The 121,370-nt window shown below is 43.8% G+C and overlaps 2 protein-coding genes across 5 annotated transcripts; both read right to left on the bottom strand.

Annotated features, from left to right (window-relative positions):
• Positions 1 to 13,128: 13,128 nt before the first annotated feature.
• On the bottom strand, positions 13,129 to 30,731 carry LOC112253979 (trafficking protein particle complex subunit 10). Of its 2 annotated transcripts, none has more exons than XM_042324106.1 (23): positions 30,534 to 30,731; positions 29,684 to 29,765; positions 29,380 to 29,515; positions 27,726 to 27,922; positions 27,272 to 27,467; positions 27,059 to 27,170; positions 26,424 to 26,671; positions 25,850 to 25,996; positions 22,575 to 22,689; positions 22,173 to 22,249; positions 21,769 to 21,860; positions 21,442 to 21,582; positions 18,941 to 19,053; positions 17,962 to 18,518; positions 17,588 to 17,729; positions 17,265 to 17,447; positions 16,766 to 16,995; positions 16,419 to 16,519; positions 15,982 to 16,108; positions 15,726 to 15,896; positions 15,367 to 15,547; positions 15,085 to 15,279; positions 13,129 to 14,873 (listed from the first exon to the last, which is right to left on the bottom strand). In XM_042324106.1, exons 1-23 carry the CDS (start codon positions 30,592 to 30,594, stop codon positions 14,629 to 14,631), a joined length of 3,849 nt encoding a protein of 1,282 aa, XP_042180040.1. In that variant the 5' UTR covers positions 30,595 to 30,731; the 3' UTR covers positions 13,129 to 14,628. The 2 variants fall into 2 exon arrangements, with proteins under 2 accessions (XP_042180040.1, XP_024281916.1); XM_024426148.2 differs by having other exon boundaries at positions 17,289 to 17,447; positions 30,534 to 30,730.
• A 12,592-nt stretch (positions 30,732 to 43,323) lies between these two features.
• LOC112253978 (activin receptor type-2A) lies at positions 43,324 to 78,800 on the bottom strand. Of its 3 annotated transcripts, none has more exons than XM_024426145.2 (11): positions 77,675 to 78,800; positions 56,270 to 56,477; positions 55,604 to 55,725; positions 54,646 to 54,800; positions 48,872 to 49,021; positions 48,411 to 48,554; positions 47,451 to 47,596; positions 46,906 to 47,020; positions 45,510 to 45,648; positions 45,121 to 45,251; positions 43,324 to 44,284 (listed from the first exon to the last, which is right to left on the bottom strand). In XM_024426145.2, exons 1-11 carry the CDS (start codon positions 77,727 to 77,729, stop codon positions 44,090 to 44,092), a joined length of 1,560 nt encoding a protein of 519 aa, XP_024281913.1. In that variant the 5' UTR covers positions 77,730 to 78,800; the 3' UTR covers positions 43,324 to 44,089. The 3 variants fall into 3 exon arrangements, with proteins under 3 accessions (XP_024281913.1, XP_024281914.1, XP_024281915.1); XM_024426146.2 differs by having other exon boundaries at positions 55,616 to 55,725; XM_024426147.2 differs by lacking the exon at positions 77,675 to 78,800 and adding an exon at positions 74,823 to 74,924.
• Between the last annotated feature and the right edge of the window lie 42,570 nt (positions 78,801 to 121,370).

Below are 121,370 nucleotides of genomic sequence, written 5' to 3'. Positions count from 1 at the left end.
CCAATGTGACCTACCTGTGTTGAACTGCATGCCCTCGTATTTAGACACTAGTGGCACCCCGCTCTATGCGTGGTAAATATTTGTAGCATCGCAGTCACAAAACCCAGGCATATAAACAAAAATACAAAACACAGTGGAATCTAAAGTAGTCTACTCCATGGACCTGAATGATGTGCTTCTTTTGAGCCCAATATTTCCCTGCACCAGTTCATGGCTTATGGTATAATAGGCCTAATGTAGATGTTTACAACTTGATTATACAGTTGAAGTTGGAAGTTTAACACCTTAACCAAATACATTTAAACTCAGTTTTTCACAATTCCTGACATTTAATCCCAGTACAAATTCCCTGTCTTAGGTCAGTTAGGATCACCACTTTATTTTAAGAATGTGAAATGTCAGAATAACAGTAGAGAGAATGATTTATTTCCGCTTTAATTTCTTTCATCACATTCCCAGTGGGTCAGAAGTTTACATACACTCAATTAGTATTTGGTAGCATTGCCTTTAAATTGTTTAACTTGGGTCAAATGTTTTGGGTAGCCTTCCACAAGCTTCCCACAGTAAGTTGGGTGAATTTTGGCCCATTCCTCCTGACAGAGCTGGTGTAACTGAGTCAGGTTTGTAGGCCTCCTTGCTCTCACACCCTTTTTCAGTTCTTCCCACAAATGTTCAATATGATTGAGGTCAGGGCTTTGTGATGGCCACTTCCATACCTTGACTTTGTTGTCCTTAAGCCATTTTGCCACAACTTTGGAAGTATGCTTGGGGTCATTGTCCATTTGGAAGACCCATTTGCGACCAAGCTTTAACTTCTTGACTGATGTCTTGAGATGTTGCTTCAATATATCCACAGAATTTTCTTTCCTCATGATGCCATCTATTTTGTGAAGTGCACCAGTCCCTCCTGCAGCAAAGTATCCCCACAACATAATGCTGCCACTCCCGTGCTTCACGGTTGGGATGGTGTTCTTCGGCTTGCAAGCCTCCCCCTTTTTCCTCCAAACCTAACAATGGTCATTATTGCCAAACAGTTGTATTTTTGTTTCATCAGACCAGAGGACATTTCTCCAAAAAGTAGGATCTTTGTCCCCATGTGCAGTTGCAAACCGTAGTCTGGCTTTTTTATGGTGGTTTTGGAGCAGTGGCTTCTTCCTTGCTGAGCGGCCTTTCAGGTTATGTCGATATAGGACTCGTTTTACTGTTGATATAGATACTTTTGTACCTGTTACCTCCAGCATCTTCACAAGGTCCTTTGCTATTGTTCTGGGATTGATTTGCACTTTTCACACCAAAGTACGTTCATCTCTAGGAGACAGAACGCGCCTCCTTCCTGAACGGTATGACGGCTGCATGGTCCCATGGTGTTTATACTTGAGTACTGTTGTTGTATGAACGTGGTACCTTCGGGCATTTGGAAATTTCTCCCAAGGATGAACCAGACATGTGGAGGTCTACACTTTTTTTCCTGAGGTCTTGGCTGATTTCTTTTGATTTTCCCATGATGTCACTGCAAAGAGGCACTGAGTTTGAAGGTAGGCCTTGAAATACATCCACAGGTACACCTCAAATTGACTCAAATGATGTCAATTAGCCTATCAGAAGCTTCTAAAGCCATGACATAATTTTCTGGAATTTTCCAAGCTGTTTAAAGGCACAGTCAACTGGAATTGTCAACTGGAATTGTGATACAGTGAATTATAAATGAAATTATTTGTCTGTAAACAATTGTTGGGAAAATTACGTGTTTCATGCACAAAGAAATTTGTGGAATGGTTAAAAAACGAGTTTAATGACTCCAACCTAAGTGTATGTTAACTTCCGACTTCATCTGTACATCGATGACGTCATCGCCACAGTGACTGTATTGTATGTACATACCCCAACCAGAAGCTATGGATTACAGGTAAGATCCGCAGTGAGCTAAAGGGTAGAGCTGCCGCTTTCAAGGAGCGGGGCTTTCAAACTATTACAAACTACAAAGGGAAGCACAGACGACAGCTGCCCAGTGACACAAGCCTACCAGATGAGCTAAATTACTTCTATGCTCGCTTCGAGGCAAGTAACACTGAAACATGCATGAGAGCATCAGCTGTTCCGGTTGACTTTGTGATCACGCTCTCCGCAGCCGATGAAAGACCTCTCCCTGTCTGAGTCTGTAATACCAACATGTTTCAAGTAGACCACAATAGTCCCTGTGCCCAAGAACACTAAGGTAACCTGCCTAAATGACTACCTACCTGTAGCACGCACTACTATTATATCTCTTCATATGACAAGGATTAAAAAGGGTTTGCCATTAGACTTGATTCACGATGATGACTGCTAGCTAAGATTGTGAAATGAAGATTCATGTCATTCAGACATGATCAGTCCAACCAAAGCTACTGTACATATAACGTGAATTGGCCTATTTTCTGTGGCCAATGACCTTGAGCCTTCTTGGAAGGGCACGTGTAATATAACACTATGGTAGGACCCAAAGGGCTGAAATTGTGGATGTCTACCCTTACTAAAGGATTGAAGCCAGGCATTGCACAAAGTCCCCATGAGTGACAGAATACTGAGCAATGCTCCTATTTTCTGCTGGCTTGCCCCACCACCACAGAAAGCGCTGAGCTAGGCTGAAACACCTGCATTGTTATTTTACTTGGCAAGTCAATTAAGGACAAATTCTTATTTAAAATGACAGCCTTGGAACAATGGGTTAACTGCCTTGTTCAGGGAGACAGATGTTTACCTGGTCAGCTCAGGGATTCAATCGAACAACCTTTTGGTTACAGTCCCAACGCTCTAACCACTAGGCTGCCTGCCAGCCCAATTTTGGAGCTGCTTTACTCAAGAAGACAAAAAAAGAGTCCATGGTTGTATGTTCCTTTATTAACTCAATTATATATATTATTTTTTACATTGTTTGCAAACTGATATGTGACATGTAAAAAAAAATGGTCGCCACTGGTGCTTAGTGACCTCTGACTGTTTTATCCTAACATTGTTGGTGCCAACGTGGATAACAATATCCCTATACTCTCTACACTGGCCAGCTTTAGCCTTAACCAGCACCCTCTTCAGATTAACCGTAACATTGGTAGCCCTGCCCCCTGGCTCAGACCCCGTAACAGTTGGAGGAGAGACCTGAGAAGCCTCGGCCTTTGACTCCCTTCTTAATGGGGAGAACCTGTTCAAAGTTTCTGTCGGTTGAATGAGCGACACCGGTTGAGCGTGCCGACAGCATTTCTTCACAGAAGCCTTGAGAAATTTGTCCCGGGTGCAGGGACTGTGCGGGGGGGATTTAAACGACTTTCTGTACTTACTGGGGCACAGATGCCGTTTCATTCCTTTCCTACCCTTAAAGTGCCCTTGCCTAAGGATTGCATCTGAAGCTGGGCTTGCAACTCGGCTATCCTCACCATAAGGCAATAGTTCTCCTGTACAGTGACTGCAATTAGATGGCATAGCGTTAATGTTAGCTTTTTCAGCTGGTGGAGGTCCTGTAGAACCATGTCAAAGGTGAAAAAGTTGAATGAAAAAAAGATGAGGAAAAAACTAAGACGTTGGTAAATGTATTAAATGATTAAAGGGTTACTAAAAACTAAAAGTTTGTCAGGTAGCCAAGTAACACCCTGAGGAAGGCACAGTGATGCCAAAACGTTGGTAAATACCCATTAAATTGCTGGGAGTTTATATGTGGACTGTGCGACTTTCTTTATTTTGATAGTTTATAGTTTATTCGCCGTTAGTCAGCATCTCCACACGAACAAATTTTTCTGTGTGTGCGCCAGCTCAACAAATATCACAGCAGTACAGAGACAACGCAGAAGTGTGCCATTAGCTGGGGAAGCTCATACCTATCAGTTAGTAACTGGCCAATTGGGAGGGGTGGGGCGTGGGGGTCTGTTGATAAACCATGGGGTAGTTTGCAATTCAAATTTGGGACGTGTTAAGCTTTGGAAGTGTTAGTGAATTTACCTGCAAAAAAAGCTGAGAACTATACTATATATTGGTTACAGGGTCTGTGAAAATGTTGGTTTCATGGCACGGTCTCGTGGGGGGATTTAATATACCTTGTTTTTTACAACATTCCCCTAGAAAGAAGGTGGGATAGTAAAGAGGTGGGATTTCGTTCTGTGTATGAAGAGGTATTACTTTATAGACACACACACACACTGACAGACACACTTAGAGTTTAGACATTTAGCAGGCGCTCTTATCCAGAGAGACTTACAGTAGTGAGTGCATGCATTTTCACACACACACACACACACACACACACACACACACACACACACACACACACACACACACACACACACACACACACACACACACACACACACACACACACACACACACACACACACACACACACACACACACACACACACAATATTGATCCAGTGCAGTTAAATAATTTGTTAAAAAAAGGTTAAGAACTAAAGTATTTACCTGTCATTCACTTTGCATGGGAGGGTTATACACAGTACGAGCCTTAACACACACAATTGAACCAGTGCCATCAAATCTACTCTGTCCTCTAGGTTGGCTTTGGTCCAGGCCTAGGGCTCCAGGAGGCTTTCAAGTACCTGACGGACCCCAGGGGCAGGCTGTTTGGCCTGGACATCTCAGAGTACATGCAAAAGGTGGCCTGGAAGCGTCTTCGGCCCTGAGCTGGCCTCGGGGAGGGTCCACCTGCTCCAGGGCAGTGTGGAGTGTATTCCCCTCCCGGACCACTGCATTGACAGGGTCTTCCACTCCAACTGCCACCTCTACTGGCCCGACATGGCCACTGCCACCGCCGAACTGTGAGTGTCATGACGCCAGGTTAGTGTAAGCACGGCACGCACATGCGTACGCCACAGGCACACACAAGATGCAATTCCTTATTGCAAACATTAGAGGGCAATGTGAGTGCAGTCAGAGCCATACTATACAAGTCATATTACAACATGCACTAAACTTTCACTGCATCTCTACAGCATTGCATATCTATAGAGTTATCCCAGTAGCCTATACAGAAGACAGTATTGCAGTGCACAGAACCTGTTGTTGTTGTATCGCTCTGTATGATGGTTAATACAACCATAGAAGTATCATTCTAATGAATACAACCCCCTCCTTTTCTTCCTTCCCGGTAGGAGCGAGGATGTTGGCAACGTGTGACCTGGGCTTCCTGCATCATGGGGTGGAGCAGGGCTTCTTCAAAGGAGTGACGGTGGAGCCTGAGCCCTACATGCAGGCCCTGAGGGCTGTGGGCTTCCTGGGGATCAGCATGGAGGACCTGATGGACGAGGGCAAGAGCTTCCAGGTCATCTACGCCACCTCTCCACCTCCCTCCACCACTGAGACTCAGAACAGTTAGGAACACACTAGGGTATGTACACTCCGGATGTGTTTGATGGACATAACAGCATATTGCATCATAAAAACGAATGTTACATCCAAAGAGGTTCATACTTAAGGTTTTATATTGAGCACTTGTATGTTACTGTGATGATTGGTTGTCAGAAATGACTTCTTATACAGTTAAGAACTAAAGAATTTACCTGTCATTCACTTTGCATGGGAGGGTTATACACAGTACGATCCTTAACTAGTAAGGTTCTTTGGTGACCACAGAGCGCCTAGTTTGAAATAGCAGGTTTACAGTATGGAGACATATTGAGGATTTTGTTATCTGTGACAAATGCACACATGTTCAGCAATCCATTTTATTATCATTTTTACTTATTTGCATGACAGATTTCTGCCAATAAAAAGCAATCAATCATTCAAACAGGGTCTCACAGTCCATTCTCCAAATAGACTACATTTGAAGGAAACAAAAAGATCAAGACATTGGTTTATGTGGGTGAGCTATTTGATCTATCTGAAGCCAAAACAAGACCTTGGTTTTCAAATACAATGGTTCGGCACTATTGAGCGATTGAAATGTAAAGGTGATTTCCGAATGAGCCGACATATGCAGCGTTTACTGTGAACGCTGTCTCCACTAACGTGGGAACACTGCCTTTACATTTGTATTGCGCTGTAGCGCAGCTCTTCAGCACTACAGATTTAATTGAGCCCCTTGGTGTCGGCGAGGATCTCATCATAGGGTACTCACTCTGTCCCAGGTTAGCCTTAAGATGGGTTGGAGGCATCTGATGTGGAACGATTCCAGGATGATTTTGTGCTACGTATATTGGGTTCAGGTGTCTGGGCCATAATGCAGGCTGGAGAGACAAACAGCATTGCATACTACCACCTATCGATTTTTTCCAAGACCCTGGCCCGAGGCGTCTGAAGGGAGCGAAGGCTCTATTGACCCGAGTATGAACTTCTGATATCAAATAGAGCAGGAATGTATCCTCTCTCTGGGGTCTAGATGTGTGGAAGGATGCCTTTCAAAGATCAGTAGGGTTTTTGCCGTTTCCCTCTCCCTCAACACTGTGCAGCACAGACTTCATTCTATAAATTAGGTTACACCTTTAAAGGTCCAATGCAGCCATTTTTATCTGAATATCAAATCACATCTGGGTCACAATTACTGTGATGTTTTCAATGAAGAATGGGATATGTCAATGGGATGTCAATTTGACTTAAACAGAATGTAGGATTTACCCATAGGTGTTCCCTTGAAGGTCTAGCAAAAAGCTTGACTTATGTTTGAGCGAGACTGCCAGCCTTGCTTATGTTTTTTTTTTTGTCCATTTCCTCCATCCTTAGTTTCCAGACCTTGACCACATCTAGTTCTTTGGAGAAGTCGGCCTAATTCTCTCGCTGCGCTTGGCTGTGAGACAACTTGCACTTGTGCAAAAATGACACGTTTAAAAACATTTGCGAAATCAGTTATGCAAGTAATTTAATGATATCACAATAGTATTTTCAGTCAAGGAAACTTAGGAGCATGTCCTGTGCACCAATTCACACTTAAGCTCACAACTTCCAAGAATAACTTCTGAATACCTCTTACTAACAACCTAACACCTACGAGGGTGAATTCCAGAAGTTACTTTAAATGACTTGCCTTGAACTCTAAATCTGAAACAAACACAAACAATGTTGTCACAGATATTTGTAGTGAATAACTTAATGTGTAACTCTAAAGATCCTTCCTTGGTTATACTTACAGTATCAAGTTAACATTTGGTGTATACTGTATGAACTGTTTGTGAGCTTCACATCTGCAAAGCATCTAACGGTCAACGTGACATGGTCACAGCCTCAGGTGACTCACCAAAGGTGTCTCTAGTGAAAAGAGTGGTGGGCTCGGTTGAGGCATCAACAAACCTTTTCTCGATTGGCTGAAGCTATGAAAAATACCCATTTAAGTCAGCTGTTAAATCGGTGTCCCTAAACCGAGACGGTTGTTACTCAATATGCGATAATGTGACTAGAATGGTGTTGTAAACAACAACCAATTCTGGGACATAGACATGCCTTATATAGGCAGATAGCTTACATTCTTGTTCATCTAACTGCAGTGACCAATTTACAGTAGCTATTACAACAACAAAAATGTTTGAGGATAGTGCATAACAACAAAACACTTTTATCACAGCAGCTGGTTGAAAACATTCATCTCTGAAGGTAAATAATGTACTTATATTCAGTAATCTTGCTCTGATTTGTCATCCTAGGGGTTCCAGAGATAAAATGTAATGTAGTTTTGTGTGAAAAAAAATCTATTTTTATATTTAAATGTAGGAAATGGGTTCCACAGTTTGACCCCAATGTTGTCTCTGGCTCCACACCCCCCAGCCTGGCCATCTAGATGTGTGAAGGTTAGTTTATTTTCTGTAGGGAAGCTAGTGATCCATCATGTATGACAATCCTGGGAGTGTGTAAACTTACATGATTTATTACTGTATCGATTTGGTATGTTCTCTATAGGTATGTACTTGAAAATGTATAAATTGACCAATTCGGCACATTTGGGCAAACTCCTGGCAGACTTGATACAAAACGTTGTGTAGTGATGTAATTCTTCACGGGATCAGACTGAAACTTTGCACAAGCACTGCTGGCATCTTGTGGACAACATCTAAATTACACCTAAAATTATATTGAGTGTATGGCCTTTTACTTGCGTTTCAAAGATGATGAAACATTTTTTTCTTTTATTATCTTTTACCAGATCAATTGTGTTATATTCTCCTACATTAATTTCCTATTTCCACAAACTTCAAAGTGTCCCTTTCAAATGGTATCAACAATATGCATATCCTTGCTTCAGGTCCTGAGCTACAGGCACTTAGATTTGAGTATGTCATTTTAGGCCAAAATTGAAAATATGTCTATTTGGCTTTCTGGAAAAGTATGATATCAGAGAATTAATATTAGGGAATCATGATGCAATGACTGCAATTTTAATTGTGATGAAAATGGCTTCATCAAACCAACCTTGGCCAGTTCTTTATTTTGATGAATCACCAAGTCAGTCAAAAGAGAAATGGGTGATCATACCAAGCTGACTATGACAGCATTACAGCTTTGGAGCATTACAGGTCTGAGTAACCTCACCGATGTCTGCACGTTAAAGCTCTACTTCATAGCTAGCAGAACACTTAAACGTCAAAGCTCTACTTCATAGCTAGCGGAACACTTAACATGTTCATGTATACACATTGTATAACCTGCTCACATCCAACTCTGTGGCTTTTCTCTCCGAGCTGAGGAGTCTGGCCTCCTTCAGAGGAGCCCAGAGCTTTTTTAAATCAAAATCAAATCAAATGTTATTTGTCACTTGCGCCGAATACAACAGAATACAACCTTACCATGAAATGCTTACTGACAAGCCCTTTACCAACAATGCAGTTTGAGAAATAGAGTTAAGACAATATATACCAAATAAACTAAAGTAAAAAAAATGTAATAAAAAGTAACACAATAAAATAACAATAACGAGGCTATATACACGGGGTACCGGTACAGAGTCAATGTGCGGAGGTACAGGTTAGTCGAGGTAATTTGTACATGTAGGTAGGGGTAAACAGCGAGTATCAGCAGTGTAAAAACACTGTGCTCCAGTACCGCTGGCCGTGTGGTAGCAGAGACAACAGTCTATGACTTGGGAAACTGGAGACTATGACCATTTTTGGGCCTTCCTCTGTCACCACCTAGTATATAGGTCAAGGAGGGCAGGAAGCTTAGCCCCAGTGATCAAATCAAATGGCATTTGTCACATGTGAAATGCTTACTTACAAGCCCTTAACCAACAATGCAGTTTAAAAAATAAATAATAATAATAAATAAAAGTAACAAATAATTAAAGAGCAGCATTAAAATAACAATAGCAAGGCTTTATACAGGGGGTACCGGTACAGAGTCAAGTTGCCAGGGGCCCCGGGTACAGTTATTAAAGAGGGGGGGATGTAGGAGTCGTGAGAAATACATGATTGGTGGCTGGTGTCCATTCCTCGGGTAGTGTGGCAACCTAGAAAAACACCCACCCACACAAAAACACATTCCAGGGTGGAGGCAACCCCATAGAAGACACCAGGTAATCTTTAAATAAATCAAACCGTTTGGGTTTCAAGACATTGTGCAGCTGAAGTTAAGCACAATAGACAACTAGGTCTACTGGGCTATAGTAGCCTATTAACCGTAGGCAAGTCGGTTTAGCATAGTCAGTAGCCTATAGTGGCTGAAACCCATAAATAAATAGAGAGAATTTCATGATCATTTTGCCATTCAGTCATCATAGATAAATAATAGTACTAGGCATATACGTGCACACAATAGACTACACGTGCAAGACCGATGAGAAACCATTCTCGTCAATCGGCGCCCACGAGAAAGTACAATGCTCATTTTTTTCTCACCGCGCATACACTTTCCATCTACAACACCCAGAGACAGCATCGCTTATGCCTTATCAGAGAGCGCATGTAAACATCAACAAAGCTGCAATACTGACATCAACAAAGAGTAAACGCCCATTTAAGCTTGCTCCGAAAATGAGTTCCACAGGCAACAAGTAAAGACCGACACATCGTGGACACAACTGCGCGTCCGTATACTATTCCGAGATGCACGTTGAAGATATTGGAAGAACTGTCCACATTTACTTTTCGCCAGGCAACAAGATGAGTAGGCGCGAACGAACAGCAAAAGCACTTAGCCTATGTCAATCTACTATCCCCCATAGTACAATAGTTGACCTATTCTATTCTGTGCAAGAAATGAATATTCCAAACATAGCCTGGGACTACCACTATAGCATAAAAAAATATATTTTACGCAATGTGGTTGACGCAACAGATCAGAATGTTTAGCTTCAAATGTTGATAAACTATTAGGCTATTCATTTAGGTTATAACGCATCAATGCACACACGGCGGTAGGCTATAAGCGCGAATGTTCCATTAGCGGAAAAACACAATTGTTATATTGTTTCTTGCCTTATGCTGGGCATCATTCACAAGTGACAGGCTAATATTGTCACCCATCAGATTATTCTTTTTTGTATTCGTTGTAGATATATATATATATATATATTGTTATGGGGTGGATCAGCTTTAATATTGTGGGTAGATTGTTGCTATTCTTGATTTAACCTGGTCTTTACATATACTAAATAATATAGGTGTGAAATTGGTTTTTGATTTAGAATGGACCATTATCATGCACTTGTTTCGAATTAGGGGCAGCAGGGAAAAAAACTATCTGTGCACTTAAATAGCGAATGGAGGACGCTTTTTTCCTGTGGTTCATTTTCATGCCAGCCAAGTAGGCTATACTCCTGTTGTAAAGAGAAGCAACGTGCTTAATAGTGGAAAAGTTGAGAAATAAATGTATTAGGCCTAGCCTATAGAAAGCTGATGGGAGAAGCCTAATAACCGTGACTCACCGGTCACATGGAATTTGACTGACTTCAGGTGTGGCGTAACACAGTCGCCACGACAGCCCAAGGCACAGCACACCATGGCTAATACAGCACACTGTTTTACAGGGCTACTGTGGCAAGTATTGTAAAGCAGTTCAGTAAAAAAAAAAGTATTGTATTTAAGTGTAAGTTAGGCCTACAATACTTTTATGGAACTGCTTTACATAACTTGCCATAAAAGCCCTGTATCTGATGATTTATTCTATATAAGGCTACTGAAAATGTAAGACATACTTGTGTCCCAACCTCACATTAAATCCCTACCACCTAAGAGCCTCATGCTCACCTACAAGTTTCCTCCAGGACTTGCCCCTCTCTCACCTGCTCCACGCCCCCCTCCCCCCCTCCTTCTGTCTCTGTTCCTCAGACTTGAACTTCTCACCCTTCATATACAAAAGCAATGAGTTTGACAAAATTGCGCGTGACTTTGTCGAGAAGTGAGGAAACAAGTTAGTTGATACCATACAGGCCTGGTAGGTGTTTCATTTGAGCCAGCCCAAAAACCGCCCCATTTCTCTAAACACAAATACTTCACTGAGCACCAGAACGGAGAACACAGACACATTAAAACATAGGTATATTTAATTTCAACTGTATAATGCATACATATGATTAATTATTTAAACTAATCTGAATACAATCAATGGTGCTGAACTCCCATGGAATCATTTACATACATTGTTTTTTTTGGATTTCAGTGACCAATGACTGTTGAAAGACAAAAAAAATAAATCACCAGACAATTCCCAATGTCTTTATTTCTGTGAGAGTGATTGATGATTCCGTCCCTTCCAGCTATTTGCCGTTAAATAATATATATATTTTTTTTAAATAAGACAATAAATACAGCTGGACATAAAATAAGATGTGTACATAGACGAGCACTGATATCACTAGTCTTCGTTTTTCTGACCAGTTAGACAACCTCACACACACACACACACACACCGAGGACACATGGACGTTTCAAAGACAGACCCGTGTTGCTGTAGGTTCGGGCATGTACAGTGGCAAGAAAATGTATGTATGTATGTATGTATGTATGTATGTATGTCTGTCCTTTGGAATTACCTGGACTTCTGCATGAATTGGGTCATAAAATGTTATCTGATCTTCATCCAAGTCAATAGACACAGAGTGGGTAAACTAATAACACACAAATGATTGTATTTTTCTTGTCTATATTGAATACGTAATTTAAACATTCACAGTGTAGGTTTGGAAAAAGTATGTGAACCCCTAGGCTAATGACTTCTACAAAAGCTAATTGGTGTCAGGAGTCAGCAAACCTGGAGTCCAATCAATGAGACGAGATTGGAGATGTTGGTTTGAGCTGCCCTGCCCTATAAGAAACACTCACAAAATTTGAGTTTGCTATGTGAACCATGCCTCGCACAATCAGTCCACGGTAAGACAAATTGTCTATAACTAGAGAAAGTTCAGCACTGTTGCTACTCTCCCTAGGAGTGGCCATCCTGCAAAGATGACTGCAAGAGCACAGCACAGAATGCTCAATGAGGATTCTCAATGAGGGCACCTGGATGTTCCACAGCGCAACTGGCAAAATATTCTGGGGACAGATTAAAGTTGAGTTGTTTGGTTAGGAACACACAACACTGTGTGGAGAAATTTTAAAAAGACAGCACCCCAACATCAAAACCTCATCCCAGCTTTGCTGCCTCAGGGCCTGGACAGCTTGCTATCGTCGACGGAAAAATGAATTCCCAAGTTTATCAAGACATTTTGTAGGAGAATGTAAGGCTATCTGTACGATTGAAGCGCAACAGGACAATGACCCATAAAACAGAAGTAAATCAACAACAGAATGGCTTCAACAGAAGAAAATACACCTTCTGGAGTGGCCCAGTCAAGAGTCCTGACCTCAGCCTGATTGAGATTCTGTGGCATGACCTCAAGAGAGCAATACACACCAGGCATCCCAATAATATTGCTGAACTGAAACAGTATTGTAAAGAGGAATGGGGCAAAATTAACCCACAAAATTGACCCGTTGTGCAGGTCTGTTCCGCAACTACAGAAAACGTTTGGTTGAGTTTATTGCTGCCAATAACCAGTTATTAAAGTCAAGGGTTCACATACTTTTCCCACCCTGCACTGAGAATGTTCACACTGTGTTCAATAAAGACATGAAAACGTATAATTGTGTGTGTGTGCGTTATTAGTTTAAGCAGACTGGGTTTGTCTATTGTCCTGACTTAGATGAAGATCAGATCAAATTTGATGACTAATTTAAGCAGAAATCCAGGTAATTCCAAAGGGTTCACATACTTTCTTTTTTTTTGCCACTAAGTTTTGTAGGTGGAGTCTGAGTGGGCGGGGTTCTCTTTCATCAAGATGGCCAGATAGAGGGAACAAGTCTTCTGCCTTTCGTCCTGGCGGTGAGCACTACTTTGTTTGTGGGATTATGCTAGATACAAGCCCAGAGGTGGAGGAATACAGGACAGTATAGCTGAAGGGCTGTGCTACAGGGTGTGCTTAGGCCTCAGGCCCAAAGCCACCATAGGCCTCCAGTAGATACCAACCAACCACACCGACAGACACTGAGCAACAACCAAAACTTGTCCGGCAACACAGTACAAAAATAGAGGTCAATAAAACGAATGAACATCGCATTTACACAAGCGAATTTCCCCTCCTTCTAAATTGTTTTTGTGAAAGAATTGTGCTACGATACGAAAGTGCTCTTCCTGACAGTTACCGTAGCAACAGCGAATGTCTGAGAGAAGAGAAAAAAATAATAATTGTCAGACACCACATTTACTAAACATAGGAATTTACCTCCTCAGCATTCAAGTAAATGACAAAGTCAGACAGAACACATGACGGTAACACTTCAAACAGACAGGTCACTTTCAGCCAAAAAGAAGTCACTGAAAAACAACCAAGTGCTATTTCATCCCATTGTTCTCAGATTCCACCGATACGTGAATAAGTGAACCCTAAAACCTGAACAAAGCCAAAAGCAAGTGTTCATTAGTACGTCTCACACCTGCACAAAAACAAAACTCATATTTTTCTCCAACATATTCCTTCGACACAATGTGTTTTTGGTGCAGCCTTTGCACAGTCAGTACAGTGATTCCTCTGGAAGAATGTGCACTTATTGAACAGTTTGTACTGTGGCCAGAGGGTGGCGCTATGACTACAGCAAAGGAAAGAGGGTTTGGGGGCAAGGGGCTGGAAAGTGAGTGAAGAGGAAAAGTGGAGTAGATATTGCACGCACACACACACACACGATTAACCGGCCCGCTCTTTCCCTTCATCCATCACAACTTGCCATGTCATGCATAGACAGAGACACACACCAACCAATACAAACCACAAAACAAAGCACCCCTGTCCAAACGCTCATTAGTGTGTCCATGTGTGCCTCATACAGAAGGTTGTGTTGACGATCAGTGGCACCAGCAAGCCGATCACAGGTGTGTGTGTGTGTGTGTGTGGGGGTTCTGTCTACGCAGAACAGTTAAGCAGTTTACTGTGTCCACGGAGAAAGAATCAATGAGAGAGATAGTTTTACAGTATGAAAAAGATTGACAAGATAAAAATACAGCAGATGGAACTCAGGCCAGAACAGGAGCAGGGCCAGTGGCCGGCCAGCAACGAGTCCTGAGAGGAGAGCAAGTGTCAGTTCCCTGCCGCCAGGCCCTCTCCCAGTTCCAGAACCATAGCCAGGAACCAAACCACAGAGGTCCAGGCGTGGTGGGGGCATGGGGGGGTGCAGCAGCGGCCCACAGGGGTCATGTGACGTTAACCTCCATCACGTGGTCATCAGTAACGGGCAGCACCAGCACCTGCCGCCCCTGGCTCCAATAGAACACCTGTCCCGGACTGAAGGGCTCCAGGCGGGGCATGGGCAGACCCCTCTGCTGCTCCCCGCTGCCCACCGAGTGGACGCTGCCCCGGCTGCGGATGCTGGCTGTGTCGCCCTGGTCGTCCAGCCCTTTGTCCAGCAGGGAAATGGTGTCGTTCTCTAAGCAGCTGTCTGAGTGGCCAGAGAGAGAGAGATGAGTGTGACTGAGTGTGTGAGAGCGAGTACAAAACGCGCTGTAATAATGCCTACAAGCAAATGATCTAAACGGCATGTAAGAGGTTGACAAAGATGGCACAAAATATAGACTACCATTTTGTCAAGTAATGGGAGACATGCCTACGGACTGAGCTTAAGGACCGTTCTGCAGCTGTGGGTTACATACCCGTGTCGGGCTGAATGGCTGGGACGGCATTGTGGGGCAGGTACTTGAACACTTTGATGTTGGGGAAGGGCAGGTGACCGGCGAACAGGGGCATGACCTCCATCTGAACCCTGTGTGTGGCGCTGGCAGCCACGGGCATGGACACCACCCCCGAGCTCTTGCCACACACCGCCCAGTTACTGCTGTTGTCCACCACTGCAGACAACACACACCAGGGTAGACGGGTAAGTATCGGACATACACACACACACACACACACACACACACCTTCCCGTGTCCTACCTTCATACATAAGCTTGGTGGTCCTCAGGCCCTCTATTTCCGTAGACTCCTCCTCCTCCCCTTCCGTCTCGCTGGGCTCCGCCTGCCGTGTGATGGACACCTCGAGGCCACAGAGGGCGCCGGTGCGACAGTGCTGGTCCCCGGACGGCGGCGAGATCTCGGCCTTCAAGCTGTAAAGGGTCTGGGGAGGAGGGTTAGCAACATTGAGCGATGTTCAAGCCCAGAACGTTGTTTGTTTGCGATGAGAACAGGGTTGTGTTCATTTGGTATTTTTTGCAACGGAAAACAAACAAAAAAAGTGTTTTCCTCCATGTGGTGTCTTATGACGCGACCCAGGGCTGGGTCTTGTGTATACTCACAGAGACCCGGTCCAGCTGGAACTCATAGCGGTAGGGTTTGAAGGCTGTGTGTGTGTCCGAGGCGGAGACGGGCGCGAAGCTGGCGGAGAATGCACACTGCAGGCACAGCGGGAGGGGTTTGGCCCAACGCATCTCCCACAGGCAGAACACTGATTGCTGACTGCACACCGGCTGAGGCAAAGAGGATCAGAACAGATGTGTGTGTGTGTGTGTAGAGAGAGAGAGATGAAGTGTGTGTGTACGGTCAGTTACTCACCTGTTGCGTTTTAACATTGAGTGAGAGCAGCTCCATCGAGACTGTGGGCTGGCGCTCTGTGAGGACCGGGTCCGCCAGGTGGAAGTTTGTGTCGGACACGTTCTGGAGACACACCTGTATGTACTTCCTATGTGACCAGTCAGGAGTCAGATCAATATTTAGACTCTCGACATCACCATTAGATTCCTTACTGAATGAGCAGACATGCAAAAAATAGTGTCTATTCAATGACATTTAAAATCCTGTAGACGAGACGGTACATTACCCAATGCGGGTTCCAAATACTGCAATTGGAATTTGCATTGGGCGCGTCACTCAGTAAATAAATAAAAATGGTTCAAATTACATCATGCTGTATTTTTTGCACACATCTGTGACTGTGTGTGACAAAAATGTCACCCGTACAGGAAAAGCAGATGAGAGTGTGTGTGACCTACCTTTTCCCAGCAGAGAGTATTGAGTGCTTGGCTTTGAAAGGGACATAGAAGGTTAGGGCTATGAGAGTGGAGTAGATGGACCAAGGACAGTCGATGGAGACCTATGGAGACAGAAAGAGAACACACAGGGCTGTAAACATAGGATAGGCATGGTCATGTTCATTAGGCCACAGTGTAACAAAACCCTTTCAAACATTGAGGCGGAATACTCATTGGACAAATCCAGGTAGTCCCTCCGTTTCAGTCTGTTGTCTTCCGTTGGGTGCCTAATGAACATGACCCTAGTAAATGATATAAAGGTGGTCCTGGGGTTAACTAAAGGCTAGGAGGACAAACGTTCTTCAAACCTTTTGGTCGATGTTGATCATGCCACTGTCTACGTGGCTGTGGCTCTTGGGCCGGTGGCGGACCTCGCCGTTGGTGAGACGCTCAATGTCGGGCTTGAAGGGCGTGGGGGGGATGTGGCACAGCACCTCCAGCTGGAACTCCAGGGTGTGGTAGGGAGGGGTGGGGGGCAGGGAGATGCTGGTCACCTTCTCCGATGACTGGATGGAAAGAGCACTCTCCCCCATGCGCTCTGCAAAGAGATGGGCGCGAGAGAGAGAGAACAGAAAAGAGTTAGCAACAGCAGAAGCAGGGAAAGGCAGTCAGCATGGACCGCCAAAGGTGTCTCCCCCTATGGACCGAGGGTCATTGATCTCCATGGTAACCCCGAGACCTGCCTGGGCTAATATTAGTGATTGGAGGCAGTGGCTGGGCTGCAGTCTCTCCTCGTCTATAGACTACTTGCAATGCAAAGATTTGGATGAACTATCCCTTTAACCTCTCTGACCCTTGGCCTCTGACCCAGTGGATGGATGGAAGGCTGACCTCCCGTGCTGGACAGGACGGTAGCAGAGCAGCAGCTAGAGTGGAGGATGGGCATGGAGTCTGTATTGCTAAGCTGCAACGCGTCACCCTTCTTCACACTGTAGTGGCCTGTTGCTATGGTGAACGTCACCTTCTGGGGAATGCCTGCCAACAGGTTGTCTGGAGGGAAAACACAGATACACACTGTTACCCACACGTAAAAATACAAGGATGACCCGGTCCAACCACATATCAACCGGCAGCGATTAGCATTCACTGTTTGTGGCTAAAGAAGGGGACAGAGGGCCAGACAGACGGACCTGAGAGGGGCTCGATGGTGAGCTGAGGCTCCTGGGAGTAGACCTCGTACTGCACCACAGGGTAGATGTGAGACTGGACAAACTGGACTCTCCCCACGCTCCCGCACAGCTGACGTAACGTGTACGAGCCCGGCTCTCCAGTCTAGAGAGAAAAGAACGAGAGTGGTGAGTGGGGGAAGAGAAAAAGAGAGACCGACAAGGTGTGATAAAGTGACACTTGACCTCTAATCGACAGCGTTCCCGATTCTGTTTTAATGGAGAGGAGGCAAGGAGGGAACAGATTTCTTTAGACAAATTGAAAATGAGCCACGGGGTGGACTTGGACTCGAGACATGACTGTTGATGACGTTACAGGAGGCTGAAAGAAAACGTACAGGGGCCGTGAACAAGATGCTGTTGTCGCCGGGCTGCAGAGTTATGTCGCGTGCCCTCAACATCTGGGCCCCGTCGTCCACGGCGACCGCTGCCGGGAGGGCCCCGGCGGTGGGCGTGTCTAGGGAGGCGGAGCTGTCGTGGCGCCGCAGCAGCAGGTGCATGTTCTTACACACCACCCCCGTGGAGGTGAGCGAGCTGTCCGACGGACTGCGGTCCTGCATTTCGTAAAGCTCCAGGGCGGGAGGTAGCGAAGCCCCCATCCCGGCCCCAGCTAGGGGGCTTCCCTGGGGGAACATGACCACCCCGTCCCCCTGGCCTTGTGGTCCATGGCCCGCCCTCCTCTGGGCGCTACCCGCACGGCCCCTCGCCCCGCCCTGCTCCAGGCTGAAGTGGAGAGTGGCAGCCAGCTGCTCCACCTGCATGGCCACAGGCATCAGGCAGCGCACGCGCAGCTCCAGCTGCAGGGCGGCACCCACGTGCACCACGGCGCCAGGCGGGCTGAACTGCATCTGGCGCAGCTGGGCGAACGCCGCCATGCTCAGAGCCACAGTCTGGTCTGGAGAGACGAGAGGAGGAAGAGGGGGATGAAAGAGGGAGGTTACAGAGGGCAATGCATTACATGGCAACATTGTGACGTCAGAGTTGTGTTGGTCTAGCCTGGGTGCCAGTCTTTCTGCTCTCTTGCCAACTCCTTATGAAATTGTCAGGCTTGACAATGACAATGGAGCAGACAAAAGCACAAACAGATCTGGGGACCAGGCGAATGTTTATCAGTCTTGGGACAAAAAAATAGCCACTATTTACATGTTTGACCATTTTAGTTGGCAAGTCTCTCAGAAGTTAAGACAACCGGACAAGGATCCTTGGATTTTTCATTGTGCAATTAGAAGCTTTCAACTCATTGATGCAGTAGACAAGAACAAACAGCTTTGACTGTTCCTGCCATGTCTCGAGTGTACGCAGTGTGTGTGTGCTCACCTGAGGGTGCCGGGGGCTGGCTGGCGAAGGTAAGGATCTCCTGGCAGAAGTGCTTCCTCTCCTCCTCTGTCAGGTTGGCGTCGCCCGCCAGCAAGGCACTGGTCTGCAGGTAGCTGGCACAGTGAGTCAAGGAAACCTGAACTAGAAGATTGTATCTTGACTGACACCTGGCTATTTCAATGCAATGGGAGAGTGAAAGAAGAGAGGCTTCAGAAAGGATTCCCTACCTAGCATTGGGATTGGATGGGGGTGAAATAGTAGCCAACCTTCCTTTGAGGTCATTATACACCTAGCTACCCATGATGGAAATCTTTAGTCCACCCACTCATATAATGCTTCGAAACAGTATGAACCAGGGAGGTACTATCTGTCCAATAGGAGTCCCATGTTTTCATTTTCCATTGAAAAACAGTTGTTACGGTTGGCCCTATTGAACATGACCCTGGCTCATATAGAATGTACAGTCGTGGCCAAAAGTTGAGAGAATGACACAAATATTAATTTTCACAAAGTCTGCTTGCCTCAGTTTGTATGACGGCAATTTGCATATACTCCAGAATGTTACGAAGACTGATCAGATAAATTGCAATTAATTGCAAAGTCCCTCTTTGTCATGCAAATAAACTGACTCCCCAAAACACATTTCCACTGCATTTTAGCCCTGCCACAAAGGGACCGGCCGACATGTCAGTGATTCTCTCGTTAACACAGGTGTGAGTGTTGATGAGGACAAGGCTGGAGATCACTCTGTCATGCTGATTGAGTTTGAATAACAGACTGGAAGCTTCAAAAGGAGGGTGGTGCTTGGAATCATTGTTCTTCCTCTGTCAACCATGGTTACCTGCAAGGAAACACGTGCCGTCATCATTGCTTTTGCACACTTATCGGATCATCAAGAACTTCAAGGATAGCGGTTCAATTGTTGTGAAGAAGGCTTCAGGGCGCCCAAGAAAGTCCAGCAAGCGCTAAAGTTGATTCAGCTGCGGGATCGGGGCACCACCAGTACAGAGCTTGCTCAGGAATGGCAACAGGCAGGTGTGAGTGCATCTGCACACACTGTGAGGGGAAGACCTTTGGGAGGATGGTCTGGTGTCAAGAAAGGCAGCAAAGAAGCCACTTCTCTCCAGGAAAAGCATCAGGGACAGACTGATATTCTACAAAAGGTAGTGCGATTGGACTGCTGAGGAATGGGGTAAAGTCATTTTCTCTGATGAATCCCCTTTCCGATTGTTTGGGGCATCCGGAAAAAAGCTTGTCCGGAGAAGACAAGGTGAGCGCTACCATCAGTCCTGTGTCATGCCAACAGCAAAGCATCCTGAGACCATTCATGTGTGGGGTTGCTTCTCAGCCAAGGGAGTGGGCTCACTCACAATTTTGCCTAAGAACACAGTCATGAATAAAGAATGGTACCAACATATACTCCGAGAGTAACTTCTCCCAACCATCCAGGAACAATGCCTTTTCCAGCATGATGGAGCACCTTGCCATAAGGCAAAAGTGATAACTAAGTGGCTCAGGGAAGAAAACATTGATATTTTGGGTCCATGGCCAGGAAACTCCCAGACCTTAATACCATTGAGAACTTGTGGTCAATCCTCAAGAGGCGGGTAGACAAGCAAAAACCCACAAATTCTGACAAACTCAAAGCTTTGATTATGCAAGAATGGGCTACCATCCGTCAGGATGTGGCCCAGAAGTTAATTGACAGCATGCCAGGGCGGATTGCAGAGGTCTTGAAAAAGAAGGGTCAACACTGAAAATATTGACTCTTTGCATCAACTTCATGTAATTGTCAATAAAAGCCTTTGACACTTATGAAATGCTTGTAATTATACTTCAGTATTCCATAGTAACATCTGACAAAAATATCTAAAGACACTGAAGAAGCAAACTTTGTGGAAATTAATATTTGTGGCACTCAAAACTTTTGGCCACGACTGTACACCAATGAAGACATTGTCCATGTCGAGAGCATCTAAACCGTGACGTATTATGGGTAAATTGTGGCTGACTGACCTACAACTAACATTGAGTAGTTGTAGTCAGTCTCAACTCGCCTTTAAAATCCGTTGCAATGTCGAATGCGCCCATTGAGACTGATTGACATTGGGTCTTATACATAAGGCACCAAACGGAAGAAAATAGAATGAAACAGGGAGGGACTACCTGAACTTGTCCAATGGCAAACACTTGTTTTTGTTTCCCGCTGCAAAGAGAAGGATCTCCTGGCAGAAGTGCTTCCTCTCCTCCTGTCAGGTGTGTTCAAGACAGCTGGGAACTCTGAAAAATACGAGGTCAAATCATGAGGTCAGTGATCTTCAAGTCAGAGCTCTAGAAAGAGGCTCGAGTTCCCGAGTTGGATGACCATTCAAAATAATTTTTCCCCAGTCGGAGCTTGTCCCCCACCCAGAGTTCCCAGTTGTCTTGAACGCACTGAACTCAGAAGTTGGAGATTTCTGAGTTCCCAGTTGTTTTGAACATTGAACATTTTGAGAGGATACTCTTCAGTCTGCTGCAGGAGCTTCTGACACTCGGCCATCTGCTTCCTGGTATGAGTCACCTGCAGTCTCCACCCCTCTGCCACGTATGACCTCAGAGAGTCATCAAGGAAGCCCTCTGCTCTCTCCGGGTCACCTTTCTTCCTACGCACACAGTTAGCACCGTTTTTTATTAAATTAGAGAAACCCTACACCCTTTCATTCATTAGCACGTTTAGCTGACTGGGGCTAATCATTTTTCCAGCAACCTTCATCTTTGGAAACACCATTCAGAGATGGAGAGTGAGAGGCAGAGGGAACATAAAAAGGATAGGAGAAAGAAAGGCTTACATGTAAAACTCAGCTAGACTCTTCCCAATGAGTCGGGCTGAGCGCATCCTGCCTATGGCTCTGTACATCTCCATAGCAGCATGAGACAGCTCCTAAAAATTGTTTAAAAAAAAATAGTAATAAAAAAAAAAATTGTAAAAAAAGAGATCAGAGGACAAAGACAGCATTCACGAAATAAGAATGTTTAGCTCTGTGATGGCTTTCTGCCCCAGTGCCTAAAGAGAGTGGGCCTGGAGGGCAATGGGGCCCAATGAACTAGATACCAAGACTATAAACAGAGGCACTCTGTCTAGGAAGTGTCCCCCGCACGAACACACACAACATTATGAAGCAGAATCAAGGCTCTTATCAAGGACTACTGCTACTGGCTACACCATTATCCACCTAATCAACATGGCACTTACCAGATAGTGTTTTTCAAATGCCTCCACAGACGATAAGGCCTCATTGAGTTTTTTGTAAGGGCTCTGCAGGCTGTTGACTGTAAGAGAGAACACAGGAGACACTTAAGACTTTCTCTAAAGACCATTTCAGCTTTTTCCTTAGTGCAATGAACTTCCATGACCTCACAATGATGTGTTTGGGTTGACGGTAAAAGTACCCCACTTCAACCTCAAACAGAGAGTCATCTGCACGACAGAGGGCGAAGCGATTTTGACACGGCATACAACACAACCTTTATCAAATAACGCCAATATTATTCATTCTAATGCAGGTCTTACTACTTTATAACCAAGGGCCTATTGTGAGCGAACTGGGTCAGCTGAGCTAAAAGCCTAGGGCATTAGCGTGTGTGTGTGTAATACCCGTCTCTGGTCTCTCTTCCCCCAGGCCAGCCAAAAGGTCCACGGTGCGGTTTAGGTCCTCGGAGGTGGGGACCTTCTCGGCAACGAGGCCACACAGGTAGCCCAGAGACTTTAGCTGGGAACAACAAACAACAACACACGCATCACAACATACATAGGGCCACAGTGACAAGCTGGAAATGGAGTCTTATGACGATCACCAGAAAGTGTGTCAGAGTTTCTTGACCCGGTAAAACTCCTTGGTTTTGCAGACACAGATTAGGCCTAGTCTTGGACTAAGAAGCACTTAACAATGATTCTCCATCGAGCATACTTTTGGAAAGCAGGCCCCTTGTGACTTCAGAATGGTGTAGGCCCCCAGGGCAAGGGCTAACACAGTGTACCAGCAGTGATGTGTGTTAGGGTCAGAGGTGCCATAGGTACAGTGCATTCAGAAAGTATTCAGACATGTTGACTTTTTCCACATTGTTACGTTACAGCTTTACTTTAAAATGTATTTCTTTTTTCCATCAATCTACACACAATATATCCGATAATGAAAAACAGGTTTCTAGAATTTGCAAAAAAACAGAAATACCTAATTTACATAAGTATTCAGACCCTTTGCTATGAGACTCGAAATGTATTTATTGTTATTTAACTAGGCAAGTCAGTTAAGAACATTTCTTATTTACAATGACGGCCTACCCCGGACGACGCTTGGCCAATTGTGTGCCGCCCTATCACGGCTGGTTGTGATACAGCCTGGAATCGAACCAGGGTCTGTAGTGACGCCTCTAGCACCGAGATGCAGTGCCTTAAACCGCAGCGCCACTCGGGAGCCCAGGTGCATTCACTTTCCATTGCTCATCCCTGGAGATGTTTCTACAACTTGGAGTCCATCTATGGCAAATTTAATTGACTGGACATGAGTTGGAAAGGCACACACCTGTCTATATAAGGTCCCACAGTTGACAGTGCATGTCAGAGCAAAAACCAAGCCATGAGGATGAAGGAATTGTCCGTAGAGCTCCGAGACAGGATTGTGTCAAGGCACTTATCTGGGGATGGGTACCAAAACATTTCTGCAGCATTGAAGGTCCCTAAGCACACAGTGGCCTCCATCATTCTTAAATGGAGGAAGTTTGGAACCACCAAAACTCTTCCTAGAGCTGGCCGCTTGAGCAATCGGGGGAGGTGTTCAGGGAGGTGACCAAGAACCCAATGGTCACTCTGACAGAGCTCCAGAGTCCTTCTCTGGAGATGGGAGAACCTTTCAGAAGGACAACAATCTCTGCAGCACTCCACCAATCAGGCCTTTATGGTAGAATGGCCAAACAGAAGCCACTTGTCAGTAAAAGGCACATGAAAGCCTGCTTGGAGTTTGGCAAAAGGCACCAAAAGACTCTCAGACCATGAGAAACCAGATTCTCTGGTCTGATGAAACCAAGATTGGACTCTTTTGCCTGAATGCTGTGGGATGTTTTTCAGCAGCAGGCTGGGAGACTAGTCAGGATCGAAGGAAAGCTGAATGGAGCAAAGTACAGCGAGATCATTGATGAAAACCTGCTCCAGAGCGCTCAGGAACTCAGACTTGGGCAAAGGTTCACATTCCAAAAGGACAATGGCCCTAAGCACACAGTCAAGACAACGCATGAGTGGCTTCGGGACAAGTCTCTGAATGTCCTCGAGTGGCCCAGCCACAATCCAGACTTAAACAATGTCTAACATCTCTGGAGACCTGAAAATAGCTGTTCAGCGACACTCCCCATCCAACCTGACAGAGCTTGAGAGGATCTGCAGAGAACAATGTGAGAATCTTCCCAAATACAGGTGTGCCAAGCTTGTAGTGTTCTACCCAAGAAGACTCGATGCTGTAATCGCTGCCAAAGGTGTTCAACAAAGTACTGAGTAAAGGGTCTGAACTCTGAATACTTACAGTACCAGTCAAAAGTTTGGACACACATACTCATTCAAGGGTTTTCTTTATTTTTTTATATTTTCTACATTGTAGAATAATAGTGAAGATGACATAACACATATGGAATCATGTAGTAAACAAAAGAAAGAATTAAACAAATAAAAACATTTTATATTTGAGATTCTTCAAAGCAGCCAACCTTTGCCGTGATGACAGCTTTGCACTCTTGGCATTCTCTCAACCAGCTTCATGAGGCGGCAGGTAGCCTAGTGGTTAGAGGGCTGGGCCAGTAACCGAAAGGTTGCTGGATAGAATCCCCAAGCTGACAAGGTAAAAATCTATTGTTCTGCTCAAATAAGCAAAGAGAAATGATAGTCCATCATTACTTGAAGATATGAAAACTTGCTTGGGCCAAGAAACACGTGCAATGGACCTTAGACCGGTGGAAATCCATCCTTTGGTCTGATGAATCCAAATTTGAGATTTTTGGTTCTAATCGCAGTGTCTTTGTGAGATGCAGAGTAGGTGAACTGATGATCTCCACATGTGTGGTTCCCACCGTGAAGCATGGAGGAGGTGTGATGGTGTTGTGGTGCTTTGCTGGTGACACTGTGATTTATTTAGAATTCAAGGCACACTTAACCAGCATGGCTACCACAGCATTCTGCAGCTATATGCCAGCCCCTCTTGTTTGTTTTTCAACAGAACAATGACTCATAACACACCTCCAGGCTGTGTAAGTGCTATTTGACCAAGGAGAGTGATGGAGTGCTGCATCAGATGACCTGGCCTCCATAACAACCCAACCTCAACCCTTTTTTGATGGTTTTGGATGAGTTGGACCACAGAGTGAAGGAAAAGCAGCCAACGAGTGCTCAGCATATGTGGGAACTCCTTCAAGACTGTTGGAAAAGCATTCCAGGTGAAGCTGGTTGAGAGAATGCCAAGAGTGTGCAAAGTTGTCATCAAGTTAAAGGGTGGCTGCTTTGAAGAATCTCAAATATATTTTGATTTATTTAACACTTTTGGTTACTACATGATTCTGTGTGTGTTATTTCAGAGTTTTGACGTCTTCACTAACATTCTACAATATAGAAAAGTAAAAATAAAGAAACTCTTGAATGAGTAGATGTGTCTAAACTTTTGACTGGTAGTGTATGTAAATATGATATTTACATTATTATTTTTTTATACATTTCCAAAAATGTCTAAAACCCTTTTTTTGCTTTGTCATTATGGGGTATTGTGTAGAATGATGAAAAAAACTATTTAATACATTTTTGAATAAGGCTGTACTGTAACAAAATGTGGAACAAGTCAAACGGTCTGAATACTTTCCAAATGCACTGTATATGCAGGTAGGTAGGTAGGCCACCTTCTCCGTGGCGTAGGTCCACAAGCCGACAGTGTGGGAGCAGTTGGCCTCTAGCTGGGCGCGGTCGCAGCAGCCCTCGATCCTGTGGAGCACTTCCAGACAGCTGAGAAACACCCAGCAGTCCAACGCCCCCTGGACCACATACACCTACACACACAAAATGAGGATCTCTAGATTGACATTTTATATACTTTTTTAAAATTTGTGGATACAATTTTAAAAATTCTTCAAAACATTCAAAAATGTCACACCATGGACACCAGAAGCACCTTCTCCACCCATGCCCCACACACACAGCTCATGCACAAACCAAAGCCAATATATCACACCAATAGAGGAAACCAAACTCTTTTTGGCAGGAGGCAACAGAGTTATACAATGGTAGGGGATACACAGGAGAGTCCGTGGCCAGAATCAGAGTGTTTGAGGGGATCAGTTTGAGCAAGACGAGGTGCACTGCAGAATAGTTCATCTTCATCACATAACGAGTAGTAATTTGCGATCGAAGGTTATTTGTATGTCAGAAGTTCGGGCCCAGTCAGACTGCAATACAGTACTGAAAAACACACGGTACCTCGAGCAGGCGCAGCTCCTGGACGCAATTGTGCAGCAGCTCCAGGGCTCGCTGGGTGACCTCCCAGGGCCTCTGGAGGAAGATGAGCAGGGTACACTGGCGGGAGAACAAGTAGCTGCGCAGGTCCAGCAGGCTGGCTTCGCCGCGCTGGATCAGCTCGCGCTTCTCCATGTCGATGGGCCGCCGCAGGAGCAGGCCGCTCCAGCGCTTCACCGGGGCACAGAACGAGCCCAGCCAGTTGGCCCCGTCTGAAAGACGTAGACACAACAGACAGACGTAGACACAACATAGAAAAAGACAGCAGACATGGACACAAGAATAAGATTTTGCCCTGAGTAGTACAGCAAACCAACACAAATAGGCCTATAGTAAAAGGTAGGCAGGGCTCTACGCTGACCTTTTTTTACAAGGAGCACGTGTGCACCTAAGTTGAAAAATGTAGGCGTACACAAATACATTTTGAAGCGCAATGAAAGATTTGTAGGGTAATAAAAGGTGGAATCCTTCATTTTTCTAAGCACACAGGTGCTGCTAAATAAAAATTCCAGGTCACACAGCTAAATATTTAGGCGCTATACAATTAAAATGGTCGCACTGTAGAGCCACGGTAGGGGTAGTAAACAATGCCACTGTACCTCCAGCCCCAAAGTTGAGGACATACTGAGTGAAGAGAGCGTCCAGCTCATCGTACTGGACCAGGGCATCCTCAAACTGCTGCAGCATCTCGAACACAAAGGCCAACTCCTCCTGCACAACACACACACACACCCACCCGTTGGTTAAATAGGTTACAACTGCTTCCCCTGTAGTAGAGCATGGATGATTGACAGGTGGTGGTAGTGACCCACCTGCACCATGAAGTAGTCGCAGAAGCTCCAGCCGGGCTCAGTGCGTTTCTCGCGGAGAGTGCGCATGTCATCCTCGAAACGGCCCAGGTTCTTGGTGAAGGACATGAGTAGCAAGGTGCGCAGCTTGGTCAGGAAGGCGCTCCACGAATCCTGGGACCGAGACGACTCCTTCAGAGGGTCCGACAGAACCACACACCTGAACCACGGGGAGGGGAGAGAGAGAGTGTGGGGGTGTTAGAGGGAAAAGTCCCCAACTCTCCTCCTGGAGAGCCACACACCTGCAGGCTTTTGGGCCATCCCTCAACTAGCAAATCTGATTCTACTAAATTAGTTGCTCAGGTCCTTGTTAAGATGAATTTGGTGTGTTACACAACAGGATTGGATCAAAAGACTGGTAGACAAAAGACGCTCAGATTCTGTTATAACAAGAGATGAGAGTGGTGATGTTGCCGACCTGTCGCTCTGCTTGTTGCAGAAGTCGTTGCGGATCTTGTCCACGATGGAGGTGCGCGGCAGGATGTTGGTCTTGTTCTTCTTCTTGGCTTCGCTCTCCACCACCACGATGAGCCAGTCCACCGAGCCGTGCAGCCGCAGGGTGCTCTGCCACCGCAGCATGTCATCCTTCACCGACGCCTTGTACATCTCAGTGTCCTGACACACACACAGTATATAAAACATTAAGAACACCTGCTCTTTCCATGACAGACTGACCAGGTGAAAGCTATGATCCCTTATTGGATGTCACTTGTTAAATCCACTTCAAATCAGTGTAGATGAAGGGGAGGAGACAGGTTGAAGAAGGATGTTTAAGCTTCGAGACAACTGAGACCTGGATTGTGTGCCATTCAGAGGGTGAATGGGTAAGACAAAAGATTTAAGTTCCTTTGAACGGGGTATGGTAGTAGGTGCCAGGTGCACCGGTTCGTGTCAAGAACTGCAACACTGCTGGGTTTTTCACGCTCAACAATATCCTGTGTGTATCAAGAATGGTCCATCACCCAAAGGATATCCAGCCAACTTAACAAATGTGGGAAGCATTAGAGTCAACATGGGCCAGCATCCCTGTGGAACGCTTTCGACACCTTATAGATTCCATGCTAGGGATGCAAACCTCATTAACCGGTCAACAAACGGTAAAACATTTTCCAAACACTAAAACGACGTGCCCAACAGAAAATACTATCCGAGACCTGTATATAATGACAAGATCCTTATGTTTCCGCCCTAACAATGGGAGTCATCCCAAAGCGGCAAGGCAGGCGACAAGCTTAGGCCCAAAATAAGCCCATAGAAACAAATTGGACAGATTTTTGGATAGAGTGAAACCACTCGCTACGCCTCTTCCTCTCTGATACGATGCATGCATACAAGGACTGGCCATTTTTCATTAAGAGCTTAATGGAAACGTGCAGCAATAGCAAGCCCTTCATCTTACACTCAAAAGGCTGTAGCCTGTTATTGAACTCTAATAAAAACGTCATTTTCAAACATTTGCCAAAATGCAATTAGAGGAAACCAGTTCAAAACAGCGCACCTAATGTTCCATATGTGAGAGGAAACTTAGAAAGAGGGGGAATCTAATAGCAACTACTATGATGGCTTGCTAACACGACTAAGGATTGTGCCTTTGGCTTGTGGACAACGAAAGAAAGTGGATATGAAAACCAATAGCACGGGAGAGAAATGCTGGTTAAGGAGCACGAGGAAGGCTATATAAAAGAATTGCCTCCACGTTTCTATGGACGGATGATCGCAAGGCTACTTCGAAGCAAGGTAAGACATTCCTCATTATTTGAAGTAAAGTAAAACGTTCAGGTTTAAAACAATTACACTGCCTGAAGCTCCCATTGCATAGTGATGGGTGATGCGCTGATAGTCTATGGTAGGCAGGCTATAGCCTATGCAGCAGAATGGCGAATAAGAGGCGTGCTTTACATGTTGAGATGTAGAAAAATAAAAATAGCATTAACACACCCATATGAGACAAACACACACACGGCCATTGGAGTTTTTCGTGTGAATCATAATACAGTGTTGAATGTTATGATACCAACAACAATGCCGGTCTGTCCAATATGGTCCTACTACATCAAATAGCGACTACTCACACAACAGTCTGTCCAGTATATGTGCAGGAAGGGAAAGGTGAGCAGGGCTCTGTTTCCATCCTTAGGAAGTAGCTCCTCTTTGAACTGAACAAAGTTGGCCTCGAGGTGAATCATCTTTGGTGCGCGTCCGTAGGACCTTCAGACGAGGAGACATTGGCATTGAAAACAAAGGAACTTAAAAACACAGTCGGGCACCCACGCTCAAACACGTACACATCCACAACTTTGCACAAACCACACAGTTGCGCAAGCGTGCACACACACACACATCGGATAGCGAAGTGCAAACATCCCAATAGCTCACCTCCTCCACTCCATGGACTCCCTGGGTAACTGCTGTGCCAGAGAGGTGTAGAGAGAAGTGAACAGGCTCTGGTCGCCAGCACCTGTGTGTCGGCATTGAGACAGAGTAGTGTAGAAGAGAGAAAGGGAGAGAGAGCAGACAGGCAAAATAGTTCAACCACTGTGCTTCCAACCAGCATCTTATTCCAATTTTTAGGGCTCAATGAGATCAGTGACTCATTTGTTTCGTTCCATTTTATTAGCTAGCCATCTAGCTATGTCTCACTGCACACCTTAGGCTACGTCAACCAGAGCAACAGTCTGAGTTTGCAACAGAGGCACCGTAACAGCACTATTTGTGTTTTGAGATCATAGCGAACTACACTAGCTAGCTAGAGAACATGTGTTTGAAATAACGCCCTGTCAGGGTCTTGTCAAGCTCTTGTCGTTGATACATTGACAGTCCTCAAACTTGAACAGTCTGCGCAGTGTACTACTTGTAGATATTCTCATCCAGACCTCGTTTGATTAGTAGCTTGTTAACTAGCTAGCTAAAACAGCCCGAGTCGACTATGTAAAAGAATGGATTGCATGAGGAATATACTATTTTGTTAGCTACTAACTAGCCTAGAAAGCGATGTCCTTTTAATAATGGCCAATGTAGGGACTTCTGAAACCATCTTTAAAAACGATATACAGTAGCTGACTAGCACGCTGGTTAGACAAAATAGATTATCTGCAGCGGCCACTGCATTGGTTGAGGTGTCAATCAGATTCACCCAGCACAGCAGCCACTGAGGAAAACTGTAGCTAGCTAGCCAAGCAAGCTAACATTGCTAACGTTAACGAGACAACTCAAAGGTTTAACTAACATGTCACAATCGGCTTGTTTTCCATAGTGTAGATTATTGGCTTTTCTTCATGGGCCTCCATGGATTCCGAGAGTCAACATTAGTCCTCCATTTGAAAGTGAACAATATCACTAGTGTTGTTATCAGAGGTGTACATTTCTGCTTGTATCGAATTGGGGCCTTTTTCATTTCCTGTATGTCCCTTAGAAGATGACGACATCCGGCACAACGTCAACGAGAGTTATGCCGCCTTCATGATTTGACCTTGTTTTTCCCCCCGAGTTCCCAGCTGTCTTAAAAGCACCATAACTATTGTGTGTGTGTACGTGTGCACGTGGCAAATGGTGTGCATGTGTTATGTTTGCCTGTGTGTGTGTTTCTCAGATTTTACTGAGTTACAGTTCATATAAGGAAATCTGCCAATTGAAACAAATTCATTAGACCTTAATCTATGGATTTCACATGACTGGTCACAAATAACTATTAAAAAAAATGTATGTGTGTTGGAGTGTCAATGTAAGTATTTGTGAGTATGTGAGTCCAGTATGTATGCATAGTCAGAACGAGTTAGTGCAGAAGGGGTCAATGCAGATATTCCGGGTAGCTATTGGTTAACTATACTGGACAAAAATATAAACGCAACATGCAACAATTTCTAAGATTTTACTGAGTAACAGTTCATATAAGGAAATCAGTCAATTGAAACAAATTCATTAGGCCTTAATCTATAGATTTCACATGACTGTGTGTGTGTGTGTGTGTGTGTGTGTGTGTGTGTGTGTGTGTGTGTGTGTGTGTGTGTGTGGGCGCTAAGGTATGGAGAGTCAGTCCAGTTCAAGTGTTAAGCAGTTTGATGGCTTGAAGATAGAAACGGTCTCTAACCCTTTTGGCATCAGACTTCATGTTCCGGTACGTCTTCCCGATGTTAAGGGAGTAAACATCTCGTAAACACCCCTATTTTGTGATTCTTTTGGCATTTATCTTTACCTTTTTTGCACTAAATGTATCTACTATCATTTTTTATGATTGACAAGAACTTTTCAGATTGGCAGTTACTAACCTCAATTCCGGCTTTAACTTAGACTTTGACTCATCTGCTCTGGCCTCTTTGTGTAATTCCGACATCATTTTCGGGCTATCCAAGAGTAAACGCCGGCGAAAGGGGGAAGCTATCAACGGGACTCTCGTAACTGCAATATTCTCTACTTTTCTGAAACATGGCTTTCGGACAAGATACCCCCTATGGCTATCCAACTCAATGGATTCTCCATTCACCGAGGAGACAGGACATTGGATTTAGGGAAATCGAGAGTAGGATGGGTATGCCTCTTCATCAACAGCAAATGGTGTGCTGACTCTAGCGCAGTGGAAGGCTCAACCCATTGTTCACCCATCGTGGAATACCTCATGGTCAAATGCCGATCCTTCTAGCTCCCGAGAGAGCTTATCTGTTATTGTGACTGCTGCATGTATTCAGCCTCGGGACAATAAAAACAACTATCTGCCACTCAATGAACTGTACAAGACTATAAACAAGCAGGAAACCATGCAAATGATAAATGAACAGGCACCGCATCGTTGTCGGTGATCAGGCCTACCACTGGTGTGTCGTCAGCAAACCTAATGACGGTGTCGGAGTTGTGTTTGGCCACGCAGTCGTAGGCGAACAGGGAGTACAGGAGGGTACTAAGTACACACCCCTGAAGGGCCCCAGTGTTGAGGATCAGTGTGGCAGACTACCCTTACTACCCTTGTTGCCTACCCTTACCACCTGAGGGCGGCCCTTCAGGAAGTCCAGGATCCAGTTGCAGAGGAGGTATTTAGTCCCATGGTCCTTAGCTTAGTGATGAGCTTCGTGGGCACTATGGTGTTGAACACTGAGCTGTAGTCAATGAACAGCGTTCTCACATAGGTGTTCCTTTTGTCCAGGTGGGAAAGGGCCATGTGGAGTGCGATTGAGATTGCGTCATCTGTGGATCTGTTGGGACGGTATGCGAATTGGAGTGGGTCTAGGGTATCCGGGAGGATGCTGTTGATGTTAGCCATGATCAGCCTTTCAAGCACTTCTTGGCTACCGACGTGAGTGCTACGGGGCGGTAATAATTTAGGCAGGTTACCTTCGCTTCCTTGGGAACAGGTACTATAGTGGTCTGCTTGAAACATGTAGGTATTACAGAGTCGGTGAGGGAGAGGTTGAAAATGTCAGTGAAGACACTTGCCAGTTGGTCCCCGCATGCTTTCAGTACACGTCCTGGCAATCCGCCTGGCCCCGCCGTTTTGTGAATGTTGACCTGGTTTAAGGTCTTGCTCACATCGGCTCCCGAGAGCGTTATCACACAGTCATCCAGAACAGCCGGTGCTCTTGTGCATGCTTCAATGTTGCTTACCTCGAAGCGAGCATAAAAGGCATTTAGCTCATCTGGTAGGCTCGTGTCACATGGCAGCTCGTGTCTGGGTTTCCCTTTGTAGTCTGTAATAGTTTTCAAGCCCTGCCACATCAGACAAGCATCAGAGCAGGTGTAGTAGGATTCAATCTTAATCCTGTATTGACGCTTTGCCTGTTTGATGATTCGTCTGAGGGCATAGCGGGATTTCTTATAAGCGTCCGGATTACTGTCCCGCTCCTTGAAAGCAGTAGCTCTTGCCTTTAGCTCGATGCGGATGTTGCCTGTAATCCATGGCTTCTGGTTGGGATATGTACGTATGGTCACTGTGGGGACGACATCGTCAATGCACTTATTGATGAAGCCGATGACTGAAATGGTATACTCCTCAATGCCATTGGATGAATCATAGGAAAATATTTCAGTCTGTGCTAGCAAAACAGTCCTGTAGCGTAGCATTCGCATCATCTGACCATTTCCGTATTGAGCGAGTCACTTTACTTCCTGCTTAAGTTTTTGCTTGTAAGCAAGAATCAGGAGGATAGAATTATGGTCAGATTTGCCAAATGGAGCATGGGGGAGAGCTTTGTATGCATCTATTTGTGTTTAGTAAAGGTGGTCTAGAGTTTTTTTCTCCTCTGGTTGCACATACAAATTTGGTAAAACTGATCTCAATTTGCCTTCATTAAAGTCCCCGGCCACTAGGAGATCCGCTTCTGGGTGAGCATTTTCTTGTTTGTTTATGGCCTTATAGAGTTGGTTGAGTGCGGTCTTAGTGCCAGCATTGGTCTGTGGTGGTAAATAGACGACTTCGAATAATCTCTTGGTAGATAGTGTGGTCTACAGCTTATCATAAGGTACTCAACCTTAGGCGAGCAATACCTCGAAACTTCTTTAACATTAGACATCGCACACCAGCTGTTATTGACAAATAGACACACACCCCCACACCTTGTCCTACCAGACGTAGCTTCTCTGTTCTGCCGGTGCATGGAAAATCACGCCAGCTCTATATTATCCATGTCGTCGTTCAGCCACAACTCGGTGAAACATAAGATATTATAGGTTTTAATGGCCCTTTGGTAGGATAATCTTTATTGTAGGTCATCAATTTTATTTTCCAGTGATTGCACGTTAGCCAATAGAACGGATGGAAGTGGGAGTTTACTTGCTCACCTATGCATTGTCATAAGACATCCCAATCTCCATTCCCTTTTTCTCTGTCTTTTCGTTACGCAAATGAACAGGCCCAAAAGGGATTTGGGCCTGTTCTCAGGAAAGCAGTATATCCTTCTCGTCAGACTCGTTAAAGGAAAAAGATTCTTCCAGTTTGAGGTGAGTAATCGCTGTTCTGATGTCCAGAAGTTACGTTCGGTCGTAAGAGATGGTAGCAGCAACATTATGTACAAAATAACGTCTTTTTTTTTAAACGTAAAAAAAAGAAAAATAGTACAGTTGGTTTGGAGCATGTAAAACATCAGCCATCCTCTTCGGCGCCATCTTATCATAATATACTATATACAGTTACATACACTGGAGTTATTAAAACTCGTTTTTTCAACCACTCCACAAATTTCCTATTAACAAACTATAGTTTTGGCAAGTCGGTTAGGACATCTACTTTGTGCATGACACAAGTAATTTTTCCAACAATTGTTTACAGACAGATTATTTCACTTATTACTCACTGTATAACAGTTCCAGTGGGCCAGAAGTTTACATACACTAAGATGACTGTGCCTTTATTAAACAGCTTGGAAAATTCCAGAAAATTATGTAATGGCTTTAGAAGCTTCTGATAAGCTAATTGAAATAATTTGAGTCAATTGGAGGTGTATCTGTAGATGTATTTCAAGACCTAGGCAGAACTGAAAAAGCTTGTGTGAGCAAGGAGGCCTACAAACCTGACTCAGTTACACCAGCTCTGTCAGGAGGAATGCGCCAAAATTCACCCAACTTATTGTGGGAAGCTTGTGGAAGGCTACCCGAAACGTTTGACCCAAGTTAAACAATTTAAAGGCAATGCTACCAAATACGAATTGAGAGTATGTAAACTTCTGACCCCCCGGGAATGAGATGAAAGAAATAAAAGCTGAAAGAAATCATTCTCTACTATTATTCTGACATTTTACATTCTTAAAATAAAGTGGTGATCCTAACTGACCTAAGGCAGTGATTTTTTACTAGGATTAAATGTCAGGAATTGTGAAATGTTTTAGGCTATTTTCGACAATAAGGAGCATCAGGTACTCCTGGAATGTTAACGAATGGCATGTCCATCATTTGATGAGAAATTACACTGGTCACTCAAAACATTAGTAAAAAAAAGTATTTATAAAGTATAAAGGCCACACAAAATACTTAACTAATGATTTAGTAAATGGTTTATAAGGACCTATGTTAAACATCTTATGAATGGAGTAATGACTAATACATGAACGATAAACGTTTTACCAATCCATTTGCTTTGTTGTGTGGAGCTGTTATAAAGTGCTACCCTTGTATATTTAGTTTTATAAAAACAATTTGTTAAATTATAAACCAGTTGTACTTGCATTTCAGCTTGTACAATGTTTTGGTGAAGAACAGTAAAACCCATTCTCTCTAAGATGTCTGTGGAGAAGCATCACTCTCCTTTTAAGGAAACGTTTGTCTAAGCAGCTGTCAGCTCTTCTTGATCCTCGCTTCCAGGCCTTCTGGTGCCCAGAGCAGGTAGGTGCCCAGAGCAGGTAGGTGCCCAGAGCAGCTAGGTACCCAGAGCAGCTAGGTGCCCAGAGCAGCTAGGTGCCCAGAGCAGGTAGGTGCCCAGAGCAGGTAGGTGCCCAGAGCAGCTAGGTGCCCAGAGCAGCTAGGTGCCCAGAGCAGCTAGGTGCCCAGAGCAGCTAGGTGCCCAGAGCAGCTAGGTGCCCAGAGCAGCTAGGTGCCCAGAGCAGCTAGGTGCCCAGAGCAGCTAGGTGCCCAGAGCAGCTAGGTACCCAGAGCAGCTAGGTACCCAGAGCAGCTAGGTGCCCAGAGCAGCTAGGTGCCCAGAGCAGCTAGGTGCCCAGAGCAGCTAGGTGCCCAGAGCTTGTGCCATTGCACAAGAACCACCTGCAAAGGTAAGGAAGTTTTTTTTGCCTTGTTCTTACCCCTCAACCCCTAACCTGATGTTGTCGCCACAGAGGTATCAAACTTACCTCTCTTCTCCTTGCCTGATGGAAATGTCAGACCCCCTAGTGTTCTGGGAGGACAACGCCCCCCGTTACCCGAACCTATCAAAGTTGACTGCAATGTACCTCCATGTCCCTGCATCCTCAGACCCTGTGGAACGGGTCATCAGCATCGCTAGTAGAACATTCAGGCCTGACCGTTGCTCAATGAGTGACAAAACATTTGCGATGGATGTTTATCAAACGCAATCACCACCATGATTAACCACCATCTACAATGACCGTTAAATAACCTTAGGATATGACCATGATGTAAAAGAAATTCTGACAAAAAAAATGTTCAACAATAAAATCTGTTTGGTTTACATTTGTTTTACTTTCCATTATTTCAATTGAGAAATGTTTGTTTAACATGTACATTTTTTTCTTCTTCATTCTTCCTGTAAATCATTAAATATTTAATTTTAGGCTATATATTAAGATTCAATTCAGAAAGCCCTCCGAACCATGTGCTAATGATCATATATATTTTGAAATAACTTGCATATATTCAAATACCTTCAAATATGACTGATCTTTCTGAGAGGTATTCAAAAAATAATTTCAAACATTATTTGTTTTTCTGAGACCCGTATTCAAATATCAAGGAAATAGTTGCCAATAGTTGCCCCTCAGTTGATTCTCTAAGTTGGCATTTGTAAAGAAAAAAACATTTTTTTAAAACACACTCCAAAGCAATCATACTCCATGGTAGTTTAAAGCCTGCTACTAATACAACTATACTTTTTCCATCACTGCATACTGGTGCTGTAGTTATGAGACAGTGAGCAAGACTGTTGAGCTCAGAACTTCAGAGTTATCATAGTGAATGAGTAAACTTTTTTTTTTTTTTTGGAAAGATTGTGAGGCAGGTTTACTATCTTATTACACATCAATGACTAGGCCTGATTTCCCCCCCCAGGTCTGTCCATTCATGAACTTTGCCTGATAACTGCGATAAAACACTTGACTGACATCTACGACGAATGACATCCACAAAGGGTTCACAAAATGGTAAGGATGTATGAACAGATGGCTACGCAAAAGCGGGCCACATTTTACGCCACATTTTCTTTCGTTTTTTTTTTTTAGTTGCTCCAGAGGAAATCCCATTCCATACATCATTTTGACAAGCAAGTTTTCATCGAGGTGGGTCCGCATGACATCATCATCATCTCAGTAGAAGACCATTTTTCCTCCACACTCTCCATCATATGTTTCTAGAATGTTTATATAGATCACCCTTGAGGTATCTGCGTCAACAAGGAAGAAAGGTCTTCTTTCAGTTTGAAGAGAGTCGATATGCTTGTCAAAGGCAATATTCTTTAATATTGGGTCCAGTTTGAGGGTTGATTTTGGACAAGCACTGAAAGACATGGGACCCCAAACCATCCCCTCACAGACTGAAAATGAATGACCTGATCAAAATGTTTCTGGCATGTGTATATTCCCTGTGTAAATAAAATAAAACCTAAGACCCATTCAATGCTAAACGCTGCCATCTAGTGGTCTGTTTTCAGAAAAACAACATTATTAGATAAAAACAATTCATAGATTTCAGATAGACAACATCTGTAATGAGCAGTCACTATACTTTATTTTAGGGACAATAGCATACAATTTATCTGTACAATATTTAACATCCACTTCCAACCAGGCATCTGAAAGTTTGTTAAATAACTTCAAAGCATAAAAATGATTGGCAAGTCCACTTGCCAATAGAACAGTCATTTGTGCCAAGTCACACTGTTCGACTATCAGCAAATACAGAACCGAAGCGAACCTAGGTTTAGCTTTAGGGTTGTTTTGAGAGGAAGTGTGTTACAGAAAACACTGTCTGATGGTCACATACAAGGAATAACATTCTTGCAACATTGTAGCAATGGTATGTCAATGTTGTAGTGTAACATAAGGGTCTGAGCTAGGATGTCTGAGGTAAAACAATGACTATTTTCACACTACTGAGCCAACCCGAACCATTCTTTGCTGGCTCTGATATTTTCCGATCACATTGTCATTTTCAGCTTTCTTCCAGCAACTATGGTGGATGCTTAACCAGGCCATCTCTATCCAACTCGGTTCGGCTTAGTTCGGCTCAGCTCAGTAGTGTGAAAATGGTATATAACTGTTGATTCAGGGTTCCATTTGAGGGGATTTTCATCAGATCACCTTAGAAAGAAGTTAGTCTCATCTGGGGAAGGAAGAGTGACCGTTTTGGGCCATTTGGGCCATAAATTGATACAATTTAAAAACATAGATATACAAAATAAACAGGTAAAATCTTATTATGTAATAATTCATTTATCTGGGATTTTTTCCAGTCTTTGTGATATATTCTAATAACAATAGAAACAACCTCATGCTATATCCATCATCTACGATCTAAAAATGACATATATATTTACATAATGTGCATTTCAATATCCCAGTCAATCTGAAGTCAAATGTTATTTGGGCTTTCTGAAGTTTATCTGAAAGAAAGTCAACTCTCACAAGAAGGCCAAGGTCTGATCAACTAAGAAGATTGTAGTGTGGCTTGGGGTTTAAAACGCCTGTACAGTGTAATCAGCTTTGTAGAAGTAGTTGTGGTTTAAAAATAAAATCATGTACACAAAATGATATCCTCAAAATACCAGAAATCGTCAGAGGACCACAACATGGCTACATATTTTTTTTCTTTCTCAGAAGCACATACGACAACCAAAATAATGCAGTAGTACTGTAGTGATTGTATATCAGACTGTTGGTTCACCACTAACTGCTTGGAAACTGGTGCCCCTTCCACTCTTCCTCCAATGCCCTTTGCTTGCTAGTTGCTATTGCTGAGCGCTACAGGCTTCCAGTGTGTAGCGAGGGAGGGGGGGGGTTCACAGTAACGGCCACCATTCTATGGCTTTCTCAATTAAAATGTCCTTGAATCTTCGCATCCCTTCTCTCCTCCTCCTCAACCATATTAGGCAAGGAGATAGGATGTGAGGAATCAAGGAAAGACTAATTGCGATAGAGCCTACATCCGCTGCGAGACCACTGGCCAACTGCAGCCTTTACCCCCAAGAGTACAGCCACAATCTAGTAATACAGTTGGGCTTTCCCTAAGTCCGTTCCACTGTCTTTCAGATAGAGGTAAAGTAATAATTGTTTGAGTTGGCACCTGCCCACCTGCTCTCTGTCTAATACCCAAAAGCTCAGCTCAGCAAATCATTAAAACATCAATAGACAAGATTAAAAATGTTTTTAAAATGCTACAGTGGTGTGAAAGTCGCTCCTGCACCAATGCAAGTACGTACGTTGCACCATTCTGCACGGGTTGCATATACTGTAGTAATTACTGAAAAGCATAGTATTGAATCCCTGAACGTTGTTGAAGATGTTGTAATTCCAGTTTAAACACTGACTAGGTGTGAAGAGAGAGAATGCAAAGATGAACGCATCATCATCCGTGTCAATGTCACCCAGAAGACAAATCTGAGCTCATACAACAAGCTAGAAATGGAATAGAGAACACATTCACAAATCAAATTCCGGAAGGACGACGAGAGTCATCCTTGTTTTGCCCAGGGTGGGTCTACAGTAGTAACGTTGTCACACTGATTAAAAGGCTCAACTGAGTTGAGATGATAGAGAGGCTAGAAGTAGAGATGTTTTAACACTACGGTTGAGATGGCACCAGGAAGAGAGAGAGTCAGTGTGAAAGGTCCCCCGCGTCTCAAAGCAGAAGGGTAGTAGCTAGGGACTGGAGAGAGAGAAAGAGAGAGAGAGAGAGAAGGGTAGTAGCTAGGGACTGGAGAGAGAGGAGGGTAGTAGCTAGGGACTGGAGAGAGAAAGAGAAGGGTAGTAGCTAGGGACTGGAGAGAGAGGAGGGTAGTAGCTAGGGACTGGAGACAGAGAAGGGTAGTAGCTAGGGACAGGAGAGAGAGAAGGGTAGTAGCTAGGGACTGGAGAGAGAGAAGGGTAGTAGCTAGGGACTGGAGACAGAGAAGAGTAGTAGCTAGGGACTGGAGAGAGAAAGAGAAGGGTAGTAGCTAGGGACTGGAGAGAGAGGAGGGTAGTAGCTAGGGACTGGAGACAGAGAAGGGTAGTAGCTAGGGACAGGAGAGAGAGAAGGGTAGTAGCTAGGGACTGGAGACAGAAGGGTAGTAGCTAGGGACTGGAGAGACAGAAGGGTAGTAGCTAGGGACTGGAGAGACAGAAGGGTAGTAGCTAGGGACTGGAGAGACAGAAGGGTAGTAGCTAGGGACTGGAGAGACAGAAGGGTAGTAGCTAGAGACTGGAGAGAGAGAGAAGGGTAGTAGCTAGGGACTGGAGAGAGAGAAAGGGTAGTAGCTAGGGACTGGAGAGAGAGAGAAGGGTAGTAGCTAGGGACTGGAGAGAGAGAGAGAGGAGAGAGAAGAGTAGTAGCTAGGGACTGGAGAGAGAAAGAGAAGGGTAGTAGCTAGGGACTGGAGAGAGAGGAGGGTAGTAGCTAGGGACTGGAGACAGAAGAGTAGTAGCTAGGGACTGGAGAGAGAAAGAGAAGGGTAGTAGCTAGGGACTGGAGAGAGAGGAGGGTAGTAGCTAGGGACTGGAGAGAGAAAGGGTAGTAGCTAGGGACTGGAGAGACAGAAGGGTAGTAGCTAGGGACTGGAGAGACAGAAGGGTAGTAGCTAGGGACTGGAGAGAGAGAGGGTAGTAGCTAGGGACTGGAGAGAGAGAAGGGTAGTAGCTAGGGACTGGAGAGACAGAAGGGTAGTAGCTAGGGACTGGAGAGACAGAAGGGTAGTAGCTAGGGACTGGAGAGAGAGAGAGGGTAGTAGCTAGGGACTGGAGAGAGAGAGAGAGAGAGAGAGAGAGAAGAGTAGTAGCTAGGGACTGGAGAGAGAAAGAGAAGGGTAGTAGCTAGGGACTGGAGAGAGAGGACGGTAGTAGCTAGGGACTGGAGACAGAAGAGTAGTAGCTAGGGACTGGAGAGAGAGGAGGGTAGTAGCTAGGGACTGGAGAGAGAGGAGGGTAGTAGCTAGGGACTGGAGAGACAGAAGGGTAGTAGCTAGGGACTGGAGAGAGAGAAGGGTAGTAGCTAGGGACTGGAGAGAGAGAGAAGGGTAGTAGCTAGCGACTGGAGAGAAGGGTAGTAGCTAGGGACTGGAGAGACAGAAGGGTAGGAGCTAGGGACTGGAGAGACAGAAGGGTAGTAGCTAGAGACTGGAGAGAGAGAAGGGTAGTAGCTAGGGACTGGAGAGAGAGAGAAGGGTAGTAGCTAGGGACTGGAGAGAGAGGAGGGTAGTAGCTAGGGACTGGAGAGAGAAAGAGAAGGGTAGTAGCTAGGGACTGGAGAGAGAGAGAGAGTAGTAGCTAGGGACTGGAGAGAGAGGAGGGTAGTAGCTAGGGACTGGAGAGAGAAAGAGAAGGGTAGTAGCTAGGGACTGGAGAGAGAAAGAGAAGGGTAGTAGCTAGGGACTGGAGAGAGAGGAGGGTAGTAGCTAGGGACTGGAGACAGAGAAGGGTAGTAGCTAGGGACAGGAGAGAGAGAAGGGTAGTAGCTAGGGACTGGAGAGAGAGAAGGGTAGTAGCTAGGGACTGGAGAGACAGAAGGGTAGTAGCTAGAGACTGGAGAGAGAGAGAAGGGTAGTAGCTAGGGACTGGAGAGAGAGAGAAGGGTAGTAGCTAGGGACTGGAGAGAGAGAGAGAGAGAGAGAGAGAGGGAAGGGTAGTAGCTAGGGACTGGAGAGAGAGCGAGAAGGGTAGTAGCTGGGGACTGGAGAGAGAGAGAGAGAAGGGTAGTAGCTAGGGACTGGAGAGAGAGAGAAGGGTAGTAGCTAGGGACTGGAGAGAGAGAGAAGGGTAGTAGCTAGGGACTGGAGAGAGAGAAGGGTAGTAGCTAGGGACTGGAGAGAGAGAGAAAGGTAGTAGCTAGGGACTGGAGAGAGAGAAGGGTAGTAGCTAGGGACTGGAGAGAGAGAGAAGGGTAGTAGCTAGGGACTGGAGAGAGAAGGGTAGTAGCTAGGGACTGGAGAGAAGGGTAGTAGCTAGGGACTGGAGAGAGAAAGAGAAGGGTAGTAGCTAGGGACTGGAGAGAGAAAGAGAAGGGTAGTAGCTAGGGACTGGAGAGAGAAAGAGAAGGGTAGTAGCTAGGGACTGGAGAGAGAGGAGGGTAGTAGCTAGGGACTGGAGACAGAGAAGGGTAGTAGCTAGGGACAGGAGAGAGAGAAGGGTAGTAGCTAGGGACTGGAGACAGAGAAGGGTAGTAGCTAGGGACTGGAGACAGAAGGGTAGTAGCTAGGGACTGGAGAGACAGAAGGGTAGTAGCTAGAGACTGGAGAGACAAAAGGGTAGTAGCTAGGGACTGGAGAGAGAGGAGGGTAGTAGCTAGGGACTGGAGACAGAAGAGTAGTAGCTAGGGACTGGAGAGAGAAAGAGAAGGGTAGTAGCTAGGGACTGGAGAGAGAGGAGGGTAGTAGCTAGGGACTGGAGACAGAGAAGGGTAGTAGCTAGGGACAGGAGAGAGAGAAGAGTAGTAGCTAGGGACTGGAGACAGAAGGGTAGTAGCTAGGGACTGGAGAGACAGAAGGGTAGTAGCTAGAGACTGGAGAGACAAAAGGGTAGTAGCAAGGGACAGGAGAGAGAGAAGGGTAGTGGGTAGGAACTGGAGAGAGAAGGGTAGTAGCTAGGGACTGGAGAGAGAAGGGTAGTAGCTAGGGACTCGAGAAGTAGCTAGGGACTGGGAGATACAGATGGATAATAACTAGGGAGTCAAGAGAGACAGAAGAGTAGCTTCCTGAGCTTGTTTAAAAAGAAGACCAAAAGATAACCAAAAGGCATGCTCACATCATTAAATACTCGATTGACACAGCAAGCCAAAATAAGGAAGAAGTGCTTTTTAAAAATAACTTTCAATGAGTTAGGGGGTTATTGAAATACTCTTAAAATGTAGGTGTAACATGTTTTCAATAAAACACTAATTAAAACCGCAAGGAAGGACAAAATAAGGAAAAATAATAAGGAAAAAAACAAGGACAAAAAAAATTGTGCAAAGAAGAAAAACAAGAAGGCAGATACACGTGTGTAAATGTATGGTCGTACAACTCTTGGCGGGATAGTTTTAAAAAACTGTGGTGATAATGGTTCTATTTTCACCTGCCACAGCTGTACAGTATACAGTTCGATAATACCAAAGTAATGATGTCATCTGAACGGTTTCCAGTGAGATTGTTGTCGTCCCAGAAATATACTTAATAGAACTAGAAACAACAGTAGTTCTGTCTCTAGAGTTGCAGTGTTGTAATGAAGATGGAACTGAGGTATACCTTGTTGATTTGAGGGAGGTCTATGGTTTTGCTTTCAAAGTAGTAACGCTAGGAAATGCCCCCCACCCCTAAAATAAACCTTGACTGCCATTGTTTTGATATGATGTACAGCAGCAGTACACGTGACATTCAGAAGCTGTTTCTTATTGGCATTACAAGTCGTCATTGTCATTTAAACACAGAAAGAAAACCGCAAAGGAATTTTAAAACAAGTTGCCCTTTTTCCTTCACTGAGCCGTAACAGTTCCTCTTGGAGAGTCCATCCTCTCCCTCTTCTTTTTCTTCGAAAATAGAACAGAAGTCTGTTAGGCGGTCCTAGTGTTTTCTTCATATATAAAATATCCCTTTTGCCCAGCTCACAGCGTTTTGTTACGACCTAGTGTTGCTCTTTTGAAGGAGTCTGTTGTACAGTTTGAGGCTCGCTATGGGAGTCCACCTGAATCCAACACATCGTGATACTTGAAGTGGGTAGAAACCAAACCAGTGTTGGTTGGCACAGCCAGGTATTTCCTGAATGACAGTAGTGTAGCGCCCAGCACTAAAACACAACCACGCCATGCCAGCACGCCCAGCTGAGGGGGTCAAGGGTCAGAGATGAACCCGGGATCACCCAGAGTTTATGATCCTGAACGGGCCACTCTGGTCGATCAATGTGTACCTGAAAACATCCAGTCAAAAATAGCTCCATGTCCACCACCTGACACGTCCAGTCAATGTCCGTCCATTCATAGGCTGGACTCTTTGGGAGGGAAGTCCACGTTGGTCACCATGGTGACGACGGTGACAATCTCCTCGGGGGCGACAATGTTGGTCTGGCGTCGCATCTGGATGATGCGTTCCTCCACGCAGCCCGCCGAGAGCCGCGCCTCGGCCTCGTGGTCCCAGCACTCCTCGATGGTCTCGCACAGCATCACCAGGCCCTGGGACAAGCATAAAATAGCACATATATATGGTCATTTAAGCCGAAGTTCTTATCCCAAGCATCTCACAGAACCGTCAACATTGACACACGCAGGACTTGAACCCATATCCCTGATGTTGCTAGCTCTATGGTTCTAACCCATTGGTTTACAACCTTTTTCGGTTACTGTATCACCAACTGAATTTTGCTCTGCCCGGAGTACCCCTGAATTATCCCTTCATGTGCATTTTACCAGTAAACATATGGTCTCATGAGTCCTAATACCCTTGGTTGGGAACTGCTCTAACCTACAGAGTAATTGGAACCACATGCTAATAAACAATGAATGATCTATACGTTTGAAACGTCATCCTATCCAGTAACACCACCAGCAAACCCACTATACTCCTAGTGTGTACTTCACTATACACTTTTCATGTGACAGTGTGTCCTCACCAGTGGTGTAAAGTACTTCAGTAAAAATACTTGAAAGTACTATTTAGGGAGTTTTTTGTGGTATCTGTACTTTACTATTTATATTTTTGCCAACTTTTACTTCACTACCTTCTTAAAGAAAATAATGTACTTTATACTCCATACATTTTCCCTGACACCCAAAAGTACTCGTTACATTTTGACAGGAAAATGGTTTGCTTAAAAAGTTAAACGATTTTTACTCTTAATTCTTAAGTATATTTTAGCAATTCAATTTACATTTAGAACCAAATACTTTTAGACCTTTACTCAGTTTGTACTGGGTGACTTTCACTTGAGTCATTTTCTATTAAGGTATCTTTACTTTTACTCAAGTATGACAGTTGAGTACTTTTTCTCCCAACACTGGTCTTCACTCACTGTGTGTTTCTGCCAGCACTCTCTGAGGCAGGGTCGTAGCTTCTTATGGACCACCACCTCCTGCATGTCCTCTAGAGACGGGTGCTGGCCGACCTCCTCCTCGAAGGGCAGTGTGTACTCATCCACAGGACCTGCAACAAAACACACACACACACAGCGTGAGAATACAGAGAAACCACACATACACACACACCAGCAGAGAAGCCACACACACAGTGACTCCTTTGGGATCACATTCGGCACTGTAAGTGTTCTGGTCACTTCTGTCAGCTCCGCATGGAGTCAGCAGTCGGCCGTGTCCCCGAGTCACTGATCCTCACAGAGACGCACAAGGTCAACATACCCGTTTCAAACACACGAGGACACACACACACACGTTTTTCTCTCACCGTCTGCAGCGGTGCAGCGAGCGGTCAGCTCCCACAGCACCAGCCCCATGGCGTACATGTCTATCCTCAGGAATGAGTCTCTCTGGAAGTTGATGGCCCCCTCCAGCACCTCAGGGGCCATGTAGCGCCTCGTGCCCACCTGGAGAAGCACAGCACAAGGCTACAAGGTAACACTCTGTCTCATGTCAACAACACACTGCCCTCAGGCCATAGCTCACTCCGAAAAATCAACGGTTGTCCGATATTTACACACGTCTTACGGACCTCAATGTGGGATATTCCGCCGCCTTTGAAGTCTGAACATGTATTTGATGTTGGAGTGAAATACAGCATCACTACATTTGCGGATAATGCATTCACCGATTCTGCTCTCTTCTGCAGGTTAATAGAGCATCACTACATTTGCGGATAATGCATTCACCGATTCTGCTCTCTTCTGCAGGTTAATACAGCATCACTACATTTGCGGATAATGCATTCACCGATTCTGCTCTCTTCTGCAGGTTAATAGAGCATCACTACATTTGCGGATAATGCATTCACCGATTCTGCTCTCTTCTGCAGGTTAATAGAGCATCACTACATTTGCGGATAATGCATTCACCGATTCTGCTCTCTTCTGCAGGTTAATAGAGCATCACTACATTTGCGGATAATGCATTCACCGATTCTGCTCTCTTCTGCAGGTTAATACAGCATCACTACATTTGCGGATAATGCATTCACCGATTCTGCTCTCTTCTGCAGGTTAATAGAGCATCACTACATTTGCGGATAATGCATTCACCGATTCTGCTCTCTTCTGCAGGTTAATACAGCATCACTACATTTGCGGATAATGCATTCACCGATTCTGCTCTCTTCTGCAGGTTAATAGAGCATCACTACATTTGCGGATAATGCATTCACCGATTCTGCTCTCTTCTGCAGGTTAATACAGCATCACTACATTTGCGGATAATGCATTCACCGATTCTGCTCTCATCTGCAGGTTAATAGAGCATCACTACATTTGCGGATAATGCATTCACCGATTCTGCTCTCTTCTGCAGGTTAATACAGCATCACTACATTTGCGGATAATGCATTCACCGATTCTGCTCTCTTCTGCAGGTTAATAGAGCATCACTACATTTGCGGATAATGCATTCACCGATTCTGCTCTCTTCTGCAGGTTAATAGAGCATCACTACATTTGCGGATAATGCATTCACCGATTCTGCTCTCTTCTGCAGGTTAATAGAGTATCACTACATTTGCGGATAATGCATTCACCGATTCTGCTCTCTTCTGCAGGTTAATAGAGTATCACTACATTTGCGGATAATGCATTCACCGATTCTGCTCTCTTCTGCAGGTTAATAGAGCATCAGAATAACCAGCGTCATTATTTCACCTGTCCGTGGGTGTCTCCTGCAGACTTCCCAGCTTCAAACTTCAGGGCCAGGCCGAAGTCCGCTATGCAGGCTGTCAGGTTGTTCTTCAGAAGCACGTTCTTGCTCTTCATGTCCCTGTCGGAGCCAGAAAGAGAGCGATAAGTAAACCGCAGACAGAGGAACAAGGGGAGTCGGCCTCAATACTATTGATGTGATGGAATGTATTCATTCTACCGGCTGTAACATATATGTGTGTTTTTGTCCCTGTGCCCCCCCCAGAAACAATAACGTTTTTTGGGGGGGGAATTATTTATTTTCATTTCAACTTGATTTAACCGGGTAGGCCAGTGTGCAAAAGAGCAGAAAAAAACTAATATGGGGATGAAGTAGGTAGTTGGTTGAATGGGCTATGTGTACAGCTGCAGTGATCGGTAAGCTGCTCTGACAGCCGATGCTTGAAGTTAGTGAGGGGAGATATACGTCTCCAACTTCAGCGATCTTTGCAATTCGTTCCGTTTTTGATTCAAGGTAGGGCCGGGCTGAGTCGATACCACCCCCCACCCACCTGTGTGCGACGGCGGGCTTGTGTCCGTCCTTCAGCCCAGGGATGTCCTCGTGGAGATAGGCCAGGCCACGGGCCAAGGTCTGGGAGATGTGGCACAGCTCGTTCCACGACACCACGTTGGCCTTCAGGTAATCAGTCAGAGAGCCCTGTGGGGGAAACACAATTAGTGTTTGTCTTTTTTCTATTCACCCTGCAGGATTGTACGCAGAAAAATTAGGACATCTCTGATTCTGCTACAGCTGTGACATGGGGGCGGTAAATGAGTTGTAGTAACACTGTCCAACCACTGGAGGGCAGACAACCTGTAGTTGCCAGTCATTGGAAACCTGCTTCAGGGGCTGACCCTGTGCTGCTTTCAGCCTCTTGTTATATGTGTGGCAGAGGAGGCTGATGGGAAGAGCTATAGGGGGATGGGCTTATTGTAATGTCTGGAATGGGATTAATGGAACGGAGCCAAACAAGCGGCACCCATATGTTTGATGTGGAACCATTTATTCCATCCCAGTTGTTACAATAGTCTGTCCCCCTATAGCTCCCCCCACCAGCCTCCTGTGGTGTGTGGTGTCTGGTCGGTTGGGGTTTTAAGAACAAATAGACCAGGGTTCCCCAACCGGCGACCCGCAGGCCAATTTTATTTGAGACAATGTTTTGAGGGGTCTTTTCAGCTCCAAGTGATTTTAATTTTGGAAATCTCTTCCAAAGTATTCCCACACATAATAGAGAGACATATGAGATTGTATACAAATGTAAGCAAGGTTCAAAAATATGTATTTTTTTTGTCAAATATATCTGTTTGGGCTTCTTGTAGTCAATTATTTGGTCTACAAATTATTTGTAATTACGTTCCGGCCCACTGATCATCCTGTCAAGAAATAATCGTCCCACAGCTGAATCTAGTTCATGATCCCTGAAATAGACAAATGTAAATTTCAACGGACAATCAAGTTTACGTATTCGTACGTTGTCGTGATAGGCTGTGATGAGCCAGAGGTCTATGTCCATGTTGTTGCCTCTCTTCTCCACACCGATAAAGTGGAGCAGGTTCTCGTGTTTCATCCCACTCAGGCTGTAGATCTCATACTCGTTCTGCCATGAAAGCTTGTCCTGCAGGCAACACCCCAACACACAACATTAGGTTCTCTGTAGCTCAGTTGGTAGAGGATGGCGCTTACTACGGCAGGATTGTGGGTTTGATTCCCGGGACCGCCCATATGTAAAATGCTTGCACACATGACTAAGTCCCTTTGGATAATAGCGTCTGTTAAATAATATAAGCTATTAGCTATTTCACCTTGTGTGATGTACAAATATGACATAACTTGAACACAATTTCTAATAGAGGTTAACCTCAAATCAATCAATTATTTGTATAAAGTCCTTTTTTAAAATCTCAACGGCGTACCTCAACTTCCAACTCATACCTGAATGGGGAAGACCTTGACAGCCACGTAGTCGTCGAGGAGCTGAGCCTTCCACACACAGCCGAAGCGCCCCCTGGCTTTGACCTCGATCAACTGCAATGGCTTCTGCCCCATGATGGGCGAGGGAGGGGTGTGTGGCCCCAGTGGGTCCTGTAGCAGAGGGCAGACAGGGAGATAGACAGCAGGTTTGGTACTGGGATCAATGAAAACAGTCATACGCTCTGTACTACCACTGCGCCATAGAGGCTACATACTTGGTGTCGGGCTCAATTCCATTTCAATTCAGTCAATTGATTCAGGAGGTACATTGAAATGCCAATTCTAATTTCCATCATTGCTTCTCAGTTGAGAAGAGCAGAGAGAGAGAGAGAGAGAGAGAGAACAGGTGCACGCCCTCACAGTGTTCGGTCCCCACATGACGCTGATACGCCGGATACAATTCTATTGCATCTAATCAGTTCCCGTCATTGCGCTAACAGGAACAGTCTTTTTCAACTCTAAAAGCTGTGTAACTGCTGGGCACATACTTGGGAAGACAGATCATTATAAAAATAAAGAGTCCAGACTAGACAAGACATCGACGAATCTCATCAGGTTCTCATCGGAAAGATTTCTAGCGTGGAAAACTGTATTCGTTAGTCCAGACACAGAGTGGTGTGAATGTTTTTTTTAAAAAACACTATCTGCAGGGATCATTCCAGGACAAGGAGAGGGCATTCTACTTCAGCTATGTGGTCCCGTGTGGCTCAGTTGGTAGAGCAGGGCACTCGCAACGCCAAGGTTGTGAATTCGATTCACACAGGGGACCAGTATGAAAAAAATGAAATGCACTCGCTACTTACTGTAAGTCGCTCGGGATAAGACTGATAAACGACTAAAACGCTATAAGTGAAATAGAACGGTGATAGAGGACGCCTCCCTACGAGGCACACCACTTTTGACCAGGGCCCGTAGGTCAAAAGTAGTGCACTATATAGGGAACAGGGTGCCTTTTTGGGGCCGCACCCAGAGCCTTCCCAAAAATACTTCGAGGCCTTCACAGGGCATTAGCTCGGTCAGTCCTACCGTCTCTTCAAAGACATGGACCAACATCCGCTTTCAATCAGATCCTTCCATGTTATTACAGGTCTATTTGAAGACCACGGGTATCTCACACAAATCCTCCCGCCTAAAATAGAGAGTATATAAGAGACAGAGGAGAAGAGAGGAGAGGTCTGGGACTCGGATGAAGCTAGGTAATAAAGAGAGGAGAGGTAGCCTCCAGCCTGAGATTACTGCGATGTGTCCCAAATGGCTCCCTATTTTCTGAACTACCTTTGACCAAGGCCTATATGGTTCTGATCAAAAGTGGTGCATTATATATGCAATAGGGGGCCATTTGGGATGCCGGCGTGATCTTGGCCGGGTTGAAAACAAGGAGGGCGTGGCAGTGGCTGCTGTCAGAAGTAAAGCCGTGTATATAGCATATTTATAACTGGGATAGTGTATCGCATGAAGAGCAACATGATCACGAGTGGCCTGGATGGGTCCAGCCTCTCCCTCTGGTCATGGCTTAGGGCAGGGTTAGTCTCATATCAACAACGTGGTAGAGGGGGGCAAGTGGTACAAATTGTGTGTGTTCCAAATATTTAAAAAAAATGGGTCAAGTCAGCTGGTCCTCTGGATTACAACTAATCACTTCCACACACAGAGAGAGAGAGAGAGCGAGAGAGCGAGAGCGAGAGAGAGAGAGAGAGAGAGAGAGAGAGGTGTTCGGGGGGGGCATTGTGGCCCGGCAGAGCTGAGGAATGGTGATAGGGAGGTTGGGGCAGACTCTGACATTGAACACGGTCTCAGTAAACACGCCAGACGCCATCCTGCCCTACACACTTACGCCTGGATTTCCCCATAGTTTCAATAATTAATCAGACGCTTGAATGCTGAGTTGTAAAAGCAGGATTGAAAACCATATTTAGTGTTTAATAGAGAGACGCCCCTGGGTGGAGAGGCGCCCCTGGACACTAATAAAAGGCCCTCAATAGAATTCCACCCAGTTTATATGGCACGACAACAATCATGCGATACAGTACCCAGATGTGAAGAAAAAACCAGCCTGACCCAGGCTCCGTTCGCCAGGTGGTTAGGCGGCTGAATGGCGTGCGTTACACTTTGTCAGCACACCACACTGTGCCACAGGAAATGTAAAAAATATATATCTGACGTCATCTGCACAAACCCACCCAAACCTGGCGCATGAGGCCTTCATCTCCGTCTACTTCAATTACAGCAATTGACATATGACATTGAAAGCACCACGTGCTGCTGGGGGTTAAACAATAGTCCTTTGTTGCGAAACGTTGGCTAAATGTTGACCAGCATCACATCAAAGGCCATATTTGTATTTCAAATTGGTCCAATGCCTCTTTCATCCATGTACTGGCGCAAGACACGGGCTGCGTCCCAAAAGGCACTGTATTCCCTACAGAGTGCACTACGTTTGACCAGAACCCTACGGCCCATGGGCAAAAGTATTGCAGTGGATTCGTATTCAGTGGATTCCCACCCCTCTTTCATGTACATGTCGGCACCAGACATCTTAGTGGCAACCCTTGGTTGCATTGCAACAGACATAAAGTGCAAAATATTATCATCCAAAGTGGACATCCATGCTCATAGAATGCATCTTCGACATTGACCGATTCATGCACTTTGATTGGTCATTGGTTGATTCCATTGTATTTTGCATTACAAAGGATTTTTTTTAAACATGACGTCCATGCAAAAATAGAAAAAAAAGAAAAATATATCCATAAAAGGCAACGATGACTCACATATAGAGGACATTTCAAAGTTACATAAAAAATAAAAAAAACATCCCAAAGAAATAAAAACAAGAATCGGGAAGCAGTCAGAAATGAAATGGGCCCAGTTATCAAGCTCCCTCCCAACCAAAACCCACTGAAATTGAAAAGTGTTGGAGTTTAATTAAACGTATCTTACCTCGATCATTATATGAAAGGCGTGCTTGTTATAGGATAGAAAAGAGGCAAAAAGAAATGATTGTTTTCAGTGAGGTTGAAATGGGGCTAGATAAAGGAGCAACAGTCGCGTCCCTGGATGATAGATGACTCTCTCTCTCCCGCTTTCCTCTTGGGCCTGTGTCGTGGAAGCTGTACCCCCACCCCTTTCTTCTCTCTCGCCCCTCTCTCTCCCGCTTTCCTCTTGGGCCTGTGTCGTGGAAGCTGTGCCCCCACCCCTTTCTTCTCTCTCGCCCCTCTCTCTCCTCCTGGGTCTGGCATGTGAAAGATGTGGCCCTGTGTGTGTAGTCAGCTACTGAATCAATTCCAGCTTCCCCCTGACCTCTCATGGCTGTATGAAAAATAGAGCCCTGATTACAAATATGTTAACAGTATCGCCTGGCGCCGCAGCATGTGATGACCATGTGTTTGTGCTTGTGTGGGTAAGCGAATCTATACGGAGTATACGAAACATCTTTTCCACGACAGAGACTGACCAGTGAGTCCAGGTGAAAGCTATGACCCTATATTGATGTCACCTGTTAAATCCACTTCAATCAGTGTAGATGAAAGGGGAGGAGACCGGTTAAAAATCAGGCTGATTTTTAAGCATTGAACAGGGCTTGGTGGTAGATGCCAGGCGCACCGACGTGTCAACTGCAACACTGCTGGGTTTTTCAACGCTCAACAGTTTCCAGTGTGTATCAAGAACGGTCCACCTCCCAAAGGACCTTCCAGCCAACTTGACACAACTATGGGAAGCATTGGAGTCAACATGGGCCAGCATCCCTGTGGAACGCTTTCCACACCTTGTAGAGTCCATGCCCTGACAAATTGAGGCTGTTCTGAGGGCAAAAAGGAGGAGATGCAACTCAATATTAGGAAGGTGTTCTTAATGTTTTGTACACTCAGTGCAGGCTAGTTTAGAAGTTAAAATAATAAAAATCGAGAAGCCATCTCCTTTTCTGCCTGAGCCTTTCTTTTTTATACTCAAACTGTTTTCATACAGACGTAGGATCTTAATTGCATCACCCCGTTGCAGGAGATCTTTCTTGCAAAGGTTTAAAAGTTTTGTCATTTCCACTTCGAAATGTCAAACTTGTTTTTCCCTAACGGGAAATGTATCAACCCCTACAAAAATGTCAATGAATTATAATCGACATTTCTTGTTGCTGCAGGATTATTTCCCTGGCTCAAATTAAGATACCACATCTGAACGCGATCGTGATTGTGGCGTCCCTTGAAAGGTTGCCAATCCCTTCTCGCTCACTCTCACTCTGCAACAAAGCACAGTTAAGTGTCCACCTTTAAAAAAAGGCTCATTCATAATGCAGAGACCTCAGCTCACGTTCAATAGAGTAAGACAGTTGGCGAGGAGAGTGGCTGCAGTGCCCAAGCAGGACAATCCTAAATGACGTCCCTGTCAGAACTAGCCCTGGGGCCTGTGTATGCATGCACAGCACTGATGCTAGACACTTTGGCAACCTCTAGGACATAGGCCAACAGTTTCCTAGCATTTCCTGTATTCCATTGTTGTATTCGTAACACATAGATGGGTGCTCTTTAATGCACACTCTCCAGGCTCTCCTCACCTGTGTGTCACGGCTGCTCGCCTGGCTACAGCAAAAAAAAAACAAACACGTGAGGGCAAATGAAATGGGGGCGCTTGTTGTAACCAATCAGACATGACACGGTGATTAAGAGCCGAAGTGGGCGAGTTTAGTCCGGGTGTCAAGAGATCAGCTGCTCGCGAGGCACGGCAATCAGCACTTCTGTTCAAAGGAAATGTGTTATGGATTAAACATGGATGCTTTAAGGGCCCAGGGTTAGAGCCAGCCTCCAGGGGAAGGAGGGAGGAAGAGAGGGGAACGGGGGAGAGAGAGAGGGAGTGAGCCTGACTGCATTATTTATTCGTTTCTGCTTTTCCCCCTCACTGTCCCTTTCAGGGCAAAACCGCACACAGGGTGCTCTCTCCTCCATGGCATCGTGGCCACGTAGTGCTGGGCTAGGGAGGCCAGAATAGTCCCAGCTCACCCCAGAAATAGATGACAAACACAGGGAGCCTGCCTGGCCCTGGGATGGAGGTGGAGGAGTGGGGTCAGAACACACTGTTCTGTATGATGCAGTAATCAAGCACAGTAACCAAACATTTCACGGCACCGCGGGCTCCCTCTCAAACACACTGCACAGGGCAACAGGCGGAGGGAAGGCCGTGGCAGTGTTCTGGTGACATTTGTGTTGATTGAACGGCAGCTCACAAAGAGCTGTACAGGAGCAGGCTTGAGAGAGCCACCCTTCTCCGACCTATGACCACAGAGCCCTATCCTCAGTGAGCCTAACCAGGGTGAACAAACGGCAGCTTTGTGTTTGTCCATCGTGTGCCTGTGTGTATGGCCACAGTAGTGGCTGGAGCGCTAAGCAGATACACATTTCACAGTATTAGTGGCAGGCGGTGCCCACGTACACTGCAGGGACCGCACGCACACACACACACACACACACACACACACACACACACACACACGGTCTGAGTTGGGGCTAGGCTTCCTGTCACTCTCCAGCTAATCACATTTGTGTTCGCTTCAGATCAGCAAGTTCCAATGTTCTCTTCTGCCATCCGTTGTTTTGCATCCGTTTCTCTTGCCAATGTTTGTGAGTCACTCCTATATCAAGATTAAAATTCCAAGCAGCGAGGGGTACCTCTTGTGTTTTTCTGTACAGCCGAGACAAGTATGACGAATCATCGGACACACACACACACACACATATCAGTCTTACCTGTGTCGGCACCAGGACGGGCGGGTATGCCAGCTTGTGATGACGGTACATCCAGAAGGAGAAGAGGACGATGGCGGCGATGCCCATAATGGGCACCAGAGAGTACAGCAGAGTGTTGAACAGCTGAGGCTTCTGGTTAAATGGGTTGGAGGTCGCTGTGGACGGGGAACCGGGGGGGAGAAGGCGGTAATGGGGGAGGAGGGGGGGGGAGATGGAGAGAGAATACACCTTTATACAGGAATGCAAACGTGCATAGTTCCCCTCCCCCCTATTGTCATCACACCATACACAATGGTATCAGAAGACTAGTAGTGAAACACTCTAAAAATAGTTCCCAACAAAGCTCAACACATCTGGGTCGCTTCAACAAAATCCTCTAAATAGGGAGATTAACAGTTACATGCAGTTCATGAGAACGTAAGCCAGCAGCCAAAAATAACCCCTGAAACAACCAAGTGACCCAAAAAACAAATAGCTAAGCCTTACTGTGCAGTGCGCCACCTTGTCATATCACAAAGACGTAGTATTTGATGTGATCAGCCACTGCTATGCCATCACAGTTCTCTGCCATCACAGTTCTCTGCCATCACAGACACGGCTGGATTGCTTTATTGCTGCGGTTTCCCTTCCTGTGACACTGAGGTTGTCTGGGGCTGGGCTTGGTGGCCCCGACGGACCCCACTAGTTGCAATACTCTGACTGGGCCCAGACAGGTCCCTACTGGCCCCCATAGAGAGGACAGTGGCCAGCCTGGACACAGAGTTTCAAATTAAAGCAGTAGACCTACAGGCCCTGGTAAAGTAGAAGACCTTGTGTCTCTAGTGTTTGTGAGGGAATATGCCTCAGTGCCTCTTGGGTTATTATTGGGTTATTCTTACTGACTGATCGTCTGTGTTCGGCTGGAAAACTGACAGGAGGAGGATGCGACATTACATCAGCTTCCTGTGTGTGAACTTACATGACGACTTACTTTGGACAGCCTGCGCGTCGGGGCTGTAGAGGAACTTGTCGTTGCACATGTTGCCTTCGCAGCAGCAAAAGAAGACGTCCGGACTCTCTTTCGTCTCCACACATTCGCTACTGCAGCAGAGAGAGAGAGAGAGAGAGAAAGACAGAAGAAGAAAGAAACGAACACCTCAGTCACATAGGTAGAGAGATGAGCGCTGACAGCCCTCCACTGAACCGATCCCCCTCTTTCTCTCTCTGGGGGAGGACGAACTACATCTTTACAGGAAGGGACAGACAACCACTCTAAAAGCCCATTTATGCTTGATCCGAAAATGTGGTCGGAGGCGCCGTATGGATGGCGCGGAGCCTCCGGAGGCCGTCATACAAAGGACAGTATGACCTAAACTAATAAGTGTTGGTCACCATCTGCAAGAAAGGACTGAAGTACAGTGCTTCAGACCAACAACCCTTAAACTTAACCACTAGCCCTAAGTCTAATAAGAATATATGCCATTTAGCAAACACTTTTTTCGTGCTTACATTTTCATATGTCGCAGGTCCCGGGAATCAAACCCACTATCCTGGCATTACAAGCGCCATGCTCTACTAACTGAGCTACAGAGGACCACTAAGCCCTACGTCTACCGTCTTGCCTCAGAATAAGACACGACCTAACCTGTCATAGCAGTTGACATCGTCCAGCCAGCAGCCCTGCTTGACGATCTCGATGGTTCCCGAGATGTTTTTCCAGGTGGCGAAGCAGTGGAGCCTCTTGTCCTTGTCTCCGTAGCAAGGCTCGATGCCACTGCGGTTGGTTCGCTCCTTCTCCCAGCTGGAGTTGTAGTAAACGCACTCCTGTGTCTCCGAGCGACCCAGGATTGCACCTACGGGACATAGCAAGAGATACACCAGCAGAACAAGTCATTCACAGCCTGTATTCCACATACGTTACAGCCTGTATTCCACATACGTTACAGCCTGTATTCCACATACGTTACAGCCTGTATTCCACATACGTTACAGCCTGTATTCCACATACGTTACAGCCTGTATTCCACATACGTTACAGCCTTATTCCACATACGTTACAGCCTTATTCCACATACGTTACAGCCTTATTCCACATAAGTTACAGCCTGTATTCTACATACATTACAGCCTTATTCTAAAATTGATCAAATCAAAAATGTTAATCTACACACAATACACCATAATGACAAAGCAAAAAATGTTTTTTTTTAGAATTGTTAGCACTTTTTTTTTTAAATACAAAAATACCTTATTTAAATAAGTATTCAGACCTTTTGCTATGAGTCTCGAAATTGAGCTCAGGTGTATCCTGTTTCCATTGACAATCATTGAGATGTTTCTACAACTTGATTGGAGTCCACCTGTGGTATATTCAATTGATTGGACATGATTTGGAAATGCACACACTATAAGGTCCCACAGCTGCATAGTCCCACAGTTGACAGAGAAAGAAACCAAGCCATGAGGTCAAAGGAATTGTCCGTAGAGCTCCAAGAAAGGATTGTGTCGAGGCACAGATCTGGGGAAGGGTACCCAAAAAGTTCTGCAGCATTGAAGGTCCCCAAGAACACAGTGTCTTCCATCATTCTTAAATGGAAGTTTGGAACCACCAAGACTCTTCCTAGAGCTGGCCGCCCTGCCAAACTGAGCAATTGGGGGAGAAGAGCCTTGGTCAGGGAGGTGACCAAGAACTCGATGGTCACTCTGACAGAGCTCCAGAGCTCCTCTGTGGAGATGGGAGAACCTTCCAGACGGACAACCATCTCTGCAGCACTCCAACAATCAGGCCTTTAAGGTAGAGTGGCCAGACCGAAGCCACTCCTCAGTAAAAGTCACATGACAGCCTGCTTGGAGTTTACCAAAAAGGTACCTAAAGGACTCTCAGACCATGAGAAACAAGATTCTCTGGACAACGGCTTCAGGACAAGTCTCTGAATGTCCTTGAGTGGCCCATCCAGAGCTCGGACTTGCACCTGATTGAACATCTCTGGCGAGACCTGAATATAGCTGTGCAGCGACGCTCCCCAGCCAACCTGACAGAGAATGGGAGAAACTCCCCAAAATACAGGTGTGCCAAGCTTGTAGGGTCATATCCAAGAAGATTCAAGGCTGTAATCACTGTCAAAAGGTGCTTCAACAAAATAGTATTTCAGGGTTTTTTTTTACTCTAAAAAACTGTTTTTGCTTTGTAACTATGGTGTTTTGTCTGTAGATTGATGAAGGGGGGAAAAACAATTTAATAAAAGTTAGAATAAGGCTGTCATGTAACAAAATGTGGAATAAGACAATGTGTCTGGATACTTAACGAATGCACCGTACAAACATAGGCTAACCGAGCTCATAACAGGGCAGCGATGGCCTCAACGAGTGTTCATTCATGTCATGTGTTCAGTTCACTGGACAGTAGTGTACAGATGTCAAACAGGGCTGCTTTTACTATCTGACTGATTGATTAACTGACGGGAGGCTAAATGTGGCACTCTGGTTATAGCCTGGGTGTCCTTAAAAGACACAGACCGATGCCGTGCGCACACAGGAAAACAACACGTGCATTTTGAAATAGAACAGCTAGGCTATTGATGTGCACAGCAGCTTCCATGTAACTGAGGTCGGGGTCTAACTTTAGCTACGTCATGTATTTTTCAGCAGGGCACTGACTGAATCAGGCAGGCTGAAATAAAACGGGCTACAGAAGTCAAGTGCTTTGGGCCAGAGTCGTGCTGCAGTGGTAGGTCGTTTTAAACGCCTACGTAAACAGCATCCAGGCTGAGGGCACATTCTACCAAAATGGCGGTGGTTAAGGTGAGTTTTCCCCTTTCTATGTAAAAGCGCTTTGGGTACCTCGATTTGTGGGAAGGAGCTATTTAAATCCAATCCTCACCTTTGGTGTGCTTTGCACTTGCCTCACGCAGTTACTGCACACACAGGGGGGGCAAAGTCCAGCAATAATCATTAAGGGAGGAGCTTTGCCTCTGATGCATGGGGGATTTGTTGATTCGATATATAAGTGGTCAAAACAAGATGATTCCATACAAACAGACCTCAGTTTCCACCTATTAAACAGGTGAAACAAAATTGTTCCAGACGGTAAGAGAAGGAGTACTGCTCTCAATGCTCTGTCCTCCTGCTCTAAGCTACCATTCTTCCAGTGGGAATCCTCTAATTCCCGCCTCACAACCCTGAGAAGACCCATGTTCGGGAACCAGACTCCCGACCCTGGTCCTCCTGCCGCTTCAGCTTTCTCTGGTTGGTTCTCTCACTCAGGAGCTAAGAACAGCTCTGGCAGTGGGCTGTGCCGCTCTGTGCCCAGGCTGTAGGCCACTGTAGGGCCGTTTGTATCCCCTGGCAGCCTGCCTCTCTGGTCTCTCATACCCTGGCTCGGCTTGGCAGACCTGGGCTCAACAACACCACGTCACTGCCTCACTCACAGCCTGCCAGGACTGCTGTGTGTGGGTGGGAGGCCAAACTCTCTCCTCACAGAGATGAAAGGCATTGCTGGGAATCAGGTGCAGGTGGTTCTCTCTTCCTGTATACAAGAATATGCTGTTTTATGGAAGCCTTTGGGCAATTCCATGGTAACGAAATGACGCTTTTGACTCAGGAGTTCTCACTTGAAATGTATGCTAATCAAAAAATGAGAATTATGGTAGAATCTCCCTCTATTTATGCACGTTTTCCAAAAACTCTTAAAAATCAGCTCCGAATTAAGATTGCAAAATGTCTGCAGACAGAATGTGGTGTCAGCTATGACATGACACCAGTTTATTTTGGTTATTGACCTACGGTAGGTAGTAAGTGGATTTGCATCTGGTAACGGAATTACGAGAGAGGCAGAAAGAGAGAGAGAGGGAGAGTGGGGAGGTTGTCCAGATGGTTTTCACAGTCTTGCGTTGGCCACCAGGCAACAGAAGAAGAAAAAAAACAGTTATGAGCTGAACATAACAGTATGCCAGTGGAAGGGAGAACAGTAGCAGGTGGATTTACATCTGGTAACGGAATTACGAGAGAGGCAGAAAGAGAGAGAGTGGGAGGTTGTCCTGACGGTTTTCACAGTCTTGCGTTGACCACCAGACAACAGAAGAAAAAAGTTATGTTAAAAGTTATGAGCTGAACATAACAGTATGCCAGTGGAAGGGAGAACAGTAGCAGTAGAGGAACCTTGACTAAGGTTCCTCAGTCAAGCAGTGAATATCAAACACAGATTCAACTACAAAGACCAGGGAGGCCTCACAAAGGAGGGCACCAATCGGTAGATGAGTATAAAATACACTGAATATCCCTTTGATCATGGTGAAGTTATTACACTTTGGATGGTGTATCACCCAGTCACTAGAAAAATACAGGCTTCCTTCCTAACGCAGTTGCTGGAGAGGAAGGAAACCGCTCAGGGATTTCACCATCAGGTAAACGGTGACTTTAAAACAGTTAAAGAGTTTAATGGCTGTAAAGAAAACTGAGGATGGATCCACAACATTATAGTTACTCCACAATACTAACCTAAATGACAGAGTGAAAAGAAGGAAGCCTGTACAGAATGAAAATATTCCAAAACATGCATCGTGTTTTCAATAAGGCACTAAGGTAAAACTGCAAAAAATGTGGCAAAGGAATTAACTTTATGTCCTTAATAGAAATCATTATGTTAGGGGCAAATCCAACACAACACATCACTGAGTACCACTCTTCATACAGTATTTTCAAGCATGGTGGTAGCTGCATCATGTTATGGGTATGCTTATCATCGTCAAGGACTAGGGAGTTTGTTTGGGATAAAAATAACAATGGAATAGAGCATTCCAACTGACACTGGGACACAAATTCACCTTTCAGCAAGACAATAACCTAAAACACAAGGGCAAATATACACTGGAGTTGCTTACCAAGAAGACATTGAATGTTCCTGAGTGGCCTAGTTACAGTTTTGACATAAATAGCTTTAAAATCTCTGGCAAGACTTGAAAAGGGCTGTCTAGCAATGACCAACAACCAACTTGACAGAGCTTGAAGTTTAAAAATAATAATGTACAAATATATAGTAAAATCCAGGTGTGCAAAGCTCTTAGGGACTTACCCAGAAAGACTCGGCTGTAATCGCTGCCAAAGGTGATCCTAGCATGTATTGACTCAGGGGTGTCAATTCGTATGTAAATTATATATTTCTATATTTAATTTAATAGATTTGCAAACATTTCTAAAAACATGTTTTCCATTTGTCATTATGGGGTATTGTGTGTAGATGGGTGAGAAAAAAAGTACATTTCATCCATTTTGAATTCAGGATGTAACAACAAAATGTGGAATAAATCAAGGGGTATGAATACTTTCTGAAGGCACCTTACTGTGATTGTTTACAAGTAAAATGGTAATAAAAAAATAGCTAAGAGCAATTTCTCAAGCAAGAATTTTGCTAGGACTGTAGGAGTGGTTTGAGTGGAGAGGGGTGGGGGGGGGATGTGCTGTTCTTGGCAGAGAGGTTTTTAACTCTTTCTTATTGGCCTAATAAACACATGGTGATGTCACCATGGAAGGCCAAAACTCCATCTCACCAAAACTGGCTGAAATTTTAGCAGTCTTTTTAAACGCTCTTACACTAAAAGGAATTTTTATAAAATGTCATAATATTATTCCAACCTCAGTGTGGAAATATATATAAAACACAAGAAAATCTAATTTACGACTGCACTGCCTTCTACGGGATCGGTGTCTCTAAACAGGGACAGTTGTTGCTAACATGCGCTATTGTGACTAGAATGACGTTGTAAACAACAGCCAACTTTCTGGGACATGGACATGTCTTATATGGGCAGAAATCTTATATTCTTGTTAATCTAACTGCAGTGTCCAATTTACAATAGCTATTACAGGGGAAATAATAGCATGCTATTGTTTGAAGAGAATGTACAAAAACAAAACTCATCACGGCAACTGATTCGATACACACACCCCTGAAGGTAAATAATGTACTTACATTCAGTAATCTTGCTCTGATTTGTCATCCTGAGGGTCCCAGAGATAAAATGTAGCATAGTTTGTTTAAAAAAATACATTTTTATATTCAAATGTAGGAACAAGGTTCTGCAGTTTGAACCCCTGCATCATTTTCTAGTTTAAAAAAAAAATGTATGGATAGCCAGGGTTATAGTCAGACATCAACACAAACAAAGCTTGAGTTTGGTGAGTCTGCTAGATCAGAGACAGTAGAGATGACCAGGGATGTTCTCTTGATAAGTGTGTGAATTAGACCATTTCCCTGTTCTGCTAAGCGTTCAAAATGTAACGAGTACTTTTGGGTGTCAGGGAAAATGTATGGAGTAAAAAGTACACAATTTTCTTCAGGAATGTAGTAAAAGTTGTCAAAAAATAAGTAAAGTAAAGTACAGATACCCCAAAAAACTACTTAAGTAGTACATAAGTATTTTAACTCAAGTACTTTACACCACTGATGTCGTCTATGCCTCCCATTCCATTCGTTTGACCAGAAATCAAAGCCTTATCTTACTCCTCATTTTTAGGATCGAAAACGCTTGAAAAAGATCAACAAAATGCCTCAACTTCTCAAATATAGACTAGCTTTCATTTGACACCCAATTGGACATGCTCTATCGTGCTCATGGGTCCTTTTTTTTAGATGGAAAATACCCTCTACATAAATTAGCCAATGGAGCTCTACAGCACAAACTAAGCAATATTGCACACAATGTCCATGCATCCCGTAGGCTCAGTTGGAACACTAGACTACTGAACAGAATGGAAGCAAAATACTTCTGACAGAAATGCTCAATCAATCTCCCGACTCGATCGCTAGTTACAGCTCCTTCAGATACCAATCAGGGTGAGTGCATTGCATAGCCCACACAAAGGGGCACATATGCCTTAAGAACACATTCCCTCCCACACAAACAGCACACAGCAGCACTGCGTCCCAAATGGCACCCTATTCCCTACATAGCGCGCTATTTTCGAACCAGGGCCTCTGGTCAAAAGTAGTGCGCTATGTAGGGAATAGGGGGGCATTTGTGACACATTTTAAGCTTCACGGTACAGAACAACGCTTTGCTAGAACAACGTGAAAAGTGTTGAAAAAGGACGATTTATGTGTCTGCAGAGAGATAATATATGGGTGGGAGTGAGAAACTTCTCGGAAACATCTCAAAGAATTTCAGAATGACTCAATTAGTCATTTGTTGAAGTGATTTGTGGGATTCAGGTTCAACTCAAGATGAAACAAATGATGGGTGGATGTTTATGGCGTCATGCCTTTTCCTTACGAAACACTGCAATGAGGATTTCCGGGCAGGAGTGGGTATGAATAAACATTCAACAGAATAAACAGGCCACAATAAAACAAACAGCCTGAAAATAAACCAAACAGTTTATAAACCTAATATCCAGAGATTGAAGTTCAGAGGAAGAACTCAAGAATGACTACAGTCCAGGCTCACTGTTTAAAACCAAACCATTCCTAACCACAAGCCTCTGTTGAACAGAACAGATACGTGTGACATGTTTTCAATGAAAGTAGTTCATCCTTCTGTTTAACAAAAGTCATCCGCCGGAATTAATGTAATCCACAAAGCATGTAACAGAATAGTCACAACACTTTGCGAAACTAGCCTGGAGGAACCATATGGTTTCAAGCCTCATCATAATCGGAGCTGTTTTTTTGTGGTTAGCCAAAACAACACTCGAGGGCCAGGCATTCAGACTTAACAAAAACATCCCTCACCACAGGTTTACAATGAGCTAACCCGCAAACCTCTGTCAACTCATGATCCCTTGTTAGAAGGAGCTGTCGTTGAAGTGTTAAGATAACACAATGTCGGAGGAAATGTCAATATACAGAAGTCTTTGCGCTACAGAAGACATGGTGGTGGTACTACTACTGTACACGGAGAGAGACCAGCGCTGCTCACAACAATGCTAACTCTGATTTGCCTCCTGCTCAGAGTGTAGCCTAACTATCACTCTGCCCTGAGTGCCCTCCATTTCTAGCTTGGAAAACATCTTTGTCCTCAGATGTACTGAAACATGCCCACAGTATAAACATCAACAGAGGTTGAGAGAACATTCATTGACTACCTTCAGGACAAGCAGATGCAAAGTGAACATTGCCCACCAGACGACCTCTCATTCCCCACTCAACCTAAACGCAATCCAATGGTCGTGGTTTAGATAAAAGGCAATGGCCCTGTCTATGTACAAGCACACTGACTGACTGGCAGGCTGGTGGACTGCAGTACAGGGAGTGAGTCTGGACTTGGCAGCCTCACCAAAGGCTCCCCGACACCCAGCCTGCCTGACTTGCTGCCTGTCCAGAAGCCAAAAGGCGATGCTGGGACTGCGAAGGTAATCATATGAGCTTGAGGCCCGGAGCATTTCAGAGTTAAAGGGCTCCGCTCAGTCCAGTGGCTCTGGGACGGGTCTGAGAGACAGACAGGCAGCATGGATGGATGGGCGAGAGAGCGATAATGAGAGGAGAGAGAGAGTGCGTGAGAGAGAGCAGCATCTGAAGATTTGAGGCAATTCTACACATTTTGTAATTTTATAATATCTGAATGAGAATGATTTTGTTAGTCAATGTGGCCCCCCTAGAGATCATAGCCCCTGGGCAGGTGCCCGGTTGGTATTCGACCATGATTAATACAAGTTTGGATAGCTGGCCAGACTAACTACCAATCTAAAAATTGTTAGTCGACATGGCTAATTGAGTGACGTAAGAGAAAAACTGCTGATACACAACCACATTTCGAAATTGCACTTTGTCTATTCTATTATCCTTAACCTCCCAGAAATGTCACTTGTGTTTCTTACGTCAGGAACCGGCCCTGCATGGGGGACCTCCTGTACTGCTGCGTGTGTGTGTGTGTAAACCAAACTATTCATTAAACACTTGGCATAGTCATAGCACAGGGTGGAATTGCTCATGTCGTTGACTAAATTAAATAAATAATTTACTAACTGCCGTAAGCAGAGATTAAAATAATTAGCTGGGATGCGTTTGTTCAGAGACCGTAGGTTATGTGTTGGCTGTTGGAATCTTGCAAGAATATTAAAATCGGCACAAAGACACAGAGCAAATATCCTAGCGAATAATGATTATTGACGATTCGCTTGTTGATTTTGTGAGAGATTGGCCTACAGAACGCAAATAAACTCCACACAGAATTGCTTCAAGCTGGGTGCGTCTTTACCCTTAGAAAAAAAAACAATCCCTGTTCTCGTGATGATGCCCAGCGCTAAGAAGGAGTGAAAGGGAATTCATTTGAGAAATCGCCAGAGTGAGTCTTTAATTCAGTCGCTCCCAGAGTACAACATTACACCAGCCTTTACAGTGGACTGATTTCAGGGGTCACTCCAGGATAAACTGGAGTGAAGAATGTATTTTTACTCCTTTTTCATGACATCAAATTGGTAGTTACAGTCTTGTCCCATTGCTGCAACTCCCGTACGGACTCGGGAGAGGCGAAGGTCCAGAGCCGTGCGTCCCCCCGAAACACAGCCCTGCCAAACCGCACTGCCTCTTGACACACTGCTCGCTTAAGCCGGATGCCAGCAGCACCAACGTGTCAGAGGAATCACCGTACAACTGGCAACCAAAGTCAGCGTGCATGCTCCAAACTCTCCCTAACCCGGGCGACGCAGGGCCCAATTGTGCGCCGCCTCATGGGTCTCCCAGTTGCGGCCGGCTGCGACACAGCCTGGGATCGAACCCGGGTCTGTAGTGATGCCTCAAGCACTAGCGATGCAGTGCCTTAGACCGCTGCGCCACTCGGGAGAACCTGAAGAAGGGTTTTAACAGAGTGTTGGCTGCTGCCTTTACCTTTCCTTTCTGATTTAGAAGTAACTGACTGAGAAGCCATAACGTAGATGGAACTAAGAGATGAGAGAAGTTAAGAGCCTCAACTCGGGGACTTGGTATCTAGCACGTACCACTCTATGAGGGACTGGCAGGGGTGACTGTCCTTAAAAGACAGGTGTTGAGGTCGGAAATATGGTTCTTTTGAAAAAGAAAAAAAAGTATTCGATTCCACAGGTAGGCTCTCAGGCTAGCCAGTTTCTGCAAGCGTCACTAGTGTTTCTCAGTAGCTGGAGTGTAGATCAGTCCTGAATTAATTTCATGTTCAGCTTACCAAGCCTTCAGGTAACCTCCCCTCAGGCAATGTTGCCAGTGTACAGGAATGGAAAGAAGTTAAACGGTAATGATTTTACCTCCAAAAGCACTGGAGCTAGCCAAAGGCAAGAGTGCAGAGGTCTCACGACACTTAGCACTGGCTTGGTGGGGAGAGTAGTGGGCATGGGTTGAGAAATACTTATTGGACAAGTTCAGGTACTACCTCCCCGTTTCACTCAGTTACTTTGGATCTTGTTTTAGCGTTTTGTTCCGACTGAATTTACAACCCAGGTTCTCTGCAGTTGACCAGGAGCAGCGTTTACCACTACAACGTTCTAGCTGGACGAGTGACTTGTTGCAGTCTGTCAAACTGAAAAATTGGGCCAATTACAGCCAGCTGTTTTGTCTGGTTTGGTGTCACAGCAGCTGCTGAGGCTCGTAGCTGATACGCAGAAAGCATCGCAATTAGCACCCTTTCCCCTATATAGTGCCCTACGAGTGACCCGGGCCCCATTAGAGCTGCATGGTTGAAACACTGCTTACTTCTGCAGAGCTGAGATCCTACAGAGTCAGCACTAATTGTACTGACACAGTTTATATATAGCCTGATGTTTCTTTTCCCAGGGCCATCATGCTTTCACGTGACGTTAGGGAAAACCCTTTACGTCAGGCATTCTAGGGTCCAGTTTAGATAAATAAAGCAGTGTCAGGAAGCGGAGTAGCAGACGCCTGAAGAAATTGTTTTTCTTTTCTTTCTCTTCTCGGCGATGTCGAGAGTACCGGGGCGTCGTATTACAATACCACCAACAACAACGGGCAGGAAAAGGATAAGGGGCGTAAGAGGGGTCCCCTAAACAGCTCGACTGACAACCGGGGAGCTGTTACTACTCAGTTACACTCAGTTGACTCCTTCAACCCAATAACTGTTCGACACAATTACAACCAGCTTGAGTATGTCGATGCAGCGTTATTTGATTAAGAAAAACCTTCAGTAAGATCTGTAACGCATAGAACAGAACCCGTCTCTCACCACAGCCGCTGCGGAGGACCCGGAGTCTGGCGATTGAGACGACGGATATCCCTACTATATCCTGGACATTGCACCCACTGAATGACACGTGCCCGTGTTCTGCCATGATCAACGACATAGGAGGAGCTATGGAAAAACACTGGGCCTGGTTTCTCTCTCTGTGATGTGGCTGAGGGACAGGAGTGCCTAGCTACACAGCTGCAACTGCTGCAGTGTAGGGTTGCTGCTGACTATCAGCCAGCTTGCATTATGCAATGACTGGAGAGACAGGAGACTCACTGCAGGCGGAATCGTGTGGTTGTGCACCCTGCTGCTGCAACACACACACACACACACACACACACACACACACGCACACACGCACACACACACACGCACGCACGCACGCACACGCGGCCCCTATGCGGCTGGTTTCCAGGGATTGGGTTACAGTTACATAATATACAGTAGAAGTGCCACTGTAGCCCATCGGGAGGAATATTGCTCTCCACTCTGCCTGCCTGGTATAATCACTTTACAGTGACAGGGTGAGGGACGCTGGACCCTTGGAATCAGCCACTTATGGCCAAAATGTCGAGCAGCATCTCTAGTGACTGTTAAGAAGCAACTAACAATACTTGGAAATGGCTCATGTATCCTTATTGGTTATTCAATATAAATCATTTCTCTATTCATGATAAGTTGATACGGACTTCAAACAAAGCACACTGAACCGGTTAGTCGCTAGCCAGACCTGGTCACAAAGCCTGCAGTCTTTCCATACCGGCCGGTAAAACCAGCAAACTCAGCAACAGCATCCAATCCCCTTAATCCTTGCTGGAATGTCCGACAGCCTATCAGTCTCCACTTCAATTATACTGCTGATGGCCAGTTGCTTTGCTTACGGCCAAGGCTACAGCATTCAGGGCACCCAATGAACTAGTCTACTGTACAGGCACCAATATTCCAGAGCCCTGCGCCAGCCTAATAGGCTACAGCCAGCTCTGTGCATAGTGTACATTCTCAGTTTATTCTACAGGAAGGAAATACCATTTTAAACAGCTAATTATCCTCAGCAGTGTAGGGTGTAGGGGCAGGGGGTTGGGGTAAGGGCACTAACCCCAGCTAGCTAAATTGTCTGGAATTATCTTGAGGAAAATTGTGGTAAGAATCATTTATGACCAGAAGGGAAAGGGTAAAATTCCATGCTTATCTTCAGAGCAATTCAACCACGTAAAAGCAAAATGACTGCTCACAACCACCTATAGCTACGACTATTTAGCCGAGAGGACCATTTCGGGCCTAGTTGATAAAAAGGTCTTCCCCAGCAGCTCTATTGTACTCTTGTCACTTCTTTCATCCACAGGGCTCGAAAATACCTCCCTGCACAGTGCTCACGTTCTACAGGAAAAGCCTACATTTTCAAATAGGTATTTAAATAGGCCATGATTATTAGTAATTGGTCCCCCTCTAACCACTTAGTGTGCATTAGCCTACTGGAAGCAAATCAACCCGTCCGTTCAACAAGCAGCAGACACATAACCCATCTACCTAAAAACAGACTTCCCTTTGTGCTTTGGGGGCTGAGTCAGTGGGAGGGAGAAGAAGAAAAAAAACTGATAACAGCAAGGCATGAAAAAGCTTATCGGGAGCAAAAAAGAGCAGGGGGAAAGAAAGAGTCTTGAGAGACTTGAAACAAGAACATGATAAAATGTAGAACAACCCGTTTTAATCAGCCTGGATCTAAGCAAGGCCCGTACGCTGAGCAGCCAGTCTGTCTAGACTACTGCAATCCTGTGAAGCATAAGGCAACATCTGCAGGACACATTAATTACACTTAGGACTAAGCCCTTTTTACTTTAGGCCTCCCGAGTCCTGCGCGCTGAGAAAATTGCAGTGGGCTGAAAGTGAAACGCATGGTTTACTAACGGTAACCTCAGCCTAATTATGCACATGTCTTACCATACACATCATACCTTTGTGTACATTACATACAGTGGCAAGAAAAAGTATGGGAACCCTTTGTAAATATCTGGATTTCTACATAAATTAGTCATAAAAATGTGATCTGATCTTCATCTAGGTCACAAACAGTCTGCTTAAATTAATAACAAACAACTATACGTTTTCATATCTTTATTGAACACAACAATTATACAATTATATGAACCCTTGGACTTAACTGGTTGAACCTCCTTTGGCAGCAATAACCTCAAGCAAACGTTTTCTGTAGTTGAGGATCAGATCTGCATAACGGTCAGGAGGAATTTTGGACCATTCCTCTTTACAAGACTGTTTCAGTTGAGCAATATTCTTGGGATGCCTGGTGTGAACTGCTCTCTTGAGGTCATGCCACAGCATCTCAATTCAGAAGGCGTATTTTCTTCTGTGTTTTGGGTCGCTGTCCTGTTGCATCATCCAACTTCTGTTGAGCTTCAATTAGAGGATAGATTGCCTTACATTCTCCTGCAAAACGTCTTGATAAACTGCAAAATGACAACTCAACTGAAGTTTCATCTGTCCACAGAATATTTTGCTAGAAGCGCTGTGGAACATCCAGGTGCACTTTCGCAAACTTCCGACATGCAGTTTTTTTTGGACAGCAGTGGCTTCTTCCCATGACCACCATTCTTGTTTGGTGTTCTACATATCATCATATGTCAACAGAGATGTTAGCATGTTCCAGAGATTTCTTTAAGTCTTTAGCTGACACTCTAAGATTCTTCTTAACCTCATTGAGCATTCTGCGCTGTGCTCTTGCAGTCATCTTTGCAGGACGGCCACTCCTAGGGAGAGTAGCAACAGTGCTGAACTTTCTCCATGTAGAGACAATATGTCTTACCATGGACTGAAGGCTTTTAGAGATACTTTTGTAACCCTTTCCAGCTTTATGCAAGTCAACAGTTCTTAATCTGACGGTCTTCTGAGATCTCTTTTGTTCGAGGCATGGTTCACATCAGGCAATGTTTCTTGTGAATAGCAAACTCAAATTTTGTGAGGGTTTTTTATAGGACAAGGCAGCTCTAATCAACATCTCCAATCTTGTCTCATTGATTGGACTCCAGGTTTGCTGACTTCAATTAGCTTTTGGAGAAGTCATTAGCCTAGGGGTTCACATACTTTCCCCAACCTACAATGTGAACGTTTAAATGTTGTATTTAATATATAGAAGGGGAAAAAAGTGTGTTATTTGTTTAAGCACACTATATGTGTCTATTGTTGTGAATTAGATAAATTCAGATCAAATTTGATGACCAATTTATGCAGAAATCCAAGTAATTCCAAAGGGTTCACATATTTTTTCTTGCCACTAAGTGGGTGTAACTCCTCCAATTGACAGAATATGGGAAGTGCATCTTTCCCTTTCAAGACGGTTCCATACTGAACAAAAATATAAACGCAACAAAGTGGTGGTCCCATGTTTCATGAGCTGAAATAAAAGATCCCAGAAATGTTCCATACGTACAAAAAGCTTATTTCTCTCAATGTTTGTGCACAAATTAGTTTACATCCCTGTTAGTGAGCATTTCTCCTTTGCCAAGATAATCCATCCACCTGACAGGTGTGGCATACCAAGAAGCTGATTAAACAGCATGATCATTACACAGGTGCACCTTGTGCTGGGGACAATAAAAGGCCACTCTAAAATGTGCAGTTTGTTACACAAACACAATGCCACAGTTGCCAATTTACACGCTCCCTCAACTTGACATGCTGACTGCAGGAATGTCCACCAGAGCTGTTGATAGGGAATTGAATGTTAATTTCTGTAAGCCGCCTCCAATGTCGCTTTAGAGAACTTGGCCGTACGTCCAACCGACCTCACAACCACAGACCACGTGTAACCACGCGACCCAAGGACCTCCACGTCAGACTTCTTCACCTGCAGGATCGTCTGAGACCAGCCACCCGGACAGCTGATGAAACTGAGGAGTATTTCTGTCTGTAATCTCTGTCTGTAATTAAACTGTTTTGTGGGAGAAAAAAATGTCATGCCGACTGGCTGGACCTGGCTCCCCAGAGGGTGTGCCTTGCTCCCAAGTGTGTGGATCTATGCCCTCCCAGGCCCACCCATGGCTGCGCCCCTGCCCAGTTGTGAAATCCATAGATTAGGGCCTAATGATCGACTGGTCAATCTCCAAGGCATTCCTAGACGATCACCAGAATTTTTTTGTAAAAAAAACATTAAATCATGTGCACTATAGGCCTACCACTGGCCAATCGGATGGCTCAGATGATCGTGTCTGCAGTAACGTAGCAGGCATAAAAAGAAAGCTACAGCAAAGTTGATAGTGAGATTTCAAAATGTTTAAAACCATGACTGCAGACTGTCAACGAATACAGCAAAGAGATGTTGCTGTTTTTATGAGTTCATGTTTAAGTTGCTACTCAGCACCGTCAACACTTTGATTTCAACACTTTTAAAAGCCATAAAATGCACATTCTTCCTATTTCCACTCTGTGCTACAACAAGCACTGCAGCAGTAATGAATGAGCATCTATAGGCTTGCGTTGTTGTTATTATTTGTGGCTTGGGTATTTGTTAATATCAAGGGATATTTCACTTTCTCTGTTCATAGGCGTAGCAACATTAATTTGTGCAAGAGGCAGAAATAATGCGGTGCGACTCCAGTTGCCATCATCTGGAAGATGGTGCCCCTTTTTGGTCAGGGAGAGGAAAGGGAGAGCGGAGGGATGTTGAGAGGCGGACACTCAGTCTGCGGCTCTCTACCTCAGATGCAGGCACCATCAGCCCAGTAAAATAAAAAAGCATATTATTTAAAATGTATGCTCACTCAGCTGTGTTTCAAATATAGCCTATCTCAAATATAATTTTCAAAAATGGCCCGAACAACAATGCATTGGCAGGACAGTTCAAGCAAAGCCAATATGCGATGATAATGTATAGTTTATAGTCTACAGATTACTGCACAAACCTCATTGCTACATTACTGTTTTTAATTTCTTAAGTCATGTTAAAAAAAACATTCTAAGCGGTAGATCTCGGCTTGGTGGTTTTCCTACTAAATTCAATACATTTTTGAATATTGTTGAATTCAGTTTTAATGTCTGGATTCCGTCATTCTGTCCGCATCACAGATTTTATAGGGCCCTAATTATTCAGTTAGGACACAAGAAGGAGTTGACTGACACTGTGTTCCAGTTTCCAGCAGCTCCTTAAACTGTGAGCGACCAAAATATTGCAGATGAGAGAAAGAGTTTAACCCAAATAACAAATTGTAAAAGTTTGGAACGAGTTCAACATTTTTTGGACATGTGAATACTCCCCTTGCTTCTCGAAAACTGAGCTAGCCAAAACTAAGGAGATGTTCTCCAGTTGTGCCATCCATCCATCCATCCTGAACCTAATGGAGCCTATGAGGGGAAGGGCCTGCTACATCTGTCTGGCTTCATCATTTCTCTAGTCTGGTTTGGGTTGCTGGTAGTTGACAGTGTCAACATGAGCCCTGGAGGGGGTGGGAGCATGCTCTTTTTCACTAACTGACACGGTGAGGAATGCCTGGGCTCCGCTCTGGGGCCTCCAGGGTTCCCTGGAGACTGGTGACTGCGAGGGACGCTAGCAGACCTGGGTTCAAATAGTATTTGGCCTCTTGAGAATGCTTTGAGTGTTAACTTGAGCCTGCCTGGAGTATATGAAATGGAGTGGCGTTTGCACTTAGGGGACTATTCCATTGGCCCTGATGCACCAGGCAAGCTTAATCAAACACAGATTAGGCTTGAGTGATTTCAAATACTATTTGAACCCAAGTCCAGACTCTAGAGAGTGAGGCAGCAGGTAACCTGAACCGGATCCAAAGCCTGGAAAGGAATGGGCCATGGGCAGGCGAGCGACAGCATTTGAGCGGCTTATTATTCCACATCGAGGACACCAAACCTCAACCACTTCAGTCAGTCAGAGCGGAGTTTGGTTTCAGTTTTAGTAACAAATCTACAGCCCAGCAGAGCATGTCTGTATTACTGTACATGACATGTCAAGATGAGTGCGATTCAATTATAGTGCTGTTGCTTGGCTTTGGTGAAGCCAACATAAGTCATTACACATTTTTGAGCTGAGGGTTTAAGCGGCTAGAGCTACTTTACCCCCAGCATATGGCTGTGTAGCCTAACCTCTTTAGCCTTGTTTTAAAGAGGATCAACCTCTACATGGGCCTTTGTCCCAAATCAGAATCAAAAGACTGTTTGAGGCTACACCGTTTGAATTCTTCATTGAGCGTCACACCGCAGTACTTTCTTCAGGGTCTAGGGTATGCATATCTACTGTCCTCATCATTCCTACTCACTTCAGTATACAGACGCCCACATTCAGAGACAGATATTCAGGTTTAACACAGAACGAAAGATGTAGATGAAACAATGTAAATGTGTAAGTTGGCCAGAATAGTTCATACTTTTACATGTCATCAAACCTTGAAAATATAACCTTGACAGTGTTTTCCCCTAGGATTTTTCTCAGCAGTGGTGGCAAATGTAGCAGGGGTAGCTGTTCGCATAGACTTCCAGTCATTGAGCCAATGACTATCCCTTTAAAAGCGAGTCTCTGCTGCTAAATGAATATAGGGGAAACACTGCTTGATGACCAACTATAAGGGCAGCAGCAAGCTTTCAAAAGCAGACAGCATAGAGGATTATCTAGGCAGCTTGCTCCCCAATGAGGATTCTGCATTTAATTCCATATAGTCTCAAATCAGCAAGTTGTGCATCTTTGTCTCATTTATTGAAAACTACGAGGCCCACCACCACCAGACAAAAACATATAGACGCCAATGGAATGACGACCAAGTTAAAATAACTTTACATTAAGATCGGTATGGCACCTTTTCTCATTTATGGATTTATTTAGCATTTCCAGTATAGGCCTTGAGGTTATGTGATGCCACAGTATGACAAAACAGTACAGGTCAGGATGGTATTTCCCATCTTAGATACCATATATTGACAGTGGGTACTCAGCTGGCAAAATGGAGGGTGTTAGGTGACAGGACAAACAACGGGCGCTATGCGTAATCAAATGCACTTTCACTAAATTTGGTCGTTAAAATACATACAATCATTTGAAAACATGAACGTGGAAGTTACCCATAATATATCATATAAAAATCACAATAATATAAGTTTTATTTACGCGATGAGCCCAAATGTAAAGTGCCTTGCTGAAAACGGTCAAATCTGTGGGACAGCCTTCATGAAACCCCTGTGCTCCTTTTGTTCTTTGCCATAGGTATTACTCACTCTTCCAGAGTAAGATTAATGTGACATTGTATTGCCAACAAGTATGCGAACGTTCTGAGGGTGTTTTATGGTCAACAGACGTCCTTGGACGTGAAATATAAGGTTATGTTGTTGTTTTTTCGCTTCGGTCATTCAGATGTTTTCAAAAGACACTAAAAAACAGGTTACAAAGTACAGCTTTTGTATCTACATGTTGGTGTATGGGGTGTCAGAGATAAGTCAAAATTCACATGTTGCCACCTGTTCTCATGACAAGATGCTAGCTAGCTGTATGAGGGAGTATGTTGGCTTGACGCCGTTCGCTTAGGTAACGCTCTGTGCAAGAGGCAGCGCTACTCTGCAGTGGCTGTATCAGGGTTTCGGTTAGGAAAACGTGGCGCCGAACAACGTGACCCGGGGAGATTTAAATTAACCGGCCATTGGGTGCATTGGGTGCATAAATTTAAAAATGGATTTAACCTTTACTTAACTAGGCAAGTCAGTTAATTAGGGCGTCCACCCACGGTGCTCAGAATGACAGAAGTCGCATTTAAATTCTGGTAACGCATCTTAACAGAACATGCAACTCATGTAATAAACAGCCAATAAAACATTATTTTGAAACATTTGCCAAAATGCAATATGCGGGAAAACACCATTCTAAACAGCGCACCTGATGACGCTTCCATGTGACAGAGATTAAAATATCTGTTAGAAACTTACAAAAACAGTGAATCTAAAGATGCAATAATTAGGATGGGTTGCTAATATGACTAGGATTGTGCCTTTGGCTTCTGTTTATATGAAATAAATATGCAAAAATAAATAATATTATTCAAAATACTTTACCAGAAAGCATGACTTTGCCCCAGAGGAATCGAGAAACATTAGCTTCTTTAAAAAAAAACGGCGTATCGTCTCAAATCACAAGCTCGTCGGCCTATACTTATTTGGGAAGTCCGCAATTAGGGCAGAGTGCGTGGCAATAGGCCTAGCTGATTATTGAGTTGCGGCTGTCAGTGACAAGCATCAAAAATATGTGTGAAAATGTGACTTGAGTATAATTTTAAAAAGGTGCACTAAGCTGTGAAATGTAACCAAAAATATTGTATTTGCAGCTGGTGTACAAAAAGTAAAAAGATGCAACAAAAATAAACAGGAAGCATAGAAATAGTGCACATAGAACAGATCTATCGCTTCTTAGACTTGCTTTCAATGAGAATGACATATCTATTATATTTACATCGCTATGTGAATTTGGTCAAGTAGCCCAAATAGTTACATATTGCAGCTTTGAAATGTTGCGACAAGAAGAAGAGGGGTGTGTGGCGAAGATATAGGCAATGATTTGTTCCACAGAAATGTGCATATGAAAATCATTACTGGCACGCAGAACAGTGGAAATGGTTGGATAAATTGTAAGCTTCCTCAAACTCGTGTGAAGTCTTTATAAAATAATTGCCTCCCTGTTTCCATGGTCAGATTTTGCCTATTTAAATTGGCAAGAGGCCTAGCTTTGAAGCAAAGTAAGACATGCCTCATAATATGAAATAAAACATTCAGGTTTTATAAATACATGCAGAGTACCAGTCAAAAGATTGGACACACCTACTCATTCAAGGGTTTTTCTTTATTATAATTTTTTTATACTATTTTCTACATTGTAGAATAATAGTGAAGACATCACAACTATTAAATAACACATATGGAATCATGTAGTAACTAAAAAAAGTGTTAAACAAATTTAAACCAAATAAAATGTTATTTGTCACATGCGCCGAATACAACAGGTGAAATGCCTTACAGTGAAATGCTTACTTATAAGCCCTTAACCAACAACGCAGTTAAGAAAAATAAGTGTAATTTCTGAGGCTGGTAACTCTAATGAACTTATCCCTTGCAGCAGAGGTAACTCTGCATCTTTCTTTCCTGTGGCGGTCCTCATGAGAGCCAGTTTCATCATAGTTTCATCATGGTTTTTCCGACTGCAATTGAAGAAACTCTAAAAGTTCGAAATTTTCCGGATTGACTGACCATGTTTTAAAGTAATGATGGACTGCCGTTTCTCTTTGCTTATTTGAGTTATTCTTAACATAATATGGACTTGGTCTTCTACCAAATAGGGTTGTCTTCTGTATACCACCCCTACCTTGTCACAACACAACTGATTGGCTCAAACACATTAAGAAGGAAAGAAATTCCACAATTTAACAAGGCACACCTGTTAATTGAAATGCATTCCAGGTGACTACCTCATGAAGCTGGTTGTGAGAATGCCAAGAATGTGTAAAGCTGCCATCAAGGCAAAGGGTGGCTGCTTTGATGAATCTCAAATATAAAATATATTTTGATTTGTTTAACACTTTTTTGATTACTACATGACTCCATGTGTTATTTCATAGCTTGATTTCTTAGTAAATAGTAAAAATAAAGAAAAACCCTTGAATGAGTAGGTGTGTCCAAACATTTGACTGCTACCATAAATATGCACCCACGTAATCATTTTTAAAGTTTGTTTGATATGTCTAGCTTAAAAAGGTGTAAGAGCAGAAGCGTTAAAAAAAAACATAAGTGAATGTAACGTTACAATTCCCAATTTAAAAAAATATATATATTTATTTGGTATTGCTAAACCTCCCAGTTCGGCATAAAACATCAATATATGTTAACAATATGACCATTTTATTTTAAATAATGAGCTTAACATGCAGTATCTCTCACATTCTGTACATACTAATTAGCATGTTATGTATATACCTTGCATAAAGTAGTATAAAAAGTTGCATTCTAATGCCATAAATTGGTTCATATTGTTACACGATCTCAGTTTTGCATAATGCATGATCATTTGTTAATATGACCAACCTACCTTAAATGATTGGTCTTATGTTACTGTAATTATGTATGCCGTACTGCCTCATTTGCATATTAAGTGCAACATTTGCATAATATTGCATTTGCATTTAATACAATTTACTTGAATCATCTGTTCTACACCAGCCCTAAAAATGTCATAACAATATGACCACCCTATCTTATTGGAAAAAAACATGAATGTAAAGGATCCAGACAGGCGATTTAGTGCCATTATTGACTAGGGATTAACATTGACCAGTCCACAATCTTTCGACTTTTTCCGATCACTTGAAAATAAGATCTCAGCAACGATAAGTCCTATCCTCATGAAATAAAGTGTTGTGTTTTCCTGAGAAGCTTCTATATGACATATAATACAAAGTATAACACAATAACCAAAGTTTCAATTTGACCCCTGTGGTTTACGGCTAGTTCCATGGATGCTTCTTCATGTTTTACATTTTTTTTTAGTGGTCTTGGTGCACTGGAAATGTAATGCTGCACACACGGAGGAAAAGGCATATTCCAGGTATATCCACACACAGTGATTCCTCTTACATCAATCAACAGATACCTTCTCACTTATACTTGGCCCACTGAGAAGACACCCCACAGCCTGTTTTCCATGCAACAAATTGCTTTTTTACATTACAGGTGTCCGCATACTTGTTAGTGAGAAATCCCATTTGTTTGTCTCTCTGTTCAAGCAAAGTGTAATAAACTTTAAAACGAGGCAAGTGTCACTGTCAAAGGCCAAGGCGCATTTTATCATCGACTGTGTACAGTATTTCTAACACAACCATACATACAGAAGCCAGTTATTTTACCAACAGATATCCACCCACCTGAGGCGAACGAGATGAGAAAAACAGCAAACGCCAGCTCGCTAGCGGCTCCCATTTTCAATCCAATTGAAATCCTTTTTATTTCCGGGAAATAAACAACACACAGCTGCAAAGGTTTGCTCCTCCACTGTGTGTTATGAAGGTCTGTGCAAAAAGCTAAAAAAATTCAAAGACTAACGTAACTAGCCAGCTAGTTTGCAAGCTAGTATTGTCAACAACATGTTGTGGTATTGACACTGACTTTCCAGCTGACAGGTGTTTGTTGAGAAGACCCACTCCAAAAGATCCACTGGCCAGCTACTACGTTACACAGTTGAAGGTCCTGACGAATTATGTCCACAAATATGGAAGAAGTGATAGTGTAGCTAGCTAGACTACAAAATTGTTAAAAAACCATTTCTATTGACTGACTTGTTGCAGGTTGGTCTAACGACCCATCTAAACGTTAGTTAGCATGTTACAGTACTACTAGTAGCTAGCAATATTACTAACGATTTCCAATTGTTCAACATTGTTATTTGACCTAATAAGACTAAACTAGGTAAATTTAGCAACAATACCATGGAACATAGCTAATTAACCCTGAATCTTAAAAATGTGTACATTAGCTAGCGTCAGGTAGTTTAAATTACTTAGTTGTCTAGTTATCTTAAATTATCTAACGTTAGCTAAATAAGACGTTTCAATACACCACATGTAGTGGACTAACGTTATATTTGATACATCTCATTTCTTGGTCCTCACAACGCTGTCTTCACCTTCCAAAATGTAACGTTAACGTTATGCTAGCGCATAATCCGATTCCAGAGACATTGCATTTTCCCTTCCCAATGGATTGCAACGTGTTCTGTCCGTTGACTTTTGCGAGCTAGTTATGCATACGGTAAAAGCTGGCAACCAGTGTCTGTAAAAATCGTATCCAATTCCAGCTTTGGAACAACCAAGATTTAATCAGAAACGTCGTTGGGAAACACACATGAGATCAACAGTTAATTCGTTTTGTCAACACTGCTGTCAAGTCATGAGCGTATCCAAGACAAGCACGGCAGTACAGCATTTTCCCATGCGTGCAGTATCCTCAACGTTTCCCTCTTCTGTGCCACAGTTTCAAGATGGCGTTTGGTGAGGATTGTCTTTGTATTTTTCTTTACTCCACCCTCAGACCCCTCCCCTCCGTTAACTCGAACCCCCTCTTGTCATATCGAAAGCGAGCTCGGGCAGCCTAAAGATGACTGGAATCCAATCAGAGAAGAAGAAAGCCGTTGATATTTGGGATACATCTCAATAGCCTCGTGGATTCCTCCTTTTATGTCCTCTCCTTCATCTGCTCTGATCGGAAAACATTTGATAAGTGAAATAAATATGATGTATTCTTAAAGGAAGTTGTTTTACCTGTCCTGTTCAGTTTCAGATCAACCCATGAAGGAAGAGAGTCAATGTCAAAAAGCAATATACCCCCTAGTTGACTAAACTAAACTCCATGAAGCAATTTTCCCAGTAAGCAAAATATGTTGAAAATATGTCTTAGATGTATTTTCCAGATGTCGACGTCAGGTGCATTTTAGGTGCAGAATGAAAAGTGAAATACATATTTTCCAGATGTCGAAAATAAGCCTTTTCTAAACATCGCAAATACGTATTTTGTGGACGTTATAAATACATATATTCTGGATGTGAAAATACTTATTTTACGGACGTAGAAAATACGTATTTTCCGGATGTTGAAAATACTCATTTTCTGGACATCTGACATTTTTTATTTTGTGGAGGTTGAAAATACATATTTTACGGATGTTGAAATCAGGTGCATTTTACGTGCTGAATGAAGGGTGAAAATAGATATTGATTCTATGGCCAAATTTCAACTGCACATACAGTACCAGTCAAAGTTTGGACACACCTACTCATTCAAGGGTTTTTATTTATTTTTTACTATGTTCTACATTGTAGAATAATAGTGAAGACATCAACACTATGAAATAACATGTGGAATCATGTAGTAACCATAAAACTGTTCAACAAATAAAATAAAATATATATATTTGAGATTCTTCAAAGCAGTCACCCTTTGCCTTGATGACAGCTTTGCACACTCTTGGCATTCTCTCAACCAGCTTCATGAGATAGTCACCTGGAATGCATTTTAATTAACAGGTGTGCCTTGTTAACAGTTAATTTGAGGAGTTTCTTTCCTTCTTAATGCGTTTGAGCCAATAGGTTGTGTTGTGACAAGGTAGGGGTGGTATACAGAAGATAGCCCTATTTGGTAAAAGACCAAGTCCATATTATGTCAAGAACAGCTCAAATGAGCAAAGAGAAACGACAGTCCATCATTACAGTAAGACACGAAGATCAGTCAATCCAGAAGATTTCAAGAACTTTCTTCAAGTGCAGTTGCAAAAACCATCAAGCACTATGATGAAACTGGCTCTCATGAGGACCGCCACAGGAAAGGAAGATCCCGAGTTACCTCTGCTGCAAAGGATACATTCATTACCAGCCTCAGAAATTGCAGCACAAATAAATGCTTCACGTAGTTCAAGTAACAGACACATCTCAACATCAACTGTTCAGAGGAGGCTGTGTGAATCAGGCCTTCAGGGTTGAATTGCTTGCAAAGAAACCACTACTAAAGGACACCAACAAGAAGAAGAGGCTTGCTTTGGCCAAGAAACATCAGCAATGGACATTAGACCAGTGGCAATCTGTCCTTTGGTCTGATGAGTCCAAATCTGAGATTTTTGGTTCCAACCGCCGTATCTTTGTGAGATGCAGAGTGGGTGAATGGATGATCTCCACATGTGTGGTTCCCACCGTGAGGTGTGATGGTGTGGGGATGCTTTGAAGGTGACACTGTCTGTAATTGATTTAGAATTCAAGGCACACTTAACCAGCATGGCTACCACATCATTCTGCAGCGATACACAATCCCTTCTGGTTTGCGCTTTGTTTTTCAACAGGGCAATGACCCAACACACCTCCAGGCCGTGTAAGGGCTATTTGACCAAGAAGGAGAGTGATGGAGGGCTGTATCAGATGACCTGGTCTCCACAATCAACCAACCTCAACCCAATTGAGATGGTTTGGGATGAGTTGGACCGCAGAGTGACGGAAAAGCAGCAACCAAGTGCTCAACATACACTACCGTTCAAAAGTTTTGGGTCACTTAGAAATGTCCTTGTTTTCCACGAATAGGAAATATAGTCAAGACATTGACAAGGTTATAAATAATGATTTTTAATTGAAATAATAATTGTGTCCTTCAAACTTTGCTTTCACAAATAATCCTCCATTTGCAGCAATTACAGACTTGCAGACTTTTGGCATTCTGGTTGTCAATTTGTTGGGGTAATCTGAAGAGATTTCACCCCATGCTTACTGAAGCACCTCCCACAAGTTGGATTGGCTTGATGGGCACGTTTTACGCACCATACAGTCAAGCTGCTCCCACAACAGTTCAATAGGGTTGAGATCCGGTGACTGTGCTGGCCACTCCATTATAGACAGGATACCAGCTGACTGCTTCTTCCCTAAATAGTTCATGGTTTGGAGCTGTGATTTGGGTCATTGTCCTGTTGTAGGAGGAAATTGGCTCCAATTAAGTGCCGTCCACAGGGTACGGCATGGTGTTACAAACTGAGTGATAGCCTTCCTTCTTCAAGATCCCTTTACCCTGTATAAATATCCCACTTTACCACCACCAAAGCACCCCCAAACCATTACATTGCCTCCACCATGCTTGACAGATGGCGTCAAGTACTCCTCCAGCATATTTTCATTTTTTCTGTCTCACGAATGTTCTATTTTGTGATCCGAACACATGAAACTTAGATTCGTCTGCCCCATAACACTTTTTTTTCAATCTTCATCTGTCTAGTGTCTGTGTTCTTTTGCCCATTTTAATCTTTTCTTTTTATTGACCAGTCTGAGATATGGCTATTTCTTTGTAACTCTGCCTAGAAGGCCAGCATCCTGGAGTCGCCTCTTCACTGTTGACTTTGAGACTGGTGTTTTGCAGGTACTATTTAATGAAGCTGCCAGTTGAGGACTTGTGAGGTGTCTGTTTCTCAAAGTAGACACTCTAATGCACTTCTCCTCTTGATCAGTTGTGCACCGGGGCCCCCACTACTCTTTCTATTCTGATTAGAGCCCTGTGAAGGGAGTAGTACACAGCGTTGTACGAGATCTTCAGTTTCTTGGCAATTTCTCGCATGCTATAACCTTCATTTCTCAGAAGACTGAATAGACTGACACGTTTCAGAAGAAAGTCTTTGTTTCTAGCCATTTTGAGCCTGAAATCGAACCCACAAATACTAATGCTCCAGATACTCAACTAGTCTAAAGAAGGCCAGTTTTATTGCTTCTTTAATCAGGATAACAGTTTTCAGGTGCTAACATAATTGCAAAGGGGTTTTCTAATGAACAATTATCCTTTTAAAATTATAAACTTGGATTAGCTAACACAACGTGCCATCGGAACACAAGAGTGATGGTTGCTGATAATGGGCCTCTGTACACCTATGTAGACATTCCATAAAAAATCTGCCATTTCCAGCTACAATAGTAATTTACATCATTAACAATGTCTACACTGTATTTCTGATCAATTTTATGTTATTTTAATGGACAAAAAATGGTCTTTTCTTTCAAAAACAAGGACATTTCTGACTGTTGGAAAAAGATTCCAGGTGAAGCTGGTTGAGAGAATGCCAAGAGTGTGCAAAGCTGTAATCAAGGTTGCTTCTTTGAGGAATCCACTCCGCTCTCAAACAAGTATACATTTACGGGCTGTGGCTGTGGCTTTTGTGGCGCGATGGGTAACGATGCTTCGTGGGTGTCAGTTGTTGATGTGTGCAGAGGGTCCTTGGTTCAAGCCCGGGTCGTGGCGAGGGGACGGACAAAAGTTATACTGTTACATGTACTGTACTGTGATGTGCTCCACTGTACTGTATTGTGCTCTTCTGTCCAAACTTGTAAAACATATGATTGGTTCAGATTTGGTCTGCTCTGGACTGGGTGGCAGGGTAGCCTAGTGTTTAGAGCGTTGGACTAGTAACTGGAAGGTTGCGAGTTCAAACCCCCGAGCTGACAAGGTACAAATCTGTCGTTCTGCCCCTGAACAGGCAGTTAACCCACTGTTCCTAGGCCGCCATTGAAAATAAGAATTTGTTCTTTTAACTGACTTGCCTGGTTAAATAAAGGTTAAATAAAATATACAATTGAAGTCAAAAGTTTACATACACTTAGGTTGGAGTCATTAAAACTAGTTTTTCAACCACTCCACACATTTCTTGTTAACAAACTACAGTTTTGGCAAGTCGGGTTAGGTCATCTAATTGTTTACAGACAGATTATTTCACTTACCATTCACTGTATCACAATTCCAGTGGGTCAGAAGTTTACATACACTAAGTTGTGTGCCTTTAAACAGCTTGGAAAATTCCGGAAAATTATGTCATGGCTTCAGAAGCTTCTGATAGGCTAATTTACATTATTTGAGTCAATTGGAGGTGTACCTGTGGATGTATTTCAAGGTCTACCTTCAAACTCATGCCTCTCTGCTTGACATCAAAATAAATCAATCAAAACCTCAGAAAAACAATGGTAGACCTCCACAAGTCTGGTTCATCCTTGGGAGCAATTTCCAAACGCCTGAAGGTACCACGTTCATCTGTACAAGCAATAGTACCCAAGTGTAAACACCATGGGACCACGCAGCCGTCATACTGCTCAGGAAGGAGACGTGTTCGGTCTCCTAGAGATGAACGTACTTTGGTGCGAAAAGTGCAAATCAATCGACATAACCTGAAAGCCGTAACGACCATCATTATGTTTGGAAGAAAATAGGGGAGGCTTGCAAGCCGAAGAACACCATCCCAACCGTGAAGCATGGGGGTGGCAGCATCATGTTGTGGGGGTGCTTTGCTGCAGGAGGGACTGGTGCAATTCACAAAATATATGGCATCATGAGGGAAGGAAAATTATGTGGATATATTGAAGCAACTTCTCAAGACATCTGTCAGGAAGTTAAAGCTTGGTCGCAAATGGGTCATCCAAATGGACAATAACCCCAGGCATACTTCCAAAGTTGTGGCAAAATGTCTTAAGGGCAACAAAGTCAAGGTATTGGAGTGGCCATCACAAAACCCTGACCTCAATCCTATAGAACATTTGTGGGCAGAACTGAAAAAGCATGTGCAAACAAGGAGGCCTAAAAAACCTGACTCAGTAACATCAGCTCTATCAGGAGGAATGGGCCAAAAGTCAAACAACTTCTTGTGGGAAGCTTGTGGAAGGCTACCCAAAATGTTTGACCCAACTAAAACAATTTAAAGGCAATGTTACAAAATGCTAATTGAGTGTATGTAAACTTCTGACCCACTGGGAATGTGATTAAAGAAATCAAAGCTGAAATCAATCATTCTCTCTGCTATTATTCTGACATTTCACATTCTTAAAATAAAGTGGTGATCTTAACTGACCTAAGACAGGGAATTTTTACTAGGCTGAAATGTCAGGAATGGTGAAAAACAGAGTTTAAATATATTTGGCTAAGGTGTATGTAAATCAAATCAAATCAAATTTGTTTATATAGCCCTTCGTACATCAGCTGATATCTCAAAGTGCTGTACAGAAACCCAGCCTAAAACCCCAAACAGCAAGCAATGCAGGTGTAGAAGCACGGGGGCTAGGAAAAACTCCCTAGAAAGGCCAAAACCTAGGAAGAAACCTAGAGAGGAACCAGACTATGTGGGGTGGCCAGTCCTCTTCTGGCTGTGCCGGGTGGAGGTTATAACAGAACATAGCCAAGAGGTTCAAATGTTCATAAATGACCAGCATGGTCCAATAATAATAAGGCAGAACAGTTGAAACTGGAGCAGCAGCACGGCCAGGTGGACTGGGGACAGCAAGGAGTCATCATGTCAGGTAGTCCTGAGGCATGGTCCTAGGGCTCAGGTCCTCCGAGAGAGAGAGAGAAAGAAAGAGAGAAAGAGAGACTTAGAGAGAGCACACTTAATTTCACACAGGACACCGAATAGGACAGGAGAAGTACTCCAGATATAACAAACTGACCCTAGCCCCCCGACACATAAACTACTGCAGCATAAATACAGGAGGCTGAGACAGGAGGGGTCAGGAGACACTGTGGCCCCATCCGAGGACACCCCCGGACAGGGCCAAACAGGAAGGATATAACCCCACCCACTTTGCCAAAGCACAGCCCCCACACCACTAGAGGGATATCTTCAACCACAAACTTACCATCCTGAGACATGGCTGAGTATAGCCCACAAAGATCTCCGCCACGGCACAACCCAAGGGGGGTCGCCAACCCGGACAGGATGATCACATCAGTGACTCAACCCACTCAGGTGACGCACCCCTCCCAGGGACAGTATGAGAGAGCCCCAGCAAGCCAGTGACTCAGCCCCTGTAATAGGGTTAGAGGCAGAGAATCCCAGTGGAAAGAGGGGAACCGGCCAGGCAGAGACAGCAAGGGCGGTTCGTTGCTCCAGAGCCTTTCCGTTCACCTTCCCACTCCTGGGCCAGACTACACTCAATCATATGACCCACTGAAGAGATGAGTCTTCAGTAAAGACTTAAAGGTTGAGACCGAGTTTGCGTCTCTGACATGGGTAGGCAGACCGTTCCATAAAAATGGAGCTCTATAGGAGAAAGCCCTGCCTCCAGCTGTTTGCTTAGAAAAAAGTAAATGTAAACTTCCAACTTCAACTGTACATCTATGTTTGGGCCAAATCAAGGCCGGTCTGAACCAGATTGAATTTGAACCAATTATAGACGCCTATAATTTGGCCAAATATATTTGGGCCAAATATAGTCCTATTTGGACCAAATCTGAACCAATTATAGACATCTACTGTATGTTTGGGCCAAATAAAGGTCTGTAGACGTTGAAATCAATGCCAGTCCGGACAGGACAAAATCTGAACCAAATATAGTCGTCTCCTTGGACATTGAAATCAATGCCAGTCCGGACAGGACAAAATCTGAACCAAATATAGTCGTCTCCTTGGACATTGAAATCAAGGCCGGTCCGGACTGCTCCAAAAAAAGAAGTCCAGACAGGACCAAACAAATACTTCCAAAAGATGGTAAATGCTTAGTGGGTTTTGATGAACTCCACCAGGAGCAGAGACAAATATTGTCTATTGTATTGACAAGATATTTGAGTGACCGCTCTAACAATGGAAATGCATGTCTTCAAAGATGGAAAGCAAACGGGAGGAGGCGAGATCAGGTGTGACCATTCAAGCCAATGAGAGGGCAGATACACATGTGAAAGCATGTGAACAACAGGCCATAGAGATATATGGAAGACTCATCTTTGTATCTGTGACATTGTAGCATTTGTGACAGCATGGGCAATGCTATTTTAAAGCAGTCAATTTTCTTCTTCATCAATGGCTGATTACTCCCAACTCATAGGAATCCCCACCCAATGACTACTTTAAAATGGTGGAAGCCCTCAATGGCAATGTCCATGCTCAAACAGGTCAATGACATTATTTGTTGACCAAATTCAACACACTCATTGACCTCCATGCAAAAATTCCTCAGTTCTTCTTCTTCTTCTTTCCTCTTCTTTAACAGCAGTTGGCATCCAATATGTAGCATTACAGGTCGCAACTAAAAACTATAGTTGTGATACAAAAGGGGAAATTGGAAAAATGTCATTTAAAATGTAACATATATTTTGAATTACCCTATCAACTAACCCTACACTTATTAAAACCCATCACCTTATTCCGCTACTTTAACCCTATCTGATCCTAACCCAGGACAACGACCTGAGAGGACGGGACACTACCACTCAACACACCCTGTAACTCTTCTGAAGTCAACTCTCGTAACCCCAAGTACTTCTCTGCAGCTGCCACCACAACATCTATTTCAAATCAAATCAAATCAAATGTTATTAGTCACATGTGCCGAATACAACAGGTGTAGACATTGCAGTGAAATGCTTACTTATGAGCCTCTAACCAACAATGCAGAGTATAGAGTATAGAGGTATAGAGGTTGGTATAGAGGTCCTGGATGGCAGGAAGCTTGGCCCCAGTGAAGTACTGGGCCATTCGCACTACCCTCTGTAGTACCTTGTGGTCGGAGGCCGAGCAATTGCCATACCAGGCAGTGATGCAACCAGTCAGGATGCTCTCGATGGTGCAGCTGTAGAACCTTTTGAGGATCTGAGGACCCATGCCAAATCTTTCCAGTCTCCTGATCGGGAAAAGGTTTTGTCGTGCCCTCTTCACGACTGTCTTGGTGTGCTTGGACCATGTTAGTTTGTTGGTGATGTGGACACCAAGAGACTTGAAGCTCTCAACCTGCTCCACTGCAGCCCTGTCGATAAGAAAGGGGGCGTGCTCAGTCCTCGTTTTTCTGTAGTCCACAATTGTCTCCTTTGTCTTGATCACGTTAAGGGAGAGGTTTTTGTCCTGGCACCACACGGCCAGGTCTCTGACCTCCTCCCTATAGGCTGTCTCGTTGTTGTCGGTGATCAGGCCTACCTCTTATCAGGCCTACCACTTATTTAACTCAAAGCAAGCATAGAAGTAGTTTAGCTCGTCTGGAGGCTTGTGTCACTGGGCAGCTCTCGGCTGTGCTTCCCTTTGTAGTCTGTAATGGTTTGCAAGCCCTGCCACATCCCACGAGTGTCAGAGCCGGTGTAGTACGATTCGATCTTAGTCCTGTATTGACGCCCTGTTTGATGGTTTGTAAGAGGGCATAGCGGGATTTCTTATTAGCATCCGGGTTAGAGTCCCGCTCCTTGAAAGCGGTAGCTTGGAGGGCGAGGGAGAGCTTTTGTTGTCTCTGTGTGTGGAGTAAAGGTGGTCAAGAGTTTTTTTCCCCTCTTGTTGCTCTTTTAACATGCTGATAGAAATTTGGTAAAACGGATTTAACTTTCCCTGCATTAAAGTTCCCGGCTACTAGGAGTGCCACCTCTGGGTGAGAGTTTTCTTGTTTGCTTATGGGGGAATGCAGCTCATTCAATGCTGTCTTAGTGCCAGCCTCTGATTGTGGTGGTATGTAAACACCTACGAAAAATACAAATAGAAACTCTCTAGATAGGTAGTGTGGTCTACAGTTTATCATCAGATACTCTACCTCAGGCGAGAAATAGCTCTAGACATCCTTAGATATCGTGCAACAGCTGTTATTTACAAATATACATCGTCCACCGCCCCTTGTCTTACCAGACGCCGCTGTTCTATCCTGCCGGTGCAGTGTATAACCAGCCAGCTGTATGTTGATAGTATCGTCGTTCAGCCACGTCTCCGTGAAGTATAAGATATTACAGTTTTGAATGTCCCATTGGTAGTTTAATCTTCCGCGTAGGTCATTGTTAAGATATTTTATCAAGGTTTAAGATAAATTATTAAATAATTCTACCCAGAAACTTTACCATTAGGGATTAGAGTTTGTGTAGCATGAACAAGGAGTAATTAAAAATAATAAACACAGCTCCGACTAGGTTGGAGGGGGGAAGAGAGGAATGCATGTCTGTGCCTAACGAAAACAAAGAGGGTCCTTAACCTATGTTTGAACCGACCCAGCTATAACTCTGTGGAGATAAAATAAGACAGCGAGAGCCCCTCCAGGTTTTCCGTATCTGGGGAGGACTAGAACTGTCAGGTAAGTGGTCATAAACTGTGGTGAGACTTCAGGAGATAATCCAGATATAGTGTGTAATGTATGTGCTTTAGTGGGTTGGAATGGACTTTTGAAGCTGCTCTGTCTTTGTTGGAGAGGAGGAGGGACATTTAAAACACTATGACGTTATATGTGATATATAAACTGATGTACATGGTATTTTAAGCTTTCGAGAATAAACGCTATTGGCTAATTTTGGTTGACTGGTCTCTGTCTATTTTATGCAAATAAGAATCTTACAAGTTCTTAGAAACGGACAGTGTTTTAAATTGAATTGGTTCATGAACACATAAGAACTAAATTCATCTAACAGTCATCTATTTTATTGTCCAAAGATTGCATGTTTGCTAGCAGAATGGAAGGAAGTGGGGGTTTATTCGATCGCCTATGAATTCTCAGATTGCAGCCCGCTCTCCGGCCCCTTTTTCTCCGCCTCCTCTTCACGCAAATCACTGGGATCTGGGCCTGTTCCCGAGAAAGCAGTATATCGTTTTTGTCGGCCTCCTCAGACTCGATGAGAATGGGAGTCATGCTCGGTCCTCTTTTTCCTGTAGTCCACAATCATCTCCTTTGTCTTGGTCACGTTGAGGGAGAGGTTGTTGTCCTGGCACCACACGGCCACGTCTCTGACCTCCTCCCTATAGGCTGTCTTGTCGTTGTCGTTGATCAGGCCTAACACTGTTGTGTCATCAGCAAACTTAATGATGGTGTTGGAGTTGTGCCTTGCTGTGCAGTAATGAGTGAACAGGGAGTACAGGAGGGGACTGAGCACGCACCCCTGAGGGCCCCATGTGTTGAGGATGAGCATGGCGGATGTGTTGTTACCTACCCTTGCCACCTTGGGGTGGCCCATCAGGAAGTCCAGGATCCAGTTGCAGAGGGAGGTGTTTAGTCCCAGGGTCCTTAGCTTATTGATGAGCTTTGAGGGCACTATTGTGTTGAACACTGAGCTGTAGTCAATGAATAGCATTCTCACATAGGTGTTCCTTTTGTCCAGGTGGGAAAGGGCAGTGTGGATTGCAATAGAGATTGCATCATCTGTGGATCTGTTTGGGCGGTGTGCAAGTTTCGGTCTAGGGTTTCTGGGATAATGGTGTTGATGTGAGCCATGACCAGCCTTTCAAAGCACTTCATGGCTACAGACATTTAGGCAGGTTACCTTAGTGTTCTTGGGCACAGGCACTATGGTGGTCTGCTTAAAACATGTTGGCATTACATACTCGGACAGGGAGAGGTTGAAAATGTCAGTTACGACAGCGCATGCGCATGGTCAGCGCATGCTCGCAGTACACGACCTGGTAATCCGTCTGGCCCTCACATCTACTGCGGAGAGCGTGATCACACAGTCTTCCAGAACAGCTGGTGCTTTCATGCATGTTTCAGTGTTATTTGCCTAGAAGCGAGCATAGAAGTAGTTTAACTCATCTGGAGGCTCGTGTCACTGGGCAGTTCTCGGCTGTGCTTCCCTTTGTAGTCTGTAATGGTTTGCAAGCCCTGCCACATCCCACGAGTGTCAGAGCCGGTGTAGTACGATTCGATCTTAGTCCTGTATTGACGCCCTGTTTGATGGTTTGCAAGCCTTGACTCCTTCTGAAAATATTTAACTTTTCCAAGACGAAATCTCTTTTTAGCATCCTAGAGAGAGAGAGAGAGAGAGAGAGAGAGAGAGAGGGAGAGAGAGAGAGAGACATGCTAAGCCCTGTATTCCCTCCACTTGAAACACAGTAAAGCCTCCAGTCAAGAAGCCAGTCTCCCGAAACCAATTTAGTTTAAAACCCTCTTTCTTTGGCTTATTTTCATGGACAGAATTTGGGCGGAGTAAAACCTCTTGCTTCCGACTACATCGATTCACCCAAGGTCAATACTTCAACATTTTAATGATGAAACGCTTACCTTGTAACTAAGTTTGTCCTCTGTAGTTGCGTGCCTTTTTTTGTTTGCTGAAATTCATACTTTTTCAATAAACGCTAATCAAATATTACCACAGACTGCTTCCTTGTTGAGATTCAATTGCCACATGCAACACGTTTATTGAAAAAATATGGATTTCAGCAACAACAAGAAAGAAAGGCACGCAACTACAGAGGAAAAGGCACGCAACTACAGAGGAAAAGGCACGCAACTACAGAGGAAAAGGCACGCAACTACAGAGAAAGGCACGCAACTACAGAGGAAAAGGCACGCAACTACAAAGAAAGGCATGCAACAATTTATTTTGTACTGATGTTGGGCGAATTGATGTAGTCGGAGCTGAATTCCACAAAGGCTGCTCTCTGCTCCACTTCCTTCACCATGGAGTGGAGTTTACACAGCTAACCCCCCTGGAGTTGATTGGAAAATCAATGGTAGTGGAGCAAGGAAAGGTGTAGGCCTACCATTAGCAGGATCATGTTATTTACAATTTCATGATGGTGGACTGGTGGATACTGATATGTGGTGAAAGAAGTCATCTGAGCCTGATGTGCTGTGCTTGCGTGAACATTTGTCTCGTGATCACAGCTTCCCGAGACTGATTATAGTGTTCCCATTGTATTAAATATATATATTTTTTAATGAAATCAAATTGTTTTTGTCACGTACCCAGTTTACAGCAGGTGTAAACAATGCATTGAAATGCTTATTTATTAACATACAGTGTATGTGAGTAATATGGGAAGAGGAAAGGATTGTGTATGATTGAGTTCATTTACCCATAAACCCCGTGTCTCAAGGCAGTGAATGTATTTGCCTCCTGCATGTTGGTAGCTGACGGATTTATCTGACTGCACAAGGTGATCTATCAGGCTAAATTGGTTTTGATGGATTAGGCTATGATTAATGTACTCAGGCAACAATGCCCCCCCCCTCTCTCTCCCCCACCCCTCTCTCTCCCTCAACACACAAAGGCATCTGCTATGTTGTACCCATTCTACATGTGTGCTACTGTAACACAATACTGTAATAAGGCTCAGTGTTTGGGATAGTTGGAATTCTTTGATGTCAACAGTGATTGGTCATACTATAGTGTTTTCTGAAGCTACACTGAGGTTGTCATACCTACACAAACATATCACCGCTGTGTCTTAGGTACTTTGTTGCCAGGCAAAACACAGCAGCGGTGTGTTGTAGGAGCGCTACAGTAGTCAGTAGAAATACCTTTTTACATGAAGTGTTTGGATAATTATGGATTATTGCTCAAGTGTTTTATTGTTCTGGTTTGAAAGATTCTGACCCAATAGGTCATAGGCACACGCATGCACTTAAACTTGGGATGTGTTCTCACTCCCAATCCCAATCTCTGGCTGCATAAGAGACCGTAATTGGACTAGAGCAGCGTATCCTAATTACATGAGGACTAGTTCTTAGTTAAAAATGCCAAGAGGTCACACAGGATTTCAACTATGACCCAACCGGGCAGCCATGTCCTCCTGCTGTTACGTAGCTTACCAATTGTACAATGTGAGGTGAATAGAGTATGGATGTCCTCCTGCCAATGTTACAGTAGGCCCACTGGTTTGAGGACCCCCATTGTACACCTAGAACACTTTCTTTGCCAGTTCTAGTCAAGCAGAAGTCTATATAAATGTATGTCAAGAGCACAACCGGAACCAACAATTTAAGATTTGAAACAATTCCACATGCCAAATGGGCCAACCGCCAAACAAGGCTAGGGATCTTGGCACAGGAGAGATTACATAATGCCACTAAGATAAATTATCTCCCACCGCTCGCACACACACACACACAGAAACACACACATTTGTTTTACTATCCTTGTGGGGACCAAACAATTGATTTCCATTCAAAATCCTATTTCCCCTAACCCCTAAACCTATTATTTTTTTATTAACCTTTATTTAACTAGGCAAGCCAGTTAAGAACAAATTCTTATTTACAATGACGGGCTACACCGGCCAAACCCGGGCAACGCTGGACCAATTGTGCGCCCCCCTATGGGACTCCCAATCACGGCCAGTTGTGACACAACCTGGATTCAACCAGGGTGTTTGTAGTGACACCTCAAGCACTGAGATGCAGCTCCTTCGACCGGTGCACCACTCAGGAGCACTCCCTAACCCCTAACCCTAATTGTAACCCTAAACCTAACCCCTAAGCCTAAAATAGCCTTTTCCCTCATCCCCACTTGTCCAAATATTCCTTGTTTTAATATCTTTGTGAGAACTTCTCCACAAACCTTGGATACTTCTCCTTCCTATAACTTACTAAGTTCACCAACCCCCTGTATTCCAGTTTGGGGATATTGTCTTCCTTTTAAAAGAAAAAAAAAAGATATGTATTTGAAGGAGGAAAAAGGAGGACAGCCTTCAGAGTTGGCTGTTTGTTTATATTTAAGTTTTGGTTAGGGAATGTGAAATTGTTCACACAGCACGGTACTGCTCTGACAAACTGTCTGCGCTCCTATCCCTAGCCTACAGCTTGCTATATAAGCCATGCGTGTGTAATAAAAGTAATCACTTGAGAAGGACACTTGCCAATGTCCTGGCTTGTTAAATTATTTTTATCCTAAATATATTTAGGGAGAACAAATTAGCTTCAGTAGTGTGGAATATAGCACCCCTACAGCTAGTATGAACAGGCCACTATTCAATAGCGGGATATGGACATTTGATCTGGAAGTAAACTGAATATATATCGCTTAGTTACTGCCTTGCATGTCTGTTTTGATCAGAAGCAGAATCTAACAGCTTGATCCATTGACACACCTAATCTTATTCACACCTGGTAATTGTTGCCACCTGCCTGCAGCTGATCTCTGCCAAAGCCATTACTATCCTATAGTCCCAGGCCCCAGGATAAAAATTGTATAGGCTTAGATGAGGTACATTGTGTGAGGCTAACAGCCTTGCCACATGGCATAGTCAAGTTGTCCTCCTTTCCTCCATCTTTCACATCACAAGTATCTTCTTCTAGCTTTTTCCCCCCCTTTTCTTTTCTCTCTTCTTGAGTAGAGGAGCGATGTACGGGAAGGAAGAATAGAACAGTATATCCCATAGGGAAATGGGCTTTGAAATGAAGTACAGGCATAGGCTACATGGCATAGAGATAACATACATCACAAGACACATAGGCTACATCCTGCTGGCGCCCGATATGTCCCAACTGGCACCCTGTTCCCAACCAAGTGCACTACTTTTGACCAGGGCCCATAGGGTTATATAGGTGTCATTTGGAACGCAGTATTACCCTCCTCATAATCTCATTAGGAAAAACTAAATCTCCTGTAACGGCATTACACATCCAGCCATTGCATATGATGATGCTAGTTAGCTAGGTTGTTCGTGATTGGCGTACTGCAAGTATGTCCTTAAATGTACGTGCAGAGCAGGCATGTGCCTCACTTCAGCCTCTCCAGCAAAGAGTGGAGTGGACACTTATGCAGCAACAGTTTTCAGTGAATATCTCGGGGTGATTGTTAAAAGGCCTAGTACTCCACTATCTGATTAAGTTGACACATAATAGCTACTTCTATTTCAGCGTCAGAAACAAGAATTTTGGTTTGGTTTTCTGATCGATGTTCTGTTGACATCGGGCTTACAGGCTACCTAACGTACACAGGGGGTTGGTGGCACCTTAATTGGGGAGGACGGGCTCATGGTAATGGCTGGAGCAGAATCAGTGGAATGGTATCAAAGACATCAGACATGTGGTTTCCATCTGTTTGATGCCATTCCATTCGCTCCGTTCCGGCCATTATTGTGAGCCGTCCTCCACTCAGCAGCCTCCTGTGATACTATACTACAATACTAGTTTATTAAATGATTTATTTGTGTGCTCTACATGTTTCACACATACATGTCTCACACCCACACCGAGCAAACCATCCAAAATAGTTATTATGCTATTTCTGGGTCTCTCTTTCCCCTATTTGTCAAAGCAGGCAGAATCTGTCTCTCCTCGACACCTGCACTCCATGGCGCTTGACATGAGTGATGGTATCAGTGACAGCTTTGCACCTCATCCCTGTAAGAGGGGCGGGACTGCATCGGAAACCCAAAGCCTATGTGGATGCTGTCCCAATTCCTGCTTTTATCTGGCACTGCTCTCCTCATGTCCTTACATGAACCCAGACACAATCTCTCTCTCTCTCTCCCTCTCTCTCTCTCTCTCTCTCTCTCTCTCTGCCTCTCTCTCTCTCCCTCCACCTCGCTCTGTATCTCTCTCTTTCTCTCTCCCTAGTTCTGCTTTCTCTCTTCGTCTCTCTCTTCTCTCTCTGCTTTCTCTCTCTGATTCCTTCCTTCCTTCCTTCCTTCCTTCCTTCCTTCCTTCCTTCCTTCCTTCCTTCCTTCCTTCCTTCCTTCCTTCCTTCCTTCCTTCCTTCCTTCCTTCCTTCCATCCTTCCTTCCTTCCTTCCATCCTTCCTTCCTTCTGTCCTTCCTTCCTCCTTCCTTCCTTCCTTCCTTCCTTCCTTCCTTCCTTCCTTCCTTCTGTCCTTCCTTCCTTCCTTCCTTCCTTCCTTCCCTCCCTCTCCCCCCCCTCTCTGTCCCTCTGTGCAGGGAGGCTTTGATGAACATGCTCAACATTAAAGCTGGCAAGCTCAGTGCTTTTTAAAGCAAAGCACGTATTCGTGTCTCTTTAATCTTAGCCTGCCCAACATTAGCTACTGTTGCCCCTGTTGCACTCTAGATAGACAGGCAAGACATATTTATTTGCCAGGTATTGCCAGGACAGGCAGGAATAAGTGATTACCGGCATTATATCTGTATCAATATAAGGCTTTTAAAGTGTTTCAATTACCTAGACTTTTTCCTGGTACAGTGCGAAGATCTTCCCAAAGAATCTGATGACACATTTTTCGCCACAACTAGAGTTTTGAGTCGAGAAGATGTTGCTCTTGAAATCACAAAACTGTTTGTGTGTACACAATTGTGTGAGCATTGGAGCACACGTTCCAAGTTGGCCATTTTTGCACAGCCACTGTCATTTCAACTCACTCCAAAATGTACCCGAAACAAGTTGATGGGGGTCAACGGATTCTCAGCATCAGTTCAACGTCATCTTCTTCTCGTCTTCATCTCTTTCTGCTTTCTGATCCATCGCCATTCACGGCATCAAGGGATTTTACTGTAAGGCCATCCATCAGGTAGATGAAGGCCTACCCACCCATAGGCCTATTCACCTTTCAACCCATCTTTATTGGAACAAATAAACATCTTTCTTTCCATATTCCAGGGAGCCACTGAAACATAATTGCGTCGACAGATGAACGCCATCAATTATTTGAGTTTACATATAGCAATGAAGGTTATTACTCTCCAGCCTCTCATGAATTCGTTTCCTTGCATATCCCTGCAATGGAATTTGAATTCACACGTGCACTTTTCCTTCTGAGAACCTCGGGTCTTAATGCATGTGCATGTGCATGTGCATGTGTCGTGGCAGACTTCTGAAGTTCATTTTGACACACTAAATGTTAGATGAGCAAACTGTGTGACACTGCATTGAAAAGTCACATCCTTAAATAGACGACGGTTGCACTTGGCAGTGCCATCATAATGTCTGTGCGGTCGGAGTTATTTGACCACAGGATCCGTCTTCGCTCCAATCAAAGCATGTGTTGATGGATGTGCCCTATAATGAACTCGCAATGTTATGAGATATATTGACATGGTGGAAAGGTCTGTCTTTACGTCGTCCATGTAAAATAACATCACAATATACACACAGTGTTGGCAAATTGCAACGCTATAATAAATCATTGTAAAGGCAACAGGGTCATAAATATGTCATACACCACTGTATGTTGCTGTCTTCGGGCCTACTGTGGCTGCTCCTCCTCTCCAGCTGGTTCTGGTGTCACGCTGAAATACTTCTCCGCTAGCGTTAGCCTGTCAACAGGGCCTAAAGGCGCCCCTGAATTAGGAGCCCACTGGTGTTGAGAGGACACTTATTGGTGCTGCTCCCAATTTAGGGTTCAACCTCATGCTGAGTTTTGTGATATCTCCAACAAATGCGACCTCAGTTACCACATTAGAGTATTAATCAGCATGTGATGGCTGTTCACATATAGACCTACTCCTGAAATAAGGAGTCCCAAATGGCACCCTATTCCCAAGTGTGATACTTTTTAAAGTGGAGGCTGTCTTGCAGTGCACTATATGAGAATGGGGTGCCATTTGGGACACAGCCATGTTGTTACCTCTCATTGGGGAGATGACAGCACGACAGACTGAGCAGTGACAGCTCTATACTTAGTCCATCACCACCCGAAATATGCACTGTTATTTTTGTAAAGCTCCTCTCATGAGGGCTAATTTGAGAAGAATATCAGTTTTGCTTTGGTTGGTAGACGATCAAACATGTTTTGAACATGACAGTACATTCACATAACTGCCCTGGCCCCACAGACAGGCAATCAGGCAGGCAGACAGACACACAGGCACACAGACACACACTGACACAGACAGCAGCCAGGCATTGTGCTAGCCTGAGCAGCAGAGAACCCTGCTCGCTCAAACAACGTCCGGGTCCTGTCATCCGCTAGCCAGTCCGCCACATAGGCATGCTACGTTCTGTACCCATTGAGTTCTGCCAGAATCCTGCCACCATCAGCATTTGCATATTTCCAGACTAAAGGGGATTTACCCCGGTCCTTTCTGTCCTTTTCTGTCTAGTCAGACACGAGGCATTGAAAGTGTTGTTGTCAAGCTAATCCATAGTGTGGCAGAGGGAGGGTGATGGGTGGGGAGCAGGGAGCTGCCACTGCAGGGTAAACATGAAGCATTATACCCTGTTGGGGGGGAGTAGACAGACAGACAGACAGACAGACAGACAGACAGACAGACAGACAGACAGACAGACAGACAGACAGACAGACAGACAGACAGACAGACAGACAGACAGACAGACAGACAGACAGACAGACAGACAGACAGACAGACAGACAGACAGACAGACAGACAGACAGACAGACAGACAGACAGACAGACAGACAGACAGACAGACAGACATAGATAGATAGCAGCATGGTCCTCAGAGACCCAGAATAACTAGAATATCTGTCAAGAGGCAGGGGGAGACAGACAAAATGGGTAAACAGGGAGGGTTTATTCAAGTGCCCTCTGTTCTGCTGTTGTTCTACCATGCGGTGATGGCTAGCTGTACTATATAGAAGCAGTTTACACTTCCAGGATGAGTTAATGGGATTTAGTTCAGGTCAGCCCTGGAAATTTACTCCAGGTAGCCCTGGAGTCTCTGACAAGAGGAAGAAAAATATTGTCCATTCTCACAGAGGAATGGAAATTAGTCCAAGACACACATACGAACACACGTAGGTTGGCAGATTATTGTGGAGAGGATCACTGGAATGTTGCTGTCTTTCAGAGCACGTGCTCTGTCTAACTCCAGCTCCGTGGTGTGGCCCAGCTCAGAGATATTTTTTTAACACAGCCACCTAAACCTCAGCTTGGAAGCAGTAGCGACTCATTCAGGAAACTCCTGGGCAGTCTGAGATCCTGCTGTAGATAAAGTGGCGCCAGCCCGACAGCAATCTCTCTCGGCCCTCCCCTTAAGTTCTCTCTCTCTCTCTCGCTACACAATCTCTGGACATGGCCCCTTTCGCTCGACCCTTCCCTTAGTCTCGCAGGCCGCACCCCAAAAATGCCAAGTATTCCCACAAAACAGGACAAACTGGTAAACGATGGGGTTTGAGTGGAGTGGGTAATGTTGCTGTCTGAGCTTTACCCAGTGGCTGGGTCTCTTGAGAGGAGGGGGTGGTGGTGTGTGTGTGTGGGCCATCTGTTGCGGCTGACAGAGTTGTTGTGGCTGAGGAGGAGGATCTGTTCCCCAACTCCATAGCATTTAGTGGCAACTAGGTCCCTTCACAGCTACAGCTGAAGCCTTGCCAGGGTGGTCACACTTAACATATATCCTGGCAGTGTGTCTTTGTAGGCTGTACACAGGGCAATTATCTTCAGCCAAGTCAAGTACTAGCCAATCAACTGTGGCCCATACCTGTGAAAGGCAGAATTCTGCCCCACTGGATCGACTTCGAAAGAAGTTAATATCACTGACTTCCCTTTATATGTTGGCAGAACAGCTTGGCATTTTTCTTTGGGTCGACTGGTTTCCAGAGGAGGCTCAGTCAACGCTCTACAGACGTTATTCACGTGGTTGGCATTGCTCATTGACTAATGTTCATTTTCTAACCTTGAACGTTCAGCTGTAAATAAGGTCTAGTGGAGGCTCAGAAGCGGGACGGCTGAGTCTTGCCATCTGTTCATCTGTTCACAGTGATTTTAAATGAAGAGGAGATCAGATAAGCAGTTTCCTATCCCCCTTAGACACCTATCTGGTGTGGAGGCGGAGGTGCGACCGAGCTCTGGGATGTGAGACGAGCTACACATGGTGGTGTGCTTTATTTGAAGAGTATGTTTCTATTAGGGCGTTTGTTATCTTGTTGTTATCCATATGTGCTCTTTCAGTTTCTCTGGGAACCTTTAATAAAATGATTCTACAGAGAACCCATTTACTTCATCCTTGATGACTCATTGGTTTGTGGACTGTATATTTCTGTGGTCAACAAATGTATTTTCAAACAGCACTGCTATCTGTATCTACTATGCATTAGCTTATCCTAGTGGACTCATCTTACTGTAATTCAAAGCCATGCATTAATAATAATAATGGTGATAAATTGATTGGTGTGTTTTTGAGTATGCTAATAATACCACTATGGCAACCTGGGGAAAACCAACGACTGAAACCAAAGAAACTCAATGTTCTTCAGTGGATCATTTTCTCCTCATGGGCTTTCTAATAATGTGGGAAAGAAAGACCGAGAGCTGCTCAGAGAAGAAGACAGGGTCAAACCATTGGCACAAGAGTGTTCTGATCTGGTTCATCTCACGTCTCCAGTGATCAAATGAAAGGATCAGGCAGATGTTTCAACACAGCTGTGAGTTTGGCATGAACAGTACTGAAAGAACCACCAAACATATATCTCTCTCTCTCTCACACGCCCCTGCCTCTGCCTCTCTCTCCCTCTTTCTCTCGCTGTCTCTCTCTCTCTCTCTCTCTCTCTTTTCTCTCTTTCCCTCTTTCTCCCTCCATACATCACTGGTTCCCAACAGGAGATGTGATTAAATCCGTTGTGTAACACAACAGTGTTATGGCGAGGGAAGTCAATGGCTGTCTGCTGCATTCAAGAACACTGTGTCCTCCATAAGAGGGATATGACCCACTTTTCACATCAGGTGAATTGATGCTTATGTTCTTGCTCTGGCTCCCTGCTCCATGCCTCTATGCATAGGAATATATGCCAGCAGCAGGAAAGGCATTTATCCAAAGTGATTTACAGTACAGTGTGTACATACATTTGTAGCATGTGATCAGTGTGGGAATTGAATCCACAACCCTGGTGTTGCTAGGGCCACACTGTATTCAGAGATTGCCTCTCTTAAAATATTTATTCACTGGGGGATTCTGTTCCGATGCATTGTTGCTATACTTTTCAGTGAATATGTTATGTGTGTCAGGCAGATATTTTCGCTCTAATTCTATCAGGGGAGCATTTTAATTCATCTATCCTAGATTTCTCTTAATCACCCTGCACCTCTGCTGTACAGTAATTGTCGATGGGGGTTTGGAGCTGTGCTGCTCTCCTTCAATGAGCTGGAATGAGAGGCGCCAGCCAGCCCAGGGGTTTTAAAGAGACCACAAATCTTCCACTGCCTTTGAAACCAGACACCCCGACTGCTATGGAGTGCGGACCACCAAGAAATCATTATGCGTGGGCGTCTAAAGGTCCGTCAGTTTTTCACAGGGAGAGAGAGAGAGAGAGAGAGAGAGAGAGAGAGAGAGAGAGAGAGAGAGCAAGAGACAAAGAAAGAGAGCGAAAGAGCGAGAGAGAGAGTGTAGTATCATGTATCATGTCCGGGCATCATGTTCGCCTGTATATTATCCTGTATGATCAGATTGATATAAAGTACTGGGAACAAAAAAGAGAGAAGGTTGAGCATTTTCTTTATAGATTAAAATTATGATCTGTCCATGTAAAGTGATAAGCGGCAGGCGGTGAATGATTTTGGAATCTTAAACCTACCTAGGTTGGAGTCCATTCCATTTCAATTCCAGTCAATTCAGAAAGTAAACTAGATTCCAATTCCAATTCAAAAATGTTCTCATTGAAAAGCAGTGAAGAACTTCAGCACATTTCCTGAATTGTCTGGAAAATAAATGGAATTGACCCTAACCCTGAAACCTACACACTCTTTCACATAGGAGATTGATACTCTTAAAGCTCAGCTCAGTAAGACTCCTCAAAGTTAGAAAAAAAGCAATCTTGCTTTTAATAAGTGTGAAATGATCGGTGGTGGGACTCTGTTAAATGTTAGTCTCGTAAATCCCACCCTGGGAAACAAGTCTGCCTAGGGAGACTAGTTAAATGTAGAGATCTTCCCAAAGGTAGATGCTGTGGAAGTAGAGTGTGGACTCTACAAGGTGAGAAAGTGTTGCACAGGGATGCTGACCCATGTTGAATCCAATGCTTTCCATAGTTGTGTCAAGTTGGCTGGATGTCCTTTGGGTGGTGGACCATTCTTCATACACGCAGAAAACTGTTGAGTGCAAAAACCCCAGCAACATTGCAGTTCTTGACACAAACCGGTGTGCCTGGCACCTACTACCATACCCCGTTCAAAGGCAATCCGATTTTTTTTGTCTTGCCCATTCATCCTCTGAATGGCACACATACACAATCCATGTCTCAATTGTCTCAAGGCTTACAAATCCTTCTTTAACCTGTCTCCTCCTCTTCATCTACACTGACTGAAGTAGTTAAGTGATATCAATAAGGGATCATAGCTTTCACCTTCATTCACCTGGTCAGTCTATGTCATGCTCTTAATGATTTGTATCCTCAGTGTACATTTTCACACTATGAGGTTTGAATAATAGTGTGAAATTGTGAAAATGATGATAATGCCCTTTTAGTGTACGAGTCGTTTGAAAAGACTGCCTGAAATTTCAGCCTGTTTTGGTGGGATGGAGTTATGTTTTGCCTCGTGATGAATTAGTTAATAGACCAATAAGAAAGAGAGTTCCTAACCTCTCTCAGAAAGTCCTAGCAATATTTTTGCTTGAGAAATGGCTCTTTGCTAAGAAGCTATTTTTGATTATTTTTGACCATTTTATATGCCCTAAAAAAATAAACCCGAAATGTCGTGTTGGTCCCATTTATCATGAACTGAAATAAAAGATCCCAGAAATGTTCCATATGCACAAAAAGCTTATTTCTCTCAAATGTTGGGCACAAATTTGTTTACATCTTTGTTGCACATATCAAAGCTACAAGCTAAAGTTAAATCTAGACTTGGTTTCATCTATCGTAATTGCTCCTCTTTCACCCCAGCTGCCAAACTAACCCTGATTCAGATGACCATCCTACCCATGCTAGATTACGGAGACATAATTTATAGATCGATCAGCAGTTGAGGGTGCTCTTGACCAGCTAGATGTTCTTTACCATTCGGCCATCAGATGTGTCACCAATGCTCCTTATAGGACACATCACTGCACTCTATACTCCTCTGTAAACGGGTAATCTCTGTATACCTGTCACAAGACACTGCTTGATGCTTATTCATTAAACCCTCTTTGGCCTCACTCCCCCCTACCTGAGGTATCTACTGCAGCCCTCATCCACATACAACACCCGTTCTGCCAGTCACATTCGGTTAAAGGTCCCGAAAGCACACACATCTCTGGGTTGCTCGTCATTTCAGTTCTCTGCAGCTAGCGACTGGAACGAGCTGCAACAAACACTCAAAACTGGACAGTTTTATCTCAATCTCTTCATTCAAAGACTCAATCATGGACACTCTTACTGACAGTTGTGGCTGTTTTGCGTGATGTATTGTTGTCTCTACCTTCTTGCCCTTTATGCCGTTGTCTGTAATCAATAATGTTTGTACCATGTTTTGTGCTGCTACCATGTTGTGTTGCTTCCATGTTGTTGTCATGTTGTGTTGCTTCCATGCTGTGTTGTCATGTGTTGCTGCCTTGCTATGTTGTCTTAGGTCTCTCTTTATGTAGTGTTGTATTGTCTCTCTTGTCGTAATGTGTGTTTTGTCCGAGATTTATGTAGTTTTTTAAAATAATATATATTTTTTAATCCCAGCCCCCATCCCCACAGGAGATATTTTGCCTTTTGGTAGGCTGTCATTGTAAATAAAAAATGTGTTCTTAACTGACTCGCCTAGTTAAATAAAGGTTCAATAAAAAATACAAAAATTGTGAGCATTTTTCCTTTGCCAAGATAATCCATCCACCTGACAGGTGTGGCATATCAAGAAGCTGATTAAACAGCATGATCATTACACAGATACACTCTAAATGTGCAGTTTTGTCAGACACCTCAATGCCACAGATGTCTCAAGTTTTGAGGGAGAGTGCAATTGGAATGCTGACTGCAGGAATGTCCAACATAGCTGTTGCCAGAGAATTTAATGTACATTTCTCTACCATAAGCCGGCATCCAACGTTATTTTAGAGAATTTGTCAGTACGTCCAACTGGTCTCACAACCACAGACCCCGTGTTACCACGCAAGCTCAGGACTTCCACATCTGTCTTCTTCACCTGCTGGATTGTCTGAGGGGGGAGACTAATTCTGATTGGCTGGGCCTGGCTCCCCAGTGGGTGGACCTGACTCCCAAGTGGGTGGGCTTATGCCCTCCCTGGCCCACCCATAGCTGCGCCCCTGCCCAGTCATGTGAAAAACATAGATTTGGGCCTAATGCATTTATTTCAGCTGACTGATTTCCTTCTATGAAGTGTAACTCAGTAAAATCTTTTGTTGCATGCTTCATTTGCATTTCTGTTCACTATAATTGAAAACAATCACATTAAGATACTTCATTGTTACCCAGAAATGTTTGATGTTGAGACAAAAATGGTTGTATTAGACCTTTAAGGCTGTGTGTTGCTGGATCAGTCAACAGTCAGAGGTGGAGTCTTACCTTGTACACGTGCAGTATGAGAGTGTTTCTGCATTTGTTTGCATGCTTGTGTGTTTGGATGTACCGTATATGAACTACCAGAGTGAAATTATCCTGGAAGGCAAGCCAGTTTCCTAAAAAGAGTTCCCGAAGTGTTCCCCCTCTCCTCCTCCATGTCCTTTGGCAGGACCAGGTCATAAACAGCCTCTTCATGTTCACCCAGAGAGAAACAACAATTGTCTGAGACTGATGGAGATCTGCTGAGGTTGCAGGAGAAAAGAGGGGTATCCCCAACACTGGGCCTCAGTAACAGATGCCTGTTGCTACCAATAGTCTGTAACTGTCAATATGGTTTAACACAGTTTGTCCCTTCTTTTGGAAATCTCTGGGATTCTGTGTTCCATGTGTGTTTGTGTGTGCATGCACATGTGTGTATCACCTGCAGACAACCCACTGGGCACAACCTGGTTGAATCAACATTGTTTCCACGTCATTTCATTTAAACGATGTTGAACCAACGTGGAATGGATTGACGTATTGACATCTACGCCCAGTGGGAAAGATTGGCTTACATTGCACCCTCGGTGCAGAACAAATAGAATACAAGCACTTCTGAGGAAAGAACCCTGCAGAGATGCTTGGCTTTCCGAGATGTTGTCATGGTAATCAATTACAGTCATCTCAGGAGAGCACAAAGACTGATGAGAAGCTAGCCTTCCAGCCTGGGAAAATATTTCATTACTAAATGTCTGTAATTTACAGCCTTTCCAGTAGGCCTACAATCTAATTTTATGCAGTGCAATTTGTGCAGGTATTGTAGACTAGTGATATGCTGCTTTTAATTTTTTCATGCCCACCTGAAACTAAATGTTTTTCCTTATATAGTATATGTAATGATCTTCATCTGAGGAACAGGAAAGACCGGACCAAAACGCAGCGTGGTAAATGTTCATAGTAAATTTACTTAAATAAACTGAACACTGAATGACAAAAAAACCAACCAAACAAACAAACAAACAAACAAACAAACAAACAAACAAACAAACAAACAAACAAACAAACAAAGAGCGTGAACGCCACGAAACAGTCCTGTAAGGTGAAACAAAACAACTACCCACAAACACAGGTAGGAACAGGCTACCTAAGTATGGTTCTCAATCAGAGACAACGATTGACAGCTGCCTCTGATTGGGAACCATACCAGGCCAAACACATAGAAATGCAACACACAGAACAAAACAGAATGAAAAACATAGAATGCCCACCCCAACTCACGCCCTGACCAAACCAAAATAGAGACATAAAAAAAGGAACTACGGTCAGGATGTGACAGTATAATATTTCTCTCCCAGAGCCCAGTGGATGTTCATTAGTGTGATATCTGCAAACACCAGCCCTACTGTAATCAATCACCCCCGAAAAGTGAACAAAGAAAGCAGTCAGCAACAAGACTAGTGCTTACTTCTCGCTAGTGATCTTTTAAGGATAATATTGGAGTGGTTTTCTTTGGGAATTGCTTCTAATCGTTCTAGTTTACTGCTTACGGTACAGTACCATTACCCACAGCCTATAGTAATGAATGAAATGAAGGCCCGTTGTTGAACCTACATGTCTTTACCTCATAGCAGATTACTTTCCAAGATGTTTCTGTGTCTGACAGTGGCACAGTGATGTACAGGTCTTGTGTGTGTGCGCGTCTGCATGTGTGCGTGCATGTGTTTCTCAATGTGCGTGTGTGGAGATCCAGCCAGGCATGGCAGTGATGTATTGGACGCTGCTGCTAAGTCAATGAGGAAAACCTCCTGGGGTGAAGTGGAGAGGGGATCCTTCCTTCAGACAGCTAATGTGTTCAGGAAATGGCTACCCCAGACATCCTGAAGATTGGCTACCTTGTCTGAGCACTGAACTGCAGATAGCCTATTTTCCAGTGGTGAGCATTGCCCTTTCACTCTGAGAATGGGTTTTCCTTTGTCAGGTCATTCACAGCAGTACTGACTTACAGACAGGATACAGACAGTGTATTACAGCTGTTAGTAATGTTCAAGAGGAGAGCTGATGCTTAGAAATAGTATGCAAATATGAGTGCACGACGGTTTCCTGAAGTCCTCGTTTCTCCAACAAAACCATAATGAGACACTTTTCTCTGAAGAGGTCGGAGCACGGCAGAGTCCCTCACCCTCCCCCCTCTACCCGGCTTCCCAGGTCCCAGACCGCACTCTCTAGTCTCGGCTCTACTGTAATTAAGCAAATACAGTTGCCAAGAAGCGTTCCCCAAGCTCCCGAAATAGGACCAAGGTGTTAAATATGGAAGATTAAATGCACACTGCAGTAAAACACTTCTATTGTGTGATACATATTATAGGGATCTTACAGTATATACACAACTCTCTCTGTGTGTGTGTGTGTGTGTGTGTGTGTGTGTGTGTGTGTGAGAAAGAGATTTAGACAGGATCACATGATCACTCTAGTCCTCCATGGCTGTCTGGACACTTTTTAGGCTAGCCCCACACCTCTCGTCTCCAGTTTCATAAGCAGCCCATCTAAGCATCAATAGTCTTGGAGTAATTTTACAGGCAGAATTTGGCATGATGAAAAGTAATTTAGTGCCTGATAACATTATTGCCCTTGAACATTGGGCCCGGGGGAGGCATTATGTAATGTGAAAAACAGAGAAGAAGCAGGAGATGTCTACTGACTACTCTCTCTACATCTCTGCAGGCAAGGACAGACTGTCACTGGTGAATATGCAATACAGAGAAGAAGAAGAAGTGAGAACTGCCTTGCTGAGTCCACAAGTACAGTGACTTCAGAAAGTATTCATACCCCTGGACTTTTCCCACATTTTCTTGTGTTACAGCCTGAATTTAACATGGATTACATTTAGATTTATTTTACACTGGCCGACACACAACACCCTATAATATCAAAGTGGAATTATGTTTTTTTTTTTTTACATGTTTGCAAATTAATTAAACAATTAAAAGCTGAAATATCTTGAGTCAATGTTATGGGAAGCCTAAATAAGTTCAGGAGTAGAAATGTGCTTAACAAATCACATAATAAGTTGCATGGACTCACTCTGTGTAATACTAGTGTTATTTTACTATGATATTTTAATGACTACATCATCTCTGTACACAACACATACAATTATCTGTAAGGTCCCTCAGTCGAGCAGTGAATTTCATACACAGATTCAACCACAAAGCTCAGGGAGGTTTTCCAATGACTTGAAAAGAAGGGCACCGATTGGTAGATGGGTAGAATAAAAAAAGCAGACATTGAATATCCCTTTGAGCATGGTGAAGTTATTAATTACACTTTGGATGGTGTATCACCCAGTCACTACATAGATACAGGCCTCCTTCCTAACTCAGTTGCCAGAGAGGAAGGAAACCGCTCAGGGATTTCACCATGAGGCCAATGGTGACTTTAAAACAGTTTAATGGCTGAGATAGGAGAAAACTGAGGATGGATCAACAACAATGTAGTTACTCCATAATAATAACCTAATTGACAGAGTGAAAAGAAGGAAGCCTGTACAAAATACAAATATTCCAAAACATGCATCCTGTTTGCAACAAGGCACTAAAGTAGTACTGCAAAGAATGTGGCTAAGCAATTTACTTTTTGTCCTGTTATGTTTGGGGCAAATCCAATACAACACATTACTGAGTACCACTCCAAATTTTCAAGCATAGTGGTGGCTGCATCAAGTGGTGGATATGTTTGTAATTGTTATGGACCCAGTTGTCTGCTTTTCACCAGACACTGGGAGATGAATTCACCTCTCAGCAGGACAATAACCTAAAACACAAGGCCAAATCTACGGTACACTGGAGTTGCTAAACAAGAAGACAGTGAATGTTCCTGAATGGCCGAGTTACAGTTTTGACTTAAATCTACTTGAAAATATATGGCCTGAAAATTGTTGTCTAGCAATGACCAATAACCAATTTGACAGAGCTTGAAGAATTTTGAAAATAATAATGGATACATGTTGCACAACCCCGGTGTGGAAAGCTCTTAGAGACTTACCCATAAAGACTCACATATGTAATCACCGCCAAAGGTGCTTCTACAAAGTATGGAATCCTATATGTCTCTATTTCATTGTCACGACTTCGGCTCCTCTCCTTGTTCGGGCGGCGTTCGGCGGTAGACATCACCGGCTTTCTAGCCATCGCCACTCCATTTTCTCATTGTTCCATTTGTTTTGTCTTGTTCCCTGCACACCTGGTTTACATTCCCTAATCACACTGCATGTATTTATTCCTCTGCCCCCCCCCTCATGTCTTTGTGTGAAATTGTTTTGGAACATGCTTAGTGTGATGCGGCAGACTGGTTTTTCCCCGGGTATCGTATTTTTGACCCGTTGTATGTATTTGTCATACATTTGTATATTTGTGAGTGTTTTCGCGCTTATTGACTTTTACCTGTGGCTGGAGGATTTTGGATGCAGTTGCTTCTGTCTTTTGGGCTTTTGCCAAATAAAAGTGTGCCTGATCACAACTCACTGCTCTCCTGCACCTGACTTCATACCAGTAGTGCACAACCTTGACATTCATTTTCAAAAACATGTTTTCACTTTGTCATTATGGGGTATTGTGTCATTTTGTATTTATTTAATCTATTTTGAATTCAGAACAAAATGTGGAAAAAAATCAAGGAGTTATGAATACTTTCTGAAAGCACTGTATGTAGACATAGAGTTGAAGTCGGAAATTTACATACACTTAGGTTGGTGTCATTAAAACACGTTTTTCAACCACTCCACAAACTTCTTGTTAAAAAACTATAGTTTTGGCAAGTCGGTTAGGACATCTACTTTGTGCATGACACAAGTTAATCTTCCAACAATTGTTTACAGACAGATTATTTCACTTATAATTCACTGTATCACAATTTCAGTGGGTCAGAAGTTTACATACACTAAGTTGACTGTGCCTTTAAACAGCTTGGGAAATTCCAGAAAATTATGTCATGACTTTAGAAGCTTCTGATAGGCTAATTGACATCCTTTGAGTCAATGGGAGGTGTGCCTGTAGAGGTATTTCAAGGCCTACCTTCAAACCCAGTGCCACTTTGCTTGACAACATGGGAAAATCAAAATAAATCAGCCAAGACCTCAGGAGGTTTACAAAAATTGTAGACCTCCACAAGTCTGGTTCATCCTTGGGAGCAATTTCCAAACGCCTGAAAGTACCACGTTCATCTGTACAAACAATAGTACGCAAGTATAAACACCATGGGACCACACAGCCGTCATACCACGTGACATCTCGAGGAGATGCGTTCTGTCTCCTAGAGATGAATATACCTTGGTGTGAAAAGTGCAAATCAATCCCAGAACAACATCAAAGGACCTTGTGAAGATGCTGGAGGAAACAGGTGCTAAAGTATCTATATCCACAGTAAAACGAGTCCTATATCAACATAACCTGAAAGGCCGCTCAGCAAGGAAGAAGCCACTGCTCCAATACCGCCATAAAAAAGCCAGAGCACGGTTTGGAACTGCACAAGAGGACAAAGATCCTACTTTTTGGAGAAATGTCCTCTGGTCTGATGAAACAAAAATATAACTGTTTGGCATTATGTTTGGAGGAAACGGGGAGGTTTGCAAGCCGAAGAACACCATCCCAACAATGAAGCACGGGGTGGCAGCATCATGTTGTGGGGATGCTTTGCTGCACGAGGGACTGGTGCACTTCACAAAATAGATGGCATCATGAGGGAGGAAAAGTATGTGGATATAGTAAAGCAACATCTCAAGACATCAGTCAGGAAGTTAAAGCTTGGTCGCAAATGGGTCTTCCAAATGGACAATGACCCAAGCATGCTTCCAAAGTTGTGGCAAAATGGCTTAAGGACAACAAAGTCAAGGTTTTGGAGTGGCCATTACAAGGCCCTGACCTCAATCCCCCCCAAAAGAATTGTGGTCAGAACTGAAAAAGCATGTGCGAGCAAGGAGGCCCTCAAACCTGACTCAGTTACACCAGCTCTGTCAGGAGGAATGGGTCAAAATTCACCCAACTAATTGTGGGAGCTTGTGTAAGGCTACCCAAAAATTCAAGGCAATGCTACCAAAAACTAATTGAGTGTATGTAAACTTCTGACCTACAGGGAATGTGATGAAAGAAATGAAAGCTGAAATAAATAATTCTCTCTAATATTATTCTGACATTTCACATTCTTAAAATAAAGTGGTGATCCTAACTGACCTAAGACAGGGAATTTTTACTAGGATTAAATGTCATGAATTGTGAAAACAGAGTTTAAATGGATTTGGCTAAGGTGTGTGTAATCTTCAGACTTATATATAGATATATAGATATGGAGATATAGACAAAGATAAGATATTGTACAGTATCTACAGGCATATATAATATCACATATGACAACGTTTGAACTCCCTGGTCGCCTGGTACGGCAACTGCTCCGCCCACAACTGTAAGGCTCTCCAGAGAGTAGTGAGGTCTGCACAACGCATCACCAGGGGCACACTACCTGCCCTCCAGGACACCTACACCACCCGATGTCACAGGAAGGCCAAAAAACACATCAAGGACAACAACCACCTGAGCCACTGCCTGTTCACCTCGCTATCATCCAGAAGGCGAGGTCAGTACAGGTGATTCAAAGCTGGGACCGAGGGACTGAAAAATAGCTTCTATCTCAAGGCCATCAGACTGTTAAATAGCCATCACTAACATTGAGTGGCTGCTGCCAACATACTGACTTAAATCGCTAGCCACTTTAATCATTTAAATTGGATGTAATGAATGTATCACTAGCCACTTTAAACGATGCCACTTGATATGTTTACATAACCTACATTACTCATCTCATATGTATACACTGTGCTCTATACCATCTACTGCATCCTGCCTATGCCGTTCGACCATCGCTCATCTATATATTTTTATGTACATATTCTTGTTCATTCCTTTACACTTGTGTGTATAAGGTAGTTGTTGTGAAACTGTTAGATTACTTGTTAGATATTACCGCATGGTCAGAACTAGGAGCACAAGCATTCTGCTACACTCGCATTAGCATCTGCTAACCACGTGTTTGTGACAAATCAAATTTGATTTGATGATTTGATTTGATTTCGTTAACGATCCTCATGGTGTACTTGCTTTACTCACTCCTTCCTTTTCTAATGGTCCTCCAGATGTCATAAAAAGACAGAATCCCATTTTAATCCATCAGATGAGTGATAACAGCCTCTCCGGTCTTAATAATGATCATTATCCTGCTCCAAAGGTGTTGACGAATGTGTTCCAAAACAATGACATTATCTGTGCTAGACTATCATCTAATTGTTCAATCTCTTAGCATAGACATATTCATTGGAATAAACCCTCAAAAGTAGTGCAGTACGTAGGGAATCGAGTGCACTGTGAAATGCACCCAGGGCCTGCCATGCTGCCCGCGCTGCCGGAAGAGAGGAGGCCTGGAGGGAGCAATGAACTCTTGGTAATTTCATTATCTGCATCATGGCTGTATCAATACCCGGTGAGTGACAGCCACGCTCTCTCAGCTTCATCCAGGTAGCTGCATGCCAAAGTCCACTGTTTGAGCTTTGTTGTCCGCCAACCTTAAATGGTTCACTCCTCCTCCTTCCCTTACCCCGTTGTACAGGGCGTGGGCTTGTCATATGGTCCACGTGGAACCTTTTCACTGCAGACGCGTCCCACAGTGTTATCGATTCCAGGTAGACCTCGATCAGTTCATACTGTACATGCTGTTTCCTACCCTAGTCAGAGTCATCTGTGTGTTCAGCCAAGCCAATGCACAGTTTCTTTGATGTCATAATAATCTTAGGCTTTCTGGCGTTTCTAGCCCCCTCTGCTGGTTTACCAACAATAGCACCACAAAACTGGCTTCACGACCTACTCACCCAGCCTGTGGTTTCGTTCATCCTTTAGCTCTGAGAGGAGGCCTTGGGTTATTAGAAGGCTGTTACGTTAGGTAAGATTCCCTCACCTACCGGCGGTGCTCTATGAATATAGTTTCTGGTAAACTCTTAGAAAAAAAGAAGAACCAAGTAAACCTTTTGGAGACTCTTTTTTTCCTGAGTGTTTTGTTTGTGGTCGAGATTTTATATTGCCCTAAGTGTATTAGTTTGTGTTCCATTCTACAGTTTATATAACGTGGCAAGACATGTTCTGAGTCTAGCGATTGCATTGAGGAGGGAGAATAGGAGGTGGACAGCTTGTTGGCTGAGCACACACACGTGCACACACACTAACAGCATTCTACTTGATTAATATTCCAGAATTTTAGGCGGTTGTGCAGGGTTGGGGAGGGGGAGCTGGTTTAGCTCTGTGTATGTGCATGTGTGTGTGGTGTAGTGTGGGCTTTACTGTATGTTTTCTGACTGCAATATGTGGGTCACAGTATTCCTCTGCTGCCCATATCAGAACACTGGACTCTTAGTATGCAGCGCCATACTCTATGGGCGCAATACTTCTAATATGTATTTATTTATTTATTTTGATTGAACCTTTATTTAACTAGGCAAGTCGGTTAAGAACAAATTCTTATTTACAATGACGGCCTACCCCGGCCAAACCCGGACGATGCTGGTCCAATTGTGCGCCGCCCTATGGGACTCCCAATCACGGCCGGATGTGATTCAGCCTTGAGTTGAACCAGGGACTGTAGTGACGCACTGAGATGCAGTGCCTTAGACCAATGCGCCATATATAGAAAATAATATAAGCTATGTCCCAAATGGCACCTTATTCCCACAGGGATCTGTTCAAAAGTAGAGCACTATATAGGGAAGGGGTGCCATTTGGGACGCAGATATAAATCATTCTATATGAATATGAAACAAAACAAATATGGATGACATTTCCATGGCTTTCGTGTTGAGTGTCTATAGCTACCATCCATAATTGCATGCTTCAGTACTGTATGTCTGATTGCTTTTTGAGATGGAAAAAAATGTATTGAGTTGATAAATTGTATTACATGTCAAAGGTTCTTTCCACCAAAAGCTCTTTTTCATTAATCTGTCATTATGCTAAAGACCACTGACATCGCCTCAATAAACTGTAAACAGGATGGATCATCTCATCTTGGGTATTATATGAGGATTTGGTTGTAATTGTGAATATTCCATGTTTTGAATTAATTTCATATTTGCTTGACTTTCAAAAGGGTTGACATTTGTTAAAGGCCATACTGTCGGCCTGTAGAAGTCAGGTTCAACTTATCCAGAGTGTCACAGAACGTAGACTTCACTTCATACTGTATAAAGTACCAGTCAAAAGTTTGGACACACCTACTCATTCAAGGCTTTTTCTTTATTTTAGATTTATCAAAGTAGGCACTCTTTGCCGTGATGACAGAGTTGCACACTCTTGGCATTCTCTCAACCAGCTTCACCTGGAATACTTTTCCAACAGTCTTGAAGGAGTTCCCACATTATGCTTAGCACTTGCTGGCTGCTTTTCCCACACTCCGCGGTCCAACTAATTCCAAACCATCTGAATTGGGTTGAGGTCGGTAGATTGTGGAGGCCAGGTCATTTGATGCAGCACTCCATCACTCTCGGTCAAATAGCCCTTACACAGCATGGAGGTGTGTTGGGTCATTTTCCTGTTGAAAAACAAATGCAGCGTATCCCTGCAGAATGCTGTGGTAGCCATATAGGGTATAAATCATAAACAGTATCACCAACAAAGCAGCCTCACACCATCACACCTCCTCCTCCATGCTTTGCGGTGGGAACCACAAATGCAGAGATCATCCGTTCACTTACTCTGCGTCTCACAAAGACACTGGGGTTGGAACCAAATATCTAAAATTTGAACTCATAAGAGGAAAGGACAGATTTCCACCGGTCTAATGTCCATTGCTCGTGTTTCTTGGCCCAAGCAAGTCTCTTCTTATTATTGGTGTAGTAGTGGTTTATTTGCAGCAATTCGACCATGAAGGCCTGATTCACGCAGTCTCCTCTGAACAGTTGATTTTGAGATGTGTCTATTACTTGAACGACTTGTGAAGCTGTCACAGTGGTCATAAAGAGGAGACCAAGGCGCAGTGTGGTAAACGTACATTCTGCTTTAATTAAAGAAAGAACACTGAACAAACTATCAAAACAAACCGTGACGCTAATATGGCTAGTGCAGACAGGCAACTAAACATAGAATAACAATCCACAAAATACCCAAGGAATATGGCTACCTAAATATGGTCTCCAGTCAGAGACAACGATAAACAGCTGCCTCTGATTGAGAACCAATCTAGGCAACCACAGACATATAAACCCCTAGATAAACACAATCCTAGATAAACAAAATCCCCATGACATGCAAAACCCCCTAGACAATACAAAAACTAAACAAACCACCCTCGTCACACCCTGACCTAACCAAAATAATAAAGAAAACAAAGATAACTAAGGTCAGGGTGTGACAGAAGCATTTATTTGGGCTGCAATCTGAGGTGCAGTTAACCCTAATGAACTTATCCTCTGCAGCAGAGGTAACTCTGGGTCTTTCTTTCCTGTGGCGTTCCTCATGCGAGCCTGTTTCATAATAACGCTTGATGGTTCTTGCGACTGCATTTGAAGAAACTTTCAAAATTCTTGAAACGTTCTGCGTTGACCGACCTTCATGTCTTAAAGTAGTGATGGACTGTCATTTATCTTTGCTTATTTGAGCTGTTCTTGCCATAATATGGACTTGGTCTTTTACCAAACAGGGCTATCTCCTTGGTATTTTTCATATTTTGTTACATTACAACCTGTAATTTAAATAGATTTTTATTTGGATTTCATGTAATGGACACAAAATAGTCCAAATTGGTGAAGTGAAATTTAAAATGACTTGTTTAAAAGAAATTGAAAAGAAAGAAATTTGCTACAAAGCCTCTAAATAAGGTCTGGTGCAACCAATTACCTTCAGAAGTCGCATAAATAGTTAAATAAAGTCCATCTGTGTGCAATCTAAGTGTCACATGATCTGTCACATGATCTCAGTATATATACGCCTGTTCTGAAAGGCCCCAGAGTCTGGAACACCACTAAGCAAGGGGCACCACCAAGCAAGCGACACTATGAAGACCAAGAAGCTCTCCAAACAGGTCAGGGATCAGGGTTGGATCAGGGTTGGGTTATAAAAGAATATCCCAAACTTTGAACATCCCACGTAGCACCATTAAATCCATTATTAAAAAATGGAAAGAATATGGCACCACAACAAACCTGCCAAGAGAGGGCCGCCCACCAAAACTCACAGACCAGGCAAGGAGGGCATTAATCAGAGAGGCAACAAAGAGACCAAAGATAAACCTGAAGTAGCTGCAAAGCTCCACAGCGGAGATTGGAGTATCTGTCCATAGGACCACTTTAAGCCATACACTCCACAGAGCTTGGCTTTATGGAAGAGTGGCCAGAAAAAAATAAGCAAACATGTTTGGAGTTCACCAAAAGGCATGTGGGAGACTCCCCAAACATATGGAAGAAGGTACTCTGGTCAGATGAGACTAAAATGTAGCTTTTTGGCCATCAAGGTAAACGCTATATGTCTGGCGCAAACCAAGCACCTCTCATCACCCCGAGAACACCATCCCTGCTGCATCCCTTCCCTGCTGCTGAAAAATATCCCCACAGCATGATGGTGCCACCACCATGCTTCATCATATGGATGGTGCCTGGTTTCCTCCAGACGTGACGCTTGGTATTCAGGTCAAAGAGTTCAATCTTGGTTTCATCAGCCCAGAGCATCTTGTTTTTAATGATCTGAGAGTCCTTTAGGTGTCTTTTGGCAAACTCCAAGCGGACTGTCATGTGTCTTTTACGGAGGAGTGGCTTCCATCTGGCCACTGTACAATAAAGACCTGATTAGTGGAGTGCTGCAGAGATGGTTGTCCTACTGGACGTTTCCCCCATCTCCACAGGGGAACTCTGGAGCTCTGTCAGAGTGACCACTGGTTTCTGGGTAACCTCCCTGGCCAAGGTCCTTCTCCCCTGATTGCTCAGTTTGGCCTGGCGGCCAGCTCTAGGAAGAGTCTCGGTGGTTCCAAACTTCTTCCATTTAAGAATGATGGAGGCAACCTTGTTCTTGTGTTCAGACATTTTTTGGTACCATTCACCAGATCTCTGCATCGACACAATCCTGTCTCGGAGCTCTATGGACAATTCCTTCCATCTCATGGATTGGTTTTTGTCTGATATAACGCTGACCAGAATGAGCGTTTGGATATGTATACCAAACGCGCTAACAAAAGAAGGTATTTGGACATAAATAATGGACATTATCGAACAAAACAAACATTTATTGTGGACCTGGGATTCCTGGAGTGCTTTCTGATGTAGATCATCAAAGATAAGGGAATACTTATCATGTAATTTCTTGTTTATGTTGACGCCATCATTGCGGCTATTGTGACGTTTACTTCTGAGCGCCGTCTCAGATTATTGCATGGGTTTCTTTTTCCGTAAGGATTTTTTAAAATCTGACACAGCGATTGCATTAAAACCTCTTAAGCCTACCCCCTACTTTTTCGAACATTCTGTTAAAAATCGCGCAACATTTTGGCGTCCTGCTACTCATGCCAGGAATATAGTATATGCATATGATTAGTATGTGTGTATAGAAAACACTCTCACGTTTCTAAAACTGGTTAAATCACGGCTGTGACTATAACAGAACGTCTGTTTCATCGAAAAGCGCAGGAAAATCTGATCACTGAAAGTGGAAAAAAATATCCATGCGCCACTTCAACCCATTGTTAAAGGTGAACCGTATTAAATGAGGCCGAGGTTGCAGTACCTACAGCTTCCACAGGATGTCTACAGTCTTCTCATTTGCTTCGGATTTGATTCTTGGTAGAACCGACCCAAGGGAACCGATTCCCTCCGACCTCCAACTTGATGTATTGGTTGAGTTTTTTCCGGACATTTTTTCCAGACGACCACCTATCGAATTTACATCGCCTCCTGATGATTTTTATCGCTTATTCACGTGTACTAATACCTAAAGTTGCATTAGAAAAGTATTTCGAAGTGTTTTGTGAAAGTTTATCGTCGACTTTTTAACTTTTAAAAAATGACGTTACGTTATGAAACGCTATTTTTCCGTTTATCACACAGTCTTCATAGATTGATATCTAGGCTATATATGGACCGATTTAATCGGAAAAAGACCCAGTATTGATTATGGGACATCAAGGAGTGCCAACAAAGAAGATGGTCAAAGGTAATGAATGTTTTATATTTTATTGTGCGGTTTGTGTAGCGCCGACTATGCTAATTATTTTGTTTACATCCCCTACGGGTCTTTTGGGGTGTTACATGCTATCAGATAATAGCTTCTCATGCTTTCGCCGAAAAGCATTTTAACAATCTGACTTGGTGCCTGGATTCACAACGAGTGTAGCTTTAATTCAATACCAAGCATGTGTATTTTAATGAACTTTTGCGTTTTAACTAATACTATTAGCGTTTAGCGTAGCGCATCTGCATTTCCAGAGCTCTAGTTGGGACGTCTGCGTCTCAAGTAGGAGCAAGAGGTTATTAAGGAGAGGTATATCTATAATTCCATGTGTATAACTTGTATTATCATCTACATTTATGATGAGTATTTCTGTTGAATGATGTGGCTAGGCAAAATCACTGGATGTTTTTGGAACTAGTGAATGTAACGCGCCAATGTAAACTCATATTTTGATAAAAACATACATGTGTGTGTAACATGAAGTGTCCTATGAGTGTCATCTGATGAAGATGATCAAAGGTTAGTGATTAATTTGATCTCTATTTGTGGTTTTTGTGACTCTGGCTGGAAAATCTTTTGCTGGAAAAATGGCTGTGTTTTTCTGTGGCTATGTGGTGACCTAACATAATCATTTGTGGTGCTTTTGCTGTAAAGCATATTTGAAATCGGACACTGTGGTGGGATTAACAACAAGATTAGCTTTAAAATGGTATGAGATACATGTATGTTTGAGGAATTTTAATTATGAGATTGTTGATGTTTTAAAATTGGCGCCCTGCACTTTCACTGGCTGTTGCCATATCGCTCCCGTTAACGGGATTGCAGCCATAAGAAGTTAAAAGTTAAGGATCGCACCCTTTTTTTCAATTTTCGCCTAAAATGACATACCCAAATCTAACTGCCTAAGACCCTAAATAGGGGATAGGCATATTCTTTGTACTATTTGAAAGGAAACACTTTGAAGTTTGAGGAAATGTGAAAGGAATGTAGGAGAATATAACACATTAGATCAGGTTAACCTCTAGCGACGAGCAATCACGTATCCGGGAGCATAATCATAGCCTCAAATGCATTAGCATAACACAACTTTTCCTATTCATGAAAATCGCGAATGAAATGAAATGAATATATTCAAACACAAGCTAAGCCTTTTGTTAACAACACTGTCATCTCAGATTTTCCCAACGCTAGACAAGCATTTGTGTAAGTTTATCATGGCATAATGCTATGCTAGCTCTGCTGGCAGCAGGCAACATTTTCACAAAAATAAGAAAAGCAACCAAATTAAATAATTTACCTTTGAAGAACTTCAGATGCTTTCACTCAGGAGATTCCCAGTTAGATAGCAAATTTTCCTTTTTTCCAAAAAGATTATTTTTGTAGGCGAAATAGCTCCTGTTTGTTCATCATGCTTGGCTGAGAAATCGACCGGAAAATGCTACCATTACAACGCCTAACTTTTTTCAAAATTAACTCCATAATATCGACACCATGTGACCACTCACCCTATATGGTCTCTTACAGCCATTCTCCAATGAAAATGCCCAAAAAGACGTCACAATGCTGTAGACACCTTGGGGAAAACGTGGAAAACGTAAGCTAACTCCTAGCTCCTTCACAGCCATATAAGGAGTCATTGGCATGAGGCGGTTTTAAAAAATGCAGCACTTCCTGATTGGATTTTTATCTGGGTTTCGCCTGTAACATCAGTTCTGTGGCACTCACAGGCAATATCTTTGCAGTTTTGGAAACGTCAGGTGTTTTCTTTCCAAAGCTGTCAATTATATGCATAGTCGAGCATCTTTTTGTGACAAAATATCTTGTTTAAAACAGGAACGTTTTTCATCCAAAAATTAAAAGAGCGCCCCCCTATATCCAACTAGTTAAAGATAATACAGAGAAAATACCAACCGTTTCTTTGGTACCATCATATTTGAAATGCAAGAGAAAGGCCATAATGTATTATTCCAGCCCAGCTGCAATTTAGATTTTGGCCACTAGATGGGAGTAGTGTATGTGCAACGTTTTAGACTGATCCAATGAACCATCGGATTTCTGTACAAAATTGTGTATCAAGACTGCCAAAATGTGCCTAATTTGTTTATTAAGAACAAATTATTGTTTACAATGACGGCCTACTCTAGCCAAACCTTAACCCAGACGATGCTGGGCCAATTGTACGCTTGGACTCCCGCTTGAACTCCCAATTACGGCCTGGTTATGATACAGCCTGGAATCGAACCAGTGATGCCTCTAGCACTGAGAGTGCAGTGCCTTAGACCGCTGTGCCACCCGGGAGCCCACCCACTGTTGAGTGCTACTGTATATTTCACAAGACTGAAAACTCTCTCCCTCATCCAATAGCCTAGACGATAGGTATGGGATGTGAATTGTGTGTTTAAGAGCAGTCTGCTTGCTAAAAATAAAACCGTACAAGAGCCACAGTCTCCATCCCAAATTGCACCCTATTCCCTACATAGTGTACTAATTTTGATCAAGGGCCATCTGGTAAAAAGTATAGCACTATATAGGGAATAGGGTGTCATTTGGGAAACGCTCATGAATCATTCCACATGTTAGTTGCTATACAATGGAGCAAAACAAATAACGATAACATTTCCTATGGCTTTCGTGTTTGTGTGTGTCTATAGCTACCATCCATAATTGCATGCTTCAGTACTGTATGTCTGATTGCTTTTTGAGATGGAAAAAATGTAGCCAGTTGGATAAAATGTATTACATGTCAAAGGTTCTTTTCACCAAAAGCTCTTTTTCATTAATCTGTCATTATGCTAAAGACCACTGACATCGCCACAATAAACTGTAAACAGGATGGATCATCTCATCTTAGGTATTATATGAGGATTTGGTTGCAATTGTGAATATTCCATTTTTGATTTAATTTCATATTTGCTTGATTTTCAACTGGGTTGTCATTTGTTACCGGCCATACTATCAGCCTGTACAAGTCAAGGGTCAAGTTATCCAGACAGTGCTGAAGCACATAGACTTCACTTACATTCCTTCTTACTGCAGCAGCTGTTCCATTGTTACTATTGTGAACAAAACACTTCAATTCAATCATTTGACTGAACGCCTCCTGCCTTTCGTCATGCTATTAAAGCCTTTTACTTTTATAAATGTTTCCAGAGAAACTGTTGAGTGCTACAGTTTATACAACAGGTGGTTCTAATTCTGAGCGCCCGATTGGTTAAAACCGCATTCCAACCGGTGTCTATTCCACAAGTTACCACCGGCTAAAGCTATGATGTTGAAATGCCTATTTACTCTGTTCCATCTCCTTGATCAATCCACTGTCATCAGCCCAGCCAGACAATTTTAAAAAACTTGATCTCCACTATAAAAAGCATCTAGACATTATCTCCCATTTCTTTTAGAATAGCAATTGGTTTTCAATAGCTGAGATTTGCATAAACTTTGCTGTCTGTCTCTCTGATATTTGCAACATTGTTTCAGTATTGAAATTCGATCTCCAGCTGTCCCATAGTAATGAACGTGTCGGGGTCGGTAGTCAGGATGAGACAGACAGGCAGGCAGCTTTTTTCAGCCATGAATCAGCTGCCATCATTTTTATGGATATATACAAAGAAATGTCAATTGAAAAAAGGTTAAACGAAACAAAGTGCAGCTAGTTTGCAGTCTTTCCAGCTTCAGTTTGAAGTGATTGTGTTAGCTGTGTTGTTGGCTAGCTCCTCTGAACAACAGTGTCACCTGTCACCAGTCACCTGACTGGTGAAATCGCACATCAGCTCATTGTTATGGATGTACCAAAAATAAATGTCACCTGAAAACAGCTTTAAGACATCCAAATGCAGCTACTTTGTTGTTATTCTGGCTGCACTGTTTGACGTGACTGTGAGTCAGCCGCAGTTGGCTAGCTAGCAATTAAGGGATAAGAACGTTGCCAGACAGTATTGCAATAGAACATTTAAATTGAACGACTGGGTCTTGTCCATAGATACAGAACAAAAGTACTTAACAACTGGATTGCGTCTATGGCAACCGAACCGATAGAACAAATAACCATCTGGCTTGGGTAGCAACGTTAGATTTGTGTCAGGACCATATCTTGTGGAAGGATTAAATAGTATGAATAAATTCATCAAAGTAACGTTTCTGAAAATATGTCAATCATTATTTGAAGATGTTGGTAACCGGTTGTATAAAAATGACAATGCCCTCAAAGCCGGTGTTTGGAGGATATATTGGCATGGTTTGCTGGCCCTTGACCTAGTCTGGGCCTAATAACACCCGTGCCAATATATCCTCCAACCACTGGCTTCTCTGGCATTATCACTTAAATATTTCACAGGACTGAAAATTCTCTCCCTCATCCAACAAATAGCCTAGATGACGGGTCTTTGATGTGAAATGTGTGTTTAAGAGCTGTCTGTCTGATAAAAATAAAACAGTACAAAAGTATTGCCCTATGTAGGGAATAGGGTGCTATTTGGGACGCATTGACTGATCAGCCGCTGGCCTACAGCCAAGTTTCCACAGAGAAGGGATAAGGTTACGGACGAAGAGCGTCTACATTTTGAGAGCAAAATAATCATTCCCGGAGACTTGTACTTTCAATCAGGTCCATTTGCAACAGTTGATATCTTGGCATGGCGGTTGAGATCAATAACAACCTGAGTGACTCTGCCAAAACTGATCAGAGTAGCTGAGCAAGCCTTTCATATCTTCCTCAGTCTTTCATATTTCAATAGTCAAAATAGAGACATTGATCATAGAAACAATCAGAATAGGCCTAGGTGGCTTGCCCCCGTCATTGGCTTGAGGCCATTGCACACCACTTTTTTTCTGCTCAGACTTCAGTCCG

This window comes from Oncorhynchus tshawytscha, linkage group LG07 (genome assembly GCF_018296145.1).
Source record: "Oncorhynchus tshawytscha isolate Ot180627B linkage group LG07, Otsh_v2.0, whole genome shotgun sequence".
Lineage (NCBI taxonomy): Eukaryota > Metazoa > Chordata > Actinopteri > Salmoniformes > Salmonidae > Oncorhynchus > Oncorhynchus tshawytscha.
The sequence above is the reverse complement of the archived record's forward strand: the minus strand, read 5'-3'. Positions and strand labels throughout refer to the sequence as shown.

What these genes read in the sequence shown, in the direction of transcription:
- LOC112253979 (XM_042324106.1), bottom strand. Translation starts at nt 30,594, where the DNA reads ATGGAGGCCCATGAAGAAAAGCCAATAATCTACACTATGGAAAACAAG. An exon ending in GCGACTACTTCATGGTGCAG is followed by an intron (nt 27,171 to 27,271) that starts GTGGGTCACTAC and finishes TGTGTTGTGCAG; the next exon opens with GAGGAGTTGGCCTTTGTGTT. An exon ending in CCAGCCCCCGGCACCCTCAG is followed by an intron (nt 18,519 to 18,940) that starts GTGAGCACACAC and finishes TCGTCTCTCCAG; the next exon opens with ACCAGACTGTGGCTCTGAGC.
- LOC112253978 (XM_024426145.2), bottom strand. Translation starts at nt 77,729, where the DNA reads ATGGGAGCCGCTAGCGAGCTGGCGTTTGCTGTTTTTCTCATCTCGTTC. An exon ending in TCACAGCCTATCACGACAAC is followed by an intron (nt 47,597 to 48,410) that starts GTACGAATACGT and finishes TTTCCCCCACAG; the next exon opens with GGCTCTCTGACTGATTACCT. An exon ending in CAGGAGACACCCACGGACAG is followed by an intron (nt 45,649 to 46,905) that starts GTGAAATAATGA and finishes GTGCTTCTCCAG; the next exon opens with GTGGGCACGAGGCGCTACAT.